The sequence below is a fragment of the Balaenoptera acutorostrata genome, chromosome 12 (genome assembly GCF_949987535.1).
Source record: "Balaenoptera acutorostrata chromosome 12, mBalAcu1.1, whole genome shotgun sequence".
NCBI lineage: Eukaryota > Metazoa > Chordata > Mammalia > Artiodactyla > Balaenopteridae > Balaenoptera > Balaenoptera acutorostrata.
The window spans coordinates 6,170,250-6,275,470 of NC_080075.1; the positions used below are offsets into that span (position 1 = coordinate 6,170,250).

At 46.1% G+C, this 105,221-nt stretch overlaps 1 protein-coding gene across 1 annotated transcript; it reads left to right on the plus strand.

Moving 5' to 3' along the window:
- The first annotated feature begins 28,435 nt into the window (after window positions 1–28,435).
- RFX8 (regulatory factor X8) lies at window positions 28,436–96,202 on the plus strand. The gene is made up of 15 exons (XM_057558327.1): window positions 28,436–28,635; window positions 35,324–35,447; window positions 44,012–44,073; window positions 45,303–45,389; window positions 68,121–68,184; window positions 72,216–72,326; window positions 72,933–73,010; window positions 75,637–75,750; window positions 76,936–77,086; window positions 79,250–79,308; window positions 80,694–80,850; window positions 84,173–84,267; window positions 87,934–88,048; window positions 91,539–91,855; window positions 95,946–96,202. Exons 1-15 carry the CDS (start codon window positions 28,562–28,564, stop codon window positions 96,120–96,122), a joined length of 1,785 nt encoding a protein of 594 aa, XP_057414310.1. The 5' UTR covers window positions 28,436–28,561; the 3' UTR covers window positions 96,123–96,202.
- Window positions 96,203–105,221: the final 9,019 nt, after the last annotated feature.

Genomic DNA, 105,221 nt, shown 5'->3' on the forward strand with positions numbered 1-105,221 from the left:
TCTGTGCTTCTGAGATTGACTTTTTCTTAGTCTACATGTCAGTGAGCTCATGCAATATTTGTCTTTCTGGGTCCGGCTTCTTTCACTTAGCATAATGATCCTCTGGTTCATCCATGTTGTCACAAATGAATTGCTTTCTTTTTTATGGCTGAATAATATCTATATATAGATATATAGATGAATATTTTCTCCGTCCATTCATCCGTCAAGGACCTAAGGTGGTTTCCACGTCTTAACTCTTGTGTATAGTGCTGCAGTGAACAGGGGAGTGCAGATATGTCTTCTATAATGTCTTCTGATGTGTCTTCTAATCAGTCTATCTATACTGATTTCAGTTTTTTGAATGTATGTCCAGAAGTGAGAGTTGTTTTAAGCTACCACGTTTGTGGCCATGTGTTATGCAGAAATAGAAAAACTAATATAATGGATAAGTAACACAAATGTGCTAAAGTTTACATAAACATTATTTAAACATTAGTTTATTTAAACATTATTTGGCTGATTTGTTTCCTTCCCCTCCCACCTTTGCTGTTCAGCTTCCAGCGTTATTCAGCAACAAGTAATTAACCACCATCCCATCTTGGGAGGAGGCTTGGGCCCCATTCAGTCTCCCAACAGCCTGCAGTGCCGTGTGGGGCACTTTCGTTCTATAGCCCCGTCTCCATCCTTGGACTCAGAGGTATTTGGAGGCCCATCCGGAGGACTGGCAGTGGGAGAGCTGCCCGGGGAGCCAGCTAAGCCTCGAGGCGCCCTGGGCGGACTCTTGTGTGTGGCTGGCGGTGGAGGGGGGTGGACCAGGGGGACCGGGAAGGCACTGGGAACTGTCCGCTGTGAGCATCCCTCCCTGGCCACCCTCGACATAGGCAGTGTTTCCATCCCTCAGTGCAGCAAACTCAGATCCTCCCTCCATCTTCTGGGCTCTGTGCCTCTCAGACCTGGGGCATCCTCTCCTGATGTGGGGCATGAAACCTAGTCTCGTTCTTGCCACTTCTCCCAAGTATTTTTTTTCTGTGCCCAAAGCCGGGAAACCCCTTTGTCACCTGCTGACCAATCACGTACGTCCCAAGGAAATAAGCACAGGACAGCCTCTGTTTGAAGTTTGTGCATATAGTGAACCGCTTCAGGGGCCTTTTGTGAATGATATTCTGGAATAAAATGGTGACTGGGATCAAGTCCCTGCCCTTAGGAACCTCGGGAGCTGGGCGGAGTGTCTCTCTCGTGACCACCCATCTGCCCAGCTTTTGCATCCCATGCACTTGGCCAGGAGCCTGGCTGTTTGGCTCTGATGATTGAATTAGGCTTTCTTCAGAGGTGGGGGCAGCTTGGCCTCCCAGCTCTGGTAACTGTTTCCAAACTTACCTCAAGTAACATTATTTCGATATATGTAGCACAAAAGTGTTTAAAGTGCACTTTATAAAAGAATGTGAAAGCTACTTCTACAAACAGACTAAAAAGAATTCTTTTTTTTTTTTTAAGCAAAATTATTCTCATTTTGCCATTCACAAGATGCCTGAGAATGACTTGCAGAAATATTTTTCCCAAAGGTTACAAAATGCCTTGCATCATAGGTGGCTCTTTGATTTGGTAACAAAAAGTGATCACAGTAGCCTATTCACTTACAGAGATACCTCAAGCCTGGGGATACAGTCTAGAATTTTGTAGGCAGTTACTAACAGCTGCAGAAAAAAACACCATGAATCCTGGGGCGGAGACGAATCATCATAAAAATTATAGCAATGGAATCTGCAAGGACTAAAGAGCCGCAACGATAAAATAGCAGTCAGACTAATTTTAGCCGTAGAAACACATCCTATAGCCGACTGGCCTCCCTGGATTTAACCTCAACTCAGGTGAGCACCATCGTGAGCACCTATTATGTGCCAGGGATGTACATGGGCCATAAAGACCAAGCAGCTGTGATAAGCTCCATCACTGAAAAAGTACCTTCCTTCTAGAAACACAGTGGAGGGAATAACTAATTTTCACCAGGACTTGGGAAGATTCCTGGGAAGAAATCCCTTCTGTCCACCGTTTGGATCTAAGGCAGGGAAACAAGAAGGGAGGAACCCAAAATATCTCGAGGCTTTCTAGCCTGGCTATCAGGACAGGTGAGGCTAACTAACCAAGCCTTTGGGGGTAGGCTTGGAAGGGCATGGGGGCTGAGTCTGCACACCTGACATTGGAGATGCCTGCAGGATTTTCACGTGGCTCTTGGGGAATTAAGGCAACAACAGCAACAATATATTGATGTTTTCTCTTTTTCTAAGACTACAAACACACTCCATTTCGTACTTTTTAAAAGGTGGGCTGCTAATCTTCTATAGCTGAGGTTCTTAAATTATTCTTGGATGTGTGTGAACTCAGAGCTCTCCTTCGTTTTCTCATCTCATGCCGGGGGAACCCAGATAATTTCTGGTCACAGCTGCAGATCTGGGGTTGTAAGTGATCTCCTGGAAAATAGCCGTAAAGTTGCTGAAATTATCCTTTAAAATGTTTTATTTCATTTCATGACATAAAATACTTGAGCTTTGTTCTTGTGGCTCAATCTTGATTCCTGACATTTCCCCAACCATGCTGTATTATCAAAGAGCTTCATGCATTTTTAAACAAAATGATCCTACTTCCCAGAGCCTTTCATTTCTTTTTTCAAGGGCTTCAACTTTTTAAAGATCAATTACACTTGCAAAAAATTCCAAAACATTACTAATGGTGGCTTCCATTACCCACATGTGAACTTTTAAACTTCTTCTTTAAATACATTCTTGGATATTATTCAATCTTTTGTTTTTCTAGTAAAGTCATCTCTTTCTTAGTGTGCCACTGTTTATGACTATGTAATTAATTTTTCTTGCCTACCTAAATTTGTTGATGCTTAGAAATTACCCAACTTCCGCAGCATCCAGAATATAGATAAGGATGTAGAATCAATCCCTACCATCTAAGAAATTCTAAGCTGCAAAAGTATATATATTATTTTATCTTGATACTAGGATCACAAATTGTATTTTTTTTTTTTTTTTTATTTTATGTAAGGGCTTGGGTGCTCTTATAGCTACTTTATTTATTTATTTATTTATTTATTTTTGACTGTGTTGGGTCTTCGGTTCTTGCGAGGGCTTTCTCTAGTTGCGGCAAGCGGGGGCCACTCCTCATCGCGGTGCGGGGACCGCTCTTCATCGCGGTGCGCGGGCCTTTCACTATTGCGGCCCCTCCCGTTGCGGGGCACAGGCTCCAGACGCGCAGGCTCAGTAGTTGTGGCTCACGGGCCCAGCTGCTCCGTGGCATGTGGGATCTTCCCAGACCAGGGCTCGAACCCGTGTCCCCTGCATTAGCAGGCAGATTCTCAACCACTGCGCCACCAGGGAAGCCCACAAATTGTATTTTTAAAGGTTAACTGTGTAAAATATAAGACTTGCACATGGCAAAAATTCACCCAAACAATAAATTAATTAGATATTTAACAAAGCAAAAGAAAGGTACAGGGAAATGTTTGCAAAATATCCAACTGAAATGATTAACATCCAAATTACATACTTACTATGTAAGAGGTCTTACGAATCAATAAGAAAAAAACAAAAACCCCAATAGAAAAACCGGTAAAGAATACGATTACTCTTTTCACAAAAGAAATTCAAAAGGCATGAACTGTGAAAAAGGAAAACAACTTTAGTAATAATCAAAGAAATAAATATTAAAATAGAAATGAGGAAAAAACATTGATTAGATTAACAACTTTTTTTTTTTTTTTAAATTGGCTTACAAGACAAACCACAAACATCTGATGTTGACCAGGATACAAAGACATGGGCAAGCATTCTGAAGCATTGTGTGTTTCAGGAAAAGTAGGGACAACTTTTCCAAAAAGCAATTTCATGGTATCTATTAAAAATTTAAACATGCTTCTTAACCCAACAATTCCACGTCTAAGAAAACATACTAAGAAAAGAATCATCCACTTGTAGAGAGAACTCTGCAGAATTTTATTCATTGCTCTATTGTTTAAAATGAGGGGAGGGGATAAGACTTCCTATTTGTTTAACGACAAAAAATATTGCCTATTAAATAACAACAATGAAGCCAGTATTACTGAGGGGGAAATAAAGTAAGTGATTGAAGTTTTTTCCAAAAATGAGAATTCTTTATTATATATACTGTGGAGAGCAGCAATAATTCCTCATTCACTTGACATAATTTGGGGAACCTGGAGGTGGCTGAGTGCTGAGGAGTGTCTATCAAACATTAAAATAAGGCAAAGGGCACTTTAAACCAGCGTAATGTTAATAGCTAAGAAAGCTCAGCTGGATCTATCATCATTTATGACAGAATCATTTGTAATAGATACATTAATTATTCATGTGAAAATAGCTCTTATAAAGTAAATTTAAGCATCTATGGAAAAAATTAATATTAGTTTCTTAAATCCATTTTTCCCACAATACAATGGTTTGATTTAAACCAGTAACTAAATTCATGAATGAATACTTACAAATTTATTATGAGTTTTGTTGTGACTTTTCAATCTATATATAAATGGAAAGAAGCAATAAGAGTTTCAGTGTTATTAAGTGGATTTTGCCAGTAACCTAATCTTGGAGAAATTCCATTGAGTATAATTCCAGACTGACAATTTTCCCAATACATACTGCATATTACTTATTTTCCTAACCTCTTGCATTGTCTCTTGTCTGTTTTTACATTTTTGTTGTATTTGTTATACATGTGGGAAAAAAAAATAAACTATGCCAAATTGGGATTACGATAAAAGGATGACTGCATTTCCTTTCAGTATTATTTTGGGACATTGTTGAACAGGCCTGCTCAAAGATTATTTGATTCTCTAGGGAACATACCTTTGTTTGAGTTATTAATTACTGCTAACTATGGCCCAGATTCTTAATTACAGGTTTGTGTCCAGTAGATTTGCAAAGATTTCTGTATGGTGAAGAAAGTTACACCAAAGGTTACAGTTTTCTTGCCCTATTAGGATAGTAACTAGTTTTGTCTCTGACACTGAGTCTTATGGGCTGAATTGTGTACCGCTCCCCCAAATTCATATGTTGAAGTCCTAACCCTCAGTACCTCAGAATGTACTTGGAGATAGAGTTTTAAAGAGGTAATTAAGTTAAAATGAGGTCATTGGGGTGGACCCTAATTCAATAGGACTGGTGTCCTTAGGGGAAGAGGAGATTAGGACACAGACACACACACAGAGCAGCCACGTGAGGACACAGGGAGAAGACGGCCGTCTATCAGCCAACCAGAGAGGGCGTAGAAGAAACCTACACTGCCGACACCTTGATCTCTGACCTCTAGCCTCCAGGATCAAGAACAACTAAATTTCTTTTGTTTAGTCCCCCAGTCTGTGGTACTTTGTTATGGTAGCCTTAATAAACTAATACACTTAGCAAAATCATTTCAGCATGCCTTTCCAAATAGAATAAATAAATTCTTGAATTCTCTGAAGCAGCTTTAACGTCTTGCTGAATCTCTCACTAATGTGTTAAATAAACCTTCTATGTTTGTATGAAATTCATGTTTTTAACCTTTTGAACATTATACTTTGACATAAAGCAATGAAATTACCTCCCTATTCTCCTATTGGACATTTATTCCAACTGAGTACTCATTTCCAAATGTCCTATTGTTAATTCTTTTGATATCTGATAACATATCAACCAGTATGTTGTGAGCCAGTATTTTCATCAGCTTTTATTTTTTGTTTTTGTATTTTATTTTTAGCATCCCACAGGGACTTCAGTTAGAATGCCCTGTGCCAGCCTTTTTCCAGTTCATCCAGATAGTTCTCCTTCCTTCTTTGTGTGATCTTAGGTCAAAGGTTGCTGAAGGATTTTGGCCACTGAAAGGTCCAAGCCCCGAAAGGCTTTTTACAGAGGACAAGCGGGTGAGGGAAACTGAGGCTTTTCAGGCTTAAGAAAGCTGTTAGGGAGTCCGTCTGGCCCGTCACGGGGGAGGGAGGCTTCTCTGCGGGGAGCATGACCCTGGAGATTCTGTATCAGCCCCATTTCAGTGATGTTAGCAGACATACAGTCTAAGAGAGCCCTTTTGCCATTCATCTGGGACCTTATCTTCAATCACCCATCAGAATCTGACACTTTATTCACAGCAAGACACCCTCTATTTATATTACAGCAACAGCTATGCCACATCTCGGGGGTGGATTAAATTGGGGCCATTTACCTAAGACAGGGAACAGGCCTGATTCCTCACAATGCAATGGGAGGTAGTTGTTTCTATTTAGAAAGATACTCAGTAATTTTCAATTAGGAAAACACGTATTAGCTTATTCACGGGACTTGGAGGCCACGAGGAAGCCCTTAGCTCAGGTTGGAAAATGGTATCAGGGTGTCTGGAATAATTAGTTATTAAACAACTGTGTAATTAAATAATTCACTTAAAATTAAATAAATGATTCACATAAAAATAAATAGGAAAAATTACATTTCAATTATAATTATAAATTTAGCAAAATTAGCGAGCACTAATGTAGAGGCCTGCTGGGTTGGGGAGGGCACAGGGAAGTAGAAGTCAGTTTGGAGGCTGGGGACCCTGGCCCTGAGTGAGTAGGCCCTGGGACAGGAAACGGAGAAACTACCACGCTTATTTTCTTTCATCCCCAAGAGGAAAAAGCAGTAAATATTTTAAGTGCCTGTTTTCTGGAAAGTGCTGTGCTGTCCACTGTCGGGGCCGGGGGTGTACCTGCTGGATCTGCCGCTGAGCTCAGGGCTGGGATAACAAGAGTAAACACTGTCCCCTTCAGGCACCTGGTGGTCACTGTCTTCACAACCAACCCTGAAGAGGAGCTAGTCTCCTCCCCTTTACAGGTGAGTGAATAAAGACACAGAGTTAGGAACCTCGCTCACAATCACATAGTGGCCAGGCTGGGCACTAAATTCTGAACTCTGGTCTAATCAATTCCCCAAATTCATCCTCTATTAGGACACCTGGGCACCAATAATTCCAATGTGAGTCATCAAATGAATTAGGCATGACTTGGAACCAATGAGCATTTTTTAAAAATGTTTTATCTCATCAGCAATAGTGTAACAATGATACATAGCATTTTTAAAAGAAAATAATCATAATCAACAAAACCCTGTTCATCGACATTTGAAGGATAACCAATGAATCCCTACCTCAGTACCTTACAGCTTATGCCTTCTTACTGTCTGTTTTGCCCATGATTTGATTATTTTCATTTGTCCTACTTTGGTATTTTTTGCATAGTTGTTTTGTTATCTGACTCTGGTCATGTCCCTAAAGTCCAACTTTGCTATACTGTACAAATTTGATTTTGACATTACACAAGAGTTCTTCTGGTATCTTCCTCCAGATCAGGAGAATGAACCCACTCCAAGAATGCATTCAATCAACAAATATTTAGTAAGCTCCTAAAAAATATGTCAGGCACTAACAGTAAATGCCAGGTTCTGAGGATACAAAAAACGAAAGCAAGGTAGTCCCTGAACTTAATACACTTTAGATCTGGAGGAAAGAGAAGTGAACACTTGCAATACAGCTTATAGCAACTAGATCATTCAGACCAACCCACCTGCTAAAGACAACTTTAAAAGGTGAACAAAATATTTTTTAAAGAAAACTGAAGAGCATCAAGGAGCTGATAATGTGACAGTGAAATGCTACCAGGCCAAGATCCAGGAAAGGTAAAAAATCCAGAGGGATGAGCGGTGCACTTGGAGTTGCCTTGGTGTGGGGGCTATTTTTGAGCTGGAATAAGTGGCTCAGAGGTTCAGCTGCATTTTTAGAGCCTCCTGAACATGTAGGGACAAAAGTCAGAGTCCAGAGCCTGCTAAGGGTGGGTACCCTGCTAAATTAATTCCTTACATCAAGAAGGGACCACAAAGGTCTGATTTTGAGAAATAAGGGTAAGTCGAAAGTAAACCGGCCCTAGCATGGAATACAAACCAGATTTTGAGTCCTTTTGGTGACTCAGAAAATCTCTACTACTGAAGATAGTTTAAGGTCATACTCTATTGCTAGAGTACCCACACATCTGACAGACAGAAATGAAAACCTTTTGTAAGGGAAGACAACATTATTCTGAACTTCAAATTATTTCTACATATGATTTCTCAAACCTAATGTCAAGCACGTAATAAAAAATAATCAGGCACCACCTCACACCCAATAGGATGGTTATCAAAAAACAGAAAATAACAAGTATTGATGAGGACAGGATAAATTGGAACCCTTGTGCACTGTTGGTGTGAATGTAAAATGGTATAGCCACTGTGGAAAACATTGTGCTGGTTCCTCAAAAAATTAAATGTAGAATCTCCATGTGATCTAGCAATTCCACTTCTGGGTATAAAGCCCAAAGTTGAAAGTAGCATCTCAAAGAGATATTTCTATACCCATTTTCATAGCAGCATTATTCACAACAGCTAAATGTAGAAACAACCTAAGTGTTCATCAGTGGATGAATGGATAAGCAAACTGTGGTCTATACACACAGTGGAATATTATTCAGCCTTAAAAAGGAAGGAAATTCTGACATACGATACAACATGGATGAAACTTGAGGTCATGATGCTGAGTGAAATAAGCCAGTAGCAAAAATACAAATACTGAATGGTTCCAGTTACATGAGGTACCTAGAGGAGTCAAATTCATAGAGACATGGAAAGTAAAATGGTGGTTTCAAAGGGCTAGAGGGAAGGAGAAATGGGAGAGTTATCATTTAATGAGTGTACAGTTTCCATTTTGCAAGATAAAAAGTGTTCTGGAAATGGGTGGTGATGAAGGTTGCACAACAATATGAATGTACTTATTAGCACTGAATTGTACACTTAAAAATTGTTAAGATGGTAAATTTTATGTTAGGTGTATTTCACCACAATAAAAAACATTGAGAAAATATTTGAAACAAACAGAAAATTACCAGGCATCCAAGAGACAGATAATATTAATGAGAATTTTCAAGAACAACAAGAATTGATGATCCTATTAAATTACACCCAGAAAGCAAAGATGATAAGCATGGAGGTTATGAAGATGCTGTTCACTCTGGAGCCCTTGATGACTGATCTGATTTCTTTTATTTATGACAATGTTAGACGCAGTTTTCTTGTACCTCGAGTATTACACATTAAAGCGCAAAGAGCTGTCAAAAAAAAAAAAAAAACAGTAAAAACAAGGACTCCAGACATGGGAATTGCCAGATTATAAAACAACCATGCTCACTATGGTCAAAGAAATAAAAGCTTGAAAATTTTGGCAGGGAATCAGAAGGTGTAAACAAACAGAATCAAGTGTTTGTTAGGGATTCAGGGAAAGGGAGTGGAGGAATAAAAAGATGAAGCACTGGGATATTTAGGACAGTGAAATTATTCTGTATGATACTGTAGTGATGGGTACATGATGTCATGCATTTGTCAAAACCCATTGAACTGTACAACACAGTTAACCTTACAGTAAACATGGGACTTTAGTTAATAATAATGTATCAATATTGGTTCATTAATTGTAATAAATGTACCACACTGATGCAAGATGTTAATAATAGGGGGGTGGGGAGGGAGGAGATATATGGTATAGTGTCTATACTATTGGCTTAATTTTTCTGTAGACCTGAAACTATTCTAAAAAGTGAAGTCTATTATTTAGGAAAAAAAAAAGGAGAATCACCAATATTTAAAAAACCAAATAGAAATTTTGGAAATGAAAATTACAATAACAAAAATAATTCCACAGATGGGTTTAACAGCTAATTAGAAACAAATGGAGTGAAAACTGAATGAGTTGGAAGATAGGTCAGAAAAAAAAGCTATCGAGAATGAAGCACAGAATGTGAAAGGGATGAAAAATACAAAAGAAGAGGATTAGTGGCATAAAGAATAGAGTGAGGGACCTCCCTGGTGGTGCAGTGGTTAAGAATCTGCCTGCCAATGCAGGGGACATGGGTTCGATCCCTGGTCCAGGAAGATCCCACAAGCCACAGAGCAACTAAGCCCGTGCACCACAACTACTGAGCCTGAACTCTAGAGCCCACGAGCCACAACTACTGAGCCTGCATGCCACAACTACTGAAGCCCACGCACCTAGAGCCCGTGCTCCACAACAAAAGAAGCCATCACAATGAGAAGTCCATGCACTGCAACGAAGAGTAGCCCCAGCTCACTGCAACTAGAGGAAGGCCGCATGCAGCAATGAAGACTTGATGAAGCCAAAAAAAAAAAAGAATAGAGTGAGAAGATGTTACGTACATGCAATTGGCATCCTAGAAGGAAAGGAGAAAGAAAATGGGGCAAAAATCAACATCTAAAGAGATTAAGATAATAGCTAATAATTTTCTAATACTGATGAAAGATATTAATTCCCAAATTCAAAATCTCATAAATTCCAAATAAGGTAAATGAAAAGAAATCTATCCCTAGACACCTCATAGTAAAATATAACCCTAAAGACAATGAGAAAAACGTAAAAGCAGCCAGAGAATTAAAAATAGATTACCTTCAAAAGTTAGACAGCTGACTTCTCAGAAGTGCAGAAGTATGGACCAGAGGGTATGTTTTCAATGTGAAAGAGCATATCTGCCAATTTAGCATCCTATAAGCATCTTCAAGAAATAAGAACATTTCCAAATGAAAACTGAGAGTCTACCAGCAGCAGAATTACACTACAGAAAATTTGAAAATACTCATTAGACAAAAGGAAAGTAATGGCAAATGGATGGTAAAGATGCAGAGGGAATGAAGTACAATGCAAATGATAAACACATAGGCCAAGTTAAATGAATATCAACTCAAAAAGCAATGTAAATTAAAAAACACATAGAATAATTACGTATGACATCTAGGGTGTACAAGTGGGGAGGAGAACAGATGAGGTTAAATTTTCAAGGTTAAATTTTATTGTTCAGGAGGATAAACATACCAGTTATCATTAGACTCTGATAATCATGGCTGCATGTCATAATTTCTGGAGTAACTACTGCAAGAATGACCAAAATTTGAATATCTTTCAAACTAACACTAGGAAATATGTAATAATAAAATAATAAATCAAAAGTAAGCACAGAGAAAAGAGAAAGGGAGGAAAGATAAAGCAAGTACTAAGAGAGTAGATTTCAACTAAATTATATTAGTAATTACACTAAATGTAAATTTTAACATTTTAAAATTAAGTTTTAAATTAAATGTAAAAATTTAACATTTTAACCAAATGTTACAGTTAAAAACTAAACACTGAATTTCTTTAAAATACCCTAAGCATATACTCTTTGCAGGAAGCACAAGTAAATATAAAGATGCAGGCAGGTAGAAAGTGAGTTGTAATTTACCTAACACATCTTTTTTTTTTTTTTTTTTTTTTTTTTATTTATGGCTGTGTTGGGCCCCAGTCTCCGTGCGAGGGCCCTCCCCAGCCGCGGCAAGCGGCGGCCACTCCCCATCGCGGCGCGCGGGCCCCTCACCATCGCGGCCCCTCCCGCTGCGGAGCACAGGCTCCAGACGCGCAGGCCCAGCAATTGCGGCCCACGGGCCTAGCCGCTCCGCGGCACGCGGGATCCTCCCAGACCAGGGCTCGAACCCGCGTCCCCCGCACCGGCAGGCAGACTCCCAACCACTGCGCCACCAGGGAAGCCCCTAACACATCTTTTTTTATCCACCCATTTTCTGTATTGATTGATTTACCGGGAAGATAAAAGACTTTAAGATTTCTACACCTAACACCATGGCATCAAAATATATAAGAAACAATTGAAAAAGTACAGGGAGAAATAAATAAGTACACAGTGGTAGTGTGAGATTTTATGAAGAAGGAAATAGGAATAACCTGCAGAATTCATGTTCTTTACAAGCACACATGATTTACTATGCTATCAAGTAAGTCTCATCAAATTTCAAAGGATTGAAATGATTCATAGTGTATTCTCTGACACACTGCAATTATACTTGAAATAAATCACAAAAACACAGTCCTCATGTGTTTGGAATAAGAAACATATTTCTCATAAATCAAAATACAGATCATAACGTAAGGTAGAAAATTATTTGAGCTATATGATAAAAAATACTACAAAAATAATAAAATTTGCTGAATGCAACTAAAACGGTAATTAGATGGAAATTTCTAGTCTTGAATTCAAATATAAGAAAAGTCTGAATTTAGGGAGCTAAGGGTCAGTGTCAGGAAGATAAAGACAACCCTCTTAAAAAGTACAAAAAAGAAAATTATTCTGAAGTAGAAAATAAAAGATGAAAAATACAATTAGAGAAGATCAACAAAGCTAAAAGTTGGTTCTTTGAAAGAGAAATAAAACTAATAAACATCTGGCAAGAGTTATTAAGAGAAAAATGAAAAGGTACAAGTAACTACTATCAGGAATGATATAGTTCTCATAGTTATAGATTATTAATAGATCTTATAAATATTAAAATGATAAGAGAATATTTTGAAGCACCTTATAATTTAAAAATTATTAGGAAAATTCAATTTACCAAATTGGCCCAAGGGAAAAGAAAAACTAAATAAACCTATAAGTATTTTAAAGTTGGACCTATAATTAAAACTTAAAAAAAAAAAAGTCCAGGTTCAAGTGACTTCTAGAGTGAGTTCTATCAAGCTAAAGCCAGTATTGCACAAATGTTTAGGAGAATACAAAATAAGGCAATATTCCCCAACTCAGTGTATGACAAGCATAACTTCATATCCCAATCCAGCAAGTATAGTACAACAAAGGAAAAACATAGGGAATTCCCAGTGAAGAACATAGAAGAAAAAAAATCCTAAACAAAGTATTAGCAATTCAAGTTCAGCAATATTACAAACTATCATATGAAAAGGATAATATATCATGACCAAGTTGAGTTTATTCCAAGAATAACAATAATTCGCTACATTAACCAATTGAAAGGAGAGACATCATATGATCGTCTCAATAATGTTGAAAAAGTGTTTGATTAAATACAACATCAGTGCATGATAAAACAAAAAAAAATTAGTAAGTTAGGTAAAGAAAAAAACTTGTGTAATCTGGTAAGTATTATCTATTTTAAGACCACAGTAAGTATATTTAATAGCTAAAGCATTGAAATCTTTCCCTTTGAGATGGGAACAAGACAAGGATACTTGCTATCATCTGTTTTATTCAATATGGTACTGAGGTAACAGTGATGTAAGGCAGGAAATAAACATATAAAGGCAGTAAAGGAAGAAATAAAAACTGTCATTATCCTTAATATAATTTTATCATAGAAAATACAAAATAATCTGTAGAGGAGATCTTAGAATTATAAATCAAGTTTAGCAGTATTGCTGGATAGAAAGTCAGCACATAGCATGTGATCCAGCAATTCCAACTTCTAGGTAAATACCCAAGAGAAATAAAAAAACATGTCCATACATTGGGAGACTGGGATTGACATATATACACTAATACGTATAAAATAATAAGAACCTGTAGTATAGCACAGGGAACTCCACTTCGCTGTACAGTAGAAACTAACACAACATTGTAAAACAACTATACCTCAATAAAAAAAAAATGTCCATACAAAAACTTGCACAAGAATGTCCATAGCAGCATTATTCATAATATCCCAAAGGTAGAAACAACCCAAATGTCCATCAAGTAATGAATGGATAAATAAAACATGATGTAGCCATACAATGGAATAGTATTCAGCAATAAAAAGGAAAGAAGTACTGATACATGCAACAACATGGATGATCCTTGAAAACACTGAACTAAGTGAAAGAAGCCAGATGCAAAGAACCATATATTGTATGATTCCATCCATATTTGAAATATCCAGACTGGGTAAATCCATAGAGACAGACAGTAGACTAGTGGTTGCCTAGGGTTGGGGAGGATGGAGGAGGTGGGGGGGGTGACTACTAAGGGGTGCAGGTTTTCTTTTGGGAGTGATAAAAATGTTCTAAAGTTAATTGTGGTGATGGGTACAAAACTCTGTGTATACTATACTAAAAGCCATTGAATTTTACACTTTACATTCTCTGCTGGATTGAATTTCCTGCCCGAGAGAGTGGGGGAAGTGTCCACTCAGGCTAGAATCTTTTATCTTTAACCACATGGAGAAGCAGGAACTCTCCTACACTGCTGCTGGCAGTGAACATTGCTACAACCCCTTTGAAAATAATTTAGTATGCTGAATAAAAGTGAAGAAATACATACCTTGTGACCTAGCAGTCCTACTGCTAGGCATTTCTGGTAGAACAGAAATGCTTGCACATGTGTACCTAAAGACGATTCATAGGACCATTATTCAAGATAGTCCCAAACTGGAAGCAACCCAAATATCCATGAATAGTAAAAAGGATAAATAAATTGTAGTATAGTCATACAACCATGTGGAATGCTATACAGCAAAGACAATGAATTAACTACGACTAGATGCAGCCACATGGATGAATCCTAAAAACATAAGTTTAAAATGTCCTGATGCAAAAAATTAAGTGATTTCATATATAATATTCAAAACAGGTAAAACTAACTATATTGTTTAAGGATGCATATTACTAAGGTGATAAGACTGTTTAAAAAAGCAAAGATGGGATTATCATAAAAGTAAATATAGTGATTTTGTTTGTGGGAGGAATTATGATTGAGAAGGGCCAAGAAAGGCAATATTTCATTTCTTAACTTGGTTGATGGTTACAGGAATGTTTACATATTAGTATAAATTACTATAGAGTCAGCAAACTATGACCTGTGGGCTAAATCCTGCCTGCCACTTGTTCCTGTAAATAAAGTTTTGTTGGAACACAGCCTCACTCATTTGTTTACATATTATAAACATATGGCTGTTTTTGCACTATAGTGGTAGAGTTCAGTAGTTGTGACAGAGACCGCCATATGACCACAAAGCCTAAAGTATTTACTATCTTGTCCTTTACAGAAAACATTTGCCAACTCTTGTTTCATACTAATTTGTTAAGCTGTATTTTATATTTAATGTACTTTTTGTAGGTGCAGTGTATCTCACCAAAAAAAAAAGATTAAAAAAGAATGCAGTGTGATAAGTACAACGATGGCAGTATACTCATGTGGACAGGCTTTGGGGTCACGTGGGCAGGGCTTGGAGTCTCATGAGAAGAGCTAGGAGTGTAAGGAGGTACTCTGGGGAGTTGATGCCTGAATGTGTCTTGATGCGTGAATAAGCATCAGTCTTAGGAAAATGACAGAGGAACTTCTAATTTCTGGGAATACAATGGGCTAGGTTACTCAGAATAATACTCCTGCTATAAATCAATGAAAAATAATATATGAAATGTTTTTAGATATATTAAAAGTACCAAAGAGCTGACAAGATAATAAGGAATTACCAAGACAAACATCTACATGGAAACCTAGACAGTCAAGTGAAGCTCTGTTGTTCCTTCCGCCCTGGAAGCCTCTGCCAATCTGGTCAAAACCGAGCTTGGATTTTCTTGGCTTCATAGGACAATGGCAGAAAAATCAACACCTAGGGCATGATCAGGGTGGAGTTGGTCTTAGGGGAGACCCTTCCTCCATAAAGGTGGGACCAACAAAAGGCTATTACTTCAGTAAACATCCCATGAGAGAACAGATTGTAAGGAAAATTTAATTGATACTGAGCAGAGTATAGGAAATAAAAATTTCCTTAAGAGTCATAACCACAAGCCAGCCCTTGTGTGGACTTGCAGTCTATGACCATATCACCCAGTGGTCCAATAATACTCAAGCCTTGAGGTTAGTTTAAACATATGCTGGACTAGTAGTGTCCAAGACTGCTGACAAAAATAAGCAAAAATTCTCTCTAGAAGAAAGCACCTTCATCCTAGGGCAGATAAAACTCCAAAGATAATTTTTCAAAAACAGTGGCCAACACATAGTCAAAGCAAACAAGCATGCAGAGTAACCAGACACCTTGAGCAAGAACTAGTACAGTAGTAGATTAGAGAAACTGAACCGCCAAGACTTCAGATAATCAATTGTCAGATAGAATATATAGCAAATACTTGGTATCTTTTTAAAAAGAAAAGCTCATAAAAATCTATAAAGTTATGTTTGTAAGAAATAAGAAAGTATAAATGTGATATAGCAGATATTAATAATAACCAAGCAGAACTTCTAGAAATGAAAAATACAATAATTGAAGTAGAAACTCAGTAAATGAATTAAACAAAAGAAGAAAAAAATCCATAAAGAGAAATTTAAAGACTTAGAAAATAGACTGAGAGAGTCTAACATCCATTTAATCAGAGTTCCAGAAGGAGAGAAGAGAGAGAATCGGATGGAAGAAATGTTTGAGGAGGTAATGGCTGAAAAGTTTTCACAACCGATGGAAGACACTGATCCATAGATTCCAGAAGCACCACAAATTCCCTAAAAGGGTAAAATATAAGAAATTCACATCTAAGCCCATTGCAGTGAAGCTGAAGAACACTAAAATCAAAGAGAACTTAAAGGAAGACAGAGAAAAAAAGACAAACTGCCTTCAAAGAAAGAACAGGCTTACAACTGATTATTCGCTGTCAACAATGGAAGCTAGAAGGTGGTGGAATATCTTCAACATGCTTAAGGCAGTAAACACCTATCAAGAATTCTAAAACCAGTGTAAACATCTTTCAAGAAAGTGAGCAAAATGAAGATATTAAAAAAAAAAAAAAAACCTGAGAGAATTTTCCAAGAGCAGATCTTCAATAAAGATAATTCTAAAAGACAATCTTTAGGTAGAAGGGAAATGATGGGAGTAGCGTGATGAAAGAAGGAACAAAACAAACAACAAAAGAAAATGGAGAATATATTGGTAAACCAAGCAAAATTGCCTGTATAAAAAAATATTAACACTGGGAAGTGGTAAAAAGATAGAATTTAAATAAATGACATCTATATATAAGTAGAAAGGTAAAAGGAATTAAGTATTTTAAAGTTTCTTTTAGGCTAAACAAATCGACAGATTTCGACTTTGAGAAGTTAAATATTTATGTTGTAATTTCCAGGGTAATCATTAAAAAAAAAAAAAAAAAAGAAGATATTACTTCCAAACTACTAAAGAATAAAAAATGGAGTGATAAAAATAGTAAATTAATCCAAGAAGGGAGAGAAAATGATTTTTAAATTTATCATGATAGATGATGCTCAACAGATAATGAAACTAGTGACACAGACATCATGGTAGGAGGTCACTATTAAATGAAGTGAAAGCAGGCATTCTTTCTCAGCAATTATCAGAGGGAGGCCTAAGACAAGATCACAGACTGAATCTCTGTTTCACCATCTACACAAGCATGTGGGGGACTCAACTGACCCTAGCTTCCTCTGAAACATTTGATGATTTCATGGTGTGTGTTTAAGCATGTGTATTGTCCAAAGATGCTATAACTCGTATTTGCTATCCATCCCATCCTTAAAACTAAATGAATCCATTCTCCATTGGGGCCCTGACAGCCCCTCCTCCCTTGACCAGCCTGTGGGTTTGCAAAGTCACTTGACCATCAACCTGTATTATGAATGTTCCTCTCATTCCCGGCAAAGCTGCTTTATCCAGGAAGAAGAGTTGCCTTTCTTGGGTTTGAGGAACTCTCTTCCTTGTAAAAGACAAATAGTTTTTTCAGCTACACGAGAGCTGAGTTTGGGGGCCATTGTTTAAGCTTTCCTGTGCTGCATTTTGTGATAAATTGAGACTTTGTTTTGTTTTGTTTTTCTTCCTTGCAGAGGAAATCAAATGCAGCAGAACTCTTTATGGCGGGCTGTATCTGAGGCGGCAAAGGCAACCAACTCAGGAAGTTCAAATGATGTCTCCTAGGATGGGCCCAAACAAAAAAACACCACCCCATCTAACAAAATAGAAAATATTATGCTGGAGCAAAAGATGCAAGGAATGGTCCTTTTAAGAAACACAAAACTCATCTCTTCTTAGAGGACATTTCTCATTAGTCATTCAACAAACATTGTCAGTATCTGTCCACCACTATGCTAGGTACTCCCTACCTTAAGGAACTCACTTTATAGAGGAGGGACTGCCCAGCACGAGCAATGCTGGATGGATATGAGAGGGCACTGGGAACACCCACTTCAGCCAGTTGAAGAAGAAGAGGTCTGGGAAGCCTTCCAGGACAAGGGGAGATTAAGCTGAAGTCGGCTGGACACCAGTTAGCCAGGAGAAGATGAGAAGAAGTCCTGAGATTCCAGGCAGTGAGAGCAGCTTGTGCAAAGGCCCTGAGCCATGTAAATGTGCAGCTCCTCACGGAACTGCAAGTGCTGTGCTTCAGGGAGGTGGGTGAGATGAGGCTAGAGCAGCAGTTGTTCAAATCTGAATAATTTCTGTAAGAATATTTGGAACTATAGGCTTCTCTCTGTGGAGAAGAAAAGATCCTCAGGTGTGTGTGGTCATGGACTTGTCATCATTTTTGGTAAACGGAGGACCCAGAGTACGACAGAAATGTGAACGACCAGGGCACAGATTTAGTTGCAATAAAAATGGGAACTGCATGATCTTGAGCTAAATGCTCCACTTCTCTAAGGCCTCAGTTGATTTACCTACAAAACAATAAACATATCTATTCCACAGATGGATGGACGTGAAACTGTTTTGTGAGCACATGTGATACAATGGTAACAATGATTGCATTAAGGGTCACTGGGTTTACCATTAGTGTTATTACGATCACAATCTTCATAATTATCATATGACTCCCATGATCATCATCATGGCAAGTTTAATAACTAACTTCCCAGCATGATGAGCGACGGAAAGGAAGAAGCACAGAGAAGATAAAGTGAAGGGGGAAAGGTGGGGAGGTGCGGGGACTCCAGACCCCAGAGGCCCCAGGGGTGCCGGCAGAGGGAAGCCAGCATGGAGGGCCAGGAGGAAGGCTGTGGCCGTGGCGTTTGGCTGGGCTGCAGAAGGGGAAGTGGCTCATCGTGCGTCAGGCAGATAAATTAAAAAGTGAGTCTGTGAATCAACATTCTGTGACTCTCAGCATATTTCTTGAGCGGTTATGACCACACTCTTTTTATCTGTTTTTAAATAAAACTTCCAGAGCAAGGAAATCCTAAACCGATGGGTCTATTCAGGTTCCACGGGGCCTTCCAGTACACAGCCAACACGTGAGTTCAAGTGCTGAGTAGAGGAAAATAGGAGAAAGTCTGTTTGTATCATAGCAGAAGGCAGAATGTATAAAACATGACTTCATATGTGTTTTCAATTCCACAGGTTACCTCTCCTTGGATAGAGCCAACAGCTGACTTAAATCCTGCCACAGAAGCAGACCGAGCCATGTGCGATCGTGGAGGGGAGGGTGGGAGACAGGCCTTCACCCCAATCCCCAAGGAGAGGAAATGTTTCTACAGCTTCTGGTTCACGCTGCTCCTGTGGAAGGGGTGGGTGCGATGAGCTCAGAAGGTGCCCCCCCATCTCCGGGTGTGGGATGGGTCCTGGGGAAGGAGAGATGGGAGCAGAGAGGTGGACACAGGAGGCAGGAGACAACGACCATTCGTTTAAACCAGCCTACGCTCCTGGGACAGCCCACAAGATCTGACTTATTCTGCACCGCAGTTCATACCAGTGTTTCCCAAACTCGGTTCCATGGAACCCCAGCAGCCTTTAAGAGGTTCATCCATGGTATCAGTGTCATGCAAAAGCAGACAAGTAAGCCAAAACATGGCGGAGGGGTGGGATTCTGTAGACAATTAAACTTGGAAACACTAAGTCAAACGGAGTGAAACAGACTTATTTCCCACAGGACCTCTCAGATCCTTTAATATGATAATACACCCGGGAATCACCAAGACAGAGATAGTATTTGGGAGTTTCAAAAAAAGAACCTTGTTTTTTTTTTTCTGCAGAACACTAAACCAGAGTCCTCATAATGCCATATTGATAAAACACTAGTGCTTATTATACTGTTGATAATGTACCGTATTTGAGTATCTGACATGTTGAAGAGAGTTTTTTAGGCAGATCTGAAAGTAGTGTGTGTGTATAAATGTCTTTCATGCATGATCCCCCAGAATACTGATTATATATATATATATATATATGAAATAACTGAAATCATTTTATTAATTTTTTTAAACTTATTTATTTTTTATTTTTGGCTGCATTGGGTCTTCGTTGCTGTGCGCGGGCTTTCTCTAGTTGCAGCGAGGGGGGCTACTCTTCGTTGTGGTGCGCGGGCTTCTCGTTGCAGTGGCTTCTCTTGTTGCGGAGCACGGGCTCTAGGCATGTGGGCTTCAGTAGTTGTGGCTCACAGGCTTAGTTGCTCCGTGGCATGTGGGATCTTCCCAGACCAGGGCTCGCACCCGTGTCCCCTGCGTTGGCAGGTGGATTCTTAACCACTGGACCACCAGGGAAGTCCCTGAAATCATTTTAACAATTCCTTTTCAAGGGCAGCTGGACATAGGCAACAGTCACAAGTTTATTGAGCACTTACTATGTGCCAGGAGCCATGCTGAAAGCTTTATCCACTTTCTTTTGGCCTCACAGCTACACTCGGTGGTAGCTACTATAGTGGCCCATTTCACAAACGAGGAAACTGCCACTTAGACCTCCCCCAAGAGTGGTTAAGCTCGTGGCCCTGTGCGCACGGCCACTTATCGACTGTGTGACTTTGGATATGGTTTCTATGAGCCTTCTTTTCCTCCCTGTAAAATGAGGCAAACAAGAAAATTCAACTCGAGCGGACTTACAGCCTCATGTATAAGACCTAAGGGTGCTGTGTTCTCCTGCATGTGTGGGGTACCGGGGGAGAAATCTAAATTTTAGTGTGATCTTCTAGAGTTAGCCCATGTAATGATTCATTCAGCCCTCTGAGATCACGCCTGGTCTCCTTAGGTAAACAGGATTTATCTCTCAGGTTCACTTCCTTCCCCTGCCTTTCCCCAGGATGGCCCTCGGCCACATGGGGAGGGAGGTGGCTCGTGTGTGGGAGGATCACATTACTTACAGTTTAGGCCAGGCCACTCTTGAGAATGGCAAAGAGAGCTAGAAACAGTTGCACAAGGGCTGCAGGCGTAAACCGGCAGTGTTCCAGGCAAACCCACCTACATGGATTCCCTGTCAGGCCTTGCCCTCTTCCCTGGCCGCTGGGACTCAGAGGCCATGGCCTTGTCCTCTGGTGGCATCAAGGCCAACGTCTGCGGCTGGGCATGGTTGGACCTCAGTCACTCTCCATGGGGGACTTGCTCCCCCTCCCTAGTGAGGGCCCTGGAGGTCTGGCTGTATCTCCCCAAGGCTCCCTGCCAAGAGCCCATCCTGTGACCCTGAGCTACATGCCCGCTCTGACAAGGTCCCTAGCTAGACCTTCAACCACTGTCTAATGTGTTCTCTTATACAGAATATTTGGGGGTAGTTCTGTTTTCATTCCTGTGGCTTTGTTAGGGGCGGTGATTGCTGTGGGTACCACCAGGGCAGGTACCATCGCAATGTGTCCTTCCTGAGGTCTCCACAACCCCGAGCATGCATATCTCATGTAGGTGCTTCATAAATATTCGTTGAGCGATGGCTCAAACCCAGCCGTCCCTCTGCTGAACCGTGATACACTTTGAAACGGTCACCTCCAGGTTGGTGTGCAATCAACCTGCTCCTCCCAGAGTCCTCCCTGAGAAGATAAAATACATGACAACTATTAGAAACGCATCCATTTGTCATAAGGAGATCTGCTCAGAGTAGCTCAAGTGAAAAGGCGGTTTGTTGGAGAACACAGAGGAATCCTGCGGAACTCAGCTTCAGGAGGGACAGCTGAGCCACCTGAGGACTAGAAGGTTCTCACACATCCGCCGTCTCCAGCTCTCCCCACCTGCGTCCGTGGCCTCTCACCTCAGCTTCCCTCGGCTCATCTGCTTCCTGGTCAAGGTTCTAAGAAGTGTTGCCCAGCTGAGGGGTCTGGGCAAGGGTCGGGTTGCCGGGGGTGGGAATTATCAGAGGCAGGTGGGCGATGGATGTCCCTGGACCGCTCAACTGCACGTAGACGAGGCTGAGAGGCACTGGGCAAGCTTCTAAGCTTCTGGCACAGTGATGACACGTGAAAAGTATATTTGAGAATGATGATCTTGACAAACTGTTTAGGTCTTGGACTGGCTCTTTGGGGTCTTAATGTTAGTGGTTTTTTAACCCACGTGAAGACATGCTTCTTTTCATCAAACAGACTTTAACAATCTTTTGGCACCTATTGGGATGTTTACCTTTGTTCGGTAACAAAGCATCCAGGCACATGTTCTTTATAAAGCATGCTTCTTGCCTCTCTCTCTGCTGGGGAATTCCAATTGTGAATTAGCAGGAGGGGGTCACACAACCAATTGAAAGGCGTCTACTATCCTTTAGCAGCTTTCAGAAAGATAAGTCAAACATCGACTTTGTTTGGGGATGCTTTAGTGAAATTCATTTCATGGTGAGGATATCATGAGATAATTCCATGCAGAACAGTGGGGACCAAGCAGCTGTCAGAGTATGTTTTTATCAAAGAATAATATGAACTGTTAGGAAAGATGAAGGTTCGTCACGCCAGAAAGTCAGCTCATGCTACCATTTTTAAACTGCCTTAAAAAATTAATTCCTCCATGCTCATGAAAACCTTTAAAACAGTATTTCCAGAAGCCCAAAGTAATTACTTAATGTGCCTTTGCCCATTCTCTTGGAAAATTATTAAATGAATCAGGGTATGATTTATGATTTTGCACACAATCATGATTTGGACAAGTGCCTTTTGAGGTTACGTGACAGCCTAAAAAGAGGACTTATTAAATTCCTACTGTTCCTTTGCAAACAAGGAAACCACTTTCCATTTTTGTTTTCGCTTGGTTTTCTATCAGACTTCCAGAAAAAAAAATCCCACTTTTAATGTAACAAAAGAGTTCAAACGTGTTACTCTACAAATTACAATTTACAAGCATACAGTGATGAATGAAGCCTGTTCTTTCTCATTCCACACATTCTCAGAGTTCCCAGTAGATAATCCTGTCCGTCACATAGCATGTGGCCCGCCTTTCACGTGTCCTCTGCGAAATGGGAGGAAGGAAAACCGTGGATCGGTGGAAAACAAGCTGTGCAGAAGTGGTACATCCCTGCGATGCTCCAAATCATGGATTTCAGATCAGGAAATGGCAGAGATGTGCTTGATGTGAAGTTGGATTTGCCCATCACTCACATGCCTGTAAATGTCGTGTCCCCATCAATTTCAACTAGAACGTGAGCCAGATACTCAGAAGGCGAATCTAGACCAAGGAAAATTTTAACATATGATAGTGATTTGGAATCTCTCCAATGAGATTGTTTTGCTCCAGCATAGTTTGAAAGTCCCCATGGCTTATTAGTTTACAGCCCAGTGATCTTAAAAGGTCTCTTCCAAGCGAAAGTGGAACATACAGTTGTCTGTTCTCTATAATTCTCTGTCCATACAGATGCTAACTACATTCTACATTCTTGACTAGATGCATTAGACTCATTCGCTGTATTTTTTAAAATACATCTATTGCCTGGAGACACCTGGTACATCCACAGAAAGTGAATAATTGCAAGGATTGAATGAAATTAAGCACCCTGGATCAGAGATGGTTTTCCGTGAGGAAAAGGCACAGCCGGTGCCCTCTTAAAAGGTGAAATGAGGCGAATTGGATAATCTAGAAACCAAGTAGACTGAAGTAGGCAAAAGAAATCGATGTGCAGCTAAAAGAGATATATTCTCTGGAAGAGGGAGAAAAAGCTTTGTGTGCACAAAATCTGACATCAGGAATTGGAAATCTTTTGATATAAACTTTAAGATTTCTTTTCCCTTGTAATGATATAGGACCTTTTGAGTGAAGATGCTGAATGTGAATTAGACGGAGGCTGGACTTTTCAGGTACAAAAGAGCATATACCTGTGTCTGGCTGTCTCATGAAAATTTTCGTTATGTCAGTTGCAATGAAATATTCTTTGAAAAGAAAATGGATTTCATACCTAATTCTACTTAGCAGTCTATGTGGCTATATGCTCAACCCAAATGAAAGCCTTAATTATGCTGCTAAAAGAATCACGTGCAGAGGTAAACGTCCTTTGCACATCCAGCACATTAGGAAGGCAGAAGCTGTGAATAAAAAATCTAAGAGTGTTATTGTGCTAGTACGTACCTACTCAGAGGCTGCACCTGTAAGAGGGCTGGTTAAACTAGGGACACCAGCTGTTACCTGCTATGGATGAAATTAACCAGTCCTTCGGGTGGAGGGTGTGAAATTGACCCAGTGGCCTCATTTTTATAGTCCTCTAACCACCAGACCTCAACAGCTCTGGAGCAAGGTGAGGTAATGTTTGCATTTCATAGCATCTTATATTTGATGCAGTAAACAGCAGAGAGACCAGTGGTCAACCAGAGGGTCCTGGTGTCCCACTGTATTTCCAGGGTCTGTCCCAGTGCCTGGTGCTGACTGGGGCTCAGTAAATATGCAAATTTTACATAATCAGCAGTGACATAACAGGACCACAAGTTGGCCTTAAATAATGGCAAGCTCTTCTCTTGTTTATTTCCAATCTCTGTGGAAATGGGTGGGCATCTTGGGGAGTTTCTTGGGTGGCAGGGAGCTGCTGCAGGACCAGCAAGAGGGATAGAAGGAGCCATGCTTTCGGCTTCCACAGGCTACTGAGAAGGACGCCCACTGCTGGGGGTGAGCACTCAGGCCAAAGCAAAGCCCATGAAGGGGCCTCACAGGGCTTCCGCCCAAGGCCCTGAGGATCCTGCCACCTCTTCTAGAAACAACCAGAGAAGGGCTGGTCTCAAGAGAGCTGCCTTGGAGGACCTGCTGTATCATCTTACCTTGTGGCTTCCTCTCTCCATCACTGCGGGTCCTCCATCACTGTGGCCTTTCTGCTTTCCCCAGCAGAGTTTCCTGGCACTGCCTGAAACTGGCTGCTGCTAACCTGTTTCTTACCCACGCAGTTGGCGTCCCATCCTTGCCGGGTATGAAGGAGTCTCTCCAGACATCGTTACCCTCGGTTCCTGGCTTGAGAGGGGCTCACGTGGGGTCAGCTGTCCCCTACTGGATAGCTTTTTAAAGCAGCCAGCCCTAAAAAAAAGGACATTCAGCTGAGAAGAGAAATAGGGCAGACAGCAGCTGCCATCACTTGTTAATTACAAGTCCTTCCCAAGTATCCGCCCATCCCACCACTACCCGCCCCCAAAAGAACCTCCCCAAGTTTCAGGACCAGGGTGCTCCCTGGCACAGCTCCCCAAAGGAGAGCCAGGTGCCATCTAGGGTTGGCTCCAGGGACCTGTCAAAACTCAAGCCTCAGGCTCTGCAATGAACGTCCTGTGATGTCTCCTCTGGGACTGCCCTTGGAGCCTTACCCCTGGTGCCCTGATGATGGGGTCCCCACTGAAGGGAGACCTCTGGGGTCCTCCCTGACAACTATATCCCAGTGCTGTCACCTGGAAGGCAGTCAGCGCTATCTGTGGACTGAATCTCTGCCCTGCTTCTAGAAGTGGTTGTCAAATGTGCATGTGGTGTTATTGGTGGTGGCTGGATTTTTGTTTTGTTCTGAGAATTTTTTAAATTTTGGTAAAATACACATAGAACATAAAATTTGAGATTTTAACCATTTTTAAGTGTACAATTCAGTGGCATTAAGTACTTTTACATCGTGATGTAACTATTGCCACTATTAATCTCCAGAACTTTTTCATCATCCCAAACTGAAACTCTGTACCCATTAAACAGCTCTCCATTCTCTCCTCCCCCCGCCCCTGGTAACCGCCATTCCTTCTGCCTCTATGAGTTTGACAATCCTGGGTACCGCATATAATGGAATCATCCTTTAGTATCTGGCTTGCTGCACTTAGCGTAATGTCTTTGAGGTTGCATGTTGCAGTCTGTATCAGATTATCAGAATTTCCTTCCTTTTTAAGACTGGATAATAATCCATGGTGTGTATCTACCACATTTTGTTTAGCCAGACATTGGTTGATGGACAAGTGGGTTGCTTTCATCTTTGGGTTATTGTGACTAATGCTGCTATGAACATGTGGGTACAAATTACAAGTATCTATTCAAGCCCCGGCTTTCAATTCTTTAGGGTACATACCCAGAAGTGGAATTGGTGGATCGTATGGTAATTCTATTTTAAATTTTTTTAGAAACTGCCTGTTTTTATAGCAGCTGCACCATTTTACGTTCCCACCAGCAGTGAACACCATTCCAATTTCTTCACATCCTCATTAACACTTACTTTTTTGTTTTTCTGTTTCTTCCAATTTTATTGACCCATAATTAACATACAGCACTGTATAAGTTTGTGTCCAGCGTAATGACTTGACTTACGTACATCATGAAATGATGACCACAAATTTAGTGAGTATCCATCATCTTATACAGATACAAAATTTAAAAAATGGAAAAAAAAAACCTTTTTCCTTGTGATGAGAACTCTTTGGATTTGCTGTCTTAACTTTCATATATAACGAAGAGCAGTGTTAATTATATTAATCATGTTGTACATTACATCCCTAGTACTTATTTGTCTTATAACTGGAAACTTGTACCTTTTGACCACCTTCATCCAATCCCCACCCCTCCACCGCCAGCCTCTGGTAACCACAACTCTGATCTATGAGTTTGTTTGTTCGTTTTTGAAGTATAATTGACTTTGAAGTATAATATAATTGTTAAGTATAACATAACAGCACTATGTTAGTTCCTGGTACAAAACATAGTGATTCGATATTTCTATACATTTCAAAATGATCACCATGATAAGCCCAACTACCATCTGTCAGCCTACAAAGATGTTACATAACTGTCGACCATATTCCCCACACTACATTTCATACCCATGACTCATTTATTTTGTAACTGGAAGTTTGTACCTCTTAATCTCCCTCACTTATTTCTCTCCTCTCCCCATGCCCCTCCCTCTGGCAAGCACCCATTTGTTCTCTGTATCTATGACTGTTTCTGTTTAGTTGTGTTTGTTCATTTGTTTTCTTTTTTAGATTCCATATACAAGCAAAATCATACAGTATTTCTCTTTGTATGACTGAAGTCACTTAGCATAACACCCTCTAGGTCCATCCACATTGTCACAAGCAAGATTTAATTTTCATGGCAGAGTAATATTCCACTGTATATAGATACCACATCTTCTATATCGTTACTCTTTAAAAGAAAATAGCAACCTCAATGAATGTGGAGTGCTATTTCATTGCGGTTTTGATCTGCATTTCCCTAATGACTAATGACATTGAGCATCTTTTCATGTGCTTATTGGCCATTTGTATGTCTTCTTCAGGCGAACACATTCATTCAAGTCCCTTGCCCAAATTTTAAGTGGGCTGTTGTTGTTGTTCAGTTGTCCAATGTGGTTTTTTTTTTTTAACATCTTTATTGGAGTATAACTGCTTTACAATGGTGTGTTAGTTTCTGCTTTATAACAAAGTGAATCAGCTATACATATACATATGTCCCCATATCTCTTCCCTCTTGCATCTCCCTCCCTCCCACCCGTGTTTTTAATCTAGATGAAGAAATCCTTACCAGAGGCTCTCAACCAGTCAGCAGTCCAAGGAACAGTGGCCTGACTGAGCTCGTGCTCACGCCACTCACCCTACGTTTACTAGCTGCTTAATACTTAGAACAATCACACATACCCCGCCAGAGAAGGGAGGTTAGGAGAATATAAGCAGCTCAGTCTCACAGCAACGTATTAACTAAATAGCTCTTGACGGCGAGGACCACCAGGGCCGGGCTGCAGACCAGGGGACTCAACCAGGGCAGGAGCTCTCACCCCGGCTCAGCCTCTCAGAAGTCCTGACCCAGCCACGCTGAAACTCCCAGGACCAGTGGGTCTCACCACCGGGCGCACGTCAGCATCACGAACCTCCAGGGCAGCTTATAACACAGGGTTTGGGACTTCCCTGGTGGTTCAGTGGTTAGGCCTCCGCGCTCCCAATTTAGGCGGCCCGGGTTTGATCCCTGGTCAGGGAACTAGATCCCGCATGCCGCAACTAAAAGCCTGCATGCCGTAACTAAGACCCAGTGCAGCCAAATAAATAATTTTTTTTTTTTTAAATCAGGTTTGTATAGGCCAAACCCCTCAGACCTCAGACCCTCTAGGGGTGGCGCTGGGGCAGTGTTTTTGAAACGTGCCCAAGTGACTCCAAAGTGCAGTCAGGTTGACGACCACCGCTCACCAAACACCGTGACCTGACTTAAAATGTGTGCGTCCGTTGGTTTTTGTTAGTCGTTTCCCTGTCGGATTGCTTGTAGCGGGGGAAGAGCGGCACTTGGGTTTCTGTCCTACGAGCTTTCGATCCTGGGAAAGAGAGGACGCCGCCTCCCAAACCCTCACAGCAGGTGCAGGACGTGGCCCGACGCCGTCCCGAGGCCCGCGCGCCCCCCAGGCTCCCACGCACGCGCCCTAGCTCCGCCCCCAACGAGCTGCCCCGCCCCCCTGCGAGCCCGCGCGCCACGCCTCCACGTGGCGCTGCCCCGCCCCGCTCGCGTTCCCCGCCGGTGCCCCGCGCCCCCGCGCGCCACGCTCTAAAGTAAACATCCCGGAGCGGCGGCGGCCGGACGGTGCAGCGCCTCCGCCCGCTCGCCGCCTCGGTGCCGCGGGCGGGTCCAGCCATGGCCGAGGGCGTGGCGGCCTCCGCCTCGGGCGGCGCTGGCGGCTGGGGCCTGCACGGCGGCATCATCCAGTGGTGAGCGGGACCGCGGCGGGACCGGGACCGCCCCGGCGGATGGGGGGGGCGAGGGGGGCGAGGAAGGGGAGCGTGGCTCCCTCGGCTGCTGTCCCCAGGACCTCGGACCAAGTGCCAGGGGCGACCGCCTGCGCCCCCGGGGCCCTGGTAAAAGGCTCCGAGGACAGCCGTTCACACGCAGGACCAGCGCGTCTTCATGCTGGCTGGGATGGGACTGGACACGCACACACACGCACACACGGTGGGGCAGTGTGGGCTTCCCCCCTGGGGCCTCCCCTGTTGGTCACGCTTCCCGTGGGAAGCAATCCAGCGTGCCCTCCAGCGGGGGGCTTGTTGGTGGGCCTGGGTTTACATACACATCTGAAAGCACGAGGGCTAGGCCAGGAGAGGAAATGTTTTCTCTCAGTGGGCGATCCAGAATGGGATGTTTCCTAACTTAAAGCAAAGCAGTTTTTAGCTCTAACAATGCATTCCACATTTGAGAAATTCACTTCTGGCAATTTAAATAGAGGAAGAAAAAGCTGGAAAGAAAAATATCATCAGCCCTTGGGACTGATGAACTCATGGGTTTGTAGCGCTTCATAAATAGGAAAATAATTGAAACCAGTCCGAAAACATTCGTTTTAGAAGGTGAACAACTAGTAGATAGCTGATTACTTCGTTTTTTAAGTTTTAAGGAGTATTTCTCAAGAAAGAAATACTTTCTGAAAAAGTTCAATGAGTGAAATAGAAAAATGAAGGGGAGTGTTTGTGATTAGAACCCAAAAAGGCCTAAATGGTCACCCCTCTCCTCCAAAAGAAACTTTTTGATATATTTTCCCTTGCATAAGAGAAAAAAATCAAAAGAATAAATATTTTTAAATCTAAAAATATTTTTTAAAAAACCAAACCACAGCACACACAGTGTTTTTAGAGTGTTGCACAGCAGGACTCTACTTCTTTCACACTTAGACCCCTCAGCATATCTGCACCTTCAAGTTTCAGGTCACCATTTAGTAAATTAGAGTTTCTAGGACTTGAATAAGTCCAGAGACTCGAAAGAATGATTAGGGTTTCAGAAAATACCTAGATGTTCTCCTCAGGTCATTTGTGAACTGACAGGGTCCCGGCTGCCCACAAAGCAGATGCCCTAAATCACTTAGGATGGTGTTCAAGTCCTGTGTCCCAAACTCCTGTCCCTGCAGGCCTCGGACCCAGGGGGCCAGGCTATGCTCTTCAGGTGGGGGGAGGCGGGGCCGTGGAGGTGAGGAGGTGCAGAGTTTCCCTTGGAAGACTGCTCTTGAGGCATCCCATCTATGAGGTGCGATGCTTGACAGGTCACTGTGCAACCCACCTGGGTCCTTGGACTCTAATCAATAGAAGTTGATAAGACTCCAGAGGAGGAATTCAGGTAAGGCTTTATTGGGACTCGTGCTACAGCGAGAGGGAACGAAAACCAGTAACAGGTCCCCTTGCTTGCTCTCCGCGGAGGGCGGGCTGTCGGGCTGGGAGTGGGGGCTTAGGTGGTCTGCCCACCCCCTTGGTGGTGCTGTGTGCAGGGATCACGTGCAGGGCCCTGCTTTTGCTCCCAGCTCCTCAGAAGTGGCAGTTGGGTTTTGGCCTTTTTGTATCTTCTTGTTCATAGTTTGCCCCAACTGCATGTGCATGCAGTTACATGTAGTCCCTTATGTCAATAGTTTCTTTGTATTCTGATGCTCTGGGAGACGTTTGTCTGGGGCAAGCACTCTGGTAAAGGGTCCCAGGCCCCAGCCTGTCTCAGTTGGTGCTGGTGGTTTGAACATTGGCATTAAAAACGCAGCTGCAACTACTCCACGCTGGTTAGGATGGCCCTTATCAAACAAACAAAAATAGAGGATAACGAGTGTTTGTGAGGATGTGAAGAAATTAGAACCCTTGTGCACTCTTGGTGGGAACGTAAATTGGTGTAGCCGCTGTGGAAAATAGGATAGTGGTTCCTCAAAAAATTGAAAATAGAACCACCATGTGATCCAGCAATTCCCCCTCTGGGCATATAACCCAAAGACTTGAAAGCAAGCATTGGAACAGATATTCGCATCCCCGTGTTCATAGCAGCGTTATGCACAATAGCCAAAGATGGAAGTAATCCAAGTGTCCATCAGCAGATGAATGGATAAACAAAATGTGGTCTGTACATACAATGCACTATTATTCAGATATAAAAAGGAAGGAAATTCTGATACAGACTGCAACGTGGACGAACCTTGAAGACATTATGGGAAATGAAATGAGCCAGTCACAAAAGGACAAATAGTATATGATTTCACTTATACGAGGCACCAAGAGGAGTCAACTTCATAGAGACAGAAAGGAAAATGGTGGTTGCCAGGGGCTGGGGGAGAGGGAACGGGGAGTAGCGTTTCTGGCCGGTACAGAGTTTCAGTTTTGCGAGACAACCAGAATTCTTTGGATGGATGGTGATACACCAGCAGTTGCACAACAATGAGAAGGTACTTAATGCCGCTGAACTCTGCATTTAAAAATGGTACATTTTATGTTACATATATTTTGCCAGAATTAAAACATGAACAATTTTTTAAAAACCAAACACAGCAGAGCCCCTCGGTTTGTAACAGAGCTTGGCGTCCTGGAAGGTGTTAGAAGATGGCCAAGGAGACCAGCTTCCTGGAAGAGTGGCGGTGGGTACCGGTGGGCGAGGTGTCCAGATGCCCAGAAACAGCTCAGGCTTCCAAGTGAAAGCCCAGGGAGGGGCTGATGGTTGTCGCGCGAAAGAAACGCTCCGTTTTTAGCATATTCGTTGTTTCATCTCCCAGTCAGTCCTGCTTGGGCTTCCAGTGTTCCTTAGAGACTTCAGTGCCTCTGCCACCAACTTGTGATAAGTTCTCCAAGGGCAAAGAAAGGTCCCACCTCTGGAAACCGAAGTACTAGAAGTTTTCTGTTTCACGGGCAGGAAGGATTGTAGAAATGGGGAGCGAAGTGGTTAGACTTCTGAGGAGCACAGAAGGGTGAAGTGACCCGATTTCCTCGGCTGAGGGTACAGATCCAGCAGGTTGGACAGGTGGGACCCCTGGCTCAGACCTCAGGCAAAAAATCTAAATGTCACCTAAACCCTACGCACGCCGAGCCTGGCTATAGACTAAATAACTGTCTCCTGCATATAAATACGGCTTTCAGATTTCTGCAGACTCTGGAGGTTCATGAGGTGGAAATTTACTTTGAAAGGTACAGAATTCGTAATAGCCTTTGATCAGGCTGAATCAAAGGGTACGGTCACTCCCAGTGTCACATTTTTCTTTATGAGGAAAAGGAGCCCTCAGAAACGTGAGAGCTGCAGGACCCGGTGTGGGTGCTCTGAAGTCGCCAATGATCAGATTGTCCATCACTGAAAACGAGGAGAGCGTCATGAGATTCTCAAGATCTTAGCTGTCAGCTTCGTCTGATGGTGAGACCTGGGGAAGGTGATTATGCACCCAAGCAAGGAACTGAGTGATCTGATCGACTCCAGACTTGGACAGGCTTTATAATCACGTGTCGCCAAAGACCGTATTGGTGGCTCTGTGAGAAAGCAAGCCTCGGCCCGTCTCACCTGCCAGGAGTCCCGGCCAGCCCTACTGCCTGCATGTGCCCATCCCACCCCCCACCGGCCCCACGGGTAGTTCAGGGTCAGGCTCACCTGCAGCAGCTGCTTCTGTGCTGCCGGTCCGCCAGCGTGGACGCCTTTCTCGCTTCCATTCAGGGTTTTGGAGGGGGACGTAAAAATGATAACAGTAAGAGCTGCCGTGTACCAGCCAGTGTACCAGCCACATCCCACGCCTGGAATTCTCATCACAGAAACTCCAAGAGACGTCTCAGAGTCAGAACCTGCACCTGGGTCTGTGAGCTTTGGAGCCCTGGGTCAGAGTCATGGTCGTAAGTTCCTCTGGGCGTGGAGACCAAATGCAGAAGCACGTACTCTTTGAGCTGAAGTAAAGACACCATCTGAACATAGACGCTCTTACGGGACCTTCCACTTGTCCACTTAGTGTGTGCTGCCTCCTCCCACGGGCCATCCGTGAGATCTGGCTGTGAACTTTGGGGAGAAGATGAAAGGCCCTGGGCTGAATCTCCGGGAGCAGCAGAAGTACCAAGCATTGGCGCTGGGCTCACCACCAGGAGGCAGCCCTTTCTCTGAGTGTGGGCGGAGAAAAGACTCTGGTCCTGGACCTTGGTGGGATATCATTGATGGTATAATTTGGTCCTGAATTGTCCACCCAGATGGCAGTCAGACTCAGCAGTGTCATTTTGAAATAGGAGGACAAGAGGCCCAGAGCACGTGAATCTCAGTGACAAGGAAGAACAACTGGCAAAAGTTTACACTCGAGCTCATTTTGGAAAGTATTTTGCACATTTCTTTTTTAAGAATACCATTCCATGACTACATCGGACGTAGCTATGAATAGACAAAAGTGAGCTTGTGCTTAATGTTGGTCACGTTTTGCTGCCCCTCCCCAAACTTAGCCAGTGTTTTCCTGTGACACTTCCCATGTAGGTTTTTCATATGTCAGCAAATGTCTTAATAAAATAAATATCAATATCTCGTGGATCTGTGAATTTGCCACTGCCCCACACACCACCAGTGACATTACCCCGTGTTCAACCGTGAAGCAAATAATTGGTGCCCCAGCAGCTGTAATTAATCCATTGTGAGGTGTCCAAAGTGTCAGGTTCCCACCCTGATGCTATGGGAGAGTCTCAGAAAATCCCCTCCTTGGGCTTGGACTGGGTTGAATGGTGTCCCCTCCCAAAATGCATGTCTGTCTGGAATATCAGAATGTGACCCTGCAAATAGGGTCTTTGCAGATGGAACCAGTTAAGAGGAGGCCCCACTGGATTAGGGTGGGCCCTAACTCCAGTGACGGTTGTCCTTATAAGAAGAGATGAGGAGGGACCTCCCTGGTGGCGCAGTGGTTAAGAATCCGCCTGCCAATGCAGGGGAGACGGGTTTGAGCCCTGGTCCGGGAAGATCCCACATGCCGCGGAGCAACTAAGCCCGTGCGCCACAACTACTGAGCCTGCGCTCTAGAGCCCGTGAGCCACAACTACTGAGCCCGTGTGCCACAACTACTGAGCCTGCTCGCCTAGAGCCCGTGCTCCGCAACAAGAGAAGCCACCGCAATGAGAAGTCCGTGCACCGCAACAAAGAGTAGCCCCTGCTCGCCACAACTAGAGAAAGCCCACGCGCAGCAACAAAGACCCAACGCAGCCAAAAAAAAAGAGGCGAGGAGACAGCCAGGTGAAGGCGAGGGCACTAGAGTGATGCGTCTACAAGCCGAGGAACGCCAAGGGTTTCTGGCAGCCACCAGCAGCCAGGAGGAAAGCGTGGAGCTCATGCTTCCTCAGCGCCTCTGGAAGGAACCAACCCGGCTGACACCTTGATTTGGACTTTCAGCTTCCAGAACTGTGACAGAATATGTTTCTGTTGCTTTCAGCCACCTGGCCTATGGTAATTGGTTACCTGAGGAAACCAACACAGGGCCACAGCTTCCCCTCACCCCGCCGTCCACCATATGTTGACTTTCCCTCCTTCCAGGAAGCAGATGGGGTTAACAACTGGTCTCTTGCTCTCAAGGAAAGTTAATGTAGGCCTCAGCCTGCCTCAGCCCAGAAAATAAGCTGTAGGCCATCAGTAAGAAAGGAGGAGATGCATTGTTGGTAAATGCCCTGCTAAAGAATTCTTCGGTGTTTAAAAACTGCGCTGGCTTGCTTTGTGTATTTCTTGAAAAGAATGAGGAGAAACCTGCCAGTCTGTCCCCGGCCAGAAAAGGGAAGGCTGGGATTGGGTGTCAGTGTGGACCACACCTTCTGAGCTCAGTCGCCTGCACTGCCTGCCCCCTCACTCCCGTACCTGCTGCTGGAACAGGCACCTGGCTGTCCCCTCGGGGCTGCACCCTGGGCTGTGAGCCACGGGCAGAGCCCCTCGTTGCCAGGGGACCCCACCTGCCCCGGGGCCCAGGAACGTTTGGGCCATTGAAGTTCCCACCCCGAGCAGGGGCCTGGGGGCTGCAGGCTACATCTGAACGCTACCAAGCTCTGCACCCAACGGGAAGTCAAGGGCAGGGAGGGTGGCCTGCCTCTCTGTCCCTTGGTGTCTTCCATCTTCCATCTCATTACAATTTAAAGAATCAAAATGTAGTGGCCCGCCCTAAATCACTCGGGTTTAACAGTCGTGCAAATGACTGCTTCAGGGGGAGGGGGGAAGGGGAGGAGTTGTGCACGCCTGTCCTGGGTCACAGGCACACGGGTCCTAGGAAGCCACATGGGCTCCAGCTGTCACCTGCAGGGGTGATCGACTCTACAAGGGGTGGGGGGCATTGTGTTGTGTTTTAGCGAGTAAATCTCTACGTCACAGTGAGAGACCTTGGCTGCCACCTTTACGAAGTTACATGAAGCAGCGTCTGCTGAGCCCAGTAATTTGGGCTTCTTTTTAATATGCCTGTATGCCAAAAAGATTTAAAAACAACAACAAAACCTCACCACAGTCTAAATCAATATTCTGAACTCTGGGCTGAGCACATTACAGATGCTGATGGGTGAGACTTTGCATTCAATAAAGTAAGCATATTTCATTTTGTTGGGTCCCTTGCTTGTGTCTGACCCTTATCAAAGTGTTCCACTCTAGAAAAACTGATGCCAACCTTCTCTTCCTGCTCTCCTTCCTCCCCGCCCCCAGGTTGGTTGACAACTTCTGCATCTGCGAAGGGTACAGTGTGCCTCACTGCCTCATGTATGAGATGTATGTGGAGACCTGTGGGCAAAATGCTCAGAACCAAGTCAACCCAGCCACGTTTGGGAAGGTAGGTTGTGAAGATAAAAATACATGTCCACTGAGTAAAAAAAGCATGCAGGTTAATGATGAGGAAATGCTGGGATTTATTTGGGTCTGATGGCTTCTCAGTGGATATAGCTGGCTTCACCCTGGGAACCAGCCCGATGGCTAACATACATCCTCATCTCCATCTGAAAGCCATTCCGTCCTTTGTCCATACTTCATAGTGAGGGGCCAGGAAAGTTCAAGGATGGGGTGGCATTCACCCAAGAGAATGCAGCTATGGCAGCCTCAGATACCCCCAATTCTCAGCCAGGCTTGCTGGGCCATTATTCCCTGCATAGAAATGCCACAGCTCAGGACCCCACAAGCTCAAAGAGCCACTTTGTGGTGTCCGACAGCTTATGCTTCCCACAATTCAGTTGTTCCTAGAGAACTCACGGGCTCTCAAAGGTTTCCTCTGGAGGTTAAGAACGCTGTCAGGGATTTGTTTAGAGCACGCAATACACAGCAAACGTTAGCACAAGGATGGCCCCTCTGAGACCCTCCACATCTAACAGATATTTATTGAGCAGCTGCTATGTGCCGGCACTGTTTTAGGTGCTGAGTGTACAACAGTGAACAGAGCAGAGAAAAATTCCTGCCTTTACTGCATTTATTATATTATAGCTGAGGGAGATAAAGAAGGTAAAATATACAGTCTGTTAGGTGGTATAAATGCTAAATGGAGTGGAAGGAGGAAAGGACTGTGTGTGTGTGACTGTGTGTGTGTTTTAGGGGGAGGACTTGGCATTGGAGGGAAGGCAAACAGGGAAGGCCTCCCTGAGAAGTAACATTTGAGTCCAGATTTCCAAAAGATGAGGCAGTGAGTATGGGGCTATATGAGCAAAGAGCAGTGCAGACAGAGCCAGTGCAAAGGCCCTGAGGCAGGAGGGGGCTCAAGTAGCAAGGAGGCTGCAGTGGCTGGAGGGCAGAGACCAGGGGGAGACAACCAGGGGGTCAACTCAGGGAGGTGGGAGGAGCCCAGGTGTGCAGGGAGCGGACAGGGACGCAGCAGTGGATGTCGTGAGAAGGGGTCAAAGTCTGGGTGTATTTGGAAGACAGAGCCAATAGGATTTGTTGATGGAAAGAATTAATAGAATCACGGGGCTTAATTGTTACTAAATTAACAATAATAACTTTCAATCGTATATTGCATCGTATTTATTTTCAATCTGGTTTTCAGGAATAGACAGACATCCACTCAAAACAAGTTAAAAGGAGAATTTTTTTTAAGGGATATCTCATTTCATCCACCTGCAAGAAGTTTGACTGGGCCTCATAGAGTTTAGTCCAGTACTACCCAATAAAAATGTTAAGAGGAGCCATAGATACAATTTTAAATATTCTAGATCCTCATTTTAAAAGTTTTTTTTAAGGTGAAATTAATTTTTTATAACTTTTAAATTCAATCCAAAATATTCAAAACACTATCGTTCAACATGGAATCAGTATTTAAAAATGAATGCGTTGTTTTTTGCATTCTCTTCTTCGTGCTGGATCTCAAAACTCCGACACGTCATTTTACATGTACAGCCCATCTCAGTTCGGACCAGCCACATTTCAAGTGCTCAGTGGCCACGTGTGGCCGGTGGGTCCCCTCTGAGACAGCCCGCGACTAGGTTCTACGTCACCAGGCATCTCCTCTCTCTCCCTCCGCTGTGTCCGTATGTGAACCACTGGGCCACTGCTTCTCTGCTCTGGGCTGCTCCAGGCCCCTTCCCAGAAGCCAGCTTCTGCCACCACTTCACGACTTCCCGTGGTGCTGTCCGTGACCACCTGCCCCGGGGTCCCACACTGTAATGGTCTTCAGGCGGGAGAGGCCCACAGGGAGGACAGGTGGGTGGGAGGAAACAGTTGGCATCCTTGAGGCCTTGTCTTGTGTCACAGCCATCAGCAGAGGCTGGTAGCATTAGAAGTCAAGGAACAAACCAGGAGTGATTACGGTGGGGGGTCCCACCGCCACTCACAATGCTTGGGCAGCAAATCTGGTCTCCTTCTTTATGGGTCCGTCCTCTTTCCACCTGCTATTCCCTCAAAACTATCCTGGGCTTCCAAGAGAACTTGGAGGTCACTGGTCCAACTCCACATCCAATGCAAGAGCCCTTCAAAAGCACCTCTGGCTGGGAGCTTTTATGAGAACAAAATGCCCTCTCCGGGCAGAGACAGCCATGGGGGCTCGGAGTTGGGAGGGGGGCAACGTGTTTCTGCAACGAGGAAGCTGCTCTTCCTCTGGGCAGACACGGTCCCTCCCCAGGATCCACGCTTGGCAAGCAGAGCACAGGCGGATGGAAAGCCACCCGACTCCTTGCGGGCCTGGGGACAGCTCACAGCTTGCAGGATCAGACCCCTGCAGGGGCCACCTGGCCGGGGCTGAAATGACCTGGGGGACAAGCCTGCTCACGGCCGCAGAGATGCCAGTTCAACCTCTCCCTCCCATCTTTCCTCCCTTCCTTCTTGCTCCCTCTTTCTCAGTGGTCCTCAGTGGACAGAATGGAATTGGTTCATGACACGCTCTTACCTTCGATCCACTCACAGCCTGATTCCCTCTGGTTCTTTCGTTCTTTTTAGCAATGTTACAAGCATCCGTGAACCCACCGCCCCGTATGAACCATATGGCCAGATCCCTGTATCCCATTTCCCTGCCTTCCCTACTGGTGGGAACCATCAACCCCTTCATCGTTATCTTGCCTTTTTAAAAAGAGTTTTAGTGCATTTGTATGTCTTTCTGTTTTTGTTGTTTTCTTCTTTTTGACCTTTGACCCCCTTCACCCATTTTGACCACCCCCATCCCCGACCTCTGGCAACCATCAATCTGTTCTCTGTTTCAGTGAGATTGGTGTTTTTGTTTTTGTTTTATGGTTGTTTTTTACATTGCATATATAAGCAAGATCATACCATCTTTGGCTTTCTCTGTCTGACTTATTTTATATAATGTATTTATTTTAAAAGCCCATTTTTTTATTTTTGTGGCTTAACTTTTTAAAATGGAAGGTCATGTTATATGTCATCTTTTGGGACTTGTTCCACTTATTATTATATCAAGATTCCGCTACATTCATTTGACTGTTGTGTAGTAGTTCAGTTACCCATCTTCTCTCCTTTGATGAGCATTTGGGTTGTTTCCCAATTTTGCTGTCGTGAACATTCACGTGTGTATCTCCTGCTATGCACGTGGAGATGTTCTCCTGGGCGTGTGTGTCCGGGGGTGAACTTGCAGGCTGACGGGCTGTGTTACTGTGACATCTGGGGATGGGACCAGATCGTTTTCTGAAATGATGGCTTCCGTTGCCCTCCCACCGGCAATTCTGTAGATTCCAATGATGTTTCCAAAACACTGACATTTTTAGACCCATTTCTCTAGCCACAGTTGTCATCCCTGAAACACAGTCATTGGTGGAAGCTCTGCACTTTGGATAATCACAAAATAGGGAGTAGAATCTTCTAATACGGCAGCTGCTCAAATATTGGATACAATTGTTTAAACCTTCATGTCTTCCCTTCTTCATTGAATACTCTTCGGTCCCAAATTTTTACTTCTCTGACTACTTGTTTCATTATGACTTCAGTTTATTGGTGTTTCTCTTCAAAGGTAGGTTCCCCAAGGGTACAGCCCAGTGTCTCAGAGGACGGGGCTTTTATTTTTCTTTTTTAACTTTTTGGGCTACTATTGGCTTTCATGCTTCCATGCCACTTTGCTGGTTTCATTTTAAGCTTGTGATCCAAAAAAAGAAAAAATAACCCTTCGGTATTTTTTTCACACGAATTAAAAGTAAGCTAGCCCTCCCAAAACTGCTTTATAAAATGTAAAGCACTCCATGTAGATACAATATGTTGTCCTTGTTATCAGACTGTGGTCATTATGCCCGTGACCGTGGGAACCCAAGAGTGGCTGTTCCCTTATTCCGAGTTGGCAGCTTCTTAGTGCTGACCTGCCGTATCTTTCAGACTCATAGTCATCCAGTCGTCTCAGCCTGCTGAAGCTCACACGTGGGAATAGCACGTCTCTTATCCCTCCTTCAATAAATCAAAAGCAATGTGGACACGTGCAGGGTGTTAGGCTCTGGAGCTCGCTGGGTGTCTCTGGAAGGTTTTCCAACCAGCCAGGAATTCCCCCGGCTGTCTTATCACTCAGCCCACATTTTGTCCTTTCTTCACTAGGCACATTGGGGCACTTCCGCAAGGGCTTTGCTAGTCTGGGTATCCTGGCACTAAGCCATTTCCTTATCTGGCAGCCTTATCAGATGGGAGTGGGGTGACTTGAGCTTGACACGTCTTGGTTCTGGATGATCTCTACTTCCTTTTTTAAGAAATCAAAGGCTCCTTTTCAAAACCTCTCTCAGATTTTCTTCTAAGTGGTTTCCGCTCAAGGGCAGTCCTACTGCAGGGTGTTCCGAAAAAAGAGTTAAAAAGAGCCTCCGGTGCGTGACCATGGGCATTTGTCTAGCATTTTTGATCTTCCTACTTCCCTTCGAATCCATCCCCCAAGACACTGAGGTCCTAGCTTTCAGTTCTCGTTGGGAATTTGCCCAAAGAATGAGTCAGTTCAGTGGTGCTGGTCTTGGAAAGGGACCCTGAGCTGCTGAATCTGTGACTCAGTGGAGAAGGGAGAGGAAGGGGAAAAGGATGTGATCCCAAAGCTTGTTTACAAGAGAAACAGCAAAATACCCACTTCTCATTTCCTGCCTCCCCCCCGGGATTGGGGTTGATTCCAGACTCCACACCAAGTTCCTGTGCAGATGTTGGGGTGTTTCTTGCTCTGCTCGGCAGTCCCGGCTACATGACAGGTCATCTCACTCCCAGTGCAAGTGATGGCTTATGTGGATGAGAAAATTTCCCAAAGGCTGACTTCCTTTTTTTAAAGTAACATTTCCTGATGTTTTTCTGATTATGAAAGAACACATTCCCTTTATAGAAAATGTGGGAATTCGAGAGAAGGGTATAAAAGAAGAAGAAGATAAATGCCGGCTACGACCTCACTGTCCAGAGATGCAAGCACATGTGTGGTTTATTTGCATGCCCCCCGCACACTCACATACACGTGCCAGCAGGAGCGGGGAGTGATCACAGAGGCCTCTCTTTGTTTCCCACGTCCCTTCGGTCCTGCCCACGCGGTGGTTCTTCCTCCCTCCTGACGGAGCATCTGAGCGGGCAGCCTGACCTCTCTAGAGCTCCTTGGGTGACACAAAGCCCCATTGTCCTTCTAGTTTACCAAACAGTACCTGTCTGACGCTTCGAATGTCCAGCCCCATATAACGTCCAAACTCTGAGCTGGGTTTAATGTGGAATCGCTTCCGCAGTCCTCCAGCGAGGTTTCTCGCCAGCAGAGAACTAGTTGCAGGGGTCTCCTCTTCCTCCCTCCCACATTTCCTGCCACCTTGCTGGGTATTGGTTGGACCCCATGGGAGGGGAAGGTAAAAGCGGCTGCAAAGTTTCTACTGCACAGCTTCACACTTGGGGAGGCCAGGCAGACCCTTGTCTCCTGGTGCCTTTGTTGGCTTCTGCAGGACAGCCCTTGGGAATGTTCTAGAATGCATCCCTGGCCTTGGTGAATGGCTCTGAAGCCTGACTGCCCATCCTGGGGGGCCTTGCTGGGCAGAGTCCGGGCTCTCCCAGCTGTCAGCTCTTTACCACGGGTGACCAGCGTCTGGCCGTCGAAACTTCTCAGCCACTCTTGGCCTGAACAGGCTGTGGGTGTGCCGAGCCAGGGCAGCAGCTGTGCCCCTCTGCCTTCCCCCCAAGGCCACTGGCTGGCCAGCCGTCTCCCGTCCATCCGGAGTCCTCTGCCCAAGCCAGGCACTGACTGCAAGGGCCTCACGATCAGCCCTTCAGGCAAATCTGTGAACCCGCTTCCCCTGGGCCCCAGGTGACTGGACCATCCCGTCCTGCACACCCTTCATAGGTCAGGGAGTGGTCTTGCTGCAAGAAACCCCCTTACACATCCTCCTTGTCGTCCTCTCTCTATCTCATGGTGGGCGATTTGAGTCGAGGACTTTTTAGAGTTTTATAACCAAATTTTAGCTGAAAGCCTGAAGGTGCAAGTCCCCCTGGCAGGGGGGGTGTCTCAGTTCACCTTGCTGCCTGCCTCTGTCTTCACGCCCCAGCCGCTTGTGTGGACACCACAAGGATGGATGGATTGGAAGATCAATGTGTGGATGGATGGATGGACATGTGGATGGTCAAACAGGTGGATGGACAGACAGACAGACAGACAGGTAACCCTAAGCCTAGAATCAGACTAACTAGTGTACAATCCTGGGCAAGGTATTTAACTTCTTTGTGCCTCAACTTCGTCATCTGTAAAACGAGAATATTCATAATGTTAATAATAGTACCTCCTTCATGAGAGGCTTTTAAGAAATTCATGAGAAAAACACACGTAGAGAGAATTGGACAGTCCTGGCACATAGGAAGCAACCCAGGGCCGTTGACTTTTATAATTACGTACATAACATATTTTCACTTAGAATGTCATAAACATTTTCACATTAAAATATTTCTAAATGCGTGGTGTAGAATGGCTGTGAAATAATTTTTTGGTTGTTCCAGAATTCATTTAACCATTTTCCTTATTGGAAATTTATGATGTTTATAATTTTTCTCTATTCTGAGTAACATAAGTCTCCATCTGTATCTGGTAATTTCCCTCAGAGAGATTCTAGACAATTGTAAGCCCATGTGATAGTTCTTGATATTCTTACCCAAATCCATGATATCCTTGACCTAGGGAATTTGTTGGGTAAGAACTACATTTAGCTGTTTCAACTGGCATTTATTGTATGGTTAGGGAAGGTGAGTCCTTTGGCATGTGTTTTGGTTATGTGTATCTTTCATGTATGCACATTATTATCCGATCACTTTCTATTGGGGTATTAGTGTTTTTCCTATTGATTTATGTGAGCTCTATATACTAAGTAGATAAGTTTTTTTTAACTTATTACATCTTTTGGAAATGATCATCTCAGTCGCTTTTTAAATTGTAACTGTGGTGTTCCCGATTATAAAATGAAATCACAGGATAGTCTGGGGTTGGAAATACTCAGTAAAATAAGACGTGTGGATTACTGTCCTGCCAGGCAACTAGGAATTTGTTTCTGCTTCTCCCTCCAAAACACCAGATGATATGCCAGGGCCTTGAATCTGAGCCTGCTGCATGCTTGCGGATAATTCTTTTCAGTAGCTATTATTTTACAACTAGACCTAGAGGGAAGGGTTTAAGTGATTTTCTCAAAAGAAGATGAAATGGTCAATCTGTGGTTGAAAGTAGGAACTTCTGGCTCCGAATTCTGCCTTTAGACGTGGCTGACGTTTTCTTTTAACTCCTGTTGTCATTTATTTTCTCGTACGTTCTGGTTCTCCTTCCCTGAAGAAGCCTCGATTTGGCCTCGTGACCTCGATATGCCAAGACCTGCCTCTCCGTCCCTGACTTGTGCCTTCCCACCTGGGCTTGGGCGGCTTCCTGGAGGAAGAGGTGGGGCCTGGCGTCAGCCAAGAGAAACGCTTCAAGACACTGTCAAATCCTGCTGCTTTTGGAAGCTAAGAATAAAAAAAGGAGGAAGGCAGAAGCGGAGGCCGAGTGACTCCGGAGCAAATTGTAGAAAATCACAGAAATCATTACACGACAGCTTGGAACATCCTGCCTTCCTGCTTTGTATTTTTGTAATTTTACCACAATCCAGGATTTCCCTTTTCAACAGACATCCACTTGGATACCACGCTTGTCATGGACCTGTGAACGCCCTGTAAACCTGTAAAAAAAACAGACTTCTGGTTTTTTAAAATGTAATTGGTCATAGACATCATATCAGTGCTGTCTAACAAAACGTACATCAGAAAGATGGTGGGGTTTGGGACTTCCCAGGCGGTCCAGTGGTTAAGACTCTGCGCTCCCAACGGAGGGGGCAGGGGTTCGATCCCTGGTCGGGGAACTAAGATCCTGCATGCCGCAGGGCACGGCCAAAAAAAAAAAGATAACGGAGAGATGAAACGATGAGTCAGAAGTAGCTCTGTTATTCAATATTTAACAGCATTTGCTAACAAAACCTTTAAAATGAAAAAATTAGGTAAACAAATAATAAAAAAAGTGAAAATGCCAATCACATTGGAAAAAAGAAACTGGTAAAATTCAAGGCACACTTGCATGCTGGACTATTTTGCAGTGTTAGTATTGATACTTCTCTGTTTTCAGAGGATTTTTAATGACCAGGGGAAGTGTTTATGGTACAAGTTGGAGGGAAGAAAGTGGAAAGCAGAACTGCAGACATGCTAATTGTGCGATGCAGGTATCTCCTATGTAGACCCACAGAATCCATGTACACAGGGAGGCTTTGGAAAAAAGATGGGAATGGACCACATTGAGGTTTACATGGCAGTATCCCTCTGAGTTTTGTGTTTCCTTCTTTATACTTGTCTGACTTTTCCAAATTTCAGTTACATATATTTTCTTAATGATCAGAAAAGAGGGAATACAGTTTAAACGTGGTAAGAGACGAAGCTGGAAGTTCTATTTCTAAATTTTCAAATTGCAGCTTTAAATCTGGCTTATTCTTTTAGCTCGTGCACTTGGTTTTCCCTGATCTTGGCACCCGGAGGCTGGGCACAAGAGGAAATGCCAGGTAGGTTGATCATTTTTGTTTTATTTTATTATTTTTTTAAATAACACTTATTTCTTAAAAGTTAACATGTGCATAATAGAAAACCAAAAAACAAAAGAAGCAAAAAACAAAGTCATCCGTCATCACAAGCAGTTTGTTTTATTTTAAATGTTAAAAACACACATTTTGAAAAATCACAAAATGGGTGACCACAGAAATGCAAAACTAAACAAACGATAAATATCAGCTCTTACCAAAGAGTTCCTATAATTATATGAAATTCCCAGTGCCTGATATAATTCAGGTGATGCCAGGACCAAATATGAGTCTCTATCTTCTTGAGAGATTTTGTTAAAATACAAAAGTCACAGTGTATTTTTCTGTTTCTGACACTTCCAACGTTTAGACATGTAAATGTCTAATTGTTGAAATAATTAAGTAACTATATCCCTAGAACAATAAAACTGTTTTAATTACTCCTTGAACTAAAATTTCTAAGCCTTCATCTAATTCGCATGTTTGAATTCTATTCAGGAGACAGAAGGTACCCGGGCGATATTTTTAACTTGAAAGGAAATTCCAGTGTTATCGGGTGCATCCTGTTATAATTGTCACTCAGTTATCATTGTTATTTGTTGTTTGTTTTAAATCAAGAAAAATCAGGAGAAATCAGTGAGATCAGGAAATCAGTAAGAAGGGGTGGAAGCCAAACTAGGGAAGGAGCCTGCCACCCTTGAAGGAGTGGAAAGCATGGAAGAGTTTGCCAAGCTAAACACTGGGCAACAGTTAATTTGAAAAAATTTTGTGGGGCTGCTAGGAGCCCATACGAGCTGCTGCCTTTCCCCGGCTCAGCAGAGGAGGAACCAGCCTTCCTACTGGGGGTCTGAGAACCTGAGTCCACTCAACAGAGGGGACACTGGCATCGGTCCACCTCCCTTTGAGAAAGTCAATGGCGGAGGCAACCGGAGGCTTTCCCTGTGGCATCTCTCTAAGATTCGAGTGTCGTAAGTCGGGAGAGCAGAGGAGAACATCTGCAAGCCCGTTTCAGAGTTGATGCATGTGAAATAGTATGAAATTGTCCACCTAACAGAGCTTGGTCAGGCCGCATGACTGATTAGCTTTTCCTAATAAATGGAGTCAGTGATGAAACCCAGAGAAGAACTCTGTCTTCCTTGGCTAGTCTGTTCTGTGTCTTCTCTAAAGCACGCCAGTGGTTTGACATCATCTTGAAGACAACCTTTATTTTTCAGGTATCATTACGACGGGATCTGTATCAAGAAAAGTTCTTTCTTCTATGCCCGGTACTGCTACCTGCTGGGTGAAAAAAGATATCACAGGTTAGTGCCTGTCATTTAGGTATTTTGGTCATAGGTCACAGCCTGGTCAATATTAGGACCGTTCGTACTTTGGTGGAACCTAACTTGGCTGCTGTGCCATTCCTCCTTCTCAAGGATGGACGCACACATCACGTCACCATGCCTCTGACACGGGCCGCATCGATGGCCAGAGAAATGCATACCGCGTTCACTTCCTCGGATACTGTTCATTTTCATCCTCATCTCAATTGCCAAAGCCGTTTTGCACAAAGTCTTTGTCCTTCTCGATCCCTCTGTCAGATTTGACAGAATTAGCCACTTCCTGCTCGAAACTTCCTCTAGCCCTCAGGACTCTGCATCATCCAGTTCCTTCCCCAGAATGAGCCCTTCTTGGTCTCCTTACCTCTCCCCTCCCCCCCCCCCAGGGCATGCATCTCCCTGAGATCCAACCCTTCATAATCCATGATGCTCTTCCCACACTTTGGCCCCAAGACACCTCATCCCTTTGTGTCTTCCACCTGTCTCTCTGTCCGTGGATGACGACTCCTTCTAAATCACTTCTGCTTCTCCTCGTCTCTCCCACCTCCTAGGCTTTTCTGTCTGGCTGTCTACTGGACGTTTCCATCCAGAAGACCCACTGGTACCTCACACTGAGGTTGCAGAAATTTAACTTCATCCTCTCCCTGCAGTCACCTCTGCCTCTTGACGTCCATATTTCCATCTGTGATCCCAATAGATATAAACCTGTGCAGAGTGTCACCCGAAAGCCATCCCTGACTCCCTCGGGTCAGAAGTCCTGTTAATTCTTCCCTTTCGGGTCTCCTGACCACTCTTTATGGTTACTGATGTTTCCTTGAAGCCCTGGTCATCTCACATCAAGATTATTTCTGTGGATCCCACGTGACCTCCCTCTCCTCAGCCTCACCTCTCTGTAAACACAGCCGTGAGTAAAGCAACGACACTCCAGTAAAAATTAATTTAAAAAATTAAAAGTATAATAATAAATAAATAAATGGAAGGAGTAAGAAAATAATTGATAATCTTGATTTGGCAAAACTTAAAACTTCTTTATCTTAAATAATTAAAGGGAAATTCCATGTATCTATGGGCCACATTCTTATAATAGCTATAATTTAACAAATGTAATACTTAATAGTAAAAGATTCATGTTAATCCATGCGAAGGCTGAGAACCCAGCACGACCAAAACCAAAAAGAGATATTTAACAAAAGAGAAATACGAATTCCGAAACGTATCAAGAAGCCTTAATACCTTAAGGAATTCTGTGAAAACTGTTTTTGTAACGCTACTCATTCATATAAATACAAACCCCTAAATTTCAAAATAAGTAAATAAACACAACTGTGAGACTAACCTCCCCACAATTCTGCATTTTCTTTGTCTCTTTCTTGCTCAGAAACATTCAGGAGCTTGCCCTTACCTCCTGCGCGAAGCCTACGCACCCCCCTCTCCCAGACTGGTGTCCGCCCCCCAGATCCTTCCGACTGCACTTTCCAACCCGGTTGCCAGTTTCTCCCCCATATAAACTGCCGGTTTCAGCCATGCTCACTTTTCTCTGAAAATGTCAAATGCGGTTCTGTCTTTGCTCCCATCATCCTGTCCTTGCATGATGTCATTCCTTCTTCTCTCTGTCTCATTGGACCTTCCTGAATCCTGTCCCTTCCCTGGGACACACCTCAGGGACCACCTGCTCCAGGGAACCGTCCTCAGCAGCCCCAGCTCTAGGGAAGACCCCCTCCTCCACTGCCCCACGCCGCTCACTGGCTGTCGACCCAGCCAGCGTTTCCTCTTAATTCATACATTGTTCGTGGAACCTTCACGTGGCATAAATAGAGGACCACGTATCCAAGTAGCCAGGGTCAATTTTACCTTTACTTCTAGCCCAGCATAATGATTAAGAGGGCCCCTTTCACTCTCCAAAGGGTTCTAGTGTGGACAGGAAACTATAACGAATTATATGATCACCTTTTGTATAAGGTACCCTGTGTTGTAAGGCAGCGGCCGAGGGGGAGCCGTGGGGAACCACCAGTATGGGTAAGACGTGGACCCTTCTCTCTGATGGCTTCATAGAGAAACTAAATGTACATTTCGCTTGATACCAAGTATAACGTGATGGGTGTCGGAAGTGTACACAAGGTCCCGTGAGAACTCAGAGATGGAGAGCGCACGTCTTGGGCCAGGGGATCAGAGGGGCCTGGGAGAGAGGCGTGCTTTGAACGAAGCTGTGAAGGACAGAGCGTTGACGGAGGGAGAGGGTGTCCAGGCTCAGGGAGGGAGGCGAGCGTACCCAGAGGTGTGACAGCAGAGCTCCCTGCCGTGCAGGTTGCGGAGATGGGGTGCAGCACCAGCCTGGAGAAGGGACTTGAATTCGATGCTGGGGGCGGGGTGTCTGTAAGCCTCTGGAGTCGTCCTCTGGGAAACAGGGTGGTGTCATCATGGGAACCTCTGCAAGGCCAGGAACCATGGAGCTTGTTTTATCCCCAACGTTGCCTGGAAACACAGTGTCGGCCCTGAAGTAGCTGTTGAAGAATGAAAAACTTGGAATTAAGGTTTAAAGAGACTAGACTGGAAGGAGAGGGTGACAGCGGCCAGGAGATGGTCCTCAGTCGTTGCGATGAGCGCCTGGACCAAAAAGGAGGCAGAGCTGCAGGACCCTTCGAAGGCAGGGTCTTCGGATGGTTGAGCCTGTGTCCACAGACGGCAGCGGGGATGACTCAGGCCAGCCCGTCCCACCGAAACCTCGAACTCAACCTCAAGTCGAGTCCTAATTACCTGCTTCCCACCAGCTCCTCCTCTTACATCTCTTATTCAGCCCTTCGTCACAAAGATGGAAAAATGAGAGCAGCGAAAATAGAGAAGTTAGGGAAGGGAGTCGGAAGGATGAGAGATTTGTTTCAGTCATGGTCGGACCTTTCCTTGTGCAAAGGGGATCTCTCACCTGCTGATGTGTGTGTGTCTTTGTTTGCCCAGAGCACCCAGCAGGCGGTGTGGAGAGCCCTGCCTGTGCCCACGTGCACACACACAAGGAAAACAACGAACAGGGCAAGAACTGGGCCTGGGTGAGAGGCCATTAGTGTCCTGAGGCCTCTGCGTTGATGTCACAGAGAAAGGGGCTGGAACGGGTCTTTGTGGGGAAAAAATAGGCTTTACCCTCGTCCAGGAAGAGGAGGGCTTCAGGGGACAAAGGTCAGGACAAGGATGACATTGGCTTATTCTGGAGATCAGCCCAGCAGCAGGTGCTTTTAATGTCCTGTGCCCCACACGTGTCTGATAATAGATAAAGTCTTGGCCAATTAAGAGATTTTTTTTTTTAAAGCATTAAGGTTGTTTTTTTTTTTGAATTTTATTTAATTTATTTTTTTATATAGCAGGTTCTTATTAGTCATCAATTTTATACACATCAGTGTATATATGTCGATCCCAATTGCCCAATTCATCACACCACCCCCCCACTGCTTTCCCCCCTTGGTGTCCATATGTTTGTTCTCTACATCTGTGTCTCAATTTCTGCCCTGCAAACCGGTTCATCTGTACCATTTTTCTAGGTTCCACATATATGCGTTAATATACGATATTTGTTTTTCTCTTTCTGACTTACTTCACTCTGTATGACAGTCTCTAGATCCATCCACGTCTCTACAAATGACCCAATTTCGTTCCTTTTTATGGCTGAGTAATATTCCATTGTATATATGTACCACATCTTCTTTATCCATTCATCTGTCGATGGGCATTTAGGTTGCTTCCATGACCTGGCTATTGTAAACAGTGCTGCAATGAACATTGGGGTGCATGTGTCTTTTACAATTATGGTTTTCTCTGGATCTATGCCCAGTAGTGGGATTGCTGGGTCATATGGTAATTCTATTTTTAGTTTTTTAAGGAACCTCCATACTGTTCTCCATAGTGGCTGTATCAATTTACATTCCCCCCAACAGTGCAAGAGGGTTCCCTTTTCTCCATACCCTCGCCAGCATTTGTTGTTTGTAGATTTTCTGATGATGCCCATTCTAACTGGTGTGAGGTGATACCTCATTGTAGTTTTGATTTGCATTTCTCTAATAATTAGTGATGTTGAGCAGCTTTTCATGTGCTTCTTGGCCATCTGTATGTCTTCTTTGGAGAAACGCCTATTTAGGTCTTCTGCCCATTTTTGGATTGGGTTGTTTGTTTTTTTAATATTGAGCTGCATGAGCTGTTTATATATTTTGGAGATTAATCCTTTGTCTGTTGATTGGTTTGCAAATATTTTCTCCCATTCTGAGGGTTGTCTTTTTGTCTTGTTTGTAGCTTCCTTTGCTTTGCAAAAGCTTTTACATTTCATTAGGTCCCATTTGTTTGTTTTTGTTTTCATTTCCATTACTCTAGGAGGTGGGTCAAAAAGGATCTTGCTGTGATTTATGTCAAAGAGTGTTCTTCCTATGTTCTCCTCTAAGAGTTTTATAGTGTACGGTCTTACATTTAGGTCTCGAATCCATTTTGAGTTTATTTTTGTGTATGGTGTTAGGGAGTGTTCTAATTTCATTCTTTTACATGTAGCTGTCCAGTTTTCCCAGCACCACTTATTGAAGAGACTGTCTTTTCTCCATTGTATATCCTTGCCTCCTTTGTCATAGATTAGGTGACTATAGGTGCGTGGGTTTATCTCTGGGCTCTCTATCCTTTCCATTGATCTATATTTCTGTTTTTGTGCCAGTACCATATTGTCTAGATTACTGTAGCTTAAAAAGCATTAAGGTTTAAGGGTAAGTTTCTTACCGATGCCATGTTTTAAGAAATACAACATGTATATTTTGAAGGCAGAATATAATAAATATTAATACTGTTGTTAATCTCTGAACTATGCTGGTGAATCTGTCTTCTATTTTATTATACGACATCTTTTACATTAGGACCTGTGTGACCTTTTAAAAATTAGGTCTGAAAATAAAAACTTCATCTCTCTGCTTTCCAGGTAATGAAAACTATATCTCTCATCCATTCATTTATCTGTTCATTCAACAAATACTTAAGTTCCTACACTAAGTCAGGCCCTGTTCTAGCCACTGGTGATGAAGCAGTAAGCAAGATAAACAAGGCCTTCCCGCTGGTCAGGTTTATTTATTTTTTTAATTATTATTTTTTTTGCCCCAGTTGTTTTTTTTTGGCTGTGCCACGCGGCATGCAAGATCTTAGTTCCCCAACGAGGGATCGAACCCGTGTCCCCTGCAGTGGAAGTGTGGAGACCTAACCCCTGGACTGCCAGGGAATTCCCCCTCTGGTCAGTTTTAGTTGGGGAGAAAGACAGTCAAAAAGGAACGATAGTGAGATTGATCTGAAGACAATAAAATGCAGTCATGGGAGGCCTCCCTGGGAAGATGCCTTTGGAGCAGAAATGTGAACAAAGCAAATGGCCAAGTGAAGATCTGGGGGACAAGCATTCCGGGAGGGGAAAGGGCAAGTGCAAAGGGCCTGGGGCAGGGATGAGTGCAAAGAAGAGCGAGGAAGTCTGAGGGTGGAGGTTGGCATGAGCAGGAGAGTGGGTGGAGGGGGATCTGAAAACACAGGCAGGGCCCACAAGTCTTGGGAAGGAGGCAGGATGTTATTCTGAGTGTGATGTGAGCCGCTGGGGAGACTCAGGCTGGGGAGTGAAGCAGGCTGATTGGCATGTCAAGTGGAGATCCTCTGGCAGCTGTGCTAATTCTGGGCTGTAGGAGGAGATGGAAGAGGAGGAGGAGGGGCCCGTGAGGGGGCTTAGCAGCAGCCCTGGCAGAAATGCCCACCGAGACTTCTCGCTGGAATTCGTTTCATTCTCTGAAAGAGGCAGCATAATACCAAGCAATAGTACACGTGGACAGGAGCAGAGACTGTAGGACAGACTCCCCGACTCCACCTCTAGTAAGCTGTGTGATCTTAGGCAAGTCACTCGACCTCTCTGTGTCTCAGATTCCTCACCCGTTAACAAGGATACTAATATCTACGTCGCAGGGCTGTTGTGAAGATTAAATGAATTAATACAAGGAAAATGCTTAAAACAGTACCTGGCACATAGTAAACATTTAATAAGACTCTTCAGCATATTGCCCTTGGCTTTGATGTATTTATTTTAATATATCTGCATGATTTTTTCATAGTGTTATGTATATTATTTTTATTTTGGCTCTTGTGTTTTTCGGTTCTATCATTCCCATTTGGTTCTATTGTATAACTTCTGTTTCTTTGCAGAGGTTTTCTATTTTTTTAATCTGTTTCAAAAGAATTCATAATTACTTGGAACACTTTTATAATGACTGTGTGAAAATCTTTGTCACGTAATTCCAACATCTGGTTCATCTCAGTGTTAGCGTCAGTAGATTGTCTTCTCTGATGCAAATTGTGGTTTACCCAACTCTTAGTATTATGGGTGGTTTCCTTCCTCCCTCCCTCCCTTCCCTCCTTCCTTCCTTCCTTCCTTTCTTTCTTTTTTCATTGAGGTATAATTGATATACAACATAATATTAGCTTCAGGAGTACAACATAATGATTGGATATTTGTGTATATTGCAAAATGATCACCACAATAAGTCGAATTATCATCTGTCACCATACATAGTTACAGAATTTTTTCTGGTCATGATAACTTTTAAGATCTACTCTGTTAGGAAATTTCAAATATATGACACAGTATTAGTAACTGTAATCATCATGCTATACGTAACGTTCCCAGGACTTACTTATTTTATACCTGGAAGTTTGTACCTTTTGTCTCCCTTCACCCCTTTTGCCCACCCTCCAGCACCACCAGCCCCTCCATCCCTGGCAGCCACTGTATCTATGAGCTTGGTTTTTGCTTTTCTTTTTCTTTTTAGATTCCACTAAAGTGAGAATCTAAGTGACCTTGTGTCACTTAGACAAGTGACCTTGTGTAAGTGAGATCATACAATATTTGTCTTTTTCTGTCTGGCTTATTTCACTTAGCATACTGCCCTCAAGGTCCATCCATGTTGTCCCAAATGGCAAGATGTCATTCTTTTTTATGGCTGAATATTATTCCACTGTGTATATATACCATAATTGCTTTATTCGTTCACCTGTCAGTGGACACATAGGTCATTTTCATATCTCGGCTGGTGTAAATAATGCTGCAGTGATCATGGAGGTACATGTATCTTTTCAAATTAGTGCTTTTGTTTTCTTCAGATAAATCCCCAGGAGTGGGATTGGTGGACCAAATGGTGTTTTTACATTCCCACCAGCAGTGCACAAGGGCTCCCTTTTCTCCACACCCTCTCCAGCACTTGTTCTCTCCTATCTTCTTGATGACAGCCATTCTAACAGGTGTGAGGTGAGATCTCATTTTTGGTTTTGATTTGCATTTCCCTGATGATTAGTGTTGTTGAGCATCTTTTCATGTACTTTTTGGCCATCTGCATGTCTTCGTTGCAAAAATGTCTGTTCAGATATTCCGCCCATTTTTTTTTTTTAATTTATTTATTTATATATTTCTTTGGCTGTGTTGGGTCTTCGTTTCTGTGCGAGGGCTTTCTCCAGTTGCGGCAAGCGGGGGCCACTCTTCATCGCGGTGCGTGGGCCTCTCACTATCGCGGCCTCTCTTGTTGCGGAGCACAGGCTCCAGACGCGCAGGCTCAGTAGTTGTGGCTCACGGGCCTAGTTGCTCCGCGGCATGTGGGATCTTCCCAGACCAGGGCTCGAACCCGTGTCCCCTGCATTGGCAGGCAGACTCTCAACCACTGCGCCACCAGGGAAGCCCCCGCCCATTTTTAATTGGATTGTTTGGTGTTTGCTATTGAGTTGTATGAGCTCTTTATATTTTGGATATTAACCCCTTATCAGAGATATGATTTGCAAATATTTTCTCCAATTCCATAGGTTGACTTTTCACTTTGTTGATGGTTTCCTTTACTGTGCACAAGGTTTTCAGTTTGATGTAATCCCACTTCTTTGTTTTTGCTTTTGTTGCTTTTACTTTTGGGGTCAGATTTCAAAAAAAATCGTCACCAGGATCTGTGTCAAGGAGCTTAACCACCTGTGTTTGCTTCTAGAAGTTCTTCTAGGCTCAGGTCTTACATTCAGCTCTTTAATTCATTTTGAGTTAATTTTGTGTATGGTGTAGGAGAGTAGGAGAGTGGTCTAGATTCATTCTTTTGCACGTGTCTGTCCAGTCTTCCCAGCGCCATTTATTGAAGGGACTGTCCTTTCCCCATTGTATATTCTTAGGTCCTTTGTCGTAAGTTAATTGACCATATATGTGTGGGTTTATTTCTGGGCTCTCTATTCTGTTCCACTGATCTTTGTATTTTAGGGGTGATTTTCTATCGTATCCTGGGCGTTTGGGTTATGTTAGGAGACTTGACCCTGTTTAAATCTTCTCCTTTAGCAGGCAGTCACCCGATTTAGGCTCAGCATATAGGCTCTGGGCTGTAGTTCCAGTGACAGTTTAGTTTTCTGATCATGCTGTTCTGATCTGTTTCACTCTTCTGGCGCTGCTGGGGCCTGTGATCAGTTACTTACTGGGCCACCTGCAGGGGCTGAACCCACCTCCACGGGCCACCTTCTCTGGGGAGCTGGGAGAGCCAGAGTGCTGGGCCTTCATCCCCTTATGCCACCTGGTGTAGGGCAGGGAGACACCAGTCTCTGCTGGTATTACCCCTGTGGGTAGACCGCCTGCCCTGCTGAGCTCCAAGTGTGGAGTGGGCGCTGAACTGGAGAGAGGCTTCAGTACTGTCCCTGCATCGGCGTCCCGGGGGTGGTAGGGGGTGCTCAGCCCACCAGCACTTCAGAGCTGCCGCTGTGGGCATTTGGGGTGGCCAGCTCCTGCTGTCTCTGTCAGGCTTCCCTCTCCTGGTCCTCTTGGGATTCAGGTCTGTGCCTGTTGACAGTTCTGGGTCCCAGGTCCCTCCTGTGTGCAGTCCAGATACACATGGGCGATCGAAACAAAACAGCGAACTCATCACCTGGTTGCTTCTCCAGTCCTGTACTCCCAGGCAGTCCACCATCTTCTTTCCAGCTTGCAGAGCCCTTTCCTCATGGGCGATTGAATCATCTCCAGGGTATTGGTTTGGATTCGAGGGCAGGAGCCAGGAAAAGTGAATCTACAGCCTGTTCCCTGGACACGAATCAAGCTACTCCAGAAACTTTTGGAAAAAAGACCATATATACTTTATAAATCAATGTTAATGGTGAATGGAATGCTTAATTATATGATTGTTCCTCATAAATTAAAGTAGGATGAGTTAAAATATGATGATGGGGGACTTGCCTGGCAGTCCAGTGGTTAAGACTCCCTGCTGCCAATGCAGGGGGCGAGGGTTCAATCCCGGGTCGGGGAATTAAGATCCCACATGCCGAGTGGCCCAAAAAAATAATTAAAGAAAAAAAAGTATGAAGTAGAAACCTATAGTCCAGAGATCCACTTTAAGAATGAGACACTGGGGCCTCCCTGGTGGCGCAGTGGTTAAGAATCCGCCTGCCAGTGCAGGAGACACGAGTTCGAGCCCTGGTCCGGGAAGATCCCACATGCCGTGGAGCAACTAAGCCTGTGCACCACACCTACTGAGCCTGCGCTATAAAGCCTGTGAGCCACAACTACGGAAGCCCACGTGCCACCACTACTGAAGCCCGCGCGCCTAGAGCCCGTGCTCTGCAACAAGAGAAGCCACCGCAATGAGAGGCCCGCGCACCGCAATGAAGAGTAGCCCCCGCTCGCCGCAACTACAGAAAGCCCGCGCGCAGCAACAAAGACCCAGCACAGCCAAAAATAAATAAATGAATTAATTAAAAAAAAAAAAAAAGAATGAGACACTGGTTCATTGCAGCTCTATTTACAATAGCCAGGACACAGAAGCAACCTAAATGTCCATCGACAGATGAATGGATAAAGAGGATGTGGCACATATATACAGTGGAATATTACTCAGCCATAAAAAGAAATGAAATGGAGGTATTTGTAATGAGGTGGATGGAGTTAGAGTCTGTCATACAGAGTGAAGTAAGTCAGAAAGAGAAAAACAAATACTGTATGCTAACACATATATATGGAATCTAAAAAAAAAAAAAGGTCATGAAGAACCTAGGGGCAGGACAGGAATAAAGACACAGACCTACTAGAGAATGGACTTGAGGACACGGGGATGGGGAAGGGTAAGCTGGGACGATGTGAGACAGTGTCATGGACATGTATACACTACCAAATGTAAAACAGATAGCTAGTGGGAAGCAGCCGCATAGCACAGGGAGATCAGCTCGGTGCTCTGTGACCAGCTAGAACTGTGGGATAAGGAGGGTGGGAGGGAGATGCAAGAGGGAAGAGATATGGGGATATATGTATATGTATAACTGATTCACTTTGTTATAAAGCAGAAACTAACACACCATTGTAAAGCAATTATACTCCAATAAAGATGTTAAAAAAAAAAAGAATGAGACACTGTAACACAACACTGTAAATCAACTATACGCCAATAAAAAATTTTTTAAAAAAGATGATGGAGCCTTTGGATTGGGACAGAATGGTGTAGACACATTTCTTTCTGCTTCTCCCTGCTCAGCACAACTGTAAACCCTGGAAATAATGCAAGAAGCAACCAGAGGAAAACTCTGAAAGGTGGTAAGAAGAAAGTGAGCGGGTTGGGAACCCCAGGGCTACACACAGCACAGAGGTGGGGTATCCCGCGACCCCCGACCCTAGACCCAGTGTTTCCCACCCCACCCCGACCGAGCACGAAAAAGCATCCCAGACAGACTCATTCTTCTAACAACACCAGGCAAGGGGAAGTGCTAGGGAGATTCCCGCCAAATATAAACAGCCAGAGGAAACACTCTCCTTCCTCGCTGGGTCTGAGACATCCCTTTTCCACCAGGAGATACTGGGAATGTGAGCCCACCTGTCGGGCGAGGCCCAGCTACAGCAAGCAGCCTGGTCCAGGAAGCCTCTTTGTCCCCCCAGCCCACCCAAGAAGCAGCCAAGGAGTCCAGCTGACGGAATCCCTCCGCTACAGAGGGAAATCCCTGCCCTGCCTGAGAAAAGCTCTCCAGCCCCTCAGGCCACACCAACAGGGAGCTCCCAACCAAGGCTAAGATTGACTACAGAGATGCAGTGAGGATACACAGATCAGAAGGGAGAGAGAGGCACGGTCTGGAGGGATCCACGTGCAGCCTTTCTCCTGATCTCGCCCTGCCCCGAGGGCTCACACAGAGTACAGCCCTCTGTGCAGGAAAAACACTGCAACACGCGTGTGATGCTTCAGCTCAGGGAAGCCCACTGGAGACTGCGCACTCAGAGGCTTTACTAAGGGCTGGTCCCATAAGCACCTCCTTCCTAGCATGTGCCAAAACCACCGAGAAAGGTTACTCAGCATCAGCTACATTGTGTGCAGAAACAGTCCAGGCACAGTGGACCCCTCTTACTTGTTGCTTGTTGACTGGAAGCACTCCGGGAGCCCAGTTCTCAGACGCCAGCCGAGGGCCAGTCTGGCAAGCAGGCCTCTCTAAGGATAGCAGTCTCAGGCCTGCCATGTTCTGTCGTCTCTGCACAAGTGCGTGACCTTGTGAATAAGCTAAGAAAACACCAAATTGCACTCTTTATTTTTATTGAAGTATAGTTGATTTACAGTGTTGTGTTAATTTCTGTAACACAGAAATTACAGAATCACTCCGCTGTACAGCTGATTCAGTTTTACATACATATATATATATGTTCTTTTTTTATATATATTCTTTTCCATTGTGGTTTATCACAGGATATTGAAGAGTCCCCTGTGCTCTGCAGTAGGACCTTGTTGTTTATCCATCCTGTGTACACTGGTTTGCATCTGCTAATCCCAAACTCCCACTCCATCCGTCCCCCACCCCATCCACCTTGGTAACCACAAGTCTGTTCTCTATGTCTGTGAGTCTGTGTCTGTTTCATAGATAAGTTCATTTATGTTATATTTTAGATTCCACATGTAAATAATATCGTATGGTATTTGTCTTTCTCTGTCTGACTTACTTCATTTAATATGATAATCTCTAGGTCCATCCATGTTGCTGCAAATGGCATTATTTTGTACTTTTTTACGGCTGAGTAGTATTCCGTTATACATAGATACCACATCTTCTTTACCCATTCATCTGTCGGTGGACATTTAGGTTGTTTCCCTGTCTTGGCTATTGTGAACAGTGCTGCTATAAACATAGGGATGCATGTATCTTTTTGAATTAGAGTTTTGTCTGGATATATGCCCGAGAGTGGGATTGCTGGATCAGATGGCAACTCTATTTTTAGCTTTTTGAGGAACCTCCATACTATTTTCCATAGGGGCTGCACTAACTTACATTCCCACCAACAGTGTAGGAGAGGTCCCTTTTCTCCACACCGTCTCCAGCATTTGTTACTTGTAGACTTTTTGATGATGGTCGTCTGACTGGTGTAAGGTGATACCTCATTGCAGTTTTGATTTGCATTACTCTGATAGTTAGCAATGTGAAGCATCTTTTCATGTGCCTGTTGGCCATGTGTATGTCTTCCTTGGAGAAATGTCTATTTAGTTCTTCGCCCATTTTTCGATTGGGTTGTTTGTTTTTTTGTCGTTGAGTTGTATGAGTTTTTTGTATATTTTGGAGATTAAGCCCTTGTTGGTTGCATCATTTGCACGTATTTTCCCCCATTCCATAGGTCGTCTTTTTCATTGTTTATGGTTTCCTTTGCTGCAAATTGCACTCTTTAAAAGGGTGAATTGCATGATATGTGAATTATCTCTCAATGAAGTTGTTTTTTAAAAAAAAACTCCAGCAAGGTTTTTTTGTAGACACAGACGGCTTGTTCTAAAAGTTATATGGAAAGGCAAGGCCCTAAAATAGTTCAAACAACCTTGACGAAGAAGAATCAAGTGGGAGAAAACACTACCTGATATTAAGGCTCACTATGCAGCTATAGTAATCAAGACAGTGTGGTTTGGTGGAGGCATAGACACGGAACAGGGACAGAGTAGAGAACCAGAAATAGACCCGCTCGAATATGCTCACATGATATTTCACAAAGGTGCAAGAGTAATTCAGTGGAAGAAGACTAGCTTTTCAACAAACGGTGCAGGAACAACTAGACGTCCACGTGCAAAAAAGTGAACTTCACAACTGATAACAAAAATTAACTCAGGATGGATCATACACTTACATTTAAAACATAAAAATATTAAATTTAAAAAAATAGGAGAAAATCTTTGGGGTGTACCCTAGGGTTAGGCAAAAAGTTCTGAGGCTTGACACCAAAACCATGATCCATAAAAGTAAAAACTAACGAGTTGGACCTCATCAGAATGAAAACTTTTGTTCTGTGTGTGACCTTGTGAAGAGGAGGGAAAGATAAGTTCCACCCTGGAAGAAAATATCTACAAGCCACACATCCGACAAAGGACTAGTGCCTGGAATATATAAAGAGCTTTCAAAATGAAACAGTAAAAAAAAAAAAAGTCCAATTAGAAAGTGGGCAAAAGACATACCCATACGTCTCCCTGAAGAGGATCTACAGATGGCCAATAAGCTCATGAAAGGATGTTCAGCGTCATTCATCATTATGGAAATGCAAATTAACACCACAATGAACACACACCTATCGGGTTGATTAAAATAAAAAATAACGACAACACGAAATGATGGTGATGATGCAGAGAGACTCATACATTGCTGATGGGAGTGCAAAATGGTCCAACCACTCTGGAAAATAGTTTGGCAGACTCTTCTAAAACTAAACATACAATTACCATTCAAACCAGCAATTTCACCCTTGGACATTGATCCCAGAGAAAGGAAAACTTCTGTCCCCACAAAAACCTGCACACACATGTTCATAGCAGCTTTCTTCATAATAAGCAAAAACTGGAATCAGCCCTGATGTCCTTCACTGGGGGACTTTAAACAAAGGATGGTACGGCCATGCCATGGAATACTGTGCAGCAGCGAAGGGAGCAAACTATTGATACAACCGCTTGGATGCATCCCCAGGGAATTACACTGAGTGAAAAAACTATCTCAAAAGGTTCCATACTGTATGATCCCATTTATAAAACATTTTTAAATGGCAAAATTTTTTTCTTTTCTTTTTTTTTAATTGAAGTATAGTTGATTTACAATGTTGTGTTAGTTTCAGTTATACATGTATGTATATATGTATCATATTCTTTCCCATTGTGGTTTATCACAGGATACTGAATACAGTCCCCTGTGCTATACAGTAGGACCTTGTTGTTTATCCATCCTGTATGTACTAGTTCGCATCTGCTAAGCCCAAACTCCCAATCCAGCCCTCCCCTGCCCTTTCCCCCTTACCCCTGGGCAAGCACAAGTCTGTTCTCTATGTCTGTGAGTCTGTTTCTGTTTCTTAGATAGGTTCATTTGTGTCATAAGTGATAGATGGTATTTGTGAAATGACCACGTTTTTGAAATGAAGGACAGTTTCCTGGTTGCCAGGAGTTAGGGACCTGGGGGTGAGGGAGCAAGAGGTGGGTGTGGTTACAGAGGGGCAGCACCAGGGACCCTCGTGATGACACAGACGTTCTGTGTCTCGTCTGTGGTATCGAATGCACGCATCTCCATAGGTGATAACATTGTGTTGAACATATGCAAAAAGGAGTTTAAGTGAAACTTGGGAAATTCGAGTAAGATCGGTGAATCTGTATCAGTGTCAAAAGCCAGACTGTGACGTTGTACTGTGGATGGGCAAAATGTTGCCATCGGGGGAGATGGGGCGGAGGGTAAAAGGGAGCTCTCTGCACCATTTCTCACCGCTGCTACCTCGATTACAAATAATGCATCAAGCCTGACCCTGCAGTCCAGGAAAACACGGGATGGCGGGTCCCCTGAAGTAGCTGGTCTTCCCCCGCCCCTGTCTTCTGCTCGCGCCCAGGGGCCCTTCCCGCAGAGTCGGGCTCACTCCTGTGTCCCAGAGCGCCCTCCTCACTGTGGCCTGCAGCACAGCTGTTCACGTGGTACCCTAGCCGGGGTCCGTCCTGCTGTGCACCTGGGAGCAGGCAGCCCCACGGGCAGGGAGCTGTGTCCGCCCAGGGCACACGCTCAGGGCCGGCTTCTGAGAGCACGAGCTCGCCAGTGTTTAGACCCCAGCTGAGCATTTCCCTTGTTCCCCAGAGTGATGGCCCCAGTGAGGCAGGCGTTTCTCCACGGGTGCAGCCACTGAAGTCTGATTTACTTTCCTGCTCGTGTTTGCCTAAGGGAGGAGTAGGCATCTGCATTTTTTTTTTTAATTAATTTATTTATTTATTTATGGCTGTGTTGGGTCTTCGTTTCTGTGCGAGGGCTTTCTCTAGTTGTGGCAAGCGGAGGCCACTCTTCATCGCGGTGCGCGGGCCTCTCACCATCGCGGCCTCTCCCGTTGCGGAGCACAGGCTCCAGACGCGCAGGCTCAGTAGTTGTGGCTCAGGGGCCCAGTTGCTCTGCGGCATGTGGGATCCTCCCAGACCAGGGCTCGAACCCGTGTCCCCTGCGTTGGCAGGCAGATTCTCAACCACTGCGCCACCAGGGAAGCCCGCATCTGCATTTTTCAAGGGCATCTTCTCTGCTCTTTTTTTTTTTTCTCTCGACCGCGTGTTAAGGAAAGGCGTGCAGCCACTGATGAGGGCGGCAGCATAGAGATTTGGCCGGGAGCCAGCGCTGGTGGCTTTAAGGGACTCTGGGGTCTGCCTCCGCATCGCCGCCACCACCAGGTGCTGCAAAAAAGCATGCAGTCTAATTAAAATCAGTTTAGTCTTGAGGTGAGCCCCTGTCTCCCCCATGTTGCCCCTCCAAGCCCCATCAGAGGAGAAATTCTCATGCTCAGCTCTCTGCTACCATCCACCCCGCCCCCTCCCCCATGCCAGCAGAAGCCGCAGGAGGACACGAGCCCCAGCCAGGGAACCCCTTTGTTGGACACCTGACAGGTGGCCCAGGAGCAAGCAGACCGGGAGTCCTGGTGTCAACAGCATTTGTTTTCCCTGGGGGGGAGCGAGGGGGGCAGGTTGTGGTGGATTCCACTGAAAACTGCTGAGGCAGCGCCTGCCCTGAACCCAGGAGAAACCAAGGCTTAATTTTCAAGACCAATGAGAAGCTTGAGGCTATTTTTTTTTTTTTTTTGAGGAAAATGACTATAAATATGCAGTGTGGGGCTTCCCTGGTGGCGCAGTGGTTAAGAATCCGCCTGCCAATGCAGGGGACACGGGTTCGAGCCCTGGTCCAGGAAGATCCCACATGCCGCGGAACAACTAAGCCCGTGCACCACAACTACTGAGCCTGCGCTCTAGAGCCCGTAAGCCACAACTACTGAGCCCACGTGCCACAGCTACTGAAGTCCGCATGCCTAGAACCCGTGCTCCGCAACAAGAGAAGCCACTGCAGTGAGAAGCCCGTGCACCGCAACGAAGAGTAGCCCCTGCTCGCTGCAACTAGAGAAAGCCTGTGCGCAGCAATGAAGACCCAACGCAGCCAAAAATAAAATAAATAAATTAAAATATATATATATGCAGTGTGTGCCAGATGAAAAGGACCCCTTCCCAAAATCCAGGACGTTTCCCACCCTGCTCCAGGGTAACATAATTTTACAGGAAACAGGCCTCCCCAGATCCCAGTCTTGTTTAGCTGGCATCCAGGCTGAGTCCTGGACCTGAGTCTAAGTGCTGACCTAGAACCTACTGGAGAATTGGGGCCAAAGTATAAAATGCTCTTATCATCAGGGGAGGGGGAGGGGATTGGAGAGAGAGAGTGTGTGTTTGTGTGTGTGTGTGTGTGTTGTCACATCTAGAGAAACAGCTCTGCTTAACTCAGGTTTATTCTCTATCTCTTAGGCCAAATCCCTGGCTCATACGATACAAGGAAAACTTTGACAGATGACTCCCCATTCTATCGCACATGACTTCTGACATCAATGGGACAGAGGCTCACGTTTCTCTCAGGATATATGGAAACTAACCGTTGCCCTCATTCCTTCCCCAGCACCACACACACACACACACACACACACACACACACACACACACACACACACACACACACACACACACACACACCTCTCTCTCTCTCTCTCTCTCTCTCTCTCTCTCTCTCTCTCTGTCTCTCTCTCTCAGCTTTTCCAACGTAGCATATTAAAGGCCTTTAGAAAGCTTCTAAAATTGGGCCTTCCCCAGTCTGCGCCTTTGTTCTCTGCACCTTTGTTCTTCTGCCAGCTCCTGAGCCCAGGGGGCTGCCCGGCGGCCCTGCGCCCGCAGAACCCAGGGCTGTGGGTCCACAGCTGGCTAGTTGTGCTGACAAAGCAGAAAGGCTCAGGGTTCATCTTTCAGACTCACCACCCCAGGAGGGTGAGTTGACAGGGAGCCGTCAGCCGGGCGATTGTGGGCACCGAGGACCCAAGGATGTCAGAACATCAGCAGTTACCTCGGAGCTTTTCTTTCTGTCCGTGCAGCCCTGGTACCTGCAGGAGCTGAACCCTCCCGGTGCCAGGGCTCTATCGAGCCCCATGCGGCCTCCCTCTCAGGTATAATCAGGGGTCCAAGTTGCAACCCGCATCTGGGCCTTGTCCGCCCTATGCTTTGCAAGGCTGGTTAGAACTTGTTAAGGTTAAAAAAAGATAGGCGTTACCTGATCGTTGTCTAGCAGCTCAAAAAACATAGGTGTAGAGGATCCTGCCCCAGACTGCATCTTTGCTTGGGGAAGGTTTTTGTTTTATTTATTTATTTATTTATTTATTTTTGGCCGTGTTGGGTCTTCGTCTCTGTGCGAGGGCTTTCTCTAGTTGTGGCAAGCGGGGGCCACTCTTCGTCGCGGTGCGCGGGCCTCTCACTATCGCGGCCTCTCTTGTTGCGGAGCACAGGCTCCAGACACGCAGGCTCAGTAATTGTGGCTCACGGGCCCAGCCGCTCTGCGGCATGTGGGATCTTCCCAGACCAGGGCTCGAACCCATGTCCCCTGCGTTGGCAGGCAGATTCTTAACCACTGCGCCGCCAGGGAAGCCCTCGGGGAAGGTTTTAAAAGCCGGTAATGCTCTGAAGCTCCCAAACTATCTCACCTGTTCAGAGTGTCCCTCACCTGCTCATCTCCAGCCGAGACGACAAGACAATGCAACGTGCTATCTGCTGAGGAAGGCTGGCATCCAGTTGCTGAGTTTTGTCTCTGGAAGGTGAATGTGAACAAGTTAGACTTTCAACACTTTTAAAGGTGTCCCGCCAGGTCATCATTTTGCCATTAAGTTGCTCATAAAATCTAATGGGAATAGAGTTATAAGCAGTGTAAGAGCAACAGCCCCCAACGCCGAAAATGACAAATCCACGACGCTCACCTAACCCGGTTTAAAAAGAAGGTTGTTCTTCCTAAATGGGAAAAGAATGAAAAAGAATAGATATATGTATACGTATAACTAAATCACTTTGCTGTACACCTGAAACTAACACAACATTGTTAATCAACTATAGTCCAATATAAAATAAAATAAAATCTAAAGAGAGAAGGTTGTTCTTTTCCACTTTAAGTTTCAAAACTCTCACATCTTCCTTTGCCCTCCTCGTGTACATTATTTGTTTTCATGCACACGTGTGTCTTACAAGACGGAAATAGTGGAAGAGGTAATAGAGGTGAAGATGTGAAGTTAGAGCTGGGTTTCTGGCTCTGAATTGTTTCTCGTTTCCCGTACGTGAAATGGGAATAATGATGAATTATTATCCACCACCTAAGGGATCGTTGTGAGGGCTAAGGTGATGCACGTAAGGCGCTTAGCAGTGGGTGAATGCTCGGTATATTTCAGTGATTAGCATCATTAGTATAATCAAAATTATATTAAATAAAGCTTTTGCAGTCATAACACCCATCCTGATATGAATACAAATATTGACTGTTTAGATATAAAAATATCAAGTTGAGGGTATCTTCTCCTAATCAAAACCAAAATAACTAATTCGGGTGCTCTGAGTAAAAATTGAAATCAGGCCCTCCACTGATGAGAAGATGAAGCACCTTCCCTCCGAAATCTGACACTGAACAAGTATGGGACATGAATTCAGTTTTATTACACTTTTATCCTCTTGCCTTTGTAATTGCTTCACGTTGTTTCACTGCTGTTAGAATGATTTGCAAGGGCAAATGACGATGCCCAGATGATGTAAATGAAGGTCTGGATTAATGACAACTGATGTCAAAACCTGAGAATGTGGATGCAAATTGCAGTTAGGACTAAAAGAAAGTTAAAGGCCAGAAGGCATATTAAGCTAACACGACATTTGAAAGATTTTCCCCGGGGGAAAAAAAGGATGAGTCATGTGGCATATAATCATGTCTCAGCCCTCTTTACGTTGGACCCTTCTTAGCCCAATTGATCGTAAAAACTAATTAAAGTAAAATGTGGTTTTTAATGTGTCTACGCCTTTAAAGCATCTCAAGAAAAAGAAAAAGGGGGGGGGGGTGGATTTCCCTGGTGGTCCAGTGGTTAGGAACCGGGCAAGTTCACTGCCAGGGCCCGGGTTCGATCCCTGGCTGGGGAACTAAGATCCCACAAGCTGTGCGGCCAAAAAAAATAATTTAAAAAATTAAAAAAATAAAGCGTCTCAGGCCTCAGAGGATGATGGAAGAAGACCTCCTTTTGAGCTGGAAGCACTTTCTTCCCAGTAAGGTCAGCTCTGGGTGTTTGGTATGGTTTTCTTAGAGCCCTATTTTCACAATGACTGTGCTTTTGATCACAACCTAATAAATGTCCCAAAGGACTGAATCGGAACCACACACGGGAAATGACACAGGGACAGTGACCGCCCCCCCCCCCCCCCCCAGAACAAGAGGCCATCCTGGCTGGACCCTGAGAGCTAAAACTATCACCTCCGGTGCTGCTTCAGCCCCTCACCCTGAGCGCCCCTGCTCTCGGGTGGAAGACCCCTCGGTGGGGCACCTGTCTGCCACAGTCCCCCCCTTCTAGCCTAGCCCAGCCTGACCTGCAAGATCAGAGCACAGTCAACGCCTGCAGTGTTCACTCGACCAGATGCTCTGGGCGCCGACGCCCTTGACCTGGACCTCCACGGACCTCCTCTCGCAGTAGGGCTGGTCTCCGGCAGCTGTTCTCTGCTCAGCTGCTTTGTAGCGTGGCTCTAATATTGCCACCCTCTATCTCACGCAGATTTTCATGCCTCTGGCTTGCATGGGGCCTCTGAAACTAGGTAATCTTTTAAATAGATAGTTAAGGTCTTACTGAACCTCCGTGCTGACCCATGTGGTGAGCCATTTATTGAAGGAGGACCTTCCAAAGGCGGCGAGAGACAGCCCCTCCGTTCCTTTGAACAAGAGAGCCATCATCGTCTGGCTGCGTGGAGATGAGGACTTTCTAACAGATGACCGAATCTCTCCGTGACGTTGACATATTTCTGTTTCCCATTATTGTTGTCTCAGCGCGTAAAATCCCCCAATTAAATGCTACAAAAATTGCATATCTCCCCAGTGAGGGTAGGAGCATTGCATCCCCTTGTCGGCCTCACATAGGCCTCTGCATGGCAAGGAGTCCCCCTTTCAGTCTTCCTTGTAACACCACCCTCCTTTCAATGGCTGTTGAGTTAAACTCGTACTCTACATTGAACCGATGGCAGAAACTTAGGAGTTTCACTTACCAATCCAAAATTACTGACTATCACTCTCAGTGGCTTAGCCTCCAAAGCTTCCTGAGTCAGGGTTGGGGGAGGGGTGAGCCATAAGGTGGAGGGTTTCCCTTATCCTTCCTTTAAGTCAGAAACCAGACCTTCTAGCTTCCAGATTCCTGAGTATCCAAAGGAATGTCCCAGGAAGATGGCTGTTACCATCCAGAGACTTTAGTAAGTGCCCTCCAAGTACAGGGCTGTGATAAGTACCAACCAAAGCACACTAACCAATCACAAGGGAAGCTCCCCTGAGCTGATCAAGCTGCCAGTTTATAGGCCTGTAAGCTGTTGAACTAATAAGAGAAGAGGATGGGCCCTCTGACGTAGGTTCCCCTGACAGCCTGTACTTTAGCTGTCATAACAATGACTTTGCAATTATTCGTGTTAACAGCTTTTCTCCTCCACGGGCTGTAACCTCTCAGAGGGCAGACCTTGTCCATCACGACCACAGCTGTATCCCCCAGGGCCTAGCGTGATGCCCCAATATAGTAGGTAAGCAGTAAATAATGGACGCATGAATGAGAAATGGATGGACGAAGCGGAATACATTCACGGTCTTGCATTCATTTTCCAAAGAAGACATATAAGGAGCAGCAGGAGAACAGACGTGGATTGTGGAGAAACTGCTCTCCCTCCAATTCAGCTGAGGGACGCCTCACAAGTGATTCTTACGCATCTCTTAAAGGCTGATGATGATCCTATTTTTCTACTTAGATTCCTTTTCTATTAGCCCTTTATTCAATGAACTTTTGTTTCCAACATCTTCTTGTCTTCTTTCATTCTAGGTTTTATGCTTTCAGGTGGTGATTGTTGCTTGTTGTTTTTGTTGCTATTATGTCTCAGAGTCTTTGTGGCCATGGGCTGTTCATAGATTTTACCTGGAGAAACTCCATCATTGTCCACACCTACCCAATATGTCATTGAGACATGACAGATGGAACTCCCGAGACATTTCAGATTCTCCGTCAGTCCATCATCCTGGATCTCCTCCAGGTTGAACAGATTCCGTGTCCTGACACCCTTTTGCCAATGAGCAGTCCACAGTACACTTCCTGTTGTGATAACAGCTCTTACTGAACAATGAAGAGGGTGACTTTCTAGTAGGTGTGTAGCCAGACCCTGAATCTATCTGCCCTGTTTTGAAATAGAATATCATGCAGAAACATTGATCACATGGGTATCAAGTTCTGTCCAGATTTCCATGGAGAATGGACTGACCCAAACCTTCAGAAGAGAGCTCCCAGGGCTGTAGAGAGGCTGGGAGGGGATGTAGGATCTGCCTGTGTGAGATGAAAGCCATTTTCCTCCACTCCCCTCCGACTCCCACCCCGCCCCAGGCCATCCCTGCCTTGAAGACCTTGGTCTTGCCTCCAGAAGCGGAGCGTTCGCCTGCTACCTTCCTCTTTGCATATTTACATAGAATTCAAAGAGTCAGGCGTGAGGACATGTGTGGAGTGGAAGCCACAGCCACAGCTCTGGGCAGGACGTGGAGAAGCCAACACTTCCGGCATCTGGAGGATGCACATTTCCTGTGCAAAGCGGGGGGCCCTGGGCTCCCAGTTTCTCGATGCCCACAATTAAAGGGGAAATGCACCACACCGCATAGATAGAACTGAATCTGTTCTCTGCGACATATAGATAAATGTCTCCAGTACGATATATGAACCCAAGAGGCATGGTGACATGGGACTTACATCTTATTATTCATTCTCAGTTTCCTTGTTCTGTGAAGCTGCCCTGCTTCATCCATCAACTCAGAGGATATTATCGTTTCTGAGTAGATCATTTTCAAAGCCCCAAATCAGAAAATAGAAGACTTCATTTCCATGATAATTTTTCTTTTCTCACTGGAGCAAGTCCTACCCATGATGACATCATATTCTTGCTTCTGAAGGGAATAAGCCTATAAAAATAAATACGTGGTTGTCCCAGTTACAGAAATGGATTAAAAAAAAACACACAACTCTAAGCAGGTGATAATCAGCAGTTGTAGAAAGAAACTTGGAGGAGGGTTTTGAAATCAAAGTTACCCCCCAACAAGTAACCTCACTGCCAAAGAAACTCTATGCTTATGCTCAGAAACGAGTGTCTAACTGAAATTATTTCTCTGTTGTCTGTTATGTCACAGTGGAGATGTCGTTGCCTTTGAAAAATCTGCTAATTATAACAGCATTCTCCAAGAAGAAGGAGCAGTGAGTATTGACTAAAATAGATTTGTTATGATAGACCCTGGAATATTCAGTAATTGCTGAATTAGATGCAACTGTTTTCCTGAGTGTAACATTCTTACTATGGGCAGCCCTCAACCACTCACCCCTCCAGCCAGGACTGTTGTGTGTCCACTGTGTACACACGGTGTGTGAGGACAGGGGAGGTCCCTGTCCTCAGGAACAAACTACCTAGCTACTCATCAGCCGTTTAACAGTGTTTCTTCTGCTATAATCAGAAAAGAAGCATAGGTTATTAGCAATAAATCTGTGTGAAAGTGTCTCCAATTACATGTATAACTCTTTGAATTAGGACACCAGAACTATGAATAGCTAATCTGTGACATCACGAGGTGAACTTTTCTTTGGTTGCCCAGGATGACAGGATAGCACTTTGCTACGACAAGTGGCATTGAGTAGACACCCTTTGAAAAGCCTGTTTTGTGACCAGCCCTCTTGAGGGCTGAATGGGGTGTGAAAGAAAAGTAAAAACAAACAAACAAAAAGCATATTCCCTATACTTGAATAGAATACAGTTTCGTAGCTGGGGAGCTAAGACAGACATAAAACTTGGGTGTGCTGTGAGGGGCCCGTGCCCGCTACAGGGGGATTGGGAGCTCCGCAGGGAGGGAGGGAGGAAGAATGTGGGCCAGGAGTAATTAGGGAAGGCTTCATGGAAGAGGTGGCCTGTGTTTGTTTCCTGTTGCGGCTGTAACATACTAGCACAAATTTCATGACTTAACACAAACTTATTATCTAAAACTTCTAGAAGTTATGAGTCTGACTAGTTCTCACCAGGCTAAGAGCAAGGGGTTGACAGGGCTACATTCCTTCTGGGGGACCTGGAGGGGAGAGTCTGTTCCCGGCCTTTTCCAGCTTCTAGAGGCTGCCCACATTCCTTGGCTTGTGGCCACTTCCTCAGCCAGCAAAGGCAGGCTGACTCCTTCTCATGACACCATCTCTCTGGCTCTCTGCAGCTGGGAAAGGCTCTCTGCTTTTAAGGACCCTCGTGATTACATTGGGGCCACCTGGAGGATCCAGGGTCATCTCCCCATCTCAGGGTCCTCAACCGTAATAACATCTGCAAAGCCCCTTTGCCACGTAAGGTTCCAGGGACTAGGATGTGGGCGTTTTCGGGGGGCTGTTCTTCCACCTATCTTGCTGCCCTTGAGCTGGTCCTGGACAGGGTCGCTGAGATCCTCTTTTTAGGAGGTGTTGATCTTGAGGGAATATGTAGCCTGCATTCATGCTGGGGGGTGTGCGGGCAGTGAGAACCAGGAGTGAGGATGTCGGGGAGAAGTAGACTCAACATGAGGTCCAGATGGTGGACAGCTTGTCAATGCCAGCCTGGGGAATTTGGGTGTCACCCAAGAGACTGGGGGAAAACCACTGAGGCATCTTCAGAAGGAGAATGACAGGATACATTTGCTCTGGGGGTGATAATTCTGGGAGCAGTGTCTTCAAGAATGCAGGAAGAACAAAAGGCATCAAGAGAATCCATAGAGTAACTCAGGGGTGGCAGGTGGTGCCTAAAGGCACAGGTGATGACAGGAAGGTCCTCCAGCGTTTCTCCAGGGGCTGACACTTAGTACCTGCTCACTAAAGGTGGGTGGAATAAGTGAATGATAATAACCCCAATGACTTTTCTTGGATCTCCTGAAGATCCCAAGCTGTATTTAATACACCTAAAAAAATCTAAATAGAATTCCTCACTTTTTTGTCATTTTGCTGAACTATTTCTCCAGAACAGGAATCCCCCTGATTCTTTCCTGAATGTCTTGTCCCGCAGAGATTCAGACTTTAGTGGTTCTGCACCAGACACTCGCTCCCTTTAGATTTTTGATTGTTTATATTATGAAGAAAAGATTTCAATTCATGATTTTCTTTTTTTTTTTTTTTTCTGAAAGATCAGTTCTTTTCACAGGAAGAGTCCAAAAGGAATTGACTTCAGGAACGCAATGAATTTACTTATTATTATTTTTGGTCGTAGCTTCCGTTTCCATTCTGACCATACTGTGTTTTCAGATGACTTCTTCTGCACAGGTGAAACTGTGAAGTATCGGAAATTAGAATTTTGAATTCCAATTAGAAGTAGCCGTGTTTAATGTAGGGATTTCTGCAGAGTTGGACAACACAGCCTGCCCGGAGCTGCGGTCTCAGCTTGAGATGCGTAAGGCTCACCTGGGGAGCTGGTTAAAGCGAGAGATTTCTGGCCTCATGTGATTCACGAGGGCCCTAGCGCTATGAACTTCAGGCACCCCAGGAATCCTGATGTAGTTGGTTTCAGGGCTGCCCTTGAGAAACACGGGCTTGGATACTGGCAGAATCAGCGTTACGAGAGTATCGATGAGCCCGGGAGGTCACGTGTGCTGCGGAGAAAGTGGACGTGGTTGGGATCGTGCAGCATGAGAGGAGAGGGTAGCCCAAGGCTGGAAAGGAGGATCCCTCAGTTCTTCTCCAGTAGCAGCGCTGATGGTCAGGCCAGTGAAGTCCCTGCGACAGCCCCATCCTTCCTGGTGACCAGCCCGAGCATTGTCCCCCCAACCCACATCCTGGAAGCAGACCCATCAGAGGACTCCGAATGTTGCCAGGGTTAATGGTAGGAATGAGGGTGGAACAGCCCCCAGTGGAAACCAAACAGCACCCCATGGAATGATGCCTCTTGATCTATCACCTTTCTGTGCTGCTGCTTTATTTACTTAGACATCTACACCCTTACTTTCTTCCAAAAATATTAACAATGGGAGTTTAACTTGGCATCTTCACAGTATGTAGTGCATAATGTGCATTTTTCTGGGGAGAAGCTCATTTGTTTTCATCACATGCTCAAAGGGGTTCAGGACCACAAAAGAGTTGAGAAGTAACAGATTTTAGGTCCTTAAGAAGACCGTTGAGTGTGACCCTAAACGCCCCTGGACTTCAATGTGATATTGGCTGATAACAAGGAAGCATCAGCTCAGGAGAAAGCTGGCGGTGGCTGTTCTCTGTGGGTGCAACGCGCAGCTGGGGGCGCTCCCGGCCCTGAGGATAGGGGCTGGCGGTTCAGAAGGCTGGTCTGGCCTCCAGTGGCTTGTAGACAAGAGCCTACTGCAAACCCACATCAACGAGCTACTAAGCAAGATACAAGCGAGTAGCTCGGTAAGGCTCTGAGCGCGTAAGAACGGAGAGAGCTAAGGAGGAACTGCTGACCTTGGAACTGTGCTGCCACACGGCGGGCCATTAGGTTGGAGAGAATGAAGGGGAGCCAGCCCCCCCGCCCCCGAGGTGCAGTCCAGCAGGCTTAGCTGCTTAACTTCCAACCCCCAGGCATGCTTTCACCGACTCTATTAAAATGGAAGTTATTCAAAAGGCGTCTGGGAAAATCCTGAAGAAGTAATTTCAAATACAGTTGATGTCCTTCATTCAAACCAGGGGCAACCATGCCTCCCCTTGCTCTGGGGGGGGGGAGGGGGTGGGGAGGGGAGGCGGGGAGAACATCCAGGATGACAAAAGGCAGGAATATTGAATTCGCTTTCCGCCATGTTGCCTTTTTCCATCCTTGATGGAAAGGTTTTACATTCTGTAATGTGTTCTTCTAAAGGAAAGTCTGTGCCCCTCATTTTCCTTGTCCGTTAGGCCCTGAGATTTTTTTTTATATGACTAACCATTTGTATAATCCAGGCACAGTGACCCAGACAGGATATGGTTTTAGTTCAAGGAGGGGCAATGAGATAGACAAGAGTTGTACAATGTCTTTATGGCATCAAATTATTCATAGGTAATATTTTTACTGTACGTCGCTATTCAGCATTTGTAATACACGGCAGTAAGAGTGCAATATGTTAAATCCTAGTTCCTCCCTGATGACTGTAGTGCATAGACTTACAGAGGAAGGTTAGTATTATTTGCGATGAAATATAAGGGCAAATTGCTGGGATCAGTAGTGTGTCCAGAGGTGTGGATAAAAGATTACTCCACAGCAGCAGTGTAATTATCGCCTGGCTTAAAGAAATAATCCATGTGTCAATGGTTTTTAGGGTGCCGGTCGTTCGCCGAATAAGACAGACCCAGTTGGATCGCCTTTGTCTGAATTCCGGAGATGTCCATTCTGGGAGCAGGAACTGGCAAAGAAGTACTCCTACAAAACAGTAAGCCTGCATGTATCCGGGAGATTAACATTCACGCCTTGGCTGCCTGGGGGCAGTAAATGGCTTCTTAGTTTGCCTGTGATCATAGTCGTACCAGTTGGAGTAATGTTTGCCTTCTCCCAGACCAGGGAGAACCAGCATTCCCTCCTGGGCTTGATGGTGGTCAGGAAATTCAGGGCTTCTCTTCATGTCCTAGAGAAAGGCTCCACGTGGGACCACGTTGTCATCTTTTAGAATGAGGGCCTCCCCGTGACAGAGCAGGGAACACATATGTGCATTTCCTAGAGCCTGGGCTGGGGGGTGTGGAGGGAGAAATTGGGGTTAGGAAAGAAAGTTGTCAAAGATCGGTGGCCTTTAGAGCGGGTGGTGCAGATCCTGGAAATATATGAGTTATGGCATCAGAAATGGAGCTACATCTATTTCAGGCCAATAAGTTATGCATTACTCCACGTAGCTAAAGAACACGCGGCCCCAGGAAAGAGCCCAGCTGCTGTCATAGCCAAATAGCAACACAAGCAGCATCTTAGGGGCTCAGAAAGGTCTTTGAGGAGCAGTTCATTCTGGAAGTGGGCTGCAAACTGAAATGATTCTCCGTATCCTTCCTAGATGGCCTTTCTTGCTGATGAATACTGCAACTATTGTCAAGACATTTTACAGAATGTGAGGAACCAAGAACTCAAGAGAGTAGGTTTTATCTGCAAAATACCAGCATTAATGACTTGTTCTTAACCTTTCTACTTGAAAAGACCCCTCGAGGGATGTCTAGTGGGAATTCATTGACTGAAGTGCTTAGAATGAAGCTATTTTATAGTCAGTGAGCTCTTGAAGGTGCTATTTTTATTCAGTTTAATCATCTGGAAGTGTTCCAAGGTGCTCATGTGGATCACTTTACGCTTTAAATAAAAATTCAGCTATTTTTAGATCCTAATTCCAGCTGATTTGGAATCCGGTATTGGTAATGTTATTTACCCTGGAATTCTCCGTGATGCTTCAGAGCCGTTATTGATACACGCTAACTGAACAAGAAGCAGTTCGAAGCAGGGTGCTCTGACGTGGGTATCATGATGATTGTATTTTATTCTAGAATTGACTGTGGAAGACACGAGTAAATCTTTTAACCATTCTGAATTCTGTCTTTTGCTGTATAAAATGAAAATCCAGGGAAGCAAGTGCACATTTAAATGAAAAGTTTTCTGAGGCCTCCGTGTTCTAAGCACTTCACCTTTGGGAGATAATATTCACTCAGCATGAACGCATTTTGTACTTTGTGTAAAGCATTGGCATGAGGGAGGGACCACGCAGTCTTCAGAGTGGCCCCTGGCCTATTAATGACGTGTTGTAAACATCCATGCGTGTCGGATAGCTAATCCATTCCTTCTTGGAACTTCCCTGGTGGTCCAGTGGTTAAGACTCCACCCTTCCAATGCAAGGGGCGTGGGTTTGATCCCTGGTCAGGGAACTAAGATCCCACATGCTGCGTGGCATGGCCAAAAAAATTAAAAAAAAAAAAAAATCCATTCCTTCTTGCCTTCAGTGCTTCATCAAGTACTAACTGAATTCTTACCCTGTGACCAGCACCATTTCTGGAACTAGGAAGGTATTCCCCAGGAGGCTGGAGAAGCTTATAGTCTGGTACTGAAAGGAACGATGTAAGCCAATGAATATGATACCGTATGGAAAGTTCTAGAACACAGTGTGATGGACGGTTCTGGGTGCCCAAGGGAAGAGGAACAGAGACAGCTGGAGTGGGCTCCCCCGGGGGAGGCCGCGTTGCCGGCAACTCTCTTAGAAAAGCAGAAGTTCAACAGACTCGAAACGGGGTAGAAAAGGGATTCCAGGCGGCTTCAGTGGTGCCAGGCAAAGGCAGCAGGATGGCCACCGGCATCACAGGACAAGAAGGTCGCTGTGGCCGGATTTATCTCGAAAGGAGAGAAGCCAGAGGGGAGGTGGGAATCGGCCGCTGCTAGGAAGGGCCTCTGGAAGACCCTGACTCACTGAGGAGACGGTTGGCAGTGACATCCAAGGGCCATATTGGAGCAGAGGGTGCGAAGGAGGTTCTGTCGCAGTCAAGGTGAGAAGGAAGGAGGGTTGGATCGGGAGATCCAGTGACAGTGACATCAGAGAGAAAGAGGGACAAATCAGAAATATTTCTGAAGCAGGCTCATCGGGATTAGGTGATTTGGGACCTGGGTGCTGGGGGAGTGGGCCGAGGTGGTGCTGTCTCATCCAGACCCGCGGGCCCCAAAAACCTCCAGCCTGGGATTCGAAGGATCAATACATCCTGCTCATCCCACGCTTGTCTTTTTCGTTAAATATCTGTGAGTCTCTTGGGAGACGTCTTCTCTAGAAGAGAGTTTATAATCAGGTAACTCCAGGGTCAGGCCTCACTCCCTTGACAGCCTGCACAGAAGGAACAGTTTCTTGCCTGGGGTCACTGGAGGGCCCTGGGGTCAGTATTGTGATGTCTCAGAATATCTGAGCTGCAGGAATCCCCAAAGGCAAGAGTCCTCATGAGCTGACAACTCAGGTTGGCCACCTGGTCCAAAGACGGAATCTGAAAAGTCAACATGGGGGAAAACAAAACAAAAGTTGTCCACAGGAGTCTTTAAAGAAGGCTCCTTTGTGCAATAGAATCGCACCAGTTCCCTTTGGTCTACACCGTCCTTAGGTGAATTCTGACATGATGTCAAGGAGGAAGTGTCTTTTTTTTTTTCTTTTTAAATATTTATTTATTTATTTATTTATTTTGGCTGCACTGCGTCTTAGTTGTGGCACGCGAGCTCTTAGTTGCGGCACGCATGCAGGATCTAGCTCCCCGACCAGGGATCAAACCCCGGGCCCCGTGCTTTGGGAGGGTGGAGTCTTACCCACTGGACCACCAGGGAAGTCCCGAGGTGTCTTTGATTCCATACTGTTACACCTCTTCCCGAGCTGAAAAATAATTGAGGGGGTCAATCAGTCAATGAAAATTTATTCTAAACTCTGGTTTGTACCCCTGGGGCCTGATCCTCATCCCATTGTAATCAGTAGGAGCCCCCTTGTGGTCAGAAACAGCCTTCCTTCCAGAAAACTGCCTCAGGAAAAAGGTGGTCCACGTCCTCCCACCCAACTGACAGGTGGTCTCTGATGGGTGTAAGATCACTTCTGAGATACAGCTTGGAAAAGCCAATAGGCAGAGCTTTATGTGGGTTGGAATGAAATTCATTCTGTTACCATTTGGGGCTGATGAAGAGCGGGGGGCGGGTGGGCTGGTGTGGCCTCACCAGGCACAAAACGAGCGTTCAGAGATACGTGCCGTTCTTTACATCAGGTGGAGGACTCACTCACGTCCTTCTGGAAGTCTCTGCAGCAGGACACAGTCATGCTCATGTCGTTGCCTGACGTGTGCCAGCTCCCTAAATGCTACGACAGACAGCTGTACAAGGTAGGAGGAAGTTCCTTCGACGTGCTGGTTTGTATCCTTCCCAGAAATTGGTTCCAGATGCTGGGGTTAGACCCGCAGCCCTCACTCTCGGCGGTGTCCGCGGGGTTGGAGAAAATGGAGAAGGTCTCCTCCTAAGACCTTCTGAGGAGTCAGTCGTGGGGCCCCTGGACCGGTGAGCCTTGGATCTTTCCCTAAGACTCAGCTTTTCTTTCTGAATTCACTGAGAATCTGAGTTACCTCATGTAGAGAAAAAGCCAGTACACATGGTGACCTGTGGCTCTGGTGACCCGTGAACCCTGAACTGAGTCAGGGTTCTTCCTCTGATATTTCAGCAAAAGAGAGCTTTTTAAAAGGAGTAATTGGAGTAGTTGCTTTGCATTGTATATACCTGCCAGGGCTTGTGGGTTTGTTTTTTTAAGCTCTGGAGTGATTATTATAGTTTGGGGGTCGATTATATATAATTTCTACAGTGCAAATGTGTTCCCCTTGAGCTAGTCATGAACTTTGACCTTTTATTATTTTCTTAGGAAAAAAAATCCAGGGCTTCTAAATTTTTACCACAAAGGTTGAAAACTGGAGGCTGGGTCCAGCCCTTACATATTTTGGGTTGACCTCCCCTCCTTGCCCCCCGTATTGGCCAGCATTTGTGTTGTTTAAATTTTTTTTTTTTTAATTTATTTATGGCTGTGTTGGGTCTTCATTTCTGTGCGAGGGCTTTCTCCAGTTGTGGCAAGTGGGGGCCACTCTTCATCGCGGTGCGCGGGCCTCTCACTATCGCGGCCTCTCTTGTTGCGGAGCACAGGCTCCAGACGCGCAGGCTCAGTAGTCGTGGCTCACGGGCCCAGTTGCTCCGCGGCATGTGGGATCTTCCCAGACCAGGGCTCGAACCCGTGTCCCCTACATTGGCAGGCAGATTCTCAACCACTGCGCCACCAGGGAAGCCCCTGTTTAAATTTTTGAATCAGTTATCAATACTTGGAAATCTTGGAAAGAATTCCGATTCTGGCTTCTCCAGCCTGATGTCCTGCCCAGTGGGCAGTGGCCAGGGCTGCGAGGTGGCCGAGCCCTCAGCAGGTGGAGACCCGGCCTCTCTCTCTGTCTGTGGCTCACGTGACCTGCGGCCACTCGTAACCAGAGGCCGTGCACACCGGCCGGCAGGCACATGTCTTGACACTTCCGTTGTAGGGAATTGAGGACGTTCTCCTTCATGACTTTTTGGAAGATGTTTCTATTCAGCATCTGGACTCTGTCCAGTCGTTCAGTAAGAAGTTTCAGCTGTGGCCCCTCACTGCTTTGGAAGGTTTTCCGGCCCTCTTACAGCTCTCCAAGCGCAGAGGTAGGTTTCGACGGACAACATGATGCTGTGAGAGTCGATGAACTTCCCACGTGGGGCAGGCCTCCTCCCCTCTTGTGTTAACTCTGTCCTCAGGCACTAAACTGCAGTCCTCAAGGCCTGGCCGCTTCGGCTCGCCCGGCTTTGCCTGTAGTGCCCACAGGGGACGCCTGTGCAGATATACCCACACCCTATTACCGTTGCCCCCTGGTGAATCGCGGCGGGGCCGAGGGAACGGGGAGGTAGGAAAGGGCAAGGGGGAGGCGGGCCGTGCCTCCGCTCTCTTGAGCCAGCAGCGCTCAGCTCACTGCCCAGCCAAGCGGCGCCGGCGAGGGCTCCGGCCCCAGCATCCTCCCGCCTCTCTGTGCTCTGGGTGGGCCCCCCGCGAGGCTCGGAGATTATCTCGCCCTCCGTAGAAATTCCCGCCCGTAGCCTGACCTGCTCAGCTCCAGGCCGCCAGGCCTCACACGCACGTGGTTCCAGTCACCCTGGTGACTTTCCCCCCATCCGGCCGCCAGGGCGCAGTGTCTGAACACCACCCGCTGTCGCAGAAGGCTGTTCGTCCGCTCGAGCCTGCGACGGCTTCCTCCTGGGAGCCCGAGCTGTTCTGCTGGCTGTCCCCGGCCTCCCTGCATCTGACCCCGTGGTATCCCTCCAGCTCCGTGGCCCTTGTGAACGCCAGCACACACCCACTGTGGGGGTCGCGTGTTTTACGGTCCTGGAAATTCCCGGTTTTCTCCCTCCTGCCTTTGTGAGGTTCTCCATCACTGCCTCTAGCTCTCCCCGCCCGCCAAGCCCTCACCACTTCCTTCCCTTCCCCTCTGCAGGCCTGCCACCCTTGCACCCTGTGCGCTCTCTCCCCCGAGGGCCCGCAGAACAGGCCACATCTAACCTTCACCCACCCCTGGCATCCCCAGCACCCCGGGCTGTGTTGATCCCTGTCTGACCCACTTGGAAAAGTTCACATGCCCAGGCTGGGCCCTCGGGCCCGTGTGATTGCCAGCCAAGAAGGCAGCAGGAAGGGTCCTGCAGAGAGAAAGTGAGGTCTGGAACTTGCTGGGAAAGGGGGCGCATGAAAGGGGTCCAGTTTTCCGGTGGCCCCTTCACCACCTGCGCTAATCCCAGCCCTTTGGCTCTCCAAACCCCCTCTAGGATCTTCAGTAGCTTCCTAGTTGATGGGCCTGCCTGCAGCCTTGCCCCACCTCGGTCACACGCCCTTCCCCTCCCAGCAGGTGCTCTATAACAGCGGTTCGATCAATTAACAACTGTCCACGGCCCCCATTGCCCGATGGTCCTCTCTCCTTCCCTGCTTGGCCTCTGGCCCGACCCTGTCCCCCTGCCCCCCATGACCCACTGGCGTTCCCCAGCACCGCAGACTGGTCGTCCCCAAGGGGCCCTTATTCCTACTGCTGTCTGTGCCTAGTCGCCCCCGCCCCCCCGCCATTGCTCCCCGCCAGCTCCTACCTACGCGTTAAGGCCCAGGCAGAATGTCCCCTTCCAGATGAAGCCGTCCCTGATACCTTCTTCCGCTAGGACCGCTCACTTCCTTCTCCCTGTGTCTCACGTTGCCGGGAGCACTTACTCTGCCGTTGGGACGCTGTTTGTGCCCCCGGTAACCTACCCTTCATGGGGAGCCCCTGGAGGGTGGAGGTCATTCCCCTTCATCCAGCCGTGCATCCAGCACCCAGCAGACGCTGCACAAGTGTCCCCGGGAAGTGAATATGTGAATAAATGAATAAATGAGTACATCCAGGAGAGCACCTGCTCTCTCATGTTTTCTCATTTCTGATCGTTTCCCGAGGAGAGCACGTAGAGATGAGAAGTTGAGGGAAGTCAGGGTTCCTGGGCAAAATCCTCAACTTCATGGAGCACACGGCAGACGCTGGAGGACATCATTTTCCTGGTGTTGCGCGAGCGGGGGGGGGGGGCGGTTTAGGCAATGCGCTCCTGCCGGGATCTCGGAGCCACTTGGGAAGGGGCGAGCGGGCAGGGGGGTGAGGGTGCTGGGGGCCTGGCTGGGTGGGGCAGGTGGACGGCTCCGCCCTCCTGGGCAGATGGGCGTGCCACCTGTATGCGCTGCCTGCCGGCGCCTCCTCGTCCCTGCCTTCCTGCGTGCAAACTTGAAGTTACAGTATCAATAATGGCCGTGTGTATTCTTCTTCACAGAAGTTACTGTGTTTGTCAGAAGACTAAGAAGAAAGACATACCTTTCCAACATGGCAAAGGTAGGTCTCAGGCAACCAGACAGGAGGGGACAAAGCAGCTTTCCCAAAGCGAAAAGTGAAGGCTGCTAGTGTCCCTCAGAGCGGGCAGCAGGCCCTGTGCAGGGAGGCCGGCCCACCCACCTGGAGGGCAGAGGACAGCTTGCTGGGCCCCAGGTGCTCAGCTGGAAGCCACCCCCTCCTCCCCTCCGGCCTCCAGGCTCTGCCCGTGGAGGAGAGGACGCAGGGCCAGCAGGTCAAGGTTCTAAAGTTCCAAAGGGAGGCCCCCCAGGGGTGGCGTCCCGGGCAAGCCAACATCAGAGGTGGAAGGGCATCGTAGCAGAGCCTAGGACAGACGGACGGGCAGACAGACCCTGCACCCTGTGCATATGGCCCTGTGGACTCTGTGTGTCGGGGCCACCAGGTCCTCGGCTCCGACCTTCTCACTCCTGGGTGTTAGGGGAGGGGAGAGAGGGGCTGAAGGAGAGGTTCTAGGATCTGTTCTGAAATCCCACGGCGGCAGATGGGGACAGAGCCTGGGACCGGCCCTCTGCCCCAAATCAGCCCCGGCCAGGGGGGTCGCCCAGCCAGGCCCGCCCTTTGACCATCTCCGTCCTCCACCAGAAGGGTTGTTTCTCCTTCTGAGCTAGAGGCCCATCGGGCTCTTGGCACTTTCACCTTCCCGACTGGGGCGATGGCAACGACCTTGCAACCCGACCTCCATCCCTACCCACTGGGGCGGGCAGCTCAGGGTCCAGAGCCTGCCCTGCTGGGAGCCGTACCTTTACACTCACTGTTCCAGGAGAGCTTACTTAATACCCAAGGGCCCCTTTCCTCTCCGTAAAACAGACACGGCTGTAGTGCCTGCCCTTGGGGCCGGTGTGAGGATGACTCACCGCTCGTCCTGCAGACCCCGAACACGTAAGGGATAGGTTTGTCCCATTGGACGGCGGAGACCCAATTTGCTGCCCAAGGCTCCCCAGAGGAAGGACAGGAGAGCTTCTGGGTCCCCACAGCCGTCCTGCAGAGTCCGCCCGCCCTGTTGCTTCTCCAGAACCGCACTTGCCTGGCAGAGCCCAGTCACCACTGTTTCCCTCTCGAGAGAATTCAGGCTCCTTGCTCGGGGTGCAGAGGACAAGGAACCGGGAGGAGGAGCTGCAGGGCCCTGAGATATCTACCCGGGAGCAGAAGTGTTCTAAATGCTGAGTTTCAGAAAGGCAGTTCTAGAATGTGTGCAATTTGAACATTTTGATTGTCATTTAGGATTCAGTTGTAACGGGCAAAAATACCCAAATCCACTTTTCTTTCTCTTCGACAGCAAGAAAATTTTGGTCATTTGGAGAGGGGGCATTAGGCCCAAGTAAGATGACAAGATTTCATTAAGTGTAGCGTTTGCCGTTTGTCTTTAGACCATGAGAACGGTGCTGGAAAACAGCAGGAGAGCCAGCCTCCTGAAGTCGGATCTGCACGCCATCATCCGTCAGGGCGCTTTGGATATTTCCGAGAAAGCCCTGAGGAGTAACCCGAGCGGCACTGGCGACCTGGAGGAGAACACAGAGATGAAATGTAATCCTCTTTCCTCGGCTGCTTGGTTGCAGTGTGTGGTATATAGTCAGGGCTGGTACGGCCATCGCTGATTTATAGATTTCCTAGTAGAGTTAGAACGTTCCTCTTTGACGTTATAATTTATCTGCTCGCCCACCTCTTCCTGCAGAAGGTGAGGAGTGCCCCGAGAACCCTCTTCCAGGGCCTGCCCTGGGGTCCGTAGCGCCAGGACATATTTGCCGAGTGAGTGTGGTTGCTGATTGACAGTATTTCTTGTCTCCTTTGGAAAACCCTCCTGCATCCCTCTTGTAGATGCACAGATCGCCTCTTCGGGCCTGAGTGGGATCGACTTAGCTCTCTACCTTGCCAGTTTCTGCTCTAACTGTAGTTTTGTTTGTTTGTTTGTTTCCACACCCTCGCAGCTTGTGGGATTTTTAGTTCCCCGACCAGGGATTGAACCCAGGCCCACGGCAGTGAGAGCGCAGAGCCCTAACCACTGGACAGCCAGGGAGTTCCTGCACCAAGTGTTATTTTTAACAATGTGAAGTTTAACGGTGGTGCTTTGACCTTATTTCACTACTTTACAAACAAGTGCTATATAAGCCCATGAATATTCTTGCCCTTTGCTATTGTCCGGGGAAGGGGGAATTTCCCCCTCTACCCGTCTTGAGTTCTCCTGGCTGGACTAATAATCAACCTGATGCAAGACAGGTTCACAGGAGAAAAAGACACAAATTTTAATTCACGTGCACAGAGGTCTTACAGAAATAGGACCTAAGAAGTAGACAAAGAAACAATAAATTTGTGAGGAATTGACAGGACAAAGAAACTTAGGTTTTGGGGTGCCCAGTTAGTGAAGAAGCTAAATAGAATTGGGGCTTGGGTAGTAAATTAAAGAACTAACATGGTTTGGGACTTCCTGGCTGTCCAGTGGTTAGGAGTCCGTGCTTTCATGGCCGAGGGCCTGGGTTCAATCCCTGCTCGGGGAACTAAGATCCCACAAGTTTGGCGGCGCAGCCAAAAGAAAAAAAAAAGTAACATGGTTTGTTTACACATGGTTTGTTCTCAGCCTGAATTGCCTGTCTCTGGGGATAAGGGTGTCTCTTTACATCCCGGTGCCGGAAGGGCACCTCTCACACCGGAGATTTATTTCCTGTTTTCAGGGAGACTGAGGGGGAGAGTCAGTGTCCTTCCTGTGTTGGCCGTTTCTTAAGTAACTTTTCAATCAAATTAACCAATATGCCACTGAGGCACATATTGGAGCCGCCTACTCTGGGCCCCGACACTCTCTGACAATTGTAGTTAATCTTAAGGAAGAAGATCTCCATTCTGATGCCAAAATCCGGCCTCTGTACACCGGTGCCAGGTTAAATCTCAGAGTTGTGGGTGGAGTAGAAAGAAAGAGCTGTATTGCTTTGCCAGGTAAGCGGGCCACAGCGGGCTCCTGCCCTCAAGACTGTGTGTCCCGCCCTGGAGGGGGTCGTGAGGAGTCTTATAGCGTTCAAGGAGCAGGGCGTGGTCCGCTCGTGGACACTCTTCTGATTGGCTGGTGGTGAGGTCATCGGGAGTCGGCATCATCAACCTTCTGGTTCCAAGCGGTCTGGGGTCTCTCTGCTCCTGGGCAGCAGACAGTTAACTTCTCCCACCTGGAGGGGGTTTCAGTATCCGCAAAACAGCTCAAGGGACATGGCTCAGAATATTCTCTAGAGTCCTTGAGGAGGAACTAAAGGTCCTTGACTGTGTTTAATGGCTAAAGTATTATTATTTTGTCTTGCTTGCCTGTTTTCCTTCCTTTCTGCATTTTCTCACTTCTCTGATTAAATTTCTTCTTCGGCTGAAGTTTTTCTGCAGACAAGAGGTGGGCGGAGGACACGGGTGGAGGTGTATTCTGGGGAGGCCCCGGAGGGTGCTGCCGCAGTTACAGCTCCACGCGTGGTGGCATCACCGGGAGGGGACAGTCGTCACAGCAGGAGGCTCCCCACTCGGGGGGGCCGGGAGCTGCTTCAGGAGGGGCTGCAGACCAGTCACCACCTCCTCCCCCAGTCGCTAGGCTTTGGTGTGAGGGCTGCCGGGAGGGGCCAGCCATGCATAAAGCTGCCCCCCAGTGCCTAAAGCCCCCTCAAGGCGTGGGCTGTGGGCTTCATCACGGCCCACCCAACACGGGGCACCTCAGCATTTCACGACCAGATGGCTACGTGGGTTCAGCGATGCACAAAAGCACCGCAAAGTATCCTGTCCTCTTCCTTTGACCTTGAGGTGGGGCTGACTTGGTAGGATTGTACCAGTTATTAAAATAATGAAATGGGTCCTTACTTGTTGCAGAGTAGCTCCCTCCCCCCACCGCTTGCCTGTCCCAAATCCCAGATCCTCCCCTGGGAGACTCCCCTCCAACCAGACCAGCAGCTGAAAGGTGAACACCTAACCCAGCAGGCTTTAGGGCAGTGGAAGCCCCCCCCCCTCCCAGGCCACTGGCTTCCCCAGCAATCCCAGCTGGCCACCCAAACCTTGCTCTCAACCCCAGCCCAAGCCCAGGGAGACCCAGGAGGCATGAGGCCTCTCCCCCAGCTGCCCGTCAGCCTGCCAGGGGCTCCTGGGCTCCTGTTGGCATCCTTGCGTGTCCTTTCCAGAGGACACGTTGCTGGCAGGGAGACAGCGTGACCCCTGGCAGACGAATGCCTGAGATATGCCTGGAAGATCTTCCAGACGGAGCCGGACCAAACCTGCACCAGGGCCATGGCAGCCCACTGGGTTTTCTAAATCTCCTTGGCACACGGGGGCACTCAGACAGGTGGAGGAGGGGCCAAAGGCTGAACTTCCACTCTCAGCGCTGCCTGCATGGGTGCGGGACCCAAGTCCCAACGTCGCACACTTGGGCTGCAGCCCTCGGGCCTGTACTGACAGGGTCTGTAGCCCTGGGCAACTCACCTAACATCCCTCGGCGGCTTTGATGTCCACCGTCAGTTAAAGGACTTGAACAAACCGCCCCCTTTATAAAAATGGCAGGGATGGGTGAGGTCACGTCTGTATCCTGCCGTGAGCTCACTTGGAGCCGGGTTCTGTGTAATTACAAGGTGTAGTTATGATTTCAAACTATTTCTTCCCATTTCAACAAGTAGCCCAGGGGATTGCTAGAAGGCAAGACCACAGAGTTCTGAACCAGACGACCTGGGGTGACAGATCCAGCCCAAGGCAGCCTTTGTGTTCAAAATGAGGGCGAGGCCCCAGGGAATTCCTTTGAACTGCAGTGCGGATGTTATCCCCTAGGTCACCTGGGATACAAATACCTACTGGGAAGTTCTGCTCTACTGCTCACAATCATTGGGTTTGTTTTGTCTGTTGATAGGTTTGAGCAGTTTAATTTCTTTGCTGGGGACGTCAACAGACCTCAGTGTATTCCTGAATTGTCTGTGTTCAAATCTCCAAACATCTGTCTTCCAGGTACAAAACCATGATTTTTTTTTTAAGAGAAGAAGTGGGTGTGGGTCATTCTAGCTACATTATAGCACTGAGTGCCCAGGACCTGGTGCAAAGGAAAAGGTTTTCTCTGGCGCTCTGGACAGAAATGTGTCAAGGCCGGGACGGGGGTTCAGGATGGGGAAGTGGTGTCTCAGAGGCTGCAACATCATGCAGCTCTGTGTGTGTGTGTGTTTGCTTGCAAGTGAGCACATGTGTGCATATGTGAGCATGTCTGTGCGTGGGAGGGCATGTGAGTGGGTGTGGGCAGGTAAGTGTTGGTGTGCAGTGGAGTATGTGTGCCCCAAGCAGGAGTGTTTAGGAGGGAGATGGGTTTGTCTGTTTGGGGACAATGGTACTCATCTGGGGGTTTTGCAGACAGTCCCAGTAAGGTGTCAGGCTTGGGTTCACAGAAGCCAAGATGAATTGGCTTTGGACGTGGGCGGATTTGGTCCTTCTGCTGGACATGTCACTTGGACTGACCTCTCAGTAGGCCCGTTGGCTTGACTGTCATCATCACCCTCATCAGCAGTCACAGTACCAAATCAGGTCCAGCTGCTTGCAGCTCAAAAATCAGTACTCAAGAGAGGCAGATGTTGGCAGAAAGGGAAATTGCCTTTGAGCAGAATACCGGCAGTCCGGGGAGACGGTAGACTCAGTGTCCCCCAAAACCACCTGCGAAGATTCTGTTCGGCCAGGAAAGTGTTTAAAGCAGAAAAGGGAAGTCATCGCAGTTAATCACTGAGATGGGGGGTCGGAGTGGTGCTATGCCCCACGGTGCGCAGGCTTGTCGACTTCCTGTGCTCGCTCTTCAGATGCTCTCCTGTTCACACAGTTTGTTCTTGAGATTACTAAAGGGGAAGCTGAGGAAGAGATCGGTCATCTGTGAATTACGTCTTCATTTCTGTTTCTTTGAGCTATGGAAAGAGCCAACAAGTTAGGCAAAGTATCGTGTGATCAAAAGGTTTGAAAGGTGTGCTAGGGCCGGAGATGAGTAGAGCGTGGGGGTGCCTGGTTTAAGGTTAGTGACGAGACGAAGGGACCTCCTGCAAAGAGCTCTTTTCTGCCCAAAGCTGCCCACAGTCACCCTGTGAGAGCAGAGGATGCCGTCAGGGGACGCCCCAGCACCCTGGCCCCAGTGGGCCCGAAACACGGGGCCTCCCACCCCTCAAGGCATCATACTCTGAAGGCCGAGGCAGCAGGAAAAGACCTTGACGAGGAAGTTGGGTCCCACTGGGAGGTGAAGGGCAGATAGGATTAAAAGAAGCTGAGAAAGGGAGACACCGTTCCCGAGACAGGACGGCAGGAGCGGAGTGGGCGTAGGGAAAGTGGGGGACCGGTCTAGGGAAGGGGGGGACATCTCTGCAGCAGAGAGCAAGGACCTGGAGGACCTGGGACCAGAACGTGACTCGGGTTTTCTCCTTAAGCCTCCAGCCACATGTCTTCCTGCCCCCTCCATCTCCCCCAGAAAACCCAGGAAGGAGCTTGAAAGCTGGTCCCAAGCCTTGGCAGGTGTCTGTTTCCATTCTTTGCTCCTTGGATATAGTCTTTCCAGATTCTGTGTGGTTTTGATTCCCCCTCCTTGGTCCTCAGCAAAGCTCACTTGCACCAGTGGTAACGTGCGCGGGTGCGTAGCTGCAGAGACAGCGATTCATTCGACAGGATGAAGCTCTCCATCCTCTGGTCCTTGTTTCAGACACTCACGCAGCCTCCACTTCACCCCCGCTGAGCCCACTGAGACCGTTGGTACCGGTCCTGCATGCAAGACCGTGTAACGCGGTGTTTCTGTCCTCACCCCTGCAGAGTCATGCGCGTGAGGCATCTTCGAAAAATGGTGGTTTTGTAACTGCCTGCCTTTGAAGGGCTTGTTTTTCTAAAACAACCTGGCTGATAAAAAAAAAAAAAAACCCACAAACTGTTGTCAATGAGATACTCAGACTGTTAAAATGTGAACCCTCGGGCTTGTCCAAGATGACTAATGGCCTCAAGTTGTTAGCACCTGGCAGAGCCAGAGGAGAGAAACACTCAGCTCTGTCGTGCTTCATTTCGTTCCCCTGCTTCTCGTGCAGTTTGGGCCCAGGAGTCACTTCTAAATATAGGAACCTGAGGTATCACGCTGCCGGCAAGAGGAGGAAAGCTGGGTAAATGTCTGTGTTCACGAGTGAACGTTTGTACGGAGATCGCCCACAGCTCCTTCTCTGGATGGTTTTAGGAAGCATCCTTGTGTGTGTTGAACACCAGCCGGGTTCCCCCCCGAGAGCCCCGTTCCAGGTGGTCCCAAGTCGTGGGGGGAGGGTGCCGCTGCCGAGGGAAGTCTGTTCCCAAACCCCAGTTCACGTGCCCGACGCACAGTGAGGCCACACAAACTGAAAGGCTGGAGTTTGGAGCAGAGAAAGGTTTACTGCAGGGCCGAGCAAGGAGAGGAGGAAGGAGATGGGTGGCTCGTGCTCAGAATACCCCGGAACGCCCGGAAGGGTTTCAACAAAGCAATTTGAAAGGCCAGGTGAGGGGAGGGGCCGGGTCCCAGGCTGTGTGATCAGCTCGTGCACAGTTCTCTGATTGGCTGATGGTGATCAGTCCTTAGGCCCCAGCAGGTCTCATGATCATCAGGTAGTTAATTTCTTCCATTTGCTGGGGGGTTTTAGCATCTGAAACTCTCAGGAAATATGCATGAGATACTATTATCTAGGTATTTCAGAGAGGAGCTACAGCAGAGGATATTGGGGGAGGGGGGGTTCTGTCCTGGGAGGGCCCCATAGGGTCCCGATTGGTTACAGGTCCACACCCACCCAGAGCCCAGGGCGGGCCTTTGGGGGCTCTCAGTGGGGGCTGAACAGAAACCAAGAGGGAAGGGCATCTCTTTATTCCCGGCCAGTCCCTGCCTTTCTTCCTCGGAGACTTGCGGTTGAGTCCCTGGGTGGTCCTCACGCAGGAGACTCAGGAGAGGCTCAGGGGGTTCACTCCAACCTGTGCTGGAAATGACATACGACTCTGTTGGTTTGTAACTCGCCTGAAATGTGGCCCGAGGCTGCTGTCAATCTAGTGGGGAGTTCCTTAGTCTGCACGTGGAGGCATCTCCTGGGTACCCAGTTTAGTGCCACTCAAGCCATCTGATGACCTTGGCTCCGCTGGACACACAGGTGGGCCTTCCGGGCCTCAGATAATTCACCCGGCACAGCGGCCAGCTTTGTGCTTTGCAAAGTTGGCATCCTTCCTTCCATCGCTGTGGGACTCTGGGCCCCTTCTTCACGGTATCAGACTTGCCAAGTGTAAATTAGCCCCCGACCCTCTCGGAGGCAACTGCCAAGGGGGCTGCAGCAAGGCCGTCCTGCAGGCCTCCCTCCCCTGTTGCTCCCCACAAGTGACCTTTTTCTAAAAAAAAATTGTGTGGGATTAAAAAAAGGAAGTAAGCCGCTCTCCCACCTCCTGCCTTCTCCCCACCCACTTCAAAGGGTTCTGCCTGGAACCATCCCCACAGGAGACGGTGCAAGACCGGGCGCAGGCCTGGGCCTCCTCGCACCTCGTCTTTCCTTCTTCCTGCCCCGCTTTGGCCTCGTGAGACTGTGCACCACCCAAGGGTGCATTTGACAACACGCTCGCCTTGATTTTTATCATAAACCCCAGCATTTTTTTCTCTCTAAAATGTCACAGCCGAGCAGAAGCAAAGAGGAGTTGATCAGATTGGCCGCCAGCTTCCAGCTGAGACGGAATTTCCTCCTCACGGCCGTGAGCAAAGCTATGACCCTCTGGCACAGAGACAGCTTCGGTAAGTCCGAGAACGCACAGCATTTTACAGATGTTATGACAGCCTAAGCGTTTCCCACATTGCTACCTGGAACCCACTCGTCTTTTTCTCACCTTTCTATGTAAAATACAACACACAGAGAACCACACACACAAAAAACCGTATTAATCTTTTTATTATGGCAATATGATAGTTCATCAAACAGCTGGACCACGCCTCACTCTCCTGTCAGTGAAAATAATCAATCAACAATCTAAAATAAGAATAGAAAAGGGTTTTATTTGAGCCACACTGAGGACTAGCCTGGAAGCCAGCTTCCCAGATGACTCTGAGAAACTGCTCCAGAGAGCAGCACAGTTTTATATCTTGTCAGAACAAAGAACATTAAACAAGTCAGGGTTTCATTTCTTCAAGGTTATTTAAAAAAAAAAAAACAGACCAGCAAGTACCCAGAGAGTCAGTATGGCCTTGTCACCTGGGAAGGGGGACTTACCATCAAAGGAGTAACCAGTATCGGTGTCCCAGGAAGGGAGGCATTTAATCTTTATTTTTAACATGGACATTCTTTACTTCTGGTCAGTGTGTCCTTTTCTCTAATAATTAAAGCAGAGGTACAGTGTAGGTTTGATAGGCCACACACAGGCTATTTTAGTTAACATCAAATTCAAGTTCACTCATGTATAAACCAGAATGACTTCCCTGTATCTCAATATGTGGACATGTCTTTTGTCACTCCCCTGCCATCATTGTCGGACGCGCGGGAAACCTCCCCTGGCATTTGAATTGTGCGCCTTCAGACGTGAGAAAAGCAGCAAGCGTCCTCTTTTTCTCCATCTCCCAACTGAGATGGACCAAAAAATGGGTTCTTTGGGGGCACCCGGATTTAACCTTCAGGAATAAGAGTTGATAAAGTCCCCACTGCGTGCAGATGGTGGAAAGAGTAAAGCAGTGTCTGTTTTGCCAACTTTCTGGTCCAGTAGAGGGTCTTTCTGGGCCCGGGGGGTCCCATCTGTCACAGCTGTGGTACAGACACAGCACAGGAGAGTCGCGGGGAGGGACAGTCACCACTGAGCCCCCCAGCCCCACGGAGGGGATCACTCGTTTCAGCAGATGTCGTGCGTCCCTGCAAAGTCCCAGGCACCTTCCTGGGCACTGGACACACGGCCGTGGACGGTCAGACAGACAGAGCCTCCAGCCCACAAACTCACACACCTATCAGGGCAAGGAATCCCTGCCCCAGGGCTGCCAGACGCCCTTGCAGCGGGTACACAGAACAGGAAGAGCAGACAAGCCCTGTTCTAGACCATTCTGCGAACACTGGGGCTCTTGGGAGGGTTGTGGCTGTACACAGCCATATATGTGACCCCCATTTGTCATGAGGCTCACCCCACAGATGAAGATGAGGGCAGAGTTCAGGTGCAACCACAGAAGGAAAGCCAGCTCTGTAGTTAGTGCTGTCGACTGAAAAAAATGCACAGCCTGAAAATTGAGAGTTGTGTTTTATTCGGTGGACAAAACTGAGGACTAGGGTCCGGGACACAGCATCTCAGCTCACTCCGAGGGACGGCTCCAGAGAGGCAAGGCGGGGGCCAGGGTAGATAGGAGCAGTTTTTGCAACAAAGACCAGGTCGTGGGAACATCAAAAGATGACTGGTAATTAAAGAAAACTAGACATCTCAAGGTAAGGAGTTCAGCACTTTCCTACGTTCGGGAAGATGCAAGAGTCTGGGCTCCTTGCTGTCATCCCTTTGATGTGCTCCTCGGCTATCTGGGGCCAGTACCCTGCGTTTTCTCTTCCTGGGTCTCCTCAGGGTGCACGGCTGCGGGCGGCCGCAGCAGCTAATTGCTAGATGGGGGACATCCTGCCTCTATCCTGAGTTCCCTCAGGGCTCACGGTCTGGGGGCGGCTATCGTGTGATGGCTTGATGGCTGCAAAATCCTTTGTTTACTGATAAGGCAGGTGGCATTCTCACCTCACAGTGCGTTTCCCCTCTGCCTTCTTGGACCTTCACATGAAGTCAGAGTATTCACACCACTAGTTTTTCCCCTTCACGTGGACCATGGTTTCACGAAGTTAAACAAGCCAGGAGTTGTTTGTGGGTCCGGCTTATTCCAGACCAGGCCATTGCCTCTCATAGAGCCAGGTTCTCTCACCTGAGATCTAGCAGAGAATAGTGAATATTGTATAAAGCTTTGAAATGGACAGAAAGGGTCAACACACCCTTCTGGTCTTCCACGGTCTTTGAGTTATTTTACAAATCTTGTAAATTGTATCAAACAGATAATAATGCAAATGATTCTCCTCCACACAAAGGCAAACTAGTGTGTCAGCAGGAGGCAGCTGGTAACTGCCCTGAGCACAGAGCTGTGCGGCGTCTGTTTGCAGATTACTGTCCGTGGCATTCTTTGTTGTCTGTGTATGTTTAGTGTCTTGAATTCTCTCTCCTTTTTTTAAAATTAATTAATTTATTTATTTCTGGCTGCGTTGGGTCTTCATTGCTGCACCCAGGCTTTCTCTAGTTGTGGTGAGCAAGGGCTACTCTTCGTTGCGGTGCGCAGGCTTCTCATTGTGGTGGCTTCTCTTGTTGCGGAGCACGGGCTCTAGGTGCGTGGGCTTCAGTAGTTGTGGCACGTGGGCTCAGTAGTTGTGGCTCGCAGGCCCTAGAGCGCAGGCTCAGTAGTTGTGGCGCACGGGCTTAGTTGCTCCGCGGCATGTGGGATCTTCCCGGACCAGGGCTCGAACCCGTGTCCCCTGCATTGGCAGGCGGATTCTTAACCACCGTGCCACCAGGGAAGCCCTGAATTCTCTTTTGAATCAGTTGCAACATCTTACTAGTTCTCTCATTAATTGAGTCCCGTAAAATCTTTGACACACATTCATTTTATATCTGTACAAGAGTCGTGGTTTTACCATCATTAAGTAATCATCTTTTATCGATTATAATAGGCCAGATCTCCCCCCACCCCCCTTGCTCAGATGAACATTAATTATCCTTTCCTTTTCTGGAACCAAAGGCGCTAGGATTCAGAGCACTCAGCAGAGCCACACGCCCTACTGTCCCCCACCCCAGGCTCCCTAAGGACAACCCTTGCGGGCCCGCGTGAGAGAATGCGTCCCTTGCCCGACTCCCTCCAGGAGATGCCGCTGTGCTGCACCTGCCAACCACAGGCGGCCGAGGGGTACGTCCTCCAGCTCCGGGAGCGGCACCCATTTCTCTGTAGGGTTGCTTTCCTCCCGTCTCACACCAGCTGGGTTTACGTTCCCTTCCGCGGCTCAGGCCATTAAGCTCCCTGTGCTTTCCGTCCGAAAGCCGCCTTGCTGGGGTCCTCTGGGTACGGGACGCCGCGCAGGTGAGGGACGCTGCCCGGGGCCCTCAGGATCAGCCAGTAGGAGTGAGGCTTTAGTGCCCAGGAGTTCAAGGCCCCAGAAAAGCTGTTAGTTTCACGGGGATCTGTTTACTTGTCCGTCTGTCTATCTACTTACTCATTTGGGGTTGTTATTTCAATGTAGGCTCCTGGCATCTGTTTCGTTTGCTGCTTTTGGAATATGTGATTCACATACTTCAGTCGTGCATCGAGGAGGACGAGGAGGGCGGTGACGTGGGAAATCTCAAGGAGGTGCTACCAGACGACCAGCCTCTTGTCCCGCCAGACCAGGAACTCTCCCGCCCTCCAGACCCGTCCCCAGCTCAGGAGCGTAGAAGCCCGAGTGCGGATGCCCCCCGGGTGACGCTGAGACACAAGAGCCGCGGCCAGTGTACCACGGAGGGGAGCAGCGTGGTCGTCAGGGTCCCGGGCTTCCTGCTGGACATCGCCACGGGCGACAAGGTACAGCTGCTGGAGCGCCAACTCCCGTCGTGTTTTCAGGGAGATGAGAACTGCCAGGTGGTTAGGAAGCCCACAGAGGGTATACGTTGTCCAAACAAGGGTACGGGATTCTAGCTTCATCTCAGCTTTAGCTGATTTTGCCAGGGGTGCTGATAACGGCATGTCTGTTGACCGGTGGTCAGCTCTGAGACGTGCCCGGCTTGACGAGAGGTGTGGAGTATGGGGGCGGCCCGAGCCTGGCCTTCCCAGAGCCTGCCGGGGACGGTTAGACTTGCTGAGCAGGAGATCACTGCCACTCAACAGAGTGACATGCCCTGAAAATGCCTCTGGCGGCGTTTAAAGAAAGGAAACATTGAATAGTCTGAATAGAAAGGATATTGAAAAGATGGAATTGGGGTCCATCTTGAAAGATATAAAAATAAGAATTGCGGGAATTCCCTGGTGGTCCAGTAGGTAGGACTCCGCGCTTTCACTGCCGGGGCCTGGGTTCGATCCCCGGTCAGGGGACTAGGATCGTGCAAGCCACGCAGCGTGGCCAAAGAAATTAAAATAAAATCGCAAAAATAAGAATTGCTATTTATCGAACACCTACTACGTACCCTTGATACACATTCTCTCAAAACCATACAACCCAGCACAGTATCTGTTCTTATCATTTTCATGCCATGGATGAGGAAACGGAGGCTCAGAGAAGCTAAGCGAGCGGCCCAGAGTCACACAGCAAGTAGATAGCAGAACAGAGAGTGGTGCGCAGGCCTACCTGATCTCAAGTCCATTCTTCTCCCACAATGCTAGATGGGAGGACGGGGGTCCAGGCCCCGAGGAGAGTAGGACACAGGCTGCAGAGGTCTGAGGTGGGGCCTTGAATGCCGGGAAAAGGAGCCGGATTGATCAGGAAGCAGCTGATGCCCCTCTGTTGCTGCAGGGCAGGGGAGTGGGCTGGTTGGAAAAAAATCCTGACAACCGTCAGTACTAATTTCTAAAACTCCTATACGCATGTTTGGAAGTTTAGCCTCTTTACATAGCATTGTTTTCACACCCACGAGTTCCGCTTTTGAGTAGACGAGGGATTTGCTTAGTAGGAGACCACTGAAGGCGGGGGCGTGACCTCGACCTGGGTGAAACGTGGTCCCGGTCATGTGGCTGACTTACGCCTGAACTGTCCGTGCCCTGCAGTCCTCAGAATAACCAGAACCTTCCCTGGGCTTTCCTTCCTCATTCCAAGTGCACAGAACCTGGACAGACTGTTACTGAGCACAACCGAACATGGTCAGACAAAAATAATAGGATCAGGAGCAGAAGAGCTGCCTCTCTCGTGGTCACCAGCCCTCTGTCTCTGTTTGGTCTCCGTTTGCTCACCTTGCGACAGTAAATTCGTATATCCAGCTGCCTTCCGTGGTCTCGGTGCTGCAGGTTCCGACATGTGTCTGTAAATAAGAAACTCATCCCCTCCGGGAGTGTGTATGTGGAGCCCACAAGACGGCTGAGACAGGAAACAGGGAAATACTGGCCCCGGATAAGGGACCCACGGTGGGGGAGGGGCGCTGGGCTGCCCGAGAAGAGGACCAGCTGGGGGCGGTTCAGGCCCCGCTCTCGAGCTGGTGATTCAGGGCTGTGGGCAGACGGAAGGCCCAGCCAAGTCTGGAGAAGGGGCCAGTTGGCCAGGCTGTGGCCAGGAGAGCCCTCTCCCGGCTCCTGACCCCGTGGAGAACACACCCCGTCCTGGCAACAGGGCCCCATGGCGGGGCCCACCCCAGTCCCTCGGGAGCCCCCGGAGGCCACGCGTCTGTGCTGGACATCAGCACCACATGTGCAGATCCCTGCTCACTGGCTGGGGCGAGGGACCAGCTGACATGCCCCTTGGTCACCGAGGTAACAGGGAGTCAGCTTATACCTCTTGGGCCACAGTTGGAAGCGGGTGGAGAGCAGACCCTGCTGAGCCCCCTGTGCTGGGCATTTAAAGGCATCATTTCAGCAACGCAGTGAGACGCTGTTATCATTGCCCCCATTTCACAGATGGCGTAACTGAGGCTCATGAGGGGGTTGAGTCATGTTCCCAAGGTAACCTCACTAATAATTGGCAGAGCTGGACTCCAAAGCTCCGTAGATCTTGCCAGGCTGTCGTTTCCTAGCACCCTCTCTCCCCAGACGCTGCTACCTACCATGTGCTTTAATTCCAAAAGCAGTGAGTTGGGAGTAGATTAAAAATTCTTCAAGTCTGATGATTTGGGAAAATAAGCGGGCAGTTCTGGTATGTAACTTCCTGGGTTCAAGTTCCCCATCATCCACTCATTAGCTGAGAACCTTGGGCAAGTTGCTTAATTTATCTGCTCCTCGGTTTCCTCATCTGCAAAATGGAGATCAGTATATCTAATTCCACAGGGCTATAATGAGGTTTAAATAAGTTAATTATTATAAAATTCTTATAGCATAGTAAGTACCCATAACTCCAGTCATTATTATTTCTCCACCAAAACCTCCTAATCTGAACACCTTTCCAGAACACTCTCTACCCAATGCCCTAGCCACTCTGAAGTTCATGGCAAGGGGTTCGTTCCGTCTATATTTAATTGGTGGAAACAGCAGAGGAGACATTAAATATTTTATTGAATGACATAATAAAGCAATACAAAGAGATAAATGTCAGATAATCCAAGGTGATATGCATTAGAGATTAATTAAACCTGTTTTTGCTCGTGCGAGCCTGCTGAATTAGCTATAAGGACTTAATCAATCTAACACCAAAAAATTATGCTCATCTAATTTTCATTGCATTCATTAGTCAGTATTTGCACTCATCGTCAACAAAAAAGCACACCCTCCGTGTCCCGTCTGCATTCCTCTGCCATGGGTTATCGCCCGTTCAGCTGCACATCTGGGGCTGCCCTGCACCAATGGTAACAATTCAAGTGAGCAGTCCCCATTGCCATCTCCATCTGTCGCTCTTCTCCATTGTAGCGATGCTCAAAACAGTAAGATGCCAAGACTTGTTCTAGAATAAAGGGAAAAATTACACTGATACTAAATAAAGGCTATGCTTCTTAAAAACCTACTACACAGTTTTCAGTTTAGGTCTTGTACTCAAGTATTAAAGCATGGCAAAAATATTTAAAAATAAGTGACTTCAGTTATAGGGTAAAGGTGGAGACAGTTTTTTTGAGAGAGAGAGGGAGAAGAAAAATATCTTTTCATTGGTTGGTGATGGTTATTGTTGAGTTTAGAGAGCATGGGTGAGAAATGTACTTTCATTAACCTCACGTTCAAAGTTATCTCGTGCGCATCTTTGTCACAATATGTTAGCTTATGGGAAGGGGGGAGGCTATTGAAGAAGTCACACCAAGAAAATACATCTCCGCCGGTTTGAAAGTAATCATGTCAGAGGATTTGCCCATCTTCCGAGTACTCTTGGAGCTGAGGGTGGCATATTACCCTTGTTCCTCCTGCAGGAAGGCTGGCTCAGGCAACTAGATGACAGAGAGCTGGCAACTAGATGACTGAGAGCTGGCAACTAGGTGACTGAGAGCTGGCACCTGCGCCAACATCAGACTCTGTGAATCTCTCATGTCAGTTACTACCCAGCAGAGTGTTAATTTAACCAATGACGGTTTTCACAGATTTCCCCCTTTATATACTGGTCTATTTGATGGGTGTTGCGGGGAGGGTCTATGTGGGAACTTGAGCCAACTCTGTCGGCTCAGAACTGCCAAGAAAGCAGGGATCCGTGTCTGTCTGGAAGGCAGCCAAGGTGATGCACATTACTCCTGACTTTCGGAACCGACCTGGGCTCTCCATGTCTTTAATGGCAGCGTTCTTTTGCTCTCTGGCCTCACAAACAACTACAGACCCCCCATTCCTGTCCCTAAAAGGAGCCCACTTGCTCCCACTCCTCCCGACCCCTGTCTCGTGCACCGTCCCGGGTTTGAGATTCCTCACCAGCCCCTGAGCGCTCCCCAGAGAAATCAGGGTCCCCTGTAGTAGGTCCCAGGGTGGGACGAGTGTGGGGTAGAAGAATTCAAATGGTGGGTTCTGAAACAGGGAATAATGTAACTTCCTCTTCCCATCGTTTCTTTTCAACATTTTCCGCCTGCAGCTCATCCAGGTATTATTGGAAGATAAGGCCACTGAAAGCACCATCAAACTCAACCTTCCTCTGGAACGAGAAACCCTCATAACCCTGAAAGATGGACAAAAATTTGTGATTCACGTATCAGATGTATCCCAAAGCTCTGAGAATATTTATTTTCGGGACAGTAATGCTGACACCTAAGATTATTTATTTGACTAGGGCCTGAGAAAACATAGAGTTTTCATTCTTAAGATTACGGTAAATGCTAAAGCTTTTGTATTGATAAGAAAGAAGATTTTATGTACATGATAGAGGTAGCACTATCTCCTGTTTATATGTATTTCAAGGAGTTGGTTTTGATGAATCATATAAACTAATATGGAGAATACTTTTTGCCTCTGTTGCTTTGCTTTGGGGCTTTCCCAGTATTTCTATGGGAACTAAAGAGAAATTTGAGAAATCTTGTTGGTAGTAAAGACATGATCATTCTCCAGAGAAAGATAAAGTTTACAGAATAGCAGCTGGTACAAGCAGTCAAAGGCCCATCGTAATATTTTTCTTCCCCTTGGTAGTGCCCCAGTCAACATAGAATTTGAAGAAAGATCCCCTCAGGCAGTGAGCAAAAGGAAAAAACTCAGTTATTTGAGAGTACTGTTAGACTTAATAGTCCATTAAAGCATCCCAACTTCGCTTGGTTCACATGGCACTTTTCTTAAAGTTATGTAGAATTATGAATCCAACAATGTCTGCAACAAATGAGGATGTCCCTCTGATGCTCTGTTCCCCTCTAGCAAAATCCTTAAAAAATCTTGAAACTAGGCATAGATCACTGTTGAACCAGATCCATTTTCATGTAACTGATTATGATATTTCGAAGGAATTTGACAATTCATGCCTAACACAGTTTCTGGTAGCAGTGGAAATAAGAGAATATTTTATTGATCTCCTGTTACATAAGAAATGAATTCAATTTCCTGTAATGCTTGGAAATTTTAAAGAAACGTCAGAACTCTTGTGTCACTAGATTCATTAAGAATTATTCTCCTTTATGGTTTAAAAAGTAATCATATTTCAGAGCCTTTACCACTCCCTTGAACATGCTATGTCATTTCTTAAGCCATCTGGGAGCAGTTATTTGTCAAAAAACAACTCAGAGACCTTCATTCCTTTGCTCACTGTTCAGTGACTTTGCATATCCTTTGTTTGTTCACATCTTAAGCAGACAGGTGATGGGCTGAGTCAAGGAACAAAGACAACAACAAGATTTATGGGTCTGGAAACAGTGAATTTTACGTGCATAGTTTGGGGTAAAGTGATTCACTGAGAACTAGCAGAGAGCATTCTGTCTTTAAAAAGGCCATCCAGGTTATCAAAGAAAATAATTCCAATTGTCTATTTGTGGGGTTAGAAGTTAGGATGGGGGTAAGGGTGGGTAATAACAGAGAGAAGAGGAAGGGGCTTCCGGGACCCTCATCTATTCCAATTCTTGGTCTAGGGGTGGCCCTACAGCATGTTCATCTTGAAAACTGTGTTCCAAAGCTTAAAACTTGCTATGATTGTTTTTCTGCATATGTTATATATGACAATGTATTTTTTAAAATAGAAGTCAGTGCACCCAGGGACGGGGTGGGGAAGGAAGGACTGAGGTTGGGGTCAGCAGATGTAAGCTTTTATATGGAGGATGGATAAACAACGAGGTCCTGCTGTAGAGCACAGGAAACTCTACTCAATATCCTGTGCTAAACCATAATAGAAAAGACTATAAAAAGATATACATATGTATAACTGAGTCACTTCGCTGTACAGCAGAGATTGGCATGACATTGTAAATCAAACTATACTTCAATTTAAAAAATTGAATTAAAAAAAAAAAAGTGCACACGTCGTGGGGTTAGTGCTGGAGGCTCCCGGTGGGAGCGAGGGTAAGAAGCACACGGGCGGGTTTGGGAAGCGGGCTCGGTGCCAGGAGAGACCTGCACCGGCCCCCCTGCCTGCCCGACGAGACGGAGAATCCAACCATCCACCTCCCTCACCGGGGTCTCCCGTCCCAGCACGGTTCCCAGCCGGGAGATGGCAAAAGCGTTCATCTTTCATGTAGTCTGACATCTCGATGATCACACAGGACTGGACACTTTCATTGCTGAACAGAGATGGTTCTTATGTTTGAAGGTAACTGGTGGTCTTCTACTAGTGCAAAGTGAGCGGGAACTCCCTAGCCCCTCCCCTGAACTTGGTTTTTCATCCGAGAGCCGGAAATAATCCACAGAGCAGGTGGCAAGGCGTGTTTTCTGCTTGCACCATCCATCAGCCCGCGATGGCGGGCGTGAGAAACTAATCCTCGATGCCTTATAAGAGCCACTGTGTATTTATTATTCCTCACCAGTCTGTAGGTGGCTTGGATGGTTCTGCTAATCTGAGCTGGACTTGGCGAACCTCGGCTGAGCTTGCTCGGCCATCCGCTGTCCCTGACGGGCTCGTGGGGGCCCGCAGGTCTAGGACGGTCTCCCCCCTTCGGACGACTGAGCTCCCCTGTTTGCTGCTCCCACGTCTCTCCTGCAGCCCAGCCAGGGCACGTTCTCATGGCAGAGCTGCGGGCCTAGAGGGCGGAAATGGAAACGCACAAGCAGGTTTTCACACATCTGTTGCCTGGGCGTGTTCCTGTCCCATTGGCCAAAGCAAAGTAGAGACGTCTCTAGAAAAGGGTGTGCACGTGGGGCAGGGTTGTGGGGGAGGGTGTGTGTCAAATAATCCATTTCAATCTACCTTATCAAGGTCAGCGCTATCTACTGTCCAAATCATTATCCCAGATGTCTGGTTAGGAAGACAGTCGTGCAGGGGAAATGACCTGCTCAAGGTCATCCGGGCAGCAGTGAGACCCTGATCGCAGTACTGAGTCCACGGTCACCACCACGGCATCACCCACTGTGATATTATGACAGCGCTGCCCTCATGCCACCTAACCGGATAAGAAACACAAACATCTGTTCCTCAACGCTGCAGAGAGTCAAGAGTAGTTTCTGAAACAGTCATTTGAATAATAGGAACAATAGTGAGACCTTGTACAGATGGAAATCTCCCCAGGGCCCATCCCTGGTTGTCCATGTGGTGCCCACAGCAAGAGAAGCACATCGCATTTTTCTTCACGTGGTAATAATAGCTACACCCACATAGATCTTGGAGCATAAATTTTCACACATGGTGATGACGAGTTGGAGGCCCACTAACATTCTGTCGGCAGAGTTTTCCAAAACCAGAAATTTGATCTAAAATGTACGGTGATGTGCTCCACAACTGTCATGCATTCTTTTACCAGGTACTTTTTAAACATGGGGGATCATCAGTGAACAAAACAGGTATCTCCCTGCCCTTCGGGGGCGAAGAGGCTCAGAACCACCCTCCCCAAAATGTGCCACTTTGGCATGGGGACCCTGCAGCCTCCAGAGGAATATCTGCCCTTCTCTTGACTACCTAGAAGAATTTAAATTGGGGGTATTTTCCAGAGTGACTTACCAGCAATAAATTGTATCCGAGTGACCCATCTGTAGGGCAGGGCAAACATCTAATTACCAAACATCACCGAATCTTCTTATTGTCCTGAGAACTGCACCCCCCTTCAAAGCCCCAGGCCTCTTTCCCATTCCTTAGCTCAGGGTGGCATTCCTACCGCGTTTTGCACTTCTGTCTTTGAACCTCTCATGCATGTGGGGTTCCCGTACATACAAAATTAAATTTGTTTTTCTCCTGTTACTCTGTCTCATGTTGATTTGGTTATTAGACCAACCAAAAGACCTTTGAAAGGTAGAGGAAAATTCTTTTCTCCCCAGCAGGAGCTTATTATATTCCTGGTGTGAAAAGACTGGCAATGAACTAATCAACAAAATAAAGCCTGATATCTTAGGTGGTGATAAGTGTAACAGTAAAGATAACACACAATAAAGAAGAGAGTGATAAAATTAGGTCATTCGTAGAGAAGTGGATGGACCTAGAGACTGTCATACAGAGTGAAGTCAGAAAGAGAAAAACAAATATCGTATATTAATGCATATATGTGGAATCTGAAAAAATTGGTACAGACGATCTTATTCACAAAGCAGAAATAGAGACACAGACGTAGAGAACAAATGTATGGATACCAAGGAGAAGGGGGGGGGTGGGATGAATTGGGATTGACATATATACACTATTGATACTACGTATAAAATAGATAACTAATGAGAACCGACTGTATAGCACAGGGAACTCTACTCAGTGCTCTGTGGTGACCTACATAGGAAGGAAATCCAAAAAAGAGGGGTTATATGTACACGTATAGCTGATTCACTTTGCTGTACAGCAGAAACTAACAAAATGTTGTAAAGCAACTATACTCCAATAAAAATTAAAAAGAAAAGCATTAATAGCCAAAAAAAAAAGAGAGAGAGAGTGACAAGGTTGGGAATATTACTTCTTACAAGATTTACAAGCAAGATGTAATTTGAAAAGAGATCCAAAGAAAGTAGGAAGAAGGAGAGGTGTGAGAGTCTTCTAGAAGGGAGGGAGAATGAATCAGAGACATGAAGTAGCCCTTGGGCCCCCTTAATGTTATTGGCCATGAGTTTAAGATGATTAAGGAATTTAACATCATTAGTGGTTTCCAGGAATGTGGCAAGCTAGTGTAGTTGAACCAACTCATCAGGTGAACACAATACTTGTTAGAAAAACTATAAAATATCTTAAAAGCATCAAAAAGCGGGCAAGGGACTTCCCTGTCAGTCCACTGTTTAGGACCCCTCGCTTCCACTGCAGGGGGTACGGGTTCGATCCCTGGTGGGGGAACTAAGATCCCGCAGCCAAAAAACGGCCAAAAAACCCAAAACATAAAAAAAAAAAAAACAAGCAATATTGTAACAAATTCAATATAGACTTTAAAAATGGTCCCCATCAAAGAAAAAACCTTTAAAACAATAAAAATAAAAAACATAAACACCAAGGCGATGTTTTGCAATCCACACAACTTGGATGACCTCTTAGGGTAAAGAGGGCAGTCATCAAATATCACACCTGCCCAGGGTGGGGAGTCCAGTGGCACAGCTCACAAACCAGAACATCCAAAGGGCTACACGCTGCAGGTAAGGGTGAGTCAGAAGTAAGGCTGCCCTCCTGACCCCTCCTGCCTGCCTCCACCCACCCAGGAAACAACAAAGAAACTCGCTGAGTATCTCAGGGTGGGGAAAGCTGTCCTGAGAAATTGTAACCAAGAGCTTGCCCCAGATCAGATTTTAAAAACATTTTTTTGGAGATACACGTACCATAAATTTTTCTCATTTAAAGTGTACAATTTGTTGATGAAAAAATTAATCAATGGTCCATCTCAGAAAGGAAAATTTTTATTTGAGCCAACCTGAGGATTATTCAGAAAGCTCTGAGAACAGTTCCGCCTGTCAGAGGCCAAAGCGTAGTTATATGTTTTTGAGACAAAAGGTTATACGTCAAATGGCGTATTACTGACAGTTTACACGATCCAGATCTACATGTACAAAGTGAAGAGCGGGCCATGGGTCATCCTGGCCCCGTACAAGATTAAGAAGGAAGGTCATCTCCTAAGGAGATCTGGTTAATGCAGATACACAGTATACACTATAGAGAAGGCAAACAGGCAAAGACAAATTTTATAATTAAATGTTCTTGGCTTGCCATAAAACGTGAATTTTATTTAATCAAATTCAATGATTTTAGCATATCTAGAGAGCTGTGCAACCACGACCTTGATCTAATTTTAGAACATTTTCATCACCTCAGAGAATCCCCACACACATTCACACTCATTATCTTTTCCCCTTTTTCCTGGCCCCCAGAAACACTCCTTTTATTGAAATGATATTCCATCATATGGATACACCACATTTTATTTATCCATTCATCATCTGATGGACACCCAGGTGGTTTTTACTTAATAGAAAACATGAATAAGTTCATTCCCATTTGGATAATGCCTCTGTAAACATTTGTGTACAAGTTTTTGTGTGGACATATGTTTTCATTTCTCTTAGGTATATACACGGAGGAGTGGGAGAGAGGGATAAATTAGGAGTTTGGGATTGACATATACACACGACTATATTTCAAATAGATAACCAACAAGGACCTACTGTATAGCACAGGGAATTCTGCTCAGTATTCTGTAATAACCTAACTGGGAAAAGAATTTGAAAAAGAATAGGTATATGTATATGTATACCTGAATCACTATGCTGTACACCTGAAACTAAGACAACTTTTTAAATCAACTCTACTCCAGTATAAAATAAAAAATTTTAAAGTTGTTTAGAATTATCTGAAAAAATTTTTTTCAGAATAAATTGGATGTCCTAACAACTTCTAGTGACGACTTATGAGGATTTGTTTTTAATTTTGTTTCTAATCATTATTCACTCAGAGAGACCTGTGTACCCTCTACCCAGTTTCCCCTAATACTTATATCTTAAACAATTGGATTGTAACATCAAAAGCAGGAATTTGCCATTGATGCAATGTATGTGTAGAGTTCTAGCACTTTCTATGACCTGTGGGTTCATGTAACCACCACCACAGTCAAGATACAGAACTGTTGATCACCACAGAGATCTCCCTCATGCTACCGCTTTATATAGCCACACACCATCACTAACCCTTAGCAACAACTAATGTCTTCCACCCCTATAATGTTGTCATTTTGTGAATGTTATATAAATGAAATAATACACTATGTAACCTTTGAGACTAGCTTTTTTTTCTCAGCAGGATGCTCTTAAGATACACCCAAGTTGTTGCATTTATTAATAGTTTGTTTCTTTTTAGTGCTGAGGGGTATTCCATGGTATGCATACACTGCTGTTTGTTTATTCACATATTGAGGGACATTAGGGTTGTTTCCAGTTTGGGCCTATTATGAATAAAGCTGCTATGAACAATGGTGTATACAGGTTTTTGTGGGGAACATATGTTTTTATTTCTCAGGGATAAATGCCCAGGAGTGCAATTGCTGGGAAGTATGGTAAATGTACATTTAGGTCTTCCTTTAACTGCCATCATTTTTCTTTTTGATGCCTAAATTATTCCATCTTTTCCCAGTGGAGGACCTTTCAAGTTGCTTCTTTTGACGTGTTTCATTGGTCTTTTCTAGCTGCTGCTGCTGCTGCTTTTTTTGACTCGAGAAGACATCCCAGGCTCCTCTTGTACATTTCCAGCCCCAAACTTTAAATGGTGCTTTGTTACCTTTGACCATGTGCCTCTCATTGTCCTTGACAAAGTATTTGTTAATGGGAAGTGGTAGATAAGCAGCAGATATGCAATCCATTTTCTCCCATTACAAGTCAAATCTGCTTGTAAATATACCAAGGACCAATTTCCTGCAGCCAAACCTCATAGTATTTGCCAGGGGGGGAGTCCTTTTCTATAACAGCACATACATGGTGGTTCAGGATTGCTTACAATAAACAAATCTGAAATCTATGGGAAATGTTACCAAGCCAAGCAACTGAGCCCCAATTCAAAAGAGCTCCTTCTTTGTGAAATCACCTCATGCATCATTTAGAGACCTCCTGAAGTACTCATACATTGCTAGTAGAACTATAAAACAGTCAAAAATCATTTTGGAAAACAGTTTGACAGTGTTTTCATCTGCTTGGGCTGTCATAACAAAATATCGTAAACTGGGTGGCTTAAAAACACAGACATTTATCCCCCAGGGTTCTGGAGGCTAGAAGTCCAAGATCAAGGTGCCAGGTGACGGGTTCCTGGTGAGAGCTCTCCTCCTGCTTGCAGACACCTGCCTTCTTGCTGTGTCCTTACATGGGCTTTCCTTGCAGCAGAAACACAGTGGGGGGGGGGGCGCAGGGACTCCCCCATTTCTCATAAGGCCATTAATCCCCTCATGACCTAATCTAACCTTACTTACTTTCCAAAAGCCCCATCTCCAAATACTGTCACATTAGGGGTTAGAAGTTCAACATATGAATTTGGGGGGCACAAACATTCAGTCCATAACAGAAAGTTTTGCATAAAATTAAACATATACCTACGCTATGACCCAATGATTTTATTCCTAGGTATTTACCCAAAGGAAAGAAAACATGCATTCACAAAAAGACTTGTAGAAAGATATTTATAGCAATTTTATTCCTAACAGATAACACCTGAAAACAATACTAATAACCATCATTAGGATAATGGATAAGCTAATTTCAGTAGGTTTATTGTATTCATCTGCTTGGGCTGCCATAACAATAAACTACAGATCTGGTGGCTTAAACAGCAGAAATTTATTTTCTCATAATTCTAGAGGCTGGGGAGTCCAAGATCAAGGTTCCAGCTGATCTGGAACCTTGATTCCACCAGTTTCTGGTGACGGCTCTCAAACCTGACATCTCGAAGGCCTGAGAACCAGGGGGACCAATGCAGTGAGTCCCAGCCTGAGTCCAAAGGCTCCAGAACCAGGAGTGTCGATGTCCAAGGGCAGCAGAACAAGGATGTCCCACTTAGGCAGAGAGCAAACTGGTCCTTCCTCTGCCTTTCTGTCCCATTCAGGCCTTCATTGGATTGGATGACGCCCGCTGCATTGGTGAGAGTGATCTTTACTCAATCTGATGCAAATGCTAATCTCTCCCAGTAACACAGACACGCCCAGAAATAACGTTTTACCAGCTATCTGGGCATCCCTTAGCCCAGTCAAGTTACATGAAATTGTGGAGAGTGGCCTTCAGAATCATCCACTTGTGACTTGGAAGTGGGGGTATTTATCCTCTGGCTTTTGTACCCATTCACCAAAGGTCGTGGCAATGGGGGGTTAATGTTCTGCACTCGTGGGTTTTCACATTGCTCAGTGGAACCCTACCTGTGTCCCACGTGGCAGTTGGCACAGAGGCCCTGAGGCAGAAAGCAAGGGGCATGCAGATTGGTGAGGTAACCTGCTGCTGTCTGTACCACCACTAGTTGGTTACCACAGCAACAACAGGAGAAAACAGAGGAGCCCAGAGAAGTGAGACAGAGCATAAAAGATACCAACACATCAGAATACAAGACTGTTCATAAAACTTTATTATTGGAAACAAGCCAACTTCCCATCAATAAGAGAATGTGTTTAAGGGTGGTGCATTCATACAATCCTCTGCCACACCGTCCCGGCCACATTCTCCCTGGGTACTGCTGACTCCACTTTATTTCAGTGTATGCGTAGTGAGTAATTTGATTCTGCTTTTAGATGAACTGGAAGCAATGCCCTCCTGTCACAGCGAAGTGTAAGGTGGTCACGGAGCAAGAGGATGGGCTTTGGCCTCAGACGGA

What these genes read in the sequence shown, in the direction of transcription:
- RFX8 (XM_057558327.1), top strand. Translation starts at nt 28,562, where the DNA reads ATGGCCGAGGGCGTGGCGGCCTCCGCCTCGGGCGGCGCTGGCGGCTGG. An exon ending in TTCTCCAAGAAGAAGGAGCA is followed by an intron (nt 68,185 to 72,215) that starts GTGAGTATTGAC and finishes AATGGTTTTTAG; the next exon opens with GGTGCCGGTCGTTCGCCGAA. An exon ending in TCCAAACATCTGTCTTCCAG is followed by an intron (nt 84,268 to 87,933) that starts GTACAAAACCAT and finishes AAAATGTCACAG; the next exon opens with CCGAGCAGAAGCAAAGAGGA.